General features: G+C 36.3%; 9 protein-coding genes across 9 annotated transcripts; 5 read left to right on the top strand and 4 right to left on the bottom strand.

The window, feature by feature from the left end:
* Positions 1 to 8164: 8164 nt before the first annotated feature.
* LOC141391055 (uncharacterized) lies at positions 8165 to 28089 on the top strand. Its single transcript, XM_073963976.1, has 7 exons — positions 8165 to 8386; positions 9161 to 9372; positions 23298 to 23466; positions 26645 to 26872; positions 27294 to 27505; positions 27718 to 27828; positions 27894 to 28089. Exons 1-7 carry the CDS (start codon positions 8165 to 8167, stop codon positions 28087 to 28089), a joined length of 1350 nt encoding a protein of 449 aa, XP_073820077.1.
* Positions 28090 to 34729: 6640 nt separating this feature from the next.
* On the bottom strand, positions 34730 to 39587 carry LOC141391053 (uncharacterized). Its single transcript, XM_073963974.1, has 8 exons — positions 39243 to 39587; positions 39030 to 39187; positions 36412 to 36525; positions 35855 to 35883; positions 35465 to 35754; positions 35220 to 35371; positions 35010 to 35123; positions 34730 to 34904 (listed from the first exon to the last, which is right to left on the bottom strand). The coding sequence occupies exons 1-8, from the start codon at positions 39387 to 39389 to the stop codon at positions 34784 to 34786; spliced, it is 1125 nt and encodes a 374-aa protein (XP_073820075.1). The 5' UTR covers positions 39390 to 39587; the 3' UTR covers positions 34730 to 34783.
* Positions 39588 to 63008: 23421 nt separating this feature from the next.
* Positions 63009 to 66900, top strand: LOC141390300 (uncharacterized). The gene is made up of 4 exons (XM_073963214.1): positions 63009 to 63378; positions 63449 to 63941; positions 64022 to 64327; positions 66597 to 66900. Exons 1-4 carry the CDS (start codon positions 63165 to 63167, stop codon positions 66844 to 66846), a joined length of 1263 nt encoding a protein of 420 aa, XP_073819315.1. The 5' UTR covers positions 63009 to 63164; the 3' UTR covers positions 66847 to 66900.
* Positions 66901 to 66917: 17 nt separating this feature from the next.
* On the bottom strand, positions 66918 to 68019 carry LOC141391046 (uncharacterized). Its single transcript, XM_073963965.1, has 3 exons — positions 67285 to 68019; positions 67124 to 67234; positions 66918 to 67056 (listed from the first exon to the last, which is right to left on the bottom strand). The coding sequence occupies exons 1-3, from the start codon at positions 67875 to 67877 to the stop codon at positions 66918 to 66920; spliced, it is 843 nt and encodes a 280-aa protein (XP_073820066.1). The 5' UTR covers positions 67878 to 68019.
* Positions 68020 to 68302: 283 nt separating this feature from the next.
* LOC141391040 (uncharacterized) lies at positions 68303 to 70425 on the top strand. Its single transcript, XM_073963957.1, has 4 exons — positions 68303 to 68399; positions 68454 to 68767; positions 68835 to 68951; positions 70269 to 70425. The coding sequence occupies exons 1-4, from the start codon at positions 68316 to 68318 to the stop codon at positions 70423 to 70425; spliced, it is 672 nt and encodes a 223-aa protein (XP_073820058.1). The 5' UTR covers positions 68303 to 68315.
* Positions 70426 to 74295: 3870 nt separating this feature from the next.
* On the bottom strand, positions 74296 to 75681 carry LOC141391029 (uncharacterized). The gene is made up of 4 exons (XM_073963945.1): positions 75561 to 75681; positions 75265 to 75488; positions 74943 to 75053; positions 74296 to 74452 (listed from the first exon to the last, which is right to left on the bottom strand). The coding sequence occupies exons 1-4, from the start codon at positions 75663 to 75665 to the stop codon at positions 74296 to 74298; spliced, it is 597 nt and encodes a 198-aa protein (XP_073820046.1). The 5' UTR covers positions 75666 to 75681.
* Positions 75682 to 75714: 33 nt separating this feature from the next.
* On the bottom strand, positions 75715 to 78519 carry LOC141390299 (uncharacterized). The gene is made up of 4 exons (XM_073963213.1): positions 76600 to 78519; positions 76173 to 76477; positions 75986 to 76096; positions 75715 to 75917 (listed from the first exon to the last, which is right to left on the bottom strand). The coding sequence occupies exons 1-4, from the start codon at positions 76696 to 76698 to the stop codon at positions 75752 to 75754; spliced, it is 681 nt and encodes a 226-aa protein (XP_073819314.1). The 5' UTR covers positions 76699 to 78519; the 3' UTR covers positions 75715 to 75751.
* A 10820-nt stretch (positions 78520 to 89339) lies between these two features.
* Positions 89340 to 90420, top strand: LOC141391013 (uncharacterized). The gene is made up of 2 exons (XM_073963930.1): positions 89340 to 90206; positions 90279 to 90420. Exons 1-2 carry the CDS (start codon positions 89368 to 89370, stop codon positions 90418 to 90420), a joined length of 981 nt encoding a protein of 326 aa, XP_073820031.1. The 5' UTR covers positions 89340 to 89367.
* A 14517-nt stretch (positions 90421 to 104937) lies between these two features.
* Positions 104938 to 107867, top strand: Exo84 (exocyst complex component Exo84). Its single transcript, XM_073958538.1, has 6 exons — positions 104938 to 105172; positions 105540 to 105695; positions 105771 to 106092; positions 106148 to 106932; positions 106996 to 107525; positions 107592 to 107867. The coding sequence occupies exons 1-6, from the start codon at positions 105121 to 105123 to the stop codon at positions 107772 to 107774; spliced, it is 2028 nt and encodes a 675-aa protein (XP_073814639.1). The 5' UTR covers positions 104938 to 105120; the 3' UTR covers positions 107775 to 107867.
* Positions 107868 to 110544: the final 2677 nt, after the last annotated feature.

The raw sequence follows: 110544 nt of genomic DNA, 5'->3' as shown, positions 1-110544 counted from the left end.
AAAGATTTGTTTTTTTTTTTTATTTGTTGTCTTTGAGTTTTATTATCCCCTTTTGTTTTCTGTTCTGCCATGTTGTGATTTTTAATTACACTGTGGGACAACAAAAAAAATGAGAAGGAAAATCGAGTAGATTATGGAAGTAGAGCTAAAAATATGAGACACGTGTATCGGCGTTTTTAAAGTTTACGTCGGAAAGTAACCAAAATAGGCGGGGCAAGTTCCGCCCATTTTTAATTTTTTCGAAATATTCGAGTTAAGACATCTTTGAATCCTTGCATTTCAGGTATATAGTGTCTTTGGCAACTTTACAGAAGAGTATGTGGGCAATATTTTTGTTAATCAAAGGGGTCTTTTTTGTCCTTTTTTCGAAAATCTTTCAAAAATTCATTAAAAATGTGATCGTATCAAATCCGAATATTCTACAAAATTGTTTGCCATAAAATTTTACTATAGGTCTAAGAATACACCAAATCTGTAACTCTTGTCTAATCGCCAGGAATCTCTAAAAATCAAAAACACGTTTTAGGGTTAAAGTCGGACTTCATCTGAGTTTATTCAAAATTGTCCCACAAAACATAATTTTAGAGAGATTATGTCAGAGACAAAAATATTCTTCGTCAAATTTCACCATAGATCACCAATGAAATGAAATGTCTATTTACATTATATAGCATTAAAATATCAGTATCAATTTTGCTGAAAAAAACATGAAAATATTTCCCAATTTTTTTGATGAAAATCTGTTCCTTCTTTTTTCTAGTTGATACATGAAAGTAATATAAAACTTGGTGATAGGTGAAAAGTGTCAAAGGATAAAAAATTCGACACAAAATTTCACTATGAGTTTCAAAATAAACCATATATCTATGTATACTATTTCCTTAAAAAAATAGATTACAAATTTATATATATTAGGATGAAATTATATGTTTTAATGTTGGACTGTTAATTTTACATAATTCCATACTGGATCAAAATCTAGCAAAACCCTTTACTTTTTGGGAATATTGTTAAAGAAAAAAATGTTCCAAATGAAATTTTATTATGAGTCTCTGAATAAAAGAAATCTGTAACCATAACATATAACATTCTTAGCAGCACTTGTTTTTGATATATAGGTTTTAGGGCCATATTTTCCAATTTTCATACAGATTGTCGTTGTGATTGAAAAATATAAATATCTTATTGATGATTTTTCGTTACAAATTCATACAGAGGCCCATAATGAAATTTCATTTGGAACATTGCTTTCTTTAACAATATTCCCAAAAATTAAAGGATTTTTCTAGATTTTGATCCAGTATGGAATTATGTAAAATTAACAGTCCAAAATTAAAACATATAATTTCATCCTAATATATATAAATTTGTAATCTATTTTTTTAAGGAAATAGTATACGTAGATATATGGTTTATTTTGGATTTGATACAATCACATTTTTAAGGAGTTTTTGAAAGATTTTTGAAAAAAGGACAAAAAAGACCCCTTTGATGAGCCGCATGAGGGTTAAAAATTTTAAGAAAAATTTTGCCCACATACTCCTCCTTAAAGTTGCCAAAGACACTATATACCTGAAATGCAAGGATTCAAAGATATCTTAACTCGAATATTTCGAAAAAATTAAAAATGGGCGGAATTTGCCCCGCCTATTTTGGTTACTTTCCGACGTAAACTTTTAAAACGCCGATAAACGTGTCTCATATTTTTAGCTCTACTTTCATAATCTATTCGATTTTTCCCATAATTTTGAAAAAAATTGAATTTTGTTGCACAGTGTTATTCCTTATGTTGTTGGCGGTTAGTTATACTGCTTCCTCATTCACTTTGTTGCCTTTCTAGTTAAAGTCGGCAAAAGCTCGGCATGCGTTGTGTTTTTCAATTGTCATAATATTATGCGTGACATTTATATCAAAGTTCTGTCGAAAGTGTATATGAGAATTATATACAACCAAATCAGAAATGTTATTGACAATCATCTGTGGCTCTTCCAGAAGAGTATTCTGTTATTCGCTAGGGCGATGAAAATCTAAGAAAAAAGTGTAAACAATCAAAGTCCAATGACCGCCGCACTGTGGGTGAAATCCAAATCTAGCGGGGAAAAATTAATAACTTTTAAAATAGTTAAGATAGACTCTTGAAATTTTAATCATATGTTTTTTATGACCGTGGGACCCATGTTATGGAATATGGTCTATATTGGCCCACATTTTGGCGTAGATCCCATATAACGGTACCGCCCGATTTTCGGCGTTTTGAATAACTTTGCTAAATTTTCTGGCCGAATCAACTGTATTTTGACATTTCGGATTCCGTGAGGTCAAAAAACTTCTCCACAAAAATTGGGGACATAGATCCACGTTTGGTTTAGCCTCCATATATAGGTATTGTCCGATTTTAGTTATTTTAAAGTTGTTAACAAATTTTTCTGACCGACTTAGCTGTATTTTGGCATTTAGGGTAACCAGTGGCCAAAAAAACTTCTCCCAAAAAAAGTGGAGGCATAGCTTCACGTTTTGGTATAGGTTCCATGTAATGATATCCAAACTAAACGACTTTTTTACTTCAAAATAAAATGGCGATAAAATGAAGAGTTGCAAATAGTAGCAGTCGGAATTTTCGGAGTAATTACCTCGGAGTATGTATTTTAAGAAAAACAATATTCGGAAGTGATCCCCGGTTATCCCCGCTTAGTTGTACTTTATATAAGATACTTAAAGTCGAAAAGTTGTGTCTTAATAATTAAAGATTATTTTTTTGAATATATACAACAGTAAATAATTTTGCAATCACTTTCTTTATAAAGCAGCACATCCAAACTGTTGGAAAAAATTCAATTATGCACTCTTTACTTTAATTTTTCCCACAATTTTTGACGATCAAAACAAATACCAAAAAAGTCGATTTAGCAATCACGAATAAAAACTCCCAATGTATGTACCGCTATAACAGCCAACTACAATAAAATACAAATTTGTTTATTGTTTCGGGTGCCGCAAGATGTTTAGAATAGGACGACATTAATTATTTCCATATAACATAAGGCCAGTTTTCGGACTTTTGCTCCGCTAGATTTGAATTTCGCCCACAGTGCGCCGTTGGGAATCACAGAAGAATAATCTGAGCGAACAATCTTCCACAATTTGGAGAAAAGTTTGCAGGGACACATTTTAAAACAACTCGTGTTTGGTATGGTTTTGTGTTGATGTTGTTTTATTGTCAGTGGCTGCCCTGCAAACCATTTCTATCGCCTAAGAATAATACGCGATTTTCCTGGGCGAATAATTTTTCGCAGGCGATATCGCCTAAAAATCTTCTGCGTAACACCAACCTAAAGTAAGTGTTTATGGAATGCGAATCGCGACCAAGATTAGCTGACGAATCATTTGGAAGATCTTAAGAAGAAGAAAATATAAACAAAAAATTAAAGAAAATTTATTTTTCATTTTTCTTTGTTTTTTGGTTCTTTCATTTTTTGTCTTTGATTTTTATACTTTTTGTTTTATTTTCTGATTTGTTATAATTTTTTATCATTCCTTATAACATAACTGCTTATACTGCTTCTCGGGCCTTTCTTAATTCCACTTGGCAAAACCCAGACATGTACTATGTTCGTCAATACTCATAATATAATACGTGCCATTTATACCAAAGTTATGCAGAATGTGTATATGAGAATTATAAGCAACCAAATCAAAAGTTTTAGTAACAATCGCGTGATTGGGGTTCGGAAGAATAATATATTATTCGCCTGCTCTAACAATAGCGGAACATAACACAATTTCGCGGAAAGATCGCCGAGAAGCATAACAGGTAATTTGTCGTAGCGATTGATTATAAACAATAATTTTTGAGAATCGTCTACGAATAGCAAATTACTCGCATGGGTGAATTTTATATAAAAATTCGCTAAAAGATCGCCGAAAAGAAGCGTTGAAGAAAAATCTGGTCGAAAAATCGTCCAACAATCTTCCAATGGTTTGCAGGGCGAGGGTATGTCTCCGTCAGCACGGCTGACTGATACTTTCTCACTTTTTTATTATTAAACTATGCAAAAATAGCTGTGTCTTTTTACGTGATAATAGTTGTGTTTTTTACGTGATAATTTGTAATAATTATTACTAATGTTGCAGATTTTGACAGTTGTATAAAGCAAAAGTTGCTGAAAAAATGTTTCATCAACATTTAGTAAGTAAAAAGACACAACTAATACAAATTTTTTTTAAATTTTCAAATATTTTATGTAAAATTCAATATTTTCTTTGTCTTAATTTTTTTGCATTAGGCTGGTTTTAACTCAAAGGGAAAAAGTCGATGTCGGATTTTTTTAGACGGCAGGTCCATTCCTTTAGATACCTTCCCCACAAAACTTTTGAGCTTCTGTCCAAATCCATATTTTTGTCGGTTCATACGCTCAACATTTTGAAATCTTCTTAAATATATACGTTTTTTGGAAAAAAAAAGTTTCAATTCACACAGGCTGAGGGTATATCTCTGTCGGCAAGGCTGATCCTTTTTTACTTTTTTGTATTAAATTCAATCTATTCTCTCTATTCCTTTTCAACCTATTGATTATGTTTACCCAATATATCCTAGAACACTTTGAAGATTTTTCCAAATTTAATTGACAATTTTACAACTTTTATGACTGCCAAAATCAGTTTGCATATATTTTGCATAGTTTTTGCAAATCTTTTGCATGTTTTTGATATGACCCCAAATATCGAAAAATTTACTCTTATAACGCCTAGATCCAAAATTTGAGTTCAATCGGATATGAAATAAAAAACATGCAAAAATTAGAGTTGTGTCGTTCATGAACGAACCGGTTCCAAGGAACGATTCCGTAAAAGGAAGAACGGATCCGTATCCAGCACATTCGTTTATGACGTTCATTTAGATCCCTGATGGCCAAGACATTGCTGCTTACAAAATTAGCAGCAGAACCACCAAAATTAGTTTTGCACACAAAATCTACTTACACAAGCTGCGTTAGCGCAAACATCACATATTATCACACACAACACAATCAATAATTCAGTTAGCTGATATCGTTCAATAGGTCATATCATTCAGTAGCTCATGTCGTTCATTAGATCATCTCGTTATTTTACCTTCTCTGGTTCTTTTTGCTTCTTTCGTTCATATTCAAAATCACCACCACCACGTTCAGAAAACAACCACCATTTTTTGCACACAAAAAACTCACACAAGCTGCGTTAACGCAAGCATCACAAACTGACACCCACAAAATGTCAAATTTTGATACAACATCTGGCAACTCTGACCGCTATAATATACACCAACAACCACATTTTTGTCCGATCATTTTTCACAACTTTCGACGTGGATAATGACGAAAAGAATGCATCGATCAAATTAAATCATCATATATTAACTGGTTAAATGAAGTCATTCAATCGTGGCCGACACTCGCCAAAAAATAAGATCGTGAGGGTCGTCCAAAAACGGCCGTTGTGCCAGAAAAATATTAAGCCGCACGGATAACGCACAATCGCCTTGTTATATACCGTGGGATAGGGGCATCCTTGGACATTTCTTTCACAAATTAATATTTGATATTGCCTGAATACCTGTAGTGCGATTCTCTAACTCATTTTTTGAGTTACCGACAATTGTCGGTAAAATTGCTTGTAAATTCGGTAATTAACGAAGTATTCGGTAAGTAAGTGACCAATAAAAAGTAGTCGTAAAATTCTACCGAAAAGTTGACAACACTGTTGCTTTGTTAACTTTAATTTGAACTTTTCATTCATAATTTTGCGTTTTAATGTTACCGAATTTTGTCGGTAACTCAAAAAATGAGTAAGAGCATCGCACTACTGACTGCAAAAATAGGGTTTTCTCGCAATCGACCGTGTTGGTATTCGAAGGCGAGCCAAATCCAACGAAAGTTGTTCATGGATTGGGCAATTTGTTTGTCTGAAGTCTCCTGAAAAATTCCAAAAATAAACAAGAGAAGACGAATCATTGTGCACCATGACAATGTAAGCTCTCAGACAACGATTCAAACCATCGCCTTTTTAACAGGACAAAATGTGGAATTGATGGGTAATCCGCCGTATAGGCCTGACTTGGAACTCAATGACTTCATTTGATTCCCGCACATTTAAAAAAAGGAGTGGTCAACGATTTTCATCGCTAAAATATGCTGTTGAAGCGTCCATAAACCATGTTTTGCAGGTGTCTCAATCGGAGTGGAAAAAGTGCTTCAACAATTAGTTTTAGCGCATGAAAAAGTGTATAAATCATGCTAAAGAATACTTTGAAAAACCATAAAACCATTTTTGATAATAAATATTCGTATTTTCATTATTAGGCCAAAAACGTTTCTAGTTATTCTCGAGAACCCAAAATCCTTTTGGGGTTTTGATCTACTAATAATCTACAATCACCCTCAAACAAAAATGTTGTAGAGATTGCAAGAAATAAAAACTAAAAATGCCACGACTATTCGAAAGCAGAACTTCGACATCACTAAGACCAACAATGCTTTTACATTTGAAATTATATCTAATTTTAGGAGGACTAATGAGATGTTTAGGATGTTATTGAAATGTAAACTAAATATTCTCTTTAACGATACGACTGAGGATTTCAAAATAATGAACAATAGCTCATAATCCCAATTAATAGTTAAGAATAGATTTTCCTGAAAGCGCAATATGACAATATGTGATATTAAAAATTGTTATTAAATATACCATTCAAGGTAAATGTCTCATTCTTCAACTGGTGAGGAACTTTTTAACAATTCGACAGAAATTGAATCAATACTATAAATATATGTTAGGTGTACCGCTGATATCGGTAGGCCTCTTGTTTCATGTTGGTCGCTAACTTATCGAACATATTCGGAAATAAAAAAAGTTATGAACACTTAGAAATTCCCACTTGCCGGCAATTCTGTTGTTCATTAGTTACAGACTCAGATATAACACAAATTGTTAGAATTTATGTGGCTTTTCTTCGCGGAAACTTAGATCGGCAGATTTTACATAGGACGTACAAATTTCACTATTTGTTGTGTGGCTTTCCACACATTGCTCATTATTTCTTACTAAAATTTCTCAATTACACTAAGATTTCGTTTTACTAAGACACGCTTGTAAAAGTAATAAATAAAAATTTAAGTGGAATATATCCGGAGTCGGAATCAGTAGTATATTTAATACTGCAGCTTTTACATTAAATCGACCCTTTTTCCTTTCATCTTCCTGCCAACGGCAGCCCAATGATTCGATTGAGGTTGTAAGAATATCGGACTTAAAGTTATCAGCTATGAAAAAGTTTTCTTTTTTTTCCAAAAATATACGAAATAAGAGAAATGAAATGTTCAGCAATTAGTACTTGGTTTGACCTACTTCGCCGACTACCATCACAAAGTTAAAAACAAATAAAACCATCAGCAACCAACCGGCCGGCCAATCAAATCAACCAGCCAACAACTCTAGCAAAGACTTTTTTGAATGAAAAGTGTGAAAAGAATAAATGTGATTTTCGGAAGGGAAGGGGCAAAAGTGTTTAACACACTCTCTCGGCTATCGTCACGCACACTGCGAACACATGGCAAGAATTGATGGATGCGATGATGAGAATTTGAAACAAAACCACTTCAAGATGATATTGTTTTCCCTCGCGGCTTTTGCTGGCAAGTAGAGGAAGAAGAAGAAAGTTAACACAAATTAAATTAACAACTGGAAATAACTTGTCCTCAATTACGCACTAGCCACTACGCTTACGACCTGCCACCAATCAAAGCAGTAAAATACACCCCCTTTCCTGTTCTTTCTTTCGGAGCTATGTCATTTCTTCTTTAAGCACGGCATGAGACACACTTTAAAGTGCGTTCCCGCCTGTTCCACCAAACAAGAACCATCCGCATCATAGCATTTTCCAATTGTTTTGTGTGCCTAACTATTGTTGAATGTGTGTTTGAGTCAGTCAGTGAATGTGTTGTTGAAACGTATAATTCCATTTGAATTTGGGCAGGAGGTACATTAAATCCACTGTTCTGAACTTCTAGAGAAGGAAATCAAACAAACGTGGACCACCATGAAATTGTGCAAAGCAATGGAATTGAGTGGACTTTTCGGACTTTTGTTGCTATGGCCAGTAAAAGAGGTTTACACTTCTTCGAATGAGATGAATGTGGATGCGGAACCGAAGGATACCATGAGGGCAAACAATGTGAATGACATTGATTTTCGCAATGTTAGCAACAACAACAACAACAACAACAGCATCAACTGTAATAAAGGAAACAGTAAAATAGCCAGCAGTGGTCAAACTGATGTTGCCGATTCGAACATTATTCACTCGAGAGCTAAACGTTTTCTTTCCTTTCCTGTGGGTTCTTCCTTTTCGGTAAGTTTTCTCTAAACACACATGAATTGAAACATGTATACAGTTTGTCAAGTAAATCGTTTCAAAGGGAATAAAATTAAAAAAAGTTATGCAGAAAAAATATGCCGCGTCGAAGTTCGATTTGTTTCAGGCCATATAGCGTTTATACATGCAATATAAATATGTAAAATAAAAAACGTACATTTATTATAAATATTTTGAAATGTGAGAGTTCTATCATTAACATTTATATATCAAGAAAGAAGAGAAGTCTCCCTTGTCGCGTATGGGATGTCTATATATATATTATTATAGATCAAGAAAGGGGTTGACATTAGAGCTAAAGCCAAAAAATTGCATGTCAGAACCATGTGGTGAATATTGTCCTAATAATGATCGATTTGGTGATCATTTATAAAAAATTTGATTTTAATGCTTTGTAGAAGTTAAAATAAACGCTAAAAATATAGCGATTTAGCAAAAGATATATATATGTATGTTTGTCATGGCTTTATACCTTTATCAGCACCTAAGGGAGGTCAACGAGTAACACTTTGAAATTAAATAAAAAAAAAAAATAAATAAATTATATAAAGTAGTCAGATATTAAAAAAGTAAAATACTATAGTCCCAGCAAACTAAGCCCTGTTGATAAGTTTGCAATATGTCGTGGATAAAACTTTTCTTTGAATCAATTTATTTAGTAAACTGTATATACATATATATGTATGTACCCAATGAAAATTGATTATAACTGGAACACACATCGACTGGTCTCTTTTATTTCCATAACAGACGGCTGTTTGTTTGACTACTGGTGTAATTGGTAATCCCAATTACCAGTATCTAAGTATGGGTTTAAATTGGGGCATTGCCTATGATCTGCCAAATACAACGTGGGTTTTGGAACATGCTAAAGGATTCGGACTCAAAGATGATAATGGTGTCCAAATAAAGCGACGTCATCGACGTGACCTCTATGGAAAACTGGAAACTTTAATAAATGGGTAAGTTAATCAATTATGCACACGCATAGTAAAAGATATGTTGATTCAAAAATATTAGGAGAACAAAATGTGTATTGAAAATATACTGTCAGATTCGGTATGTAATATTGTCCGAACAACAATAGTTTCTATCATAGTTGACAGTATTATTGTCCCAACAACAATAGTTCCTATTATAGTTGACAGTATTATGTGTCCTACATATGAATATCGATTGTCACTTTGACTATTTAAAGCTTAGCTGCATGGTAGAACAAACCAGGTAAAGTAAATACTACAACAAATACAACTTAACAACAACCACATAGAAATTTGTTTTTGTTTGTAAACGTTAGTGTCAACGTACATGTAAACAATGGGGGTGTCTTTTTACTTACTAAATGTTGCTGAAACAATTTTTTCAGCAACTTTTCCTTTATACAACTGTCAAAATCTGCAACATTAGTAATAATTATTACAAATTATCACGTAAAAAGACACACCTAATATAAGGAAATGTCTATAAATTATTGGAATTTAAAAAACTAATAATTTTTCACATTTGATTGAATATTTTGAAAAAAAAAAAAACATGAATGAAAACTCGTTAGATTTTAAATTTGAATGTTTCCATATCATTCCACTAAATGCATAATTTCTCGCAGAAAGTATAATTCTTGGAAAAATGTTTGGGGTCGCTGGTAATTCATTGAAAAAAGAGAAGTTGTTTCAATCGTTTGCTTTTGAAAACAAAAAAGCACATGTTTATTAGGGCTTTATTCTTTTCAAGTTTAACAAAATACCACATATATTAACAAATATAGTACCGCCTCTATAAGCGGTGTTTAGTGTGTGGCATTTCGTTCGGACCTGGAGGAGGTTACATGTCAATGACATAAAGGAGTCTTTATGGGAAATATGCTCTGTTCCAGAACCTCCATTATGTTATCGAAAAAAATATGTTATCGAACGGATCTGCCGATTCGGCCCAAAGTTTGGCCTTCGTAATATTTTGTCCAAACTTGGTTTTACTTCGTAGGTGAGCCATATCGGTAAACCACTTCGGGTACTTCCCTCACAAAAGTTTAAAAAAATGTTACGCACTATATCTCTTAAACGGACATGCCGATATGGTCCAAGGGGATCCAAAGGCTATATTCGGGACGGGGCCGACTATGTGATACCCTACACCACTACCCCTGTGCATAAGCTTACATCTGACTACTGTCGACAATATACTTGGTACTGATTCAAAGCTGGTCAGAAGACAAAAATAGGAAGAGTAGTGCATTTTTCAATAACTCTGATATTTTACCATCAATGCCATTGGAAATAAAATTCCACAAATTATAAATATGGATATCTGAGCGTCTTTGGCTATATCTCAAGTATTTCACCACTTTGGTAACACAATTGGAATCAATAAAGTCCTTAGAACGTCATGATTGTTCGATTGTTGAAGCTGGAAGATTCGTCATTACAATTCAAGTAAAAAATGTTACGCCAATCTACATTGCATCTCTTTAAAGGTAAACTTTTCTTCTTCCATTGACAGGCTTTGCTTTTGGAATACCCCTACTAGAAGCGGAGATGTTTGCATATAACTAACCTTGAAGTAGTGGTTCAGGGTATAAAAATGAAAAAGTGGGATGTACTCCAACCTATCTTTCATTATTTTAAAGGTGATATTTTCTTCTTCCATTGACAGGCTTTCCATTTGGAATACCCCTACTGGCAGCGGAGATATTCGCATACGAATAAACTGTTGATATTAGCTCCACATTAGTTTTTTTGCCCATTACGACCAATGAATATTATGCAACCATCACCAAACTCAATAGCCTTCTTCCTCTCTGGGACCCCCAGTAACGCCCAAAATTTCGGACGATCCGACCAAAATTCCGACCTGTAGCGTCATTAAAAACAAATATCTCCGTTATTTGGTCCGTATTTCGGACGATCCGATCAAAATTGCGACCTGGAAAAATGGGATGCATTATCGAATTTTGGGATATACCCGTTGTTTGACAACCTACGCACAACTTACTTTGCAACAATGTATAGGAAAGCTTATATTTTTCCATGTATGGGTTTTGCCCATTCCGAACCCTGAATATTATCCGACCATCACCAAAATCAATAGGTTTCTTCCTCTATGGGAACCCCAAAACCACCAAAATTTCTACCTGTAGCGTGATTAAAAAAATGGAAAAATGGGATGTATTGCCCACTATTGCGATATCTCCGTTATTTGTCCACCTACGCCAATCAACTAGAAATGTCTCCAACCATAGCTGCGATATCGTCATTATAATTAAAATCTCAAAATGAAAAGATGGGTTTTATTTGGAACTATTGTGATATCGTTGTTGTTTGACCACCTACATACAACAACCTACTTTACATCGTTAGAAAGGTGATATTTTCTACTTTTATTGTTTTGTTTTTGGTACATCCCTAATAGAAACTGAGATATTCGCTTTGGAAAATAACCCTGACTTTCTCTCCAAATAAGTTTTTTGCCCATTACGACCCCTGAATATTATCCGCCCATTACAAAAATCAGTAGTGTGCTTTCCCTCCGGAACCCCCATTAACCACCAAAATTTCGTGACGATCCGATGAAAATTGCGACGTGTAGCCTGATTTTCACAAATGAAATGGAAAAATGGGACTGGTACCGTAACATAACTCCCAAATTCTTTGGGAGCTATATCCGACCCCCCTAGAGGACATATGTCCCAATGGGAGTTATGTCCGTTTTTATAATTTAAATGATTTTTATTTTTTTATATAAATACAAGTTTTATTTCATATACATTTTTCGTTTCATAAAATAATTTATAATTGATTTAAATTTTTTAGGAAAACTAAGTACAAAATAAGTAGTAGCCAATACCTATTTTAAACGAAAAATTCTGCCTACAGGAAAATAAAAAGTAAGAAAATAAAAAGTTTTTGTTAAAATTCGCAAATACTTTCTGAAAAACGAAAAGCGCAACTGGCGAAAATATCTTTCAAAAAAAAAAATCTCGCGATTTTTTACAGAAACATTTTCACAATTTAAGAAGATAAAAAACTTTTATAAAAAATATTCAAATACTTTCTGAAAAACGAAATGCGCCGCAGTCGAAAATATTTTTGAAAAAATATTTTGCCAAATTAAAAAGATAAAAAGTTTTTGTCAAACGAAAGTTTTTGAAAAACGAAAAGCGCTGCAGTCGAAAATATTTTTGAAAAAAAATCGAGCGATTTTTACAAAAATATTTTTTTTGAAAAAAAATCGAGCGATTTTTACAAAAATATTTTCACAATTTAAAAAGATAAAAAGTTTTTAAAAAAATATTCAAATACATTCTGAAAAACTAAAAGCGCTACAGTCGAAAATATTTTTGAAAAAATCGCGTGGTATTCAAATACTACAACAAATTGTGCGATTTTCTTAACAAATATTTTCAAAACCTTCTCCGAACTGCTACTTACATAATTTCGGGCATAATTTCCTTCTTAAAGAATTTTATGAAATCAGGAGAATTTTGTGGATACTTCGGCATTGGTTGGCACTTAGGCCTTCTCAAATGTATAAGTCCGCTTACAATCTAACTTCTACTCTAAAATTAAAAAAATCTAATATATAAAAGGCAATGTGTGTATGTTTGTATGTTTGTATGTTCCGAATAGACTCAAAAACGGCTGAATAGATTTTATTGAACATTTCAGATAATGTACTGGGTACACCGGTGGTGAAAATAGGCTATATATTTTTTTTTTTTGAATGGTCGTCGCGGAAGTGAAATATCGCGGTCATCCCAAATTATTCAAAAATGTATTATTTCAGATAATATTCCTAATTTTAGTAAGCGTGACTACAAAACTGCTAAAACACTGGCTCAATATGTGGGATAACGCGGTCAACGCCATATTTTGGAATACAGTAAAATCGCGATGACTTGAGATGTCACTATATAGAAATTCCGAAAAATCGATTGGGAAATCTTATGGAATTTTGTATGTGGAGTTTTTAGGCCTGAGAATAGGTCGTAATCTATTTTTTTATCCCGCTAAGTGTAGTGACCGGTGGTCCTCCCCACAATTTTTTTAAAAAAACCGCGAAATTCAAGATACGTTTTAATATATTGTTTACAAATTGTTTGCAATGCTATGGTAATTACAGTCTTGACCCTGAATGGTCGTCGCGGAAGTGAAAATCGCGGTCATCCCAAAATTTTTAAAAATGTATTATTTCAATTAATTAGAACTGTCGTAAGCTGTTTTTATACGGCTAGGAGTAGTGACCGGTGGTCTTCCCCCACAATGTTTTTAAGAAAATCTGAAATCTTTGATATTTTTGAACGTATTGTTTACAGATTGTTTTCCCTGAATGATCGCGGTCATCACAAAGTTTTCAAAAATGTATTATTTCAATTAATATAAATAATTTTAGTAAGCGTGACACAAAAATGATATAAACACTTACTTGAACAAGTGGGATAGCGCGGTCGTGAGCTATTTTAATACGGCTAAGTGTAGTGACCGGAGGTTCTCCTTCAAAAATTTTTTTTTTTTAAATCTGAACACTAAACAATAAGTGGGACAGCGCGATCAACTCCACATTTTGGAATACAGTAAAATCCGGATAACTTGAGATGTCACAAGATCGAAATTCCAGAAAGATCCATTGGAAATCAGACAAAGTTATTGATATACACTACAATATCATCATTGGAATCAGAATACCGCGATCGTGTTCGATTTTTGAAAATATTATAATTACGGATAAAATCTCAAAATGTGGGAAGTGAAACTTCATGAGCATTGATTTCAGTCCTTGGAATAGCTAGGTAAAGATACATTTTTTAAATACAGCAAAATCTCGATAATAACAACTACAATTTATAGAAGTAATTTTTTTATGAATTATATAAATGTTGCCATACCTATCCCGAAGGAACATACATTTCGCTGAGGGGTATTTTACCACTATTGCATATAGAGCGCGAAGAAAAAAGCGTTACGTTCGATCGGCCTGAATGAGGTTAAATCCACCAAAAATAGCGAAAATCAGGCGCCACCGTTCTATGTGAGCTATATCAAAACGAGGACGTATACTGAACAGTGGCTATATCTCTGAACTATCGAAAATCGGGAGGTACTGTTTTATGGGAGCTATATCAAAACGTGAACCTATTACTGTTACATACCGAGCGCAAATAAAAAGGCGTGTCTTTCGGTCGATACGAATATTTATGCTCTCCTCTTTAAAATATATTAAAACAAGATTTCAGCCATTTCTATGTGATAATGATGTTAAATCCTCAAAAATAGCGAAAATCAGCCGGTACCGTTCTATGGCAGCTATATTAAAACGTGGACCTATACCAACAATTCTTTGCAGTAATAATTACGACCCCAACCGAGACCAACAATTCAATATATAGCAATGTTAATTGACGTGCACCGACCATTATATGTGGGTCACAAAGTGCTTTAAACTGTCGATTTATGGTGAAGGGTATAATAAAAGAGATTTTATATCTTAAATTTGGGGGATGCCATTATATGGAATTTAAGTCAAAACATTGATTTATATTATGAAGTTTCTAGAGGGATGCCTAATTATGGGTGTATCAATACTGGATAGTTAACTAAAGTTTACACGGAGAACCCAAACAACGGGCCAGCAACGCGGACCGGGTCAGCTAGTATAACTATAAATTTCAAAAGTAAGCAAAGAAATAATTTATAAATTAAGAAAAAAGTCGTTGGGAGTTATGTCCGCGATTTTTTAGGTGTTATGTCCGCTTTACTTAACGGACATAACTCCCAACGAATTTTGGGACATAACGCCAAAATCATTTTGGGAGTTATGTCCGTGGGAGTTATGTCCGGGCACCGTTTTCTACTTTCATTAGCAGGTTTTGCTTTTGATATACTCCTTAGAGAAGCGCAGATATTCGATTTGAAATAAAAGGTTGATTTTATCTCCAAATAAGTTTTTGGCCCATTCCGACCACTGAATATTATCCGACCATCACCAAAATCAATAGGCTTCTTCCCCTCCGGGACCCTCATCAACACCCAAAATTTGGTGACGATCCGTTCAAAATTGCGACCTATAGCGTGATAACAAGGTTTAGATGGACAGACGGACGGACACACATAACCAGATCGACTCAGCTCGTCGAGGCATTCATTTTGGTATATATAAGTATGGGTGGGTCTACGGCCATTATTTCCATGCGTTACACCCACATAGCGGTGAAGGGTATAAAAATTACAAATTACCTGAAGACAACTTTTATTGTAAGCGACTTTAAATGGTAGTTGTATTTATTTTCATAATTTGTTAGCCAAAGATCGAAAGCGTTGCTCTAACAAAAGGGACAAATATTTTGTGTCTGCGTGCATTTTTTAAGATTTAACTCGATATAAACTGAATTAGGGATTTCTATCGGATTTAATTTCAACATTGGCAGTATTCAAATTTGAAACCCAAAATTTCTTCTAAAAATAGTCTTATAATCTTTTTGCAGAGATAAAACGCGGTGGATATTTATTTTTTATAAAATTTATTAATGAGAGAACAAATTCAACAAAAATGTATATACACGAAGGAGAAAACAATTTGAAGTGAAGAAAAAATATGGTTACAGAAAATATGTATTAAACAGAAAATTCAAACGTATGTGATTGAAAAAATATTTAAAAAATTACAAAGTTATTTAACAATGGAGTTCAGACTGTCTCAACACCCCCACTCAATCACTGCGTTTTAATTGTAGTTCATCTCGAAACTTTACGAACTTGCTAGTATCCAGCGCTTTTGTAAACATATCAGCAACTTGAGATTCTGTTGATATATGTTGAATTTTTATAATCTCTTTAGAAATGTAATCTCGGATGAAGTGATACTTCACGTCAATATGATTTGATCTTTTACTGCCGGAATTTTGCGCTATACCAATACATCCTTTATTGTCTTCATATAGTTTAATAGGCGTATTTTCATTTAGAACTTTTAAATCTAAAAGGATACCCCTTATCCAAACTGCTTCTGAAACTGCATTACTAAGAGCGATGTATTCCGCTTCGCTGGAAGACGTTGCAACTATTGTCTGTTTCTTACTGCTCCATGATACGGTACAACCAAAAACTTTGAAAATAAATCCGCTTACAGATCTACGGTCTGTACTATCTGATGCCCAATCGGCATCTACGTATCCAACAAGTTCTTCAGCACTTAAATTATCTTGATAAACCAAATGGAAGTCTTTAGTTCCTTTAATGTAGCGAACAATTCTTTTTAACGCCGACCAATGTATATCACCAGGACTGTTTTGAAATCTACCCATATATGATATTTGATAACATATGTCTGGTCGAACACTTAGCATTAAATACATTAAACTTCCCAGCATTTCACGATATGGTTTATCAGTTAAATCTTGGGTTTCTTTTGGTAGAATCAAAGCTTTCTCCATTGGAGTTTTTGTAGGATTGCACTCTGTCATTGAAAATTTTTCAAGGATCTTTTCGATGTGATTTCTCTGGTTCAGCTTCATTACGCCCCCAGTGCTGTCATATTCAATCTTCGTTCCCAAGTAATATTGTAAGGGTCCACAATCAGACATTTTGAATGATGCACGCAGATCAGATTTTACCTTTTCTATTGCTTGCAACTCATCTCCTGCAATCAACACATCGTCCACATATAGTAGCAAATACAGAACAGAATTACCTTGGAACATTGTGTAAAGGCACGAATCATGCAAAGATTTCTTGAAACCAAGTTGGAGCAAGAAGTTGTTAATTTTTTTCGTTCCAGCATCTTGGGCTCTGTTTAAGTCCATAAAGCGATTTTCGTAATTTACATACTTGATTTTTAGGAGCATTTAATACGTCAGGAACTTCCATGAAAATGTCTTCTTTTAAATCTCCGTAAAGAAATGCAGCTTTTACGTCCAGCTGGTGAATATGCAAATGTCTCTTAACGCTTACCGCTAATATTATTCGAATTGTACTAAGTTTCGCTACCGGTGAATACGTTTCTTCATAGTCAATCCCAGCTCTCTGAAGGAAGCCTTCCGCTACAAGCCTAGCTTTATAGCGAACAGGATTACCATTTGCGTCCTCTTTGATACGAAATACCCATTTAGACTTTAATATTTTCTGGTTGTTTGGTCGTGGGACCAAATCCCAAACCCGATTATCTTCAATAGAATCAAGCTCATCCTTCACAGCCCTCATCCAATTTTCTTTATTGGAATCATTCATGATTTCTCCATAAGTTTTAGGTTCCAACATACATTGAGAAATTGCAGAGTTTGCATTACCTGTTATGTACCCCATCAATTTTGCTTTTAACCTTTGACTTCTCCTCGGTTCAGGTTGGGTAGATTTGCCTTCATTTTCGTTGATAGTATTATCTTCGTCATTGGTAGTATTATCTTCATCGATATCGCTATCATTTTCAGCAGAAACCAATTCATCATCGGAACTACCTTCATAATTATTGACATTTTCACCAGGAACGACATTTTCCACACATTCCCCCTCTTGCTCGTTACTGTGGGATCTTATAAGAAATTGAGGATTTTCTTCTTCCTTTGTCTGTTGCAAATAAGGAAAACAACTTTCATCAAAACGAACATCTCTTGCAAAAATTATATTTCTTTTCTTAGGATTCCACAATCGGTATCCGTTGCATGTATAACCCATCATAACCATTTCCTCCGACTTTGAATCCAATTTCTTTCTTTTCTGCTTAGGAACCCACACAAATGCTTTACATCCAAAAACACGTAATTTTGAAACATTAGGCTTATGCTTGTACAAAATTTCTGCAGGTGTTTTCTTATCCGAAAGAGATTTGCATGCGCTTCTGTTTATTAGATATGTTGCCGTTAATGCAGCTTCACCCCATAATTCTTTCGGAGTACCAGATTCAATTAACATACTTCTTACTTTTTCAACCAAGGTACGGTTAAATCTTTCAGCAACTCCGTTTTGCTGGGGAGTATAGGAAATTGTATTTTGAATCTGAATTCCTTTTCTCTTAAAATATTCCTTTGCTTTGGTTGAAAGATATTCTGTGCCCTGGTCGGCAGTTATTGCAGATATTGAGACACCATGCATTGCTGTAACCATTGATTCAAATTCGACAAATTTGTCGAATACATCGGATTTTCTTTTCAGTAGGTATATGAATGCGAAATGGCTATAATCATCTATGAAGCTTACAAAGTATCTGTGACCATCCCATGTTTGGGGATCAATTGGTCCACAAATATCAGTGTGAATTCTTTCAAGAATGCGACTGGACTTTGGACGACTTCCTTTAAAAGGCTGCCGACTCTGCTTACCTTGCATGCATACATTACAAATGCCAACAGGCGCCACAGCTTCCACACCATCGACCATTTTATGTCGGACCAGTTCTTCAAGATTACTATCACTAGGGTGACCCATTCTTGAGTGCCACAATTTCCCAATATCTGTTGTACTTAAACTTGCATTTGCCTCATGTGTTATTCTTATTTGCATCTCGTACAAACTTCCTTTCTTAGGTGCTTTCATAATCACCTTACCATCTTTCTTCAATAGAGCAACATTTTTGGAAAATTCAACGCTTATTCCATATTCAGTTAGCTTTGGTACAGATAACAAGTTATCCCGAAGTCCTTTAACATAGAGAACATCCGTCATGGTGATTGCCAAATCTCTCCAATATCCTCTGATTGTACCTTTCTTGTAAGCCAAAAGCTTTTCCGTATCTTTAGCAACACATATGGTAATGGGTTCGTTCATATTATAAAGATCATTGAAACTGCATTCCGCTTTACACATGTGATCCGTGGCTCCAGAATCTATTTTGAATGTTAAAATTTCAGACTTATCCTTAATTTTCTTACCATCAGAAACGCTTGACATAAAACATATTGACTTTGATGTCGACGCTGAATTGGCTTTTCCGTTTTCCAAACGAACGCGGCAATTCTTCTGTTTATGTCCCTTTTTCTTACATCGGAAGCACACACCAAGGAACTTCTTCGATTTATTCTCACCACTAAATGCAGACGACTTTGAAGTATCCACGTCACAACGATCTTGCCTTTTTGATTCATCTGCCAATAGCCTCTGCTTAACTATTTCAATTGACAGGTCTTCTTCCTTCATATTTTCCAACGCGGCCACTACCGGGTCAAAGGCTTCTGGTAGTGTGACAAAAAGTTGAGCAACGGCATCTCTTTCATCCACTTTTGCTCCAGATGTCTTCAATTTCCGTATAAGTTCATCAAAAGCCAGTAAATGTTTCTGCAAGTCATCACCAGGCTTCATTCTTAAAAGCGCTAACTGCTTCCTTACCAATGTCTGACTCGTAACCGACTTCTTAGCAAATGTATTTTGCAGAGCAGACCACATCTCCTTCGCTGTTTTCTTATCGCGAACACATTCCAAATAATCATCTGCTATTAGGCTGATAATAGTTGTCTTAGCCTTTTTATCCTTTTTAGAAAATGATGCAGCTAAATTTGGTTCGGCGGGCGGAGTATTCTCTATGGCATCCAGCAAATTCAACGAATCCAGATACATCCATACTCGATAACTCCAGTTCTCAAAATTAGTACCACGGAATTGTAAGATTCCGTGGGTAGACTCTTGCTTGGTATCGCCCATAACCTCTTATAATCTTTTTGCAGAGATAAAACGCGGTGGATATTTATTTTTTATAAAATTTATTAATGAGAGAACAAATTCAACAAAAATGTATATACACGAAGGAGAAAACAATTTGAAGTGAAGAAAAAATATGGTTACAGAAAATATGTATTAAACAGAAAATTCAAACGTATGTGATTGAAAAAATATTTAAAAAAATTACAAAGTTATTTAACAATGGAGTTCAGACTGTCTCAACAAATAGTGTCAATAAAAAAGTTCCTAAAATCCATAGTTTCTTGAGGGAAAGTTAGACAAGGACAAAGAAAGTAATAGGTTCGAAACTCCGTCAAGACACCAGTTTTTATACACACTCTGATTTGTTGCCAAATTATAAAAAAGGCAAAGCCCAATTTTTGTCAACTAGAAGTGCATTTTTCTATAGAGCGAGACACAAGGAAAATGTCTTCACATAATCCTCCTCCTCAACTAAATATTGTATTTATGCAAAACCAAGTATAAAATCTATATTTCATTATCATACAAAATATATGTAGTTGGTTACAATAACATGGTCCACTCCGGACCAACGATTCATCTCCATCCAACAACAAATAGTATTTGTCAGGTTTACTACCACATTCAATATGTATGCGGTGGATACGCAATAATATACATATGTATTTGTGTGTATATTGACCAAAACCAACGAGAGGAGTGAACAACAAAAACAAAAAGTTGGCCTTTGTCGGCCGTTTGCTTTGAAGTGGTTTATCCACTTCATGTTGCCATATTGATGCATAAATAACTTTCATTGGCATTCTAATTAAATGGAAGCCACATTAGAAATAGCGCGGTTTCACAAACACACACACACGTACATATCAGTTATGTTTTATCATAATTATTGTTGTTTTTCATTGGTGATTTGTAATTATTTGTTCGGTCCGCTCGGTAGTTGTATAGGCAATATGGCAACCCCAGACTGATAGTTGTGGCTTGTTATGCTTGATTTTATTAGAAAAATACAACATCGATATCCATACCGACATCCGATATTTGAGCAGAGAAGGTTCCACTTTCCACACGAGTCTATCAATGTGGTTTTTCAATTAAATTTGATGGTAAAACAGCTAATCGCCAAAACAAGTGCGGCTAACAGTGTGCGGTTGCATGATTGTGCGTAACATTAAAAATCCTGGTATTTTTTGGGGGAGGAGAAGAGAAAAAAAATTAGTAGCATAAAATAATTAAAATTTTCTCTTAAAAGTGTCCCTGTTCTTTTGTTTGATTCCCTGTTTTCTGCTAAAATTATCGCTTTCAGTACGTGCTGTCATTTATAAATTGGAGTCATAAGGAAATTATTTATTGCTAATTACTGGAGTTTCTTCCAGGAGGAAAAAATCTTAGCTTTCGATTGATTCCTAAATATGCAGTTTCTATTTCAATTTGCATGTCTTATAGTTCGGTCACACAACAGGATATCACCTCGCCAACTGGGATGGTATACCGCGTTGGTTACCATTAGCTTGCCCTGTTAATGGACACTCAATTTATTTACAAATTATTGTAAATTGAATGGCATAAATGTTTGTTTTGGTTTTTATTAAATTTTCTCTCCCACCTCTCCCATGTTGTGGAAGTTATGTTTGGCGATGCTTCTGCTTCTATTTTATTTCCATTTTAATTTTATATTCTAGATGTGACGTTGTTTTCATTTCCATTTTTGTGGTGCATGACCGCCTTGGGTTGTTTGTGTTTTTAGGCCAGAAATGAATTTAGTTTTCATCTTCATTTTTCTTCCTCAGTCTTTTTGAATACTAAACAATTGGAAAGTGGAAAAAACGAGCCGGACCATCCTCTATTTCACGAGAGAACAACACAGATAGTGGAAAGAATGAAGAGCCTGAGGTTAATAGGACATAAAACATTGCCAGTATTGTTTTGTGCTTCTACGAATGTCACAATTTATCTTAACTATACTTGGTTCTGTTCAGCAAACACACCAGCCACACACACACACTCGCATACCGAGCCTAACATCCAACCCACCTAATACGTGTCCATCTATGTATGGATGTGTGTATATGTGTTTACATGGATATGAACATAAATGACCACAAAAGCAACAGAATCGCCTATTAATAAGATTGTTATTGACTTTTGAACTCAATCAGAGCATCTTCATTTCATTTCTCTTCTCGCATTGTTCTGCTTCCATTTGGCATTTTCATTTTTTATCCAATACAACAATGTAGCCGTCATCGGCAGCGACCAATTGAAATGTCTTCGGGGCAGGTTGGGGTAAATTACCTACCATTCGTTTCGTAACATTTTGATTAAATCGTAAATTTTTGAATAATGTCCCATGAAAACCATGAAATTATTGTTTAGACAATGATGAGGTCTTTGTTTGATCGAAGCAAAGAATGCGAACAGAATATTAATAAACTACTTGACAGAGAAACCAGTCATAGAGATGGGTAGTTGAATATGATGTAAATATTGAAGGAATTATACTATGGAATTAGCAAGCGCAGCTTATACAACATAAATTACTAAATAGAGTACTTTGTGATGGCCATCAGTACTTACACGACACACAAAATAAGTAGTTACGAGTACAACACGATAACCAACAGTCAATAAATAAATTCCAAAAATACTTGTGTCTTTAGTTTAAGAATTTTGAGGTAAACTTATGTTCAATTTCACCACATTCCACATCCTTATTTTGGTCATTATTTGTAATATGGAAATTAGGGTTATGACCTTTTTATACCCTCAGCCTTTAGGCTAGAAAGAAATGTGTTTCAGACAATTTGGAGTCGATTTAGCAATGTCCGTCCCACACAAAATTTCGGAAAAGTTCAGTTTAGGACCTGCTCTCGAATCGCTTTAATTTTTGTTTAAGCAACTTGTATTCACCGCCCCCTATACGACGGTGCAAGTTTCATTTGGAGGAAGTCCATACTTCCTGAGAAAATAGCCTGAAACCCCGCGAAAAACCCCTATGACACCGTGTGTAGTGGTTGGAGCGTAAGATAACACTCAAATTCTTTTGCCTTGCAAATTATTTTTCAAAGACTGATAAAGTAAAAATTAGTTTAGGCTCATATATTTTTTACCTGCATAACAAAGGCTCCCATTATTCCTCTAAAAGAGTTTCAAATTGTGGTCACGTTTCTTTCAAAGAAATCAGTTTTTCGACAAAGATCTTTGATACAAAATGTCTTGTAATATTACTTAATTTCTTAAAAGCCCTCCTTGTTCTGATAACATTTCAGAACAAAACACCCACAAAATCCATACTTGGAGATCTCCACCAAGGAACAGAATGGGGAAAAAGAGGGAGAGAAGAAGGATTTGAAAAATAATCTAGATGTACTGGAGTCAGAAAGAAGTCCGAAATTTCTACCGACAGCGTCGCAGCTTTATAATGAAGTCGACATAGGAGTAAATTCCTGTGGGTTCCTTCAGTGAAGTACCTTTTGTCTTGAATGAGGATATAATATCTACTCTACCAATTGATCATATCAGTTGTAGGCGTTTCTTGTATGTTTCTGTGTTATACCGTCAGCCTTTATTAGGCTAACGATGCTATATACACTTTGATACGATAAAAATGTGCCTCATCGAAATAATGATTAAGACCTCAAGTAAAGGGTAAATCCATTTAAAGGTTCCCAAATTTTTAAATAAAAAACACAGAAAATTCAAATTGAAGGGATACTTTGGCATTTATTTTTTATGTTTATTTCTTTCAAATGTTGACCGCGTCTACGTCTTAGACGATATGTCCATAGAGTCCAAATTTCGATAAATCGTTCGAACATTTCGACTGGTATTTGACTCTAATGACACGTGTGATGTTTTGCCCTAAGGCATGAATCGAAGCGGGGTTGTCCACATGCACATTAAACTTTACATATTCCCACGGAAAAAGTTTAACGGTGTGATATCACACGATATTGATGGCCAATCGACCGTCCCAAAACGTAAAATTGTCTACTCATCGAAGTGTTCTCTTAATAAGTCCAATGATTGATGCCATGTGGGGAAAGCGGGTCATCTTTTTGTAACCAAAATGTCGTGAGATCATAAGCTTCATTTTCAGGCATTGGATAGTTGGCTATCATGACACGATAATGGTCGCCAATGAGGGGTACATTCTTACCGACATAATTTTTGAAGAAATATGGATCGATAATTCCACCAACGGATGAAGTGACACCTCTTGAACCTCGTTAGATTTCTCTTAACCCAAATGCGGCTACATTCCTTGTTGACATTCCCATTAAGCCAGAAATTGGTATGATCGCTAAACAAGAATTGGCTTAAACCACATTCCTCAATGAACCTGAAGTTTCGTAATAAAGTTGAAATATTTGTAAACGTTGTCCAAGCGTAAGTCTTTCCATGATGCCAAACAATACTAAACAAAAAACAAGTCAATAATCGTTAAGTTCGGCCGGGCCGAACTTTTTATACACTCCACCATAAAATATTCTTTACTAAAATGGAATAATTTGCTTCTTTCCCTGTCCACAGTTTAGGGCGCAAAAGTTTAAGACCATTTTTGGGTTGGTAGTTCCGTTAAAAAATGTTGTCAAAACGCTGAAAACACAAAAACTCGGGACCTATATTGACAAATTTTGTTGGAGAAGTGTTGTGCACAATATATGCTTAAAATGTCAAATTAAAGCAAGTTCGGTGAAGAAATCAAGCTAAAATTCACAAAATACAGCAAATCGGGAGATATGCTTAAATTGGGCCTGTACTAAAAAGTGAAAAGTTGTATTGAGAACGTTTTGTGACTATGGTGAATGTCAAATTACGGGTAGTTCCATCAAACAATGTAGCTAACACCCTCAAAATATCGAAAATCGGGAGGTACAGTTATATGGGGGCTACACCTATACATGGACCTATGTTGACAGTTTTTAGCGGAGTAGTGTTGTGACCCCTAAGAACTATGGTGGAGGGTATAATAACATGACAGCATGCCAAGACTCACACGTGATCTGTCAAAAAAGGCTATTGAAAAAAGTACCTCTAGTTGGACGAAATCTGTTGCGGGAAATTAGAAGTCAATTTAGCCAAGTGCGACCGTCTGGCTGCCTGGGCCGCACGATAACTCTCGAACGGATCAACTGATTGAGTCAAAAATTTGGGCCTCGTAAAATTTTATTCAAACTTAGTTTAAGTTCGAAGATGGGACATATTGGTCCACTCCTTCAGGCACCACCACTACAAAAGTTAACAAATTTTCCCAAAAATGATGATACGATAACCGGTTTATTCCATACTTTGCATATCGTAATATTTCTTTCAGACTAAAGTTTTTAAAGCAATTTTGTGCAATCTTTCAAATTCGATAACTATATCAGTTCACTTCTTCCGCTATCTCATTACAACAGCACTGTTTTGGAAAAACAACCTATACTGTGCTTGCTTCTTTTCATTATGTCACAGGCTGATTGTATACCTCTACCAGCAAATCCGACTGATACTTTTTTACTTGTTCCTAATACAATTGTTAGATTTTATGCAATGGCAAATTTGTTATTGATGAGAGTTTTTCAAAATTGCAAACATTTTAATAAAATGTTTCGTGATAATTTTGAATCTAGAACATGATTTGATATGCAACCTGAGTACATGATTTGTTAGACGTCAGCTAACAAGACTTGTGGCTGGAATGCAATTCTGACAAAACAGCAATAATGTTGAGACAAATGACATTCGACAGGTAATATAGATTGGTTTTTTTCACCTGACCAGGCATTAGGGAACATACAGACATATGCAATAATGTTTACAAATATTTCATTCAATGTTCTTGCCACCAATATACTTTCTGCAACTTTACCATCTCCATGCGTTTTCTCTTCCTTATTTTTTTGGACCATCAGAAAACATGTTTCCAATATACATACAAACCACACGGCTACAGACATAAAAAGCTGCACAAATATGTAGAAACTAATGTACAGCATCAATCCATTGATTTGTTTTTGACTCCTCCCAGCTATTCCACAACTTTAGTAAGATTGAATATTTGTTAAGCTATCGGAACTTGTTATAATGTAACAGCTAGAACAATTTACGATGTATTAAAGAAATTCTTTCACTCGAATTCTCTTTGAAATTACTACAAAATTGCAAGCCCTTTTCTGCAGCACAGCTAAAAATGAAAATTGAGCTTATGCGCTCATTGTTGAGTTGGTATTATTCTAGTATTTCAATTTCTCCGAATGTGCAAACCCAGACTTAGTAAATTGGTTTTATGATTCAATGACCTAATGCTGTTTAATTATTTTTCTAACACGTCTTCTTACGTGCATTCTCCTCTGTTAACAGTGGCAGCGACAGTAAGTGTTGCACGATTCTCCGATTAAGTGCTACTACTACGAAACCAAACTGCATTCTTAGTTTGGAGTTGGCAATGACAACGACGATGACTGCGATCAAGGCGAGACACCGAATATTCCACTGGATTAATACATTGGTGGTATTAGCGACCACCTGTAACACCATTTGGTTAAATTTAAATCAAATCACGTGTGAAACATTTCCCAATCATGTTTGGGAGAAAAACAATTTTGGCAACGAATATCGAAATTTGCTTCAGACATTGTTTCAAAAACCAAATGATTTATTATCGACAACAATGTTTGCGTTGAGGGGTCACAATAAAGTCAACGGTACTGCAGTGATGACAACAAATGTTTCATCAGTATTGCCATCATCATCCGCATCATTGTCCGAAGCAGCAGCATCAACAGGAGCATCATTGCAAAAGCGTTTACTCTCCCGTTCAAAACGTTATCTATCATTTCCAGAGGGATCGTCCTTTTCAGTATGTTGGGCTGGTGTTTTGTTTCAGTGTGTGGCGTGTGTGTGTCTGTTCAAGTGTCTCCATTCGATGCGTGCAAGTAATCTGGTATACGTATGAGTGTGTTTGTGGTTGTGGAAAATTGCATGTTACATTCAAGAAACAGACATCGACATGTCTGTGGCACATTTCTGTAAAGTTTTCCCATCCTGTATTATCCACAAATAACATGACCAGTGACATTTTAAGCAAACGCGAAACCTAACTCTTCTTAAAATGTATTGCACAATTTGGTTATTTGGAATGAATGTCACATCAGCATTCATTCATTCAATCAAATTTTTGTGTGAGACTTTTCTCTAACCCCTCCCACCTTATCTTCCTTGTTATGATGCGTTTAATTTTAACTGCGGTAATATGTAGTATTCGTATATTTGTTCTGCAGGTGGCTGTTTGTTTCACAGTTGGGATTATCGGCAATCCAAGATACAATTATATGAGTTTCGGCCTTAATTGGGGTGTGGCCTACGACTTGCCCAACACAACTTGGATTCTTAATAATTTGCATGGTTTTGCCAAACGACCAATACCGGTGGCAATGTGGCATCGTAGATCTCGCAGAGCTTTGTACAGCGAAATTGAAAAATTCGTAGATAAGTGAGAACATTTATCCTCGCTACCTCAAAATGAACCCCTCTAAAGACTTCTTGCTTAAATTATTCCTGGAAAAAGACTAAAAGGCCGAAGGCAACTTCACTCGAATTTGGCTCGGTAGTTCCTTACTTTTTTACCAGAAATGAATAAGCAACTTATGTACCGTGGACTATGCAGCTCTTATCATATCGAACATTTTTATTTTTTTATTACAGCATGGGCTATAATGGTCGCGACTGCATTCTAAGAGCTTTGTGTGAAAGTCGACTGTATTTCGAGAACACGAAAATGGGTATGATTGGGGAAATGCTACGTGCAGTCTTTAGGTAAGTCCACACTTTGTAATACACAGCCTGAGCAATGATACAAATAAAACTGAATTTCATTATAGCCTGCCACGACAACGTGTCTATAAACGAGAAACTGCTGAGCATCCTGATATTACCGTTTACGATAAGGCGTATCGCCGCCCTCGTTCTACGGATTCCGATGATTGTTCAACACAATATGACTGTCGTTTCTCTCTGCTAGAGTTGGCATTTGGGAAATATTCTAAACCACCACCAGGATATTATGGACAACACTGAAAAATGTCTCTGCACATCGAGTTATGACTTATTAAATAAAAAATAAATAATTGTTTAAATGTTGTTTTTTGTATGGTTATTACATAAAAATAATATTAAGACTGCCAGAAAACACTCCGAATTATATAATCGTACTGGAGACGGCATACTAACCGGGATTTATATATACGTATTCGCTTCACTTGGGGGAGACAAGGGAGACTTCTCTCATATCAATGAGTGCACCCCGATTCATATTAGCTCAATGATAGAAGAAGAGAGAAGTCTCCCTTGTCCCGTATGGGATGTTTGTGGAACAATTATTATAAATTATATTCGCTTCACTTCAATTATCTAGCTAAAGTTTTACTTGATCTTGAAGGTCAATGACTGCCACACATACATACTCTACAATTACGTAACAAAAACATTTCTTTGTACAAATATTACATTCTAAGATTAGACGAGCATAATGTATGCAACAGAAATGTCAACACAAGTAAAAAATATTCGACAGATGCAAGCAAAAAAACTGCTCAAGGAAATGAAGAACAGGACTTACAACTTATATATTCAAAAAGCTAGTCAGAGTGAATATAGATTATTCAAGTTCCTTGATTTTAGCAACGGGTCCATCTATTGCAGCAAGAATTACAGTGAAGAATATATCACTCTCATAATGAAGCCTAGGGATGACCTGTTTTGGCTAAATCACAATAGGTACTGGACTGCGAATGAGCAGAGGTGCTCCATGTGTAACATGGGAGAAGCGGAAACATTTGTGCATTTTCTAGGGCGCTGCTCCATATTAAGAAATATACGATCAAGACGGTTTAACAAAACTGAAATGTTATTTGATGAAATTATTTCAATCCTAAACGGTGGTGAAGATTTTTGTTGGATTAGTTTATGCAGATTCTTGAAATAAGTTCTTAAATACCGAAATATTCTAATTTAATAATTAACTAATCAAAAAATATAAATAAATTACATGCTGAATAATTTCCTTATCTATATATATAAAATTGAAATTTGTTTGTTTGTTTGTTTGTGCCTTATAGACTCCAAAACCGCTGAACAGATCTTACTGAAATGTTTAGGGTACATTGCTAAATGGCCTGGAATGAAAATAGGCTATATCATTTTTTGAAATTTCGCGTTGATCTGGAGATATAGCATCAAAACCGGAGGTACCTCCAAAAAATTTAGATTTTATATGCAAATATCGTTAGAACTGTTACAGATACAATCTCCAAATTTTGTATGCGTGACTGAATTTGATGTAGACATAAATTTACCAAATTATATTCAAATCGGTTCAGATTTGAATATAGCTCCCACATACATATATTTTCGGCCGATTTCCTTATTTTATGTACCAAACATGCTATTTATTTCCAATTTCGATGAAATTTTGAAATTCTTAAGGAATTTGTTCTAGAAATAAATGTGCCAGATTATATTGAGATTGGTTCAGATTTGGATATAGCTCCCATACACATATATTTTCGGCCGATTTCCTTATTTTATGCACCAAACACGCTATATATGTCCAATTTCGCTTAAATTTGGAGGGTCTGACGGAATTTTTTCTAGAAATAAACGTGCTAAATTATATAGAGATCGGTTCAGATTTGAATATAGGTCCCATATATATTTTCGGCCGATTTTCCGCATTTGATGCAGAAAACACGCTATATACGTCCAATTTCGCTGAAATTTGGAATGTGTAACGGAATTTGGTCTAGGCATAAATGTGCCGAATTATATCGAAAACGGTTCAGAATTGGATATAGCTCCAATATATATTTTCGGCCGATTTTCCACATTTTATGCACCAAACACCCTGTGTATGTTCAATTTCGCTGAAATTTGGAGGGTCTGACGGAATTTTTTCTAGAAATAAACGTGCTAAATTATATAGAGATCGGTTCAGATTTGAATATAGCTCCCATATATATTTCCGGCCGATTTTCTGTAGTTTATGCACCAAGCACGCAATATATGTCCAATTTCGCTGAAATTTGGAATGTGTTACAGAACTTGTTCTAGAAATAAATGTGCCAAATTATATCGAAATCGGTTCAGATTTGGATATAGCTCCTGTATATATTTTCGGCCGATTTCCTGTATTTTATGAACCAAACTCGCTATTTATGTCTAATTTATGTGAAATTTGGAATGCGTAACGGGATTTGGTCTAGACATAAATGTGCCAAATCATATCGAAATCGGTTCAGATTTGGATATTGCTCCTATCTATATTTTAGGCCGATTTTCTGTATTTGATGCTCTAAACACGCTATATGTATATGTCCAATGTCGCTGAAATTTGGGATGTCTGACGGAATTTGTTCTAAATATAAATGTGCCAAATTCTATCGAGACCGGTTCAGATTTGGACACACTACATATGTCCAATTTCACTGAAATTTGGAAAGCGTGACGCAATTCGTTCTAGAAATAAATGGGACAAATTATACCGAAATCGGTTCAGATTAGAATATAGCTCCCATATATATTTTCGGCTGATTTTCCGTATTTTATCCACAAAATGTGAATGGAAGACAAATTATGACAAATTATATCGAGAGCGGTTCATATAGGAATATAGCTACCCATATATATTTTCGGTCTATTTAATGTTTTTGTTACGTATGTTCAATTTCAATGAAATTTTGAAGACTTAGCAGCCAGTAAAAGTCATCATTATTTACAGAAGTACTTATAGTTGGATTTAACCACAGCCTTGGTATCATATCTTTGAAAGACTTCTTAAGATTTATGTTTTATTATGATATATCTAAATCATTAGGAATACTTATAGGCGGAAAGGCTTTCGAAGGCGTGTTACCTCCTGAAACTTAAAAAAAAACTTAAATAAAACAAGTAAAAAAGTATCAGTCGGCTTGGCCGACAGAGATATACCCTCAGCCTGTGTATATTGAATTTTTTCCCAAAAAAACGCATGTATTTAGGGAATTTTGGGCGTTTGAACTGACAAAAATGTTGATTAGGATTAGAGATCAAAAGTTTTGCGGAGGAGATACTAAAAAGAATGGATCTCCAGCCACTACATATGGTACCATAGGGGTTTTTTACAACTTCAGGGATGTTTGCTCAAGAAGTATGGACTTGCCCCTGAAACAACTTTTACCATCGCAATTGAGGCAGCGAATGCAAGTTGCTTCAACAAAAATCAAAGTGATTCGAAAGCAGGTCTTAAAGTGAACATGTATCCGAAATTTTGTGTGGTAGATACCGGATGGAGTAAACAAATATAGTCCATATTTGAACCTGATCTATATCTGGTAGATATATTAAGATGTGTAAAGTATGGTCCAATTCGGCCACTCTCTTCAAGAGTTATCGTACGCACAATTTTACCGAACATTTTTGAACTTTTGTGGGGGAGGTACCTGAAGGAGTGGACCGATATGGCTTATCTTCGAACTTAAACTATGTTTGGACAAAATATTACTAAGACCAAACTTTGGACCGAATCGGCAGACCTGTTCGAGAGTTATTTTGCCCTCCAACCTCCTCACACGGTGTCATAGGGGTTTTTTGCAACTTTCAGGCTATTTTCTCAGGAAGTATGGACTTGCCCCTGATGAAACTTATACCGTCGTATGGAGGGCAGTGAATACAAGTTGCTAAAGCAAAAATCAAAGCGATTCGAGAGATGGTCCTAAACTGAACTTTTCCAGATTTTTGTGTGGGAGGTACCCGACGGAGTGGACCAATTGAGTCCATATTAAAACCTGATCTAAGTCTGGTACACGCTCCACGATGGGCAAAGTATGGACCATATCGGTTACTCCCTTCAAGAGTTATCGTGCGCACAAATTTTCCGAACATTTTCGAACTTTTGTGGGGGAGGTACCGGAAGGAGTGGACCGATATAGCTCATCTTCGAACTTAAACTAAGTTTGGGCAAAATATTACGAAAGCCAAAATTTGAACCGAATCGGTTCATCCGTTCGAGAGTTATCGTGCGCTCCAGCCAGCCAGACAGACAGACAGACGGACGGACACTGCTCAATCGACTCCAAATTGTCTGAAACACATTTCGTCCAAACATACTTGGGGTCTAAAACCATTATTTCGATGAGGCACATTTTGCCCGTATGAAAGTGTATATACCCTTCATAGCCTAAAGGCTGAGGGTATAAATATAGTAGCTCCATAACAACCCTGAATAGGCATATATTCATATCTCCTATATTTATTCGTTAAAATATTAAAAACGTTAATATAATTATGGCATTCCATTATATTTTATCGTAGTCGGGGCAGCAAAGCGCGCCGGGTTCAGCTAGTTTAATTTAATTTCTATTTATAACGATTTTAGGAAAATAAATAAAAGAAATAATAATAAAACAAGTGAGAAAAGGCTATAGTCGGTACGGGGCCGACTATGTGATACCCTACACCACTATCTCTGTGCATAATCTTTTCACGGACGTATCTTTCAGGGAGATAGGAAAGTTTTCACCTATCTGGCCTTTATACCAAATGACTTAAGGCGAACTGAACCAAAATAATTAATATTTAATTTTATATTTAACCACTATCGACATCACCAACATCAATATGATTCCATCTCTGTAAGAAAATTTCGTGATGATCCAAACAAAATTCCGACCTGTAGTGTGATTGCAGAAAAAGTGGAAAAAAGGGATGTATTACCGACTATTGCGATATCTCTATTATTTGACCACCTACGCCAACCTAGTTTGCATAATTTTAAAGAAAGTATTTTCTACTTTCTTAGTCAGGCTTTGCAAAGGGGTGATATTCGTCATTATTATTAAAATCGCAAAAATTAAATGTTGGGTTCTTTGGCGACTATATCGATATCTTCGTTGTTTGACCACCTACGACAACCTACGTTACATCGTTGTAAAGGTGATATTTTCTACTTTCCTTCCAGGTCTTGCTTTTTATATACCAATTATAGACGCTGATATATTTGCTTTGGAATAAAATGTTGACTTTTTCTCCAAATAATTTTTTTGCTCATTCCGACCATCACCAAAATCAATAGGCTTCTTCCTCTGTGAGACCTCCATTAACCCTCGAAATTTCGTGACGATCCGATCAAAATTGCGACCTGTAGCGTGTTTTCCCAAAAATGTATAGATGGGATGTATTACCGACTATTGCGATATCTCCGTTAGTTGGTCACCTACGCCGACCTAGTTTGCATCATTGTAAAGAGGAAATCTTCTACTTTCATAGTCAGGCTTTGCTTTTGGAAAGTCCCCAACCAAAGCTGTGATATTCGTCGTTATTATTAAAATCGCAAAAAAAATGAAAATTTGGGTTTTATTTGCGATTATTGTGATATCTTCGTTGTTTAATCACCTACGAGAACCTACTTTACTTCATTAGAAAGGTGATATTTTCTACTTTCATTGCTTGCTTTTGGTATACCCCATACATAAGCTGAGATATTCGCTTTGGAAAAACGTTGTCTTTTTATCCACATAAGTTTTTTGCCCATTCCGACCCCTAAATATTATCCGACCACCACCAAAATTTCGTGACGATCCGATCAAAATTGCGACCTGTAGCGTGATTACAAAGTTTTTATGGACAGACGGACGGACACACATAGCCAGATCGACTCAGCTCGTCGATACATTCATTTTGGTATATATACCCTACATCACACTGTGGTAAATTATATTATGTATTTGTGCATTTGTATGTAACACATATAAGGAAACGAGACAGGCCCATAGTTTCTTTTATGGTTATACATAGGATCACACGGTGCTCTTGAAGCAACTTTAAATGGAAGGTGGAAACTACAATGTTCATAGATGGGAAAAAAATCTCGGGAGCGCTTTTTAAATAAATCACGATTCAAATTGACATTTTTAGGGATTTTTTAGGTTTTTATGATTTTGTTTGGAAACCACAAGTCCATTGTAGTTTCAGAATCCGCAAAAACTTCCCAGGTGGAAGCACCTTCCATTGAAAGTAACTTCAAGAGCACTGTGATCACTTTCTGAATCGATTTATGCAAGGCCGTCCGTATGTCCACGCTATGTGTGCTAAATTTCAATGAAATTTGGTATGTATGACGTAATTTGGTTTAGTAATACATTTTCCAAATTATTTTGAAAACAGTTAAGATTCGGATATCTCACATACAAATATTTTCGTCCGATTTCAGGCATTTGATGCACCAAGCCCACTTGACGAAATTTAAATAATTTGACATAATTGGGACGGTTCGAATTTGGATATGGTTCCTATATAAATTTTTGCCCGATTACCTGTACTTGAAGCATACAAAATCGGACAGGTATTTTGATGAAATTAGGAAAATGTGACGCAATTTGGTCTAGAAAACAAAATCGCCAAATACTAAATCGTGTTGGTCATATATAGGGCCCTGCCTAATTTTGATACCTTTCTTAATTGGTTTGTTGTGCCCTACATGGGTTCAAAATATTAAAACTTCACTCCAAATAACAATAAATATATTTTCCATACCTCTCCACCAAAATTTTAATATTTTTTAAATGCTATGACATACTTCCTTTGGTGGTCGCCACAACAACCAGTGGTTTAATATAGGCCACTTTAGAAGGTTATTTTTTTTTAAGAGAATTAATAGGTTCAACATTTGTAAGAAGTGCTTAAATTTATTTTGTACTAAAATAATAAAAATTACAATACTTTCCAAAATCAAACGATATCAAACATCATCGGTGTAGGGCGAAATGCTATTGAAACTCAGCGGACAGTGGCTATGTAAAATCTGTTTGCAGTTATCATGATTCAGGTGGGGGAAATGTCGCCTATCCTCATCGGTCAATCTGAAAAGATAATGAAATTAGAAGTTCGGATTAGAGAGATGACAATAAACGAAAATCGGAATACATGAAATACACCACAATAACAATGTAAATAATGGATCTTACGTAAAAATGTATTTCATTAGTTTGAACAGCATGCCATTATTCCACTTTGTTCCATCATCAATATGGGCAGCACAGTATGCTTTCAACATACAAGCTTGACCATCAAAGCCACTTCTAAAAAAAATTGTTTTCAAATGACAACTTGATTCTACATTTGGGACATGGACTTAGGGAAAAGTATTCTATCTAGTCCACGTTCGGAAAACATACCTATCCATTAATTCGCCCAAAAGGTCATAGGTATCACGTCTAAATGGGCGCGTTACCTCATTATTTTCTATGGGATAATTGCAACGAAAACCCCAACCATTGGCCCATATAGTTGAACCGGGTATAACATTGTTCTTAACATTGAACCGAAACTGTGGAATAAACCAGAAATACACAACCGATTAACATCCTCAACCTCTCAACGTGTGACACTTATAAGGACACAAATGCATTGCAATACCCACAGCCATACGACTGCCTTTGATGAAATCTAAATATCTCTTTTTTCGTTTCAGTGGACGTTGTTCGTCTGCTGTCCTGTTGTTGACTGTCAATCCCCCGTCAGCGGCGGCAATGCTCAATGTTGTTTTGCTGACATCTAGATGACTTCCGTTAACGGAAATAAATGCAATTTCCTTATCCGTATCACTTGAACTTGATGCCTGCTCCGTAACCAACAAGGAAGCGCTGGCTAAATTCGTGGTTGAATGCGTAAAAAACAGGACGATAGCAACGGCAACACACCCCCGCAACACTTCGTTGCAGAACATTTTTTAAGTTACTTTGTGTTTGACTCGAGGGAAGTAATCGTTTCTTTTGTTGTGCTCGCACTGGTTCGAAAGACAATTTCTTACGTGAATGCGTCTCAAGTATTTGCCACCGACTGTAAATCGGATAAATTGAGTTCCAGATTACACCCAATTTTACTGCATCAGCCTGATACGTTTTTATGTTGTCTAGCAGATTGTAGTTGTGAAACAATCAATTTAGCGTTCTCGTTTGTTTTTATTTTCGAATCTAGTCCGTGCCTAAATGTGTTAATTGCATTTATTGTTGAACCGTGTCAGGTCAGGCTAAACACGATTAATTCACTAAACTGTTTCTAAATATTCTACTGCCCTAATTAGCAGTTGTAAAAATAAAAAATGCGTGAAAAATAGAACCAAAAAAAACTTGAAATGGTTTGTGAAAATGTATCTCGGTATTGGGACACTGTTCAAAAGCTGATAGGGCATAAAGGGAAAAAGTTTTGGAAATCCGCTATGAGTATTTTATGGTTTAAAACGACGTAAGCTGATTTTAAACTCCAAAAATTCATCAGTTTGTGAATCCATCCATTATCTGTTCGTTATGTGGAACTCATCTTCATAAATATGTATGTATGTATATATGTATGCATTTATGTACTTACGTAAATAATAACTTTAGAAGTTTGAACAGCATGCCTTTGCCTAGATTCGATTCATCACTCATACGGGCCGTACAAAAGGACTTTAAAAGGCAAGCTTGACCATCAAAACCATGTCTGAAAATTAAAAAAAAAACCGTTAATACTGTCTTTATTTAAGTTGTTATTATTGAGCACGAAAAATTTATTTTTTATGAATTTTTTACAAGAAATATTTATTAGAAGATTGTGTTTTCATCTGATAGATCACACCTTGAGCTACTTTCGGATTTTTTTTTTTTTTTGAAAACATTGCACAGTGTTCAGACGAATGGCCGCCTACGAAACACTGTTGTTATTAAAGCAGTTTGTGGTTCCCTGATTATGATTAGATGGCTTTTATATTAAAGAGAACGTCTTGTTCATAAGCCGAACTAAGAATAGATTTCCAAACGCACCGATCTTTTGCTTTACTTCTCCAATTTTGGATGTCATGTTTTGTGATATCTTCTTCTACTTGGTCTTTCCATCGGAGTTTTGGCCTTCCCTTGGGGCGTATATCGTCGAGTGGCTCAAATGCCTTTTTGGCGGGGGCATCTTTATCCATCCTGCTGAAAAGGTCAAGCCAACGCAATCGTTGTAGTTCGATACGTTTTACTATATCGATGTCGGTCGGCTGGTATAACATGTGGTTCATACGACGTCGGTATTCACCAAGTTCTGCCTCATCTGCTTTCGCAAGTACCCATGCTTCAGACCCACACATAAGTACGGGTAGTATCAGTGTCTGGTAGAGTGTAAGTTTTGTTTGACGAGAGGTGGTTTTACTTTTAAACTGTTTACTTAGACCAAAGAAGCATCTTTTGGCCAATATTATTCTTCTTTCGATTTCAAAATTGATGTTGTTCGTTTTATTTATGGCGGTGCCGAGGTAAATAAAGTCATTTACTACCTGAAAATTGTAGTTCTGAACATCAACAGTTGGTCCGAGTCTACTGGACGTCTTGCGTGTTGATACCATAAACTTTGTCTTATCGCCGTTGACTGCCAGACCCACTTTGGCAGACTCTTTTTCAATTTTCGCAATATCGTCTGCGTAGGCCAGTAACATTATATCCTTATTGAATATAGTGCTATTTTTATCTCTATCGGTATATACATTCGCTTCTCGTATTACCTTTTCCAATAGAATGTTAAATAGGTCACACGATAGGCTGTCACCTTGCCTGAAACCTCGTTTTGTTTCAAAAGGTTCCGAGAGGTTCTTTCCTACTTAAACAGCTGATAATCTTATAAGTTTTGCAGAGATACCAAACTCAGACATGGCTTGGAACACCTTTGATCGAATTGGGCTGTCGAAGGCGGCCTTATAGTCGACGAACAGGTGGTGTGTGTCGATCTGTCTTTCGTGGGTCTTCCCCAGTATTTGGCGCAGTGTGAAGATTTGGTCAATTATCGATTTACCAGGTCTAAAACAGCATTGGTATGACCCGATTATGTTATTGGCCATGGCTTTTAAACGTTCACACAGTACACTCGACAGCACTTTGTATGCGATTGGGAGCAGACTTATGCATCTGTAATTTGTACACACCGTCTTGTCTCCTTTTTTGTGTACGGGACATAGGAGGCTGAGGTTCCAATCGTTGGGTATGCTCTCTTCCTGCCAAATTTCGGTAATTAACTGATGCATACTCCTTATCAGCATTTCGCCACCGGTCTTAAACTTTTTGGCGGGCAGCCCATCAACTCCTGCTGCTTTATTGTTTTTCAGCCGATTAATTGCTGTCATGACTTAGCTTTGGCTATGTGGAATACATTCAACGTCGTCGTTTGCAATTGGTTCTGGTGTATCTTTATCGCCGCCCATATTCGATACTAAGAGCTTCATGAAATGCTCCTTCCAGATCCTCAGTACGCTATCTGTACCAGCTACCAGATTCCCTTCATGATCTTTGCAGGAGAATGTGCCTGAACCATACCCTTCAGTCTGGTGTTTTACACTCTGGTAAAATGTGCGGACTTCATTCTGACTCCTGAACATCTCAAGTTTCTCCGCTCACGTTTTTTTTTGCTCTTTCTTTTTTCTCCCGAAAATACGCTTCTCCTCTCTTCTCTTCTTCCGATATTTCTCTTTCGCGGTTTGTGGTTCCCACTGTAGCTCCAAAACGTATAATTCGTTCTGCATATGTTTTTTTTTTTTCTTTTGGGATCATTAAGAACCTAATAATGTTGCACTTAAGTGAAACGGAATTAAAACCTATCAATTTAAAAAAATGTGAACTGTCAAAATTAAAATTTCGATTTTAACTAAAAAATTATAGTTTTTTCGCCATAAAGCCGTCAAAAAAATTTTAAAAGTCTCTCGCTTAAGTGCAAGCTTTTTATATGTATAATTATCCCACAAAAACATATGAAGATCGGATCATCCGTTTTTGAGCTACAGTGGGCTACAGAGCATTTATCGAAATGCCATTTCGAGAAAATCGCGTTTAAAACTTCGAAGTAACATACAAATCACAATAACTCGACTCGACGTTTTTTTCAATACATTCTATTCTACCTGTACTTTAAAATGGGCCAATAAAATTTTGTAAGTGGCCATAAGCTCTTAACCTAAACTGAGATAAGTTCAGCCTTACCCTTCCAACACATCAGATAAGCCTTGAAAAACGTCCCTCTTGAAGAAGGGTCGACGTCTTTCCGATTTATCGGGAAAGGGGAAATTTGCCCGAAAACCGTAGCCATAGGCCCATAGAGTATTCTCCTTCAGAATGTTATTCTTCACATTACAACGCCACTGAAAGTGAGGGCATTATTTCAAATTTGAGTTCCATTTAATACACTCTACTTACCGACATACGAGCTCCCTTAGTAAAGTCCAAATAACGTCGACTCCTTTTCAGTATGGTCGAATTTCCACTATTCGTCACATGCCCTTGAATGGGTGGCAAGCAAGACGTTGCCACAACCATCGTTGTAATCAAACAATAAAGTTGCATATCTTTCTTTTTTTGTAAGTCTCGAACCTCCTTCGTCTGCTTGCTTTCAAATAATCAGTGGGTGGGTGTGAGCGGATTTAATTAGATACAATTAATAATTGTAATATTTAATCAAAATCTACTCCAGTGCATACGAAAGTGAACGCCGGTCGGCGAGACAATGGTCATCTAATCAGCAATGATTCTTCCTGCCCTGCCCCGGGGAGGATATCGAATGGCTGTGTACAAATAATAATTGTTGAATTATTTCTTGTTTCTTCGCTTGTCTTGTTTCGAAAAACGAAATGAAAAGTCTGACCACTGTTGTAATTGTTGTTGTTATGCTCCTGTTGTTGCTATTGCTTTACTTTCTAGTTTCGTCCTTTTCGTGCGCTGTCGCTACAACGCAGTGAATGCTACAGTTAATCTGCAATGTAAAGTAATTAATTATGCAGTTTTAATAAGGTCCTTGCATTTCCTCTGCCAGAGTCGTGCGATTGTGGTGTTGGCCACTTTTAATCCTCTTTGTCGCACAATGTTAAGGTTTCAGTGACGACTTACGAACTGAGGTATTACGGTTCAGCTCAGAACGACACGGAATCGAGTGTTCGTTAAACCGAATGCGGTACATCATATACCAGCATTAAGAGTGATGCGAAATGGTAATGTTTTTCGAGATGGATACAATTTTTCTTGATTTTGTTTATTTTTCTTCATTTGTAGTCGTTGGTTCGTTCTCTGCTTACACTGACCAAGTCAGACCAAGTGTGCAAACATGTCATCGTGATTGTCACATCGGTTAATTCTTGTTAAAGCAGCAACAAATCCCATTAACCACCGTCAAAGGAGTAAGAGAGAGAGAGAGAGAGCGCGCGCGAAATAAAGGAGGGGAAAGAAAGCATAGCGAAGGAGAAACTGTGGTCCGTCCGTTCATCTATCAAAAGTATATCTATTTTCTAGAACTTAATATGTAGACGTTCAATTCGTTTTTATGTTGACACTTGACAATACTTTGACAATTACTAAGACAAATAACAAAAGTGTCGCATGAAAATACGTCACTTCTTAAGGGGTACTTTATCCATCTAAATTGCTTTGGAAACCCGATGAGTTTTTGAACGGAAAATATGCATGCATTTCAGTCATAACAAGTCTTTTATTATATTGACATGTACATAGATACATCTTCATTTAGAACTACATACATAAATGACATAATAGAAGTAATTCGAATAAAAAAATAGTATTCATTATATAGACAATTTCAATTGCCAGTTGGATAAAATAATAAATGCGCCCTGTACATTGATTACAAAAAAATACATGGACAGACGGACGGACATGAATAAATCGATTCAGAATGTGATTTCATGTATATCCTTAAAGTGAACTGTCGGTCTATCTCGTGGGTTGGCGTATGAGGATGAAAGATACCAAGCAACGGTCCTGACCTGCTTTGACATGGCAAAGTCCATGATTTATCTTGGTCCCTCTTTCATCTCAAGCGGACACTAACCTCCCCGTGGTATCACCTGGGAAGCTGAATTTAACAAAAACAAACAAAACCCTCTAAAGTTGCATTGGCACTTGTACTCTTGAAAAGTATAAGGCCGACTTTACAGCCATACAGGAAATTCGATGGAATGGTAAATCCATCACAACAACATCTAAACGTAATACATTGTATTATTGCTGCCATGACAGAAACACGAATTTGGTTGCGGATTTATAGTTAGTTTAAGGTTAAAACATCTGGTCTTCAGACTTGCCGCAATTCACATAAATGTAAAATTTTCAGCAAAAAACAGCACCAGATTTAAGCATCTTAATATTCATAAGGGCCCATGGCTGTCACCAGATCAAAAAACCGAAACCAAATTCATCACGTTGAGATTGATAAAAGACATTCATCGAGCATCCAACACGCTCGTTTCAAGGAGCAAACATCGACTCGGATCACTGCGTCTAAACGTAGCAAATAAAGTACGAACAGACACAACACGGAAGTTGGACATCGGTAAGCTGCAAACACAACAGATAGACACAACATATTCCACTCAACTAGCCCATTTACTTAATGAAAACACCCTTTGTCCCGATAACATACCAGCACAGTGGCAAAGTTTTGCACACTCCATGCAAACAGCCACAAAATCCATTCTCGGACACTACAGGGCTCCACCAAGGAATACATGGTATGACCAGGAGTGCCGTGCTGCTACAGAAGAGAAGAATGCGGCATATATGGCTACTCTACAATCAGTAGCTACTCATAGCGCACGAGAAAGGTTTTGGGAGAAAAGGAGAGAAGAAAAATATCTTTCCCGCAAGAAAAAGAGGGATGAAATCGAGATGTACAGAAGCCATAATGAAGTCCGAAAATTATACCAAAGAGTAAAACACCAAACTGATGGATTTGGTACAGGCACATCCTCCTGTAGATACGAGCAGGGGAATCCGGTAACATATACAGATGGTGTGTTCCGGTTATCTTCTTTTTCTTTTTCGCTTAACTTCTTGAGGAGCACAGGACCTAAAGGGGTTTCTGAAACACTGTCTGAACATGAAGTGCTCCCCTCCAGACATGTGGAGCATTTGCGATAAGATTTGGCATATGCCTGTGACCTCCTGGGCGATTAAAATTTCTTTCGGTTCTTTCATGTGTTATGGTTACAAAATTCGTCAGGATTTCTTCTTTGCTTATGAGCACTAGGAGAAGTTTGGAGAGCCTGGCACTCAACAACGTCTAAGGGTGAGCGTACACTTCTTCGAAACCTGTGGTCGCCACCGTTGACTTATATGGGCTCATCCGCTGCCATCCCTACTGCCTTGTCCGCCATAACAACGCAGATATCTGGAGACCCTATTCCCCAAGTACTTCCAGTTGGCTCTTACAGATAATTTGGTAGTGCTGCAGGTATTTCTTCCATGCAGTGAGTTAAGGTTATACCGCCCAAGATCGGTCGCCAGAACCTCGTTTGCGTGAACAGAGGACACCAAGTCACAAGTAGACAGTGGGTGAGGTTGACATTTGAAGAGGATTGGCTATGTGAACAAATATATTATTCGTATTCGCGTCACTCTTCCGATTGTTCCGATTGTGCTCCGGTTATGGAAAGGCCATTTTTCCAAACTGTTGGTATGCAATACTAACGGAGGCGACGAAGATACCACGGATCCAATCCCAGAAGATGGTATCGAGTGTATACCGCCTAGCCAAGATGAGGTACAGACAGCTATAACCCAGATATTTATCTTGAGACAAACCCTGAAAAAGACCTACCAAAAGAGTTTCAGACAAAGAAACGGCCTACGTGTGATCTCTTCTTCTTATACGTGATGCGAAAACCAAAAGAAGTGGGATAATATACACAAACAGCCACGTATAACTTGCTTATGCCGACGACATTGACCTCTGAAAAAGTCAAAAGAGAATCTGTTAAAGCCGGTCTGACGGTAAACGCCGATAAAATAAAGTTGATGGTATCGACGCGTAATACGTCCACAGATCTTGCACCAACTGTGAATGTTGGTACCTACAATTTTGAGGTAGTAAAAGGCTTTCTCTACCACGGTACCATCATAAGCACAACAAACAACATCAGTTATGAAATAAGAAGAAGAATGGCGTTGGCCAACAAATGCTACTTTGGGTTAAGTAGGCAGTTTAAGAATAGAGCCACATCTCGTCAAACAAAACTAAAGCTCTACAAAACACCGATACTACCCGTGCTAATGTATGGTTCCGAAGCATGGGTACTTGCGTAAGCAGATAAGGCATTGTTTGGTGTCTTCGAGAGGAAATTTCTTCGAAAAATCTATGGCCCAATCCGCATTGACGGTGAATATGGACGTCTTATGAACCACGAACTGTAGACCATACCTTGAGAATATGCGCTGATAACCCCACTAAAAATGCGTATACATATGACCCCATGGCGGTACATGCAGAACTGGAAGTCCAAGTCTTAGATGGAGTCAATAAGTGGAAGACGAAATAGGAAAACACGATATTCCGAATTGGCAGAAAATAAAATAGAGAGGAATGGAGATCTTTTCTTAGTTCGGCTTATTGAACACATGTTCTGTAGGTGGCCAGCTTTCTCGTACACACATACAAATGCACAAAGACATAATATCCTTTAACACAGGGTGATGTAGGGTATAAAAACCGTAATATTTTTATAAAGAAATGTATGTACATATGTCAAAATAATATTCATAATAGGTTTGTTTTTAACTTCTGTTGTATAAGTTTTACAAATAATCCCCTTTGTTTGGAATAATTATAATATTAGTTGGCTGTCTCGGTAAGTTTTACAATACAGTTTACGTCAAAAAAGGTTCCATCTTCCCCTCGCTTGCCACCCTATGAAGTGGCTTAAAAGCGGCAAATAAATCGTGGACCTGATTGCTATGTTGATCATTTTTTGCGAGGAGTCTGTTTATTATTTTTTTAACTCGGTTAAAAGTCGTGCGGTACCTTTAATGAAAACAATGTTTTTGTTTTTGTTGGGCCCGCCCGTACAAATTGGACCACTGTGTGTGTGGTTTTAACGTATTGCCTATTTCTGTCAAGAGTTGTTTTCCAATTGTTTACACAAATGATTCGAGTTTAAACTTTTTTGGCCCCAATAGAAAGGTGATAATTGAAAAGTCTAAGGTTTCCTGTTTCCAGAGAACGTGCTTAAACATTACTCATTATTAGGCATGGTTATGATGTACAAGTACATATTGTTGTTGTTAATCTTATTATTTGTAAACTGGAGCAATGTCGTGACTTCTTCTTTAACATACCTAGAACATCTCCCATCCAGCAATATTTCTTACTAATTGTTGTGAAGAAAAAAAGAATGAAAAATTGTGAAATCAGAAGTGGAATGTATTATGGAACAGTAGATGAATGAATGGACATAGCAGTTTATATTTTTTTTACCTTCACCAGAGTGTGATAATTGGTATGTACTACTACAATGTGTGTGCATAACACGCTGAAGGAAAGAAGATAGAAACGTAGCCGCCTTAGTTACCGACATATCCTCACCTTCTGGTTCTATTTATGTATATTCGTCCGTGTGCCCAAGTACTTTTAAAAGAAAAGTTCATGTCGCATTTGTTGTTCAATTGGGATGCAATTTGGAGATGCTAATTGTTTGACACAGTCTATTGATTTTACTGGAAATCTGTTCAAATTTCGATATTGCTCCAATATATATTCGATTTATTTGATGTGTATAGTGCCCCAATTACACTATGTCTGCCCACATTAGATGAAATTCGGAGTTTAGTCTGAAAAAAACTGGTCGAATACAGTTAAACTCGACACAGATTTAAAACAAATATGTACTTTTCATAAAAACAACATAGATTTATATACATACATATAGGATACGATAGTTTTCTGCACCAAAGTCGAAATATGACTTTCATACCTATTATATTTGGTTTGAGTTGGAATTCATTATGTCCAAACTTCTCATTTTCATATTGAGAGAACGTATATTTCTCCTTTGAATAATAATGAAGTATTTTGTATTTTGAAAACAAATCCCGAAAAAATTAGATTTTTTTGTAAACTTTGACTTATTGGAAGCACAATGTTCAAAAATTATATAAACAAATTTTATTTGAGGGGCCACCTTGAAAACAATCTTTATACCTCCCGTATCCTGTCCAAAATTAGGTACTGCTGTCATATCCGCTCAATCTAAAATTAATACACTGTAGCTACGTTCCAGTACCATCTTAACAAAAAAGAAGAACTTGTCAAAAAATGCTTTCCTTTACCAATTTGTTTAAAAAGTGCGAGAACAGCAAACATTGCAAAAAATCTAGCAGACGACAGTTATATGTTGCCACTCCCCATAATAACTCTTGGGGGAGGACTTTGCTCGAGTTCCCATATTTTCATACACCAGTCGACAGTTTACATAGTCTAGTTCACAAGCATTGTTCTGTAGGTCTGTGCAACAAAATCCAATTTTTTTAAATGATGGGAAAAACCTAGTGCTAAAAATATGAGACACGTGTATCGTCGTTTTTAAAGTTTACATCGGAAAGTAACCAAAGTAGGCGGGGCAGGTTACGCCCATTTCTAGTTTTTTCGAAATATTCGAGATAAGATTGGAATCCTTGTATTTTAGGTATATAGTGTCTTTAGCAACTTTACAACTAAAATTTCACTATGAGTCTCTGAATAAAAGAAATCAGTAACCATAACATATAACATTGTTATCCGCCCTTGTTATGCCTTCCACCATAATATGGAGGGTATAATTACATTTGTCATTCCGTTTGTAACACATCGAAATATTCATCGGAGACCCTATAAAGTATATACATATATTCTTGATCAGGGTAAAATTCTAAGTCGATATAACAATGTCCGTCCGTCTGTTGAAATCAGGATACAGCTCGCAATTTTTATATTAGAGCTTTGTAGTTTGGCATGGTATATAGTGTTTGGTATTGCAAATGGGCTATATCGGTCCACGGTTTGATATAGTCCTCATAGAACGGTACCAACCGAGTTTCGGTATTTTTAAGGTTATGGCCACAATAATTTATCGATACGGCTGAAATTTGGTATTTAGTCTTCGTTGGGTGTATTGAACTTCCCCCTCTAAATATGTCGGTATACGTCCACACCTTCATATAGCCCCCATAGAACGGTACCTCCCGATTTTCGGTATTTTGAAGGTTGTGTATCCCTCCGAAATGGCTGAAACGTTTTATTTAGTCTTTGTTGGTGGTATAAAACTTTCCCCCAGAAATTTGTCGGAACAGGCCCACGCCTTAATATGGTCCCCAAAGAACGGTACATCACGATTTTCGGTATTTTCAAGGTTATGGCCATAATAATCAATTGAAATGTCTGTAATTTGGTATTTAATCTTCATTAGGGGTCCACGCCTTCATATAGCGCCTCCCGATTTTCGGTATTTTGAAAGTTTGCCATGATATAGGGTTTAGCGCCATATTTTACAATTTTTATCCAGATTGTAGTTGTTATTGGATACTACAAATATCTTATTGATGGTTTTTCGTTATGAATTCATACAGAAGATTTTGAGCGCTCCATTTAAAATAATTTGTTGAATATACATTTGGGTTCTTTCCCCTCAGAAGTATTATAACGTCGTCTGCATAACAGACTGGTTCAAATCCCTCTTTGGTTAAAGTCCCCAGTAGGCTATTTTTGTTAGTAACCGACAGGAGAGGTGACAAAATCCCCCCTGTGGCGTTCCCTGACCAACTTTATCCCGTTTCGTTACGTCGTGTAGCCCGCAACTTATCCACCTATTCCTTAGCATATTGCTTACACAGTTCCTTAGGGCCCGGTCCACATAAAAATTATCTAAGGATTGGATAAGGGTTTCAGTGCTGACGTTATTGAAAGCACCCTCGATGTCAATGCATACTGCCAGTATATGTGGTGTACTACCTCATGTTAAGCGGTTTCCACTGATCTGCCTTTAACGTATGCATGTTGTTTGTATTTAAGCATATTGTTTGGGACCTTTCTCTTAATCATGGTATCGACTATACTTTCCATGTTTTTGAGTAAGAAAGAAGTTAGACTTATCGGGCGATAAGACTTAGGAATTGCGTAGCTAGCCTTTCCATGTTTGGGGATAACCACTACCCTCGCCTCCTGCCAGGCTTTAGGAGTATACGCAAATTTTAAGCATGCGTTGAAGATACCAGCTAATTTGGACGAAATATAGTCCACCTCCTTTTGGAATAAGGCCGGAAAGACCTGCTCTGGTCCCGCTGCTATAAAAGGTTTGAAACTGTTGATGGCATCTTTAACCATTGTTTCATCAATGTTTGGTGCTTCTTCCGTAGCATTTTCCCCATCTGCCAATATCCCTACATTTGTTTGTAACGCATCGAAATAATGGTCGTAGACCCACACTAATATATATCAAAATGATTGTCTCGACGAGCTGAGTCGATCGGGCTATGTGTGTCCTTCCGTCCGTCTGTCCATCTAAACCTTGTAATCACGCTACAGGTCACACTTTTGATCGGATATTCACCAAACTTTGGCTGTTGATGGGGGTCCGGGAGGGGAAGAAGACAATTGATTTTGGTGATAGTCGGATAATATTTAGCGGTCGGAATAGGTCAAAAACGTATTTATAGATAAAGTCATCGTTTTTCCAACAATCAAAGTAAAAAATATTACCTTTCTAACGATGACGAGTAGGTTGTCGCAAGTGGTCAAACAACGAATATATCGCAATAGTCGCTAATGAAACCCAACTTTTCATTGTTGCGATTTTAATTATAATGACGAATATCACAGCTTTGCTTGGGGACCTTCCAAAGCAAAAGTAGAAAATCCCATCTTTACAATGATGCAAAGTAGGATGGCGTAAGTGGCCAAACAACGGAATAACAACGGAAATTCGGTAATGCATTCCATTTTTCAATTTTTTTTTTTTTTTTTGTATACACGCTACAGTCGGAATTTTGATCGGATTTTTGGACATTGTTGGAAGTCCCACAGAGGAAGACGCCTATTGATTTTGATGATGCTCAGGTATTTTTTAGGGGTCGGAATGGGTAAACAACTTATCTGGAAAATATTCAAAGTTTTATGCGAATATCTCCGCTTCTAGTTGGGTATTCCAAAAGGAAAGATCGTCAATGGAAGAAGAAAGATTCTCCTTTACATTGATGCAAACTAGGTTGGTGTAGGTGGTTAAAAGATGGAGTCATGAAATTTTGGGAGTTGATGCGAGTGCCACAGAGGAAGAAGCCCTTTTGGTGATAGTCGGACAATATTCGGGTTCAAAGTTTTATTCTTTTGCGAATATCTCGACTTCTAGTACGGTATTCCAACGGCAAAGCCTATCAATGTACGAAGAAAATATCGCCTTTACATTGATGCAAAGTAAGTTGGCGAAAGTGGTCAAAGAAGGAAGATATCACAATTTTTTTTGCAATTACTTTACATTTCGCAATTTTTATCGCAGAGAGGAAGAAGCATATTGAATTAGGGTAATAATCCCTAAAATAAATGTTTAACAGTATAAAGCTTATGCACAGGGGTAGAGGTGTAGGGTAGCACATAATCAGCTCCGACCCGACTATAGCCTTTGCTCACTTGTTTTAACAATATCTCCAAAAAGTGAAGGATTTTGTTAGATTTTGATCCATTATGGAATTATATAAAATTAACAGTCCAAAATTAAAACAAATAATTTCATCCTAAAATGTTTAAATTTGTATCCTAATTTTCTTAGAAAACTAGCATACCGAGATACATGGTTTATTCTGAAACTCGTAATGAAATTTTGACAATTTTCACCTAGAAACAAGTTTCATATTACTTTCATGTATCAACTCGAAAAAAGAAGGAACAAATTTCATAAAAAAAATGGGAAATATTTTTTTCAGCAAAATTGGTAGTAATATTTTCATGATATACATATAATGTAAAAAAGACATTTCATTTCTTTGGTGACCCATAGTGAAATATTACGAAGAATATTTTTGTCATTGACGTCATCTCTCTAAAATTATGTTTTGTGGGAAATTTTTAATAAACTCAGATGAAGTCCGACTTTAAACCTAAAACGTGTTTTTCATTTTTAGAGATACCTGGCGATTAGATAAGATTTAGAGATTTGGTGTATTCTGAGACTTATAGTAAAATTTTGATATGGGTTTGATATGATCACATTTTAAAGGAGTTTTCGAAAGATTTGCGAAAAAAGGACTAAAAAGACACATTTGATGATGATGAGGGTTAAAGTGCTTAACAAGAACATTCCCCACATCCTCTCAGTAAAGTTGCCAAAGACACTATATACCTAAAATGCAAGGATTCCAAGATATGTTATCTCGTATATTTCGAAAAAAAAACTAGAAATGGGCGGAACTTGCCCCGCCTTCATTGGTTAATCTCCGATGTAAACTTTAAAATACACGTGTCTCATATTTTTAGCTCTACTATAATAGTCTACTCAGTTTTCCTTGTCTTTTTTTGTCACACAGTGTTATCGATCAGAGCTATTGTTGCCATCTAACTTCGGCTAAGTGACACCAAGAGCATTCAATACATAGAATGAAATGTTCCTAGCTTTTGTCCGACAGACTGGAAAGATTGGCTATAGCGAACACAATGGGAGCACAATCGTGCCGCTCATCTCTACAATGCTTCCCATCTCTTAACTTCCAAAATCTTCCAGCATTATTTCCATCTCAGACTTCCAGTATAATCATTTGAACTACCACTTCTATTTATCTTCTGTGTTTGCTTTTCAACTTTAGTGTATCCCTACGGTCGACTTATTGTCTGAATTGTAATTAAATGGGCGGACAGACGGCATAGATCATAAATCGATGAATGATGGTCATTAAAAGCTAAATGACCTCAGCCGCATTATTAAACGCAATAGTAAAATATTTTATAGGAACTTGGAGCGCTTGTGTGAAATAACGGTGACAATAACGAAAACTTGGTCATTTAGCTATCGAAGTTGCTCTGCAATTCTCTGCCGTGGTTGAGCGAGAATTATAATCATTAATTTTTGCTGCTTTATTTGGAACACCAGAACCACTTTACAACGCAACGCTGGTATTAATTTTACGCTTGATTAGTGTGCCATAATAGATGTAAGATTGCCAAACAAAAGCCAAGAAAATTGCACCAACAAGACCAACAAGAGAGGTGGCTCAAGTTCCTGCCATTGTCAATGCTCGAATGTCTCCATGCATTCCGGTGTTTTTTGATAAATGAGAAATTGTTTGGAACAATTAAAGTATTTTAATTAAAACAAGAGAGGAAACAACAACAACATACAACCGCACACAACAACAATTTGGCAAATGAACGACAAACGAACGAACAAAAATGGAGAAGCACCGACAAAAAACGCTCAACTCCTCAACGATGACAATAATGATAATTGTGGGTACGCAATTTGCCTTCTCAATGGATGCCCCAAATTCCAAACACCCCTTTAATGGCGGCATTCTTGGCATTGACAATAAGAATGTCATCGAAGAGCGTGCACACAGCACACACTTTCCTGGGAACACATTGTGTGGAGATAAAATCACCGCACTTATCGCTTGCCCTTGGGTGCTCCATCACGGACGTCAACATTTGGCTCAAGACATTTGGTTCTGCCAACCACTGAGCAGCAGAGCTATGTTCATCATGAAATTAATAAACGCAATCAACGAAACACTAATTCCAACTGGAGGTCCGTCAACTCAACGCAATTCATGATGCAGGTAAATATGCTGAATCATCACAGTTACCACCACACTCAACCTCCTTGACATATTTTGAAAGCGTTATGTTGCCAAAGGTCCGCGTCGAAGGACACTCTGCATATTACACCGGCATAAACGTTATCTAATATTCCCCGAAGGAAGCTTTCTCTCCAGCTGTGCAAGTGAGGCCATTCCCAATTAAAAAAAAATTATTACCAACAATTCATTTTTTACCGGCCAACAAATTAGCGCGAATTGAATGGCTTTGACGGATGAGCGAGTAATTAGTTTCATGAAAGACACAAATAAATTGACAGAGCTTTAGCAGAATTTTATAAGCTTTCTAACAGTGATAGAGATGGGGGTTGTACCTACGGGTGTTTCGAAACAAATTCAAATAATACCGTCCTTCGAACTGCATATGGGAATTTTGGAGTGAAATCAGACAATTTTTCAACATGAGGTTTTTGATTTCCTTTGGTTTTTTGCTGTAAAAAATCGAATCATTGATAAAAACTGATTTTAAATAGCGAAAATTGCATCCAAGACCACTATGCTATTTTTATTAGATAGCTGATAAAACAACAAAAAATTCCAAAAAATTCTATTTGGACCAATATTAAAGAAGTTATGAGTATTTCTTTGCACATAGTTTTTACAGAATTCGACTTTTTCAAGGCGCGGTATCTGTGAAACCTTTAGTCAAAAACAATCTGAAAATATATTAAATTTTTTGCTGATGAGCATCATCACCACAGCAAAAAATAAAGGAAATCAAAAACCTCATTTTGAAAAAAACAAGGTACTCGAAGGTTCTCTTGAAACACAGAAAGAACATATCTGTAAATTGTGAACTTCCCAGTAAGCCAGCATCCGAAATAATTGAGAATTTCTTTACAATCAAACCGTTGAACTTTCGGCGTATTCAGAATGAACTTGAGTCGTTCCTCACAGAAGACAAGACAAACTACAGGACAATCAACATTTTTAAGACGTTGAAGACTGGGAAAAGTGCAAATATCCATGATAGAGTGTCCACCAAGATCAACAGGATAAATATTCCAATTGCAAGAATAAGGTGGAAACATCACATTCAGCTTAACCTTCTCCCAATTCATATTATCGCTTTTAGGTATACAATGGCAACTAAAGTACTCAAGACAGTCACCATGGCAGGGCAAAGCAGACACTAAATTTCACATTTAAAGAGAGCTGTAGGTAAATTTAAAAAATTGATTGACGGTGAATGTTTTAATTATTTATTTAATGTTTGTATTCTCTCTCTTATTACAATCTAAATTATACCTAGGTATATTCCTGGCGTAAAATATTGCAAAATATTAAAAACTGCCAATGCATCGCATCTACTTTGCTATGGCTACCGCTGGCCAGCGTGGCATGAAATCCACACCAAAAACCATTTGTATGCACGCCACAAACTGTATAGAAAAATTGAAAAAGTTTATAATACGTAAGTCTTCTGAAACCTCTCGAACTGAGCCACCAATCTAACACCATTTGGTTGTTCTTACTTACAGACGTGGTTATAATGGCACCAACTGCATGCTCCGAACCCTCTATTCACAAGGATCACCGACAACACCAACAGCTCTTTGGTCACCCAACACCACGGTCTTTTGTTATGGAACTTCATTTTCACCTTGCCCCAAAAAACAATTGTGGCCACATCCAAGCATATTGGCCAGTACTACATCGACGTTGTCCAGCGTGCGCACTTAGTGCCCTCATGTAGCCACCATTATGAAGACTGTCAACATCCAATTTGGAATGGAATGCAATTTTAGAGAAACGACAGGCATTGCATGCTACTGCCGCATTACATGTTTGACGGAGCAGCAGTTGTGCATTGAAATATTTTAATAAACCCGAAAATTTTACTTCTAAAACATTCTGTTTCAATTATTCGTTTACTCTGCTTCTTCGTGTAGATGAAGGGGTGGTTCTTTGGCCTTTGGGTTTTGGCTTTAGTGTTATGCTAGTAAAACATATTTGTTCCTAAGTTTGTTGTAATTCCCTGCTAAATCTCAAAACATACATATACTTGTACATATGTAAGTACCCAGCAAACCAAATGTCTGATGTCCGACACGTCTGAACAATTTCGGAAGCAAAGTCGTTCAGATTTCGTTCCGATTTCTAAACGATTTTTCGGAGAGGAAATGGTTCAGATTTTGTACCGATTTCGTTCAGATTTCGGAACGAATGTCGGATAGAAATTTCCTTTCCGAATTTCTTAAGGCTTTTCTTCAGATTTCGTTACGAAATCGGACCGAAATCGATCCGATGTCGCTGCGACATTTTGTTCCGAAATTATGTCAACCACTTCATACAACTTTCGTTAAGATATCGTTACGATTTCGGACGATACGTCCGACATTTTGTTCCGATTTCGTTACGAAGTCGGTACGATTGGTTTGCTGGGTATGAACATATATATATGTATGTGGGTTTTGGGCGGGTGCATTACAAACCGCACATTCATACATAAATTTGTCAACAATATTTTCACACACACTTGTAGTTTGAAAATTAAAGTTCACACCATATAATTATGAAGGCTGCATTGGTAAAAAGCCTCCCTCACACCATCTAACTCGGGAGTTTGACAAAAAAATTGAAAATTTCATGAAAAATGTCTGATTTTTTCTTTCACCTCCTCTCTCCCTTAGCTCCTAAATACGTCGTCAGATATTTGTGTTTTTAAGATGGAAGTATGTACATTAGGGATATAACTTTTTGCACTTTTTTGCAAATATCAAAAATACCACCACATAGCCGTGTAGAGCATGAAAAACTATTATGAAAAAAGGTGTAATTTTTCCTCTATCGCGAAAAAAGTTTCCGCACCAAATGCATTGAAGTTCAGTAATGCATTTTTTAATTTTAGCTGTTATGACAACATATTTACTTTTAATTATTTTTTTTATTTATTTGTAATCTATTTTAAAATCATTATCAAAGCGTTCTGGACCAATTTGTTCTCAATTCGCGCCATTTCGGAGCATTTTAGGAATTTTTGACACTATTGCAATTTTTGTTTTTTCTTTATAAACTCGTGAATTTTATGTTTATATTTATTGTACCTATCGGACAAGAGAATATGGTGTCATTTGCAACAAATTCGCGAAAGTTACAGACAGTTTTTATGACTTTGCCTGTGAAAATTGTATTTTTTTCTATGAATATTTATTCAAACAAAGCAAATTTAAAATTATAATTAGAAAAAATATGAAAAGGGTTTTAGTATTTACAGTCGGCGCGGAAACTTTTTTCACCGAATCGATCATAGAAACGCGTTTTCATTATTAGGACAAAATTCCCCAAGTGGTACTGGTGTTGTATTTTTGTAAAAAACATATCCGATTCTCACAGGCAAAGTCAACAAAAACAGCCTGTAACTTTCGCGACTTCGTTGCAAATGACCCCATATTCTTTTGTCCGGTAGGTACAAAAAATATAAACATAAAATTCACGAGTTTATAAAGAAAAAGCAAAAATTGCAATAGTGTCAAAAATTCCTAAAATGCTCTGAAATGGCGCGAATTGAGAACAAATTGGTCCAGAACGCTTTGATAATGATTTTAAAATAGATTACAAAAAAATAAAAAATTTAATTAAAAGCAAATATGTTGTCATAACAGCTAAAATTAAAAAATGCATTACTGAACTTCAATGCATTTGGTGCGGAAACTTTTTTCGCGATAGAGAAAAATTGACGCCGTATTTCATAATAGTGTTCCATGCTCTACACGGCTATGTGGTGGTATTTTTTTGGTTATAGCCCTAATGTACATATGTATGTTAAAAGTAGTATTTATAACCTTCAAGAATAAGTTTATGCAGGGGCTAGGTTCTTGTTCTATGACAATTTGAAATGTAAAATATTTTTCCATTTGCTATTTGATTTCCTACCCTGCAGTTGTAGAGTACATACATGTATTATGCGTGTATCTTAATGCAGAAATGTATGAGTCAGTATTTCAGCCAGTATGGAAATAAAAATAATTTTGATTTTAAAAATGAAAACCTATAAATCCGATGAATTTTTGTTTATTTTTCAAGTAATCACGAAACAAATTTTGAAAATAACAAATCTTGATTCTGATGAAATTAAACGATTTTGAAAACACAAACTCAAAAAAAATTTGTGATCGCTAAAAATGTATTGTAAAACAAGTAAAAAAGCGTTAAGTTCGGCCGGCCGAAATTTTCATACCCCCCACCATAAAATATTATTAACTAAAATGGAATAATTAGCTTTCATCCCTGCCCCAACTTTAAATGGGTACGTTAAAATGTCAGATAATGTACATACGAGGTCAGTTCGGAAACAGAAAAAAGTTAATTGTTTTGGAAACTTACATCTCTGTTATGAACACATGTTAAATTTTGTTTCGATGTGGCAACTCCTTCATATAGAAACAAGTGTTCAAAAAAGACGCATCCGCAATTTTTTTACAATGGAAAAAATAGAAATGCGTGCTGTCATTAAATATTTACATAAAAAAGGTTTATCGGGACAAGAAATTCATAATCATATGGTGAATGTGTTAGGTGAAAGTGCTCCTTCATATGCAACAGTAAAAAATTGGGTTGCTGAATTTAAACGTGGTCGTACAAGCATTGAAGATGAACCACGTAGTGGACGTCCAAAAACAGCAACAACAACAGAAATTGTAGCCAAAGTGCATGATATGGTATTAAATGATCGACGAATAAAAGTGCGTGAAATTGCTAATATCATGGGCATCACAAATGATCGAGTCCATTTAATTTTGCATGAAGAACTACAGATGAAAAAGCTTTCTGCAAGATGGGTGCCGCATTTGTTAACAGTCGATCAAAAACGCATAAGAATGAACATTTCTCAAGCTTGTTTGGATCGTTTTAAGCGAAATAAAATGGATTTTAAGCGTCGTTTCATAACTGTTGATGAGACATGGATCCACCACTATACTCCAGAGACAAAAGAACAATCCAAACAATGGACTGAAGCTGGAGAAAGTGCCCCAAAGAAGGCAAAAACAATTCAATCGGCGGGTAAGGTTATGGCAACGGTTTTTTGGGACTTCAAAGGTATTTTATTGATTGACTATCTGCAAAAGGGTAAAACAATAAATTCAGAGTACTATTGCCACCTTTTGGATCAATTAAATGTACAAATTCGAGAAAAACGTCCTGGCTTACAACACAAAAAAATAATTTTTCATCAAGACAACGCACCAGCGCACAAGAGTGTTTCAACAATGGCTAAAATCAACGAATTAAAGTACGAGTTGCTTGACCACCCACCTTATTCTCCTGATTTAGCTCCCAGTGACTTTTACTTGTTTCCAAATCTAAAAAAAATCCTTGCTGGCAAGCGTTTTACCTCAAATGAAGATGCAATTACAGTTGTAAACCACTATTTTGAAGACCTTGAGGAAAAATATTTTAATCAAGGGATAGAATTGCTAGAAAAGCGTTGGACTAAGTGTATTGAAGTTTCAGAAGATTATATTGAAAAATAAAAATATTTTTGAAAAACTAACTATTCTCCTTCATTGATAGGCTAAGAATTTTCCGAACCGCCCTCGTATATGGTGTCTATATCTAACTATGTATGTGGGCAAATTTTGGTGGGCTATAAAACATGGAAGTATGTTGATGGAGCCTCTAATGTCAAATAACTCCTAATTCGGTTAAAAATTATAGCTAAAATCCTCAAAATACCGAATATCGGTACATAACGTTATATGGAGGCTATACCAAAACATAGACCTATGTTGAATATTTCTAGTGGATTATGATCAGTGGGAACTTCAAATGTCATTAACAGCTAGGTCGGAGGTACCGCTATATGTGGGCTTTACGAAAATATGAACTTAAATAATCAATTTTTGTTGGCTCTTAACCCTTCGTTGGACACCAATATTGTTTGTCATATTCGTAACACATGAGTCTGGCCAGACCCATACAATTATTTATATATTTTTAGTAAACTTAATTAACATTTTCATATTAAAAGTTGTAAAATATGTTTAAAGGACCCTAATCTTTAATGAGTAATCCTTATTTGTCAAAAAACATGCCGAAAAACTATAAATTTAAATGATATTATCAAGTTGGTAAAACAGGACGTATGCCTACGAAGTAACAAATTCGTAGTTTTCTTGTCTCTATGCTCGAAAATCCTATGTATATTTCATTTTGAAGCACTTTATTTTAGTTTTGGCCTATTATTCAGAATGAAGAGTGTCTATTTTATAACTTTACAGCTTATTGCAGTGAAATAACGATGATATCAAGAGGTAAATAAAGGCATATATCCTACGGATTTTCTTATAATTCATGTGGAGAATCCTATATTTGGACCAATCCACCCTACAAAAAGAGCGGACAAGCTAAGTAATGAGTTTTATTAGTCCAGTTATGTGTTTAATTGTCTAGAATACAAGTGTAACCCTATTTGCCAGAGATTTTTTTAAGTTGTGGTACATTCACAGATTTCAAACCCATATCTTGCCTTTGGGACCTTTTTATACCCTCAGCCTTTAGGCTAAAGAGGGTATTTACACTTTGATACGACCAAAAATGTGCCTCATCGAAATAATGGTTTTAGACCCCAAGTATGTTTGTACGATATCCGTTTCAGACAATTTTGAGTAGATCTAGCAATGTCCGTCCGTCTGTCTGTCTGTCTGTCGGTCTGTCTGTCTGGCTGGCTGGTGCGCACGATAACTCTCGAACGGATCAATCGATTCGGTTCAAATTTTGGGTATCGAAATATTTTGTCCAGATTTGATTTAAGTTCGAAGATGGACCATATAGGTCCACTCCTTCAGGTACCTCCCCCACAAAAGTTCCAAAATGTTCGGAAAATTTGTGGGCACGATAACTCTTGTAGGAAGTAACCGATTTGGTCCATACGTTGCACATCGTAAAATTTCTACCAGACTTAGATCGGGTTCCAATATGGACTTAATCGGCCCACTGCTTCGGGTACCTCCCACACAAAATTTCGGATAAGTTCAGTTTAGGACTTGCTCTCGGATCGCTTTGATTTTTGTTGCAACAACTTGTATTCACTTCCCCCCATACGAGGGTACAAGTTTCATTAGGTGCAAGTCCATACTTCCTGAGAAAATGACCGGAAAGGTGCAAAAAGCCCCTATGACACCTTGTGTAGTGGTTGGAGCGCAAGATAACCCTCCAACGGATCTGTCGATTCGGTCCAAAATTTGGCCTTCGTAATATTTTATCAAAACATAGTTAAAATTCGAAGATGGGTCATATCGGTCCACTCATTCTGGTACCTCTCCCACAAAACTTCAAAAATTTTTGCGCACGATAATTCTTGAAGGGAGTGACCGATGAAATCCATACTTTGCACATCCTAATATATCTACCAGATATAGATCAGGTTCGAATATTGACTATATTTGTCTACTCCTTCTGGTACCTCTCACTCAAAATTTCTTATAAGTTCACTTTAAGACCTGCTGTCGAATCACTTTGATTTTTGTTAAAGCGATTTGCATTCGCTACATCCATTACGACGGTAAAGGTTTTTTCAGGGGCAAGTCCATATTTCTTGGGAAAACAGCCCGAAAGGTGTAAAAAACCCTTATGTCACCATATGTGGCGATAACTTTCGAACTGTTCAACCGATTTGGTCTTACATTTGGTCTTCGTCATATTATATCCAAACTTTCATGGGCCATACCGGTCCACAACTTTCGGTACTTCTCCCCAATATTAAAAAAATGTCACTAAAATGCTAGGACGATATCACTTGAATGGGGCAACCAATTTGGTCCAAACTTTGGATCTCCTAATATTTTAGTTTAACTTCTAAAATGGTCCATATCGGTCCTCCCTAAGGGTATCTGCCCTACAAAAGTTCAACATTTGTGTCTTAAGCTGAGTACACATTGCCAGTTTTGAATGACAGCTTTGTTGGTGCTTGCTAGTGTGGCCGTTCATTTTTGTCATTCATCATGCAACCACAAAATGTTTCGTGGTTGCTGGACGGTTGGACAGTTATCGATAACTGCGAAATATCGACATTCAAAACTGACAATGTGTACTGCTCTTTAGTGCAGTTAATTCCTAATCCACATTTTTGTCGGCAAGTTCAAATGTCCAAAAAGGGCCACAAAATTCTAAAGAGACTTTAAAAACATTCGATCTGTCCGGAAGTGAAAGTTTCGCTTCACATTGGCTGAGGGTATCTATCTGTCGGCAAAGCCGACTGACACTTTTTTACTTGTTATGTGCAATTTTGAAGACATGGTAGGGTGAAATGTGACAAGTTTCATAAAATGGCATTCATTTTGTCAAGTAATGTAGGAAAGATCAAATTTTAAGAAAAATTTCGGAAAATTTTCAATAAAAAATGGTTAGGGTCTGGCCAGACTCATGTGTTACGAATGTGATATGTATGTCAAAAAATCCTTGTAGCTCCTTTTCTGGTGATCCTTTTGACTTCACGTTTCCTTCATTTGAAAGGTAAGAAAATTTCATGAAGCTACCTGGAATCTCAGGTTCATAGCTTTATCGTAACCCAGTTTAAAATGCAAAATAAAATGAAAAAGGCCTGGCCAGACTCTGGTGTCCAACGGAGGGTTAAATTTCAAATTACAGAATGTTCGGCCAACAAATAAAGCTAAGGTACGGAAAATCGGGAGGTTTGTTTTGGGGCTATACCAAAACATGCACCTACGCTCGGTTAAGCATTTTAAATAAAATCCTCAAAGTACCGAAAATCGGGAGGTACCGTTATATAGGTGACCATGTAACGTGACGTTATCACGTACATATACAACACAATAACACAATACTGGCTACCACTAAATTCTCTGCATATAGCACAACAACACGATACCAGCCACCAGCCAGTACGCTGCAGACATACTGAACAGCCATTCAATAGGCAGCAGTCACTACATTTCATCCGTTCACATGTTGTGTTTTAAGATGTAACCCAAAGGAGAATTCAATTCCAGTGTAGTTTCGCAGCTACAATTTTGACGCGCACTGTGAATAATTCTCATTTAGTCTGTACTCCAGGCCACTTAAGTATTTCAGGTTTACTTGAGAATGGCGAGCTTACTACTGCAGGGAGTTTGCTACACGGGCTGGAACAAAAGGTTGCTCTAAGTCCGCCAACTTACGCCTCGGTGCCTAGTGTTGGAAATACTTTTTGAGAGCTACCCATTAAGTTGTGGTGGCTGATACATTCCACAGGGCCTTCGGGTCAGCTGTTCCACTGGGCCTTCGGGTCAGCAGTTCCACAGGGCCTTCGGGTCAGCTGTTCCACTGGGCCTTCGGGTCAGCAGTTCCACAGGGCCTTCGGGTCAGCTGTTCCACTGGGCCTTCGGGTCAGCAGTTCCACAGGGCCTTCGGGTCAGCTGTTCCACTGGGCCTTCGGGTCAGCAGTTCCACAGGGCCTTCGGGTCAGCTGTTCCACTGGGCCTTCGGGTCAGCAGTTCCACAGGGCCTTCGGGTCAGCTGTTCCACTGGGCCTTCGGGTCAGCAGTTCCACAGGGCCTTCGGGTCAGCTGTTCCACAGGGCATTCGTGCCAGCTGTTCCACTGGGCCTTCGGGTCAGCAGTTCCACAGGGCCTTCGGGTCAGCTGTTCCACAGGGCATTCGTGCCAGCTGTTCCACAGGGCATTCGTGCCAGCTGTTCCACAGGGCCTTCGGGTCAGCTGTTCCGTATCAGTAGCGCATGGTAGATATTAGATCGTAGCCTAGACTAACTCCCGAACATCAACAGCCGAAGCCGATATTCATCGAACTCCCGAACATCAACAGCCGAAGCCGATATTCATCGTACTCCCGAACATCAACATCCGAGCGCCGAAGCCGACATTCATCGTACTCCCGAACATCAACATCCGAGCGCCGAAGCCGACACTCATCGTACTCCCGAACATCAACATCCGAGCGCCGAAGCCGACATTCATCGTACTCCCGAACATCAACATCCGAGCGCCGAAGCCGACACTCATCGTACTCCCGAACATCACCATCCGATTGCCGAGCCCATCGTATCCCCGGAAAACACCGACCGAACCCCGAACCCGTTGAATCCCCGAACACCAACGACCGACTGCCGAACACACCGCTATCCCGAACGTCAACATACGACTGCCGAACTCATCGTGCGCCCGAACATTAGCAGCCGATCGTTGCACCCATCGTGCCTCCTGCCGAACTCAACAACCGGCTGCCGCACGCATCTTATACCCGATCATACATCACCTATCACCGAGTACACCGATTGCATCGAACATTGATCCCATGAACGTCCATTGACCGCCCTCCTGATTAGATACAGAACCCGTCTCGATTATCCACGAACCGTTATCCTGATTACCGTCACACCAGGTTCCCGACTATCTATGAACTACAGACTTCGGCAGCCTACAAGCCAATCAACAACCGCCGATTCCGACGAGTCCCCAGAGTAAGGATAGCCACTGTACTGATACGTCCACTCATCACGAAGCCCAGTTCTCGAATCCCAGCCCTCCTGGTCACCTTCACGCCAACGATTGTTTCATAACCATTCAACATATTCTTATCGTATTCATTCCCGAGTAATTGTAAATTAGTGCTTTGATCAATAAACTCTGAATTAAACCCCCAGGAAAGGGAGAATACAAGTCTTATAATTTCACAAGGTTTAGTGGGTCCTTATGGAGACCCTGGACGCGACTGGCCCTACCCCAGCCAACGACAAAACCACGTTACAACCACTACAACCTTCAAATGTCAAATTACAGCTAGTTCAGTTAAAAATTGAAACTAAAATTGCCAAATTACTGAAAATCGGGATCATGAGAAAGAATATATTTATTGAGGCTGAGCGACGAATTATTTTTTAGTTTTAAGTGCATTTCTAAATAAAACACTGAAACTTAATTTTTTTAAATTATTTTTTATTTTTGAAATAAATATACATTTGTATGTTTTTTATTATTGGGAATATTGGCAGAGAGAAGGATATAATAACGGTTAGCTTTTATAGGCCCGGTAGCTTAAATACATCAACAAATTGCCAGCTACATTTTATGAAAAACCTCCGTATCTGTGCGGTGTATCGTTCGAATCGATAACTTTTTAGAATGGTATTTTGTCCTAAAAAATACATATATTTATGTATATATACATACTTTTAGTCCAAAATACCATTCCTAATGTAGTATTGAATTTTACACTAATATTACAGCATAGTTCATTCAGCTGAGTATTCCTGTTACCTTGCATTGCACAGTTATACCATGCATTCGGATATATAAAAAATCCGGAGTTGAAGTCTGTTCAAAAATTACCCTTAACATTTTGGAACGATTTTTGAACTTAAAAAGCAACATAAAAATCTCATCCAAATATCCAATTGTAAGGTTTAACAATAACACACTCACACATAATGCCACTGAAGAAGACAAGGGTGAAACAGAATTACAGATAATTGATACTAATCAAAAACTAACACAGAGGTGAAAGTTATTTAGCATTTGCTCTTAGACTGACTTACAGTTATTCTTAGTTATTCTTGAATTTTGTTACAATTCGAACATGACCAACTTTGTGTTGAGGACAGTGTCGTGAAATCGATAAACTAAATATATATTTTCCTTAATTGAATTAATCGAGCTAACATGACCAAAGAATTTTTGTATTGAAAAAGTGAATTCTAGCGAAGTCCCACACACCCAACCAATAGGCTACGATCGTTTCGCTGGTGGTTTAATTCAACTCATCAGGCATATCGAACGTTTTTTTTTTTCATTTTCCAAAATTACTCTTGTATTCGAAATTGAAATACAATTAGGAATAAGTCACATGCAATTAGCTCCATTGCGAGATGAAGTTATATGAATGTAAGCAAATTCAATGGTAAATATCATCCAAGCGTACATACGCAGCAAAAAACTCATTACTAATCTCCTTACTAACTCATTACTTTAACAAGGGCATGTTGCAATAAACAAGTTATTCTTTGGCCGCTAAAAGTCGACGAATAAATAGTTACGACCTTCAGTAGCCAAAGATTAACTACTTAATTTAATGACCTATAAAACACTACACTCGCATTTCTCACGACATGCCTTTCTTAAAATATTTGTTTAGTAAAGAGATTTGTAATGAGTTTTTTTGCTGTGATACTTTAAATTGAACACGCTATGTCTGTTCCAGAACTTACAAGAATCTATTAATTTTTACTACAATAACATTTTTTCCTGGAACAGACTAACTTTTTATTTGACTCAAAATACTGTGCTTTACATTTCCTCTGAACGATTCTGTTCAAACCGGTTACTTATTGTGGAAATTGCTTCGAGTTCTACGTCTGGCTACGGACGAAAAGAATGATGATCTGACGTTGTTGTTCGCCCCACATTCAATACAGTGACTCCATAGCGGATGCCATAGCCAAGTGAGATTTCCCAATGTTATGATCGAGAATTACAACTGTTTAAAAGCGGACCACAAAGTGTTGACTCATTAATTGAAAATTAAAAACAATTTTCCATAACCAAAAGAAAAATGCATCTCCACAAAATGTTGAATATTTTTTCATTAGTAGCAGTTGTGCTGCTCATACAAAGTTCCATTACGAGTACTGAAGAAAATTCAAGCGTCAAACCACTGGAACAAGAAATAGAAGAAAAGTTAGCAGCAGAACATAACTATGAAAGTGTCCAGTTGAAAAGAAAACGCAGATATCTGGAATTTCCAGAAGGATCTTCATTTCAGTTGGGTAAGTAATGTTCAAATACCCTTCGATGCAGATCAATTGGCCATATTTTGATTCATTGTCTCTTTCAAAGTATATGATTTAATTGTGGGTATGGTGGATTATACCAACTATCTGATTCTTGGTGTTACGGTGGCATTGGCCTGGGAATTACCCAGCAAACCACCCAGTGAAATTCTGAATGACTTATCAGAACGGCTTAAGGACGGCACACTTGGTACTACTCGAAACGATACCATTTCCCAAATAAAATACGTAGACACGAAATCAAGCAGCGCCCCGCCCACATCAACAAACTATAAAAATAATTTGTTGCCAGCTTTTAGGCCCCCCATGCATTCACAGTATTATATTAACCGTGCTCCCGACAGTTATTACAAAACCAGAGACTACTCCAAATGGGAAAATGTGTATAACGGCAAGCAATCGTGGGATAGAAAGGAAAACAGGTACTATTACAGTCCTAAACCTGTACATCCCTTCATAAAGTGGTCTACAAATCCGCCGACATTCAGAAATGTGTCACCAGTTCCAACAAAATATCCATGGTGGGCCTTACCAACAAGGTATCACGACGGTTCATGCACAAAGCAACACACATAACTTTTTACCTTTCTCTCTCTCTCTATACCCTCCCTACTTGCAGATTAAGCCAATATACAACGACCCGACCAATTGTCCAGGGATCAAGGCGTTTTGACCAAACTATAAGAAACCATAGAAACCAAGAATATACAATTGGTACTGGACGCTCGGAACATCGTATTTATCCTATCTTTGGTAAACGCAGCGTACCTGAGAACACCACCAATGAGGGCATTGTTACACACCGCCATCATAGCCGGGGTATAAGGAGTAGTGATCAATTCTCCAAAATCGACCAAATTCACATACGACATCATCGCAACACCCGTCATGACCTTTATGAAAGGATCGAAACCTATTTGAATGGGTAAGACAAACAGTATTAAAATAAATTCACTTGGCTGTCCTTGGGCTAACAAACATAAGCCTTGAGTGCGGTGGGTGTAGGGGTCCACACCCACCGCCCTTTACAATTGTATGGGGTAAAATGTCCTGCTTTGTTTATGACACAAGTGTTGATGGTACTTGAGAGAAACTAATTGAAGTGCTCCACATGCAACAAACACTGTGGCGCAAAAATGCTTTCACATACACACAACGAACACACACAAAGGCGTCATTCAATGTAACAATTGAAACTCTCACAAATCCATTCAATCGTCCTTTCTCGAATGGAGATAAGTACATTCGACAGAATTACACAGTCACACAAATTTACATTACAGACAACGGCACGAAGTAGAAACGAATAGGATGCTTCCCATTAAATACATCTAAACACAGTGGGGGATTATAAAGGTCCGAAAACTTAAGACAATCGAGCACTTCAAGATACTAAGATGATGGAGACATTTACAAAAAATATTTTCGGAATCTCTAAAGAACTAACACTGAAATATCCTAGAATGCTATTGTGTGGAAGTCTAGGATAACACTGTGCAACAAACGAAAATGCAAACAACTTCTAATATGCATTTTTTGAAAGTACATATTGAGACCACAAAAACTCCAGTTGGGGTTTGTCTTGTCAGATCCAGTTAGGATTTTATGGTCCCATCCAAACCAGGCTAAAACTACTTTTTTCATTTATCCGGCCTTGTCTCAAAAACGAATAGGAATTTCGCCTTGCAGTCTTTAGGAATATTGTAGACCTAAAGCTGTAGAACTTTAGTGTTGAACAGACCACTTAGGAAAAATTCCATTTATCGCATTAAAATCTATAACATATAGAAAATTTTACATAATTTCTGGATTTTTGCTTTGTATTTGCTAAACTATTGGGAGTTGAACCAAATAAGCTGTTACCCAAAATGTTCCAAAATGTGTGCTCAGCAATTCTTCAGAACATTCTGAAACTCTTAAATGCTTATTTCATGTTGTTTCGGTAGTGTTTTATAACATACCTTTTACAGCACGTACATATTTCAAACAACCTGAGCAACCTGATAGAGGCATTTTACAACAAAGTCATGTTCTACAGATTTGTTTACAACATTCCAGCGAATATTTTGCCAAAAGATGGCATTTAGAAAAATTTAATAGTTTTGCGAAATGTATAAAAATTATGGATATTACATCTTTGTGTTTATTTCAGCTTTAGTCCATATTTTGTTGTATTCAAGTATTTGAACAAACAAATAACAACACTGTAAAACATTTTGTTGTTATTCAAATACTTGAATACAACAAAATATGGACTAAAGCTGAAATAAACACAAAGATGTAAAATTCTGCAGTCCAACAATAAAAAACGCCAACAACAATTATGGATATTTTTGATATATTTCGCAGCATATTTCAGGAAATAAGTGCAGTTTTTGTAGTTCATTATTTTTGCAAAAGATTGCTTCAGAAGGTAGAAGAAGATTCGCATTGATTTCAGAGATATATTCCCGAATTGCTTTAAAATGGCAATATTTAACGATGTTTACACGGGGCCATAAAATCGAAGCTGGATCTGCCGCAACAAAACCCAACTAGAACATCTCGCTGACTTCCGAAACGTCAGTTGCTTTGCAAATTTCATAACGTCGTGAAATATTTTGATGAAATCTAAAACTTGCAATATGTTGATACTTTTCAGATGTCAATCTACCATTCCATTTTGGTATGCAGTCCGAAAATACAACACATGGACAACTTTTACAAAATTGTTTCGAAACTTCACGTGTATTGTAATTCTCTGGAATCCTACTGAGTGGGAGTCTAATATCTTATGTTAGACTGTCAGCCGTCATCCATTTCAACTTTTGGTCTCTTGGGTTTATTTCTCGGTAATTTAAAAACGATTCCCCCACTATGCCTGATGCACAAAGAATCCCCCTTCTTTTTAGATGACTGTATCATTGCTGTGCTGTTTGTCCATCCATTTCAAAGCAAGTGGCCAATAATAGGGAGGGAAATCCTTCAATTACTTTAAACAATTATTCTTAACGGGGATTTAAGTGATAAAATATTAACTTTAAACGACAATAAAATTCGAAAGACCCATCCAACTGGAACAACATCATCAGCACGACCCACATTCCATTGTATTGATTAGATGCTGCTAAAATTCATTGATTTTGTTATAAATAAATACACGCCACATGTTTGATTGATAATAAAATTGGATGTATTTTTCTCTTTTTCCACAGACGCGGTTCGAACGGTCACCATTGTGTACTGCGAGCTCTATGTGAAACCGGTCAAAAATCCCACGAACAACAACCGGGATCTTTTGTTGGCGAATTGATGAGGGCCATTTTTACACTGCCTGAGGCATTTGACGCAGATCTTAGCTATAAGGAACAGCGATATGACGCAGCCCATTCCCATCCGGGAGATTGTGCTTCACGTTATGAACTCTGCAAGGATTCCATGTGGTCATCTCACTTTGTAATGTAACACAAAAATTATAGCAATAACAACCGTGAATAAATAAAACAAAAAACACTTCCCATTCATTTCACTTTTATTTAAACTGATTTTTTGGAATTTACAAACAAGTCAAGTAAACTAATGGGACATCTGTGGTGCAGATATGTATCACAGGTCTCGTAATCAGTCTCCATCATTCGCATATAGTCGTCCTTAACGCCATTTATTGTGGGAAACCTGAAAAAAAGTTTTGGAAGTTGGAGTTAAAATTGGTGTAGGGCCACCATTTTTTTGTGATTCTTACGTCAAAAGCACTCTCACAATGTCATGTATTAATGAATATCCTGGCGGTAGAAGAAAACGTTTGGCGTCACACATGGCTCTCAGAATGCACGTCTTAATATCGATACCCAACCTTAAAGAAAAATAATAACTAACCGCTCAATGTCATTAGAAACAACTTACAATTTTGTCAGTCCTTCAAAATGTTCAAAGAGATCTCTTCGTCCGCGGTAAACATGGTAATGGGGAGAATCGCCAACGTTGGCCATTTCAAACGCTCCTTCATGACCATCATAGTTATTTACATCCCTACCATAACGGTTCCATTGGTTCGAGTAATTGTTATTAGCTTTCCATGAGTTCCACTTGCCATTGATATTCTCTGTATACTTGCCCACATATTTCACTTGTTTCTCTGGTGTCCATTGGTACTTATTCAAGTACTCTGGTGAACTGTATTTGGTCCATTTTGGAGGCTTATTCATTGTTACTCCACTAGCAGGTAACCACTGCAACTGTGTGGCGTTATAGTCAACACGTTGCACTAAAGGAAATTTTGTGGCTGGTTTTGCGCGAAATTTTATTAATGAACCCGGTACACCGATTAGAGTTAGAGGAGGTGTTCCCGCCGGTTTTGGAGCCTTTGTAGTTGGCTTTCTAAAACGCCTTGGTATTAGATCAATGCGTGCTACAGGCATTGGATAATAAACTGCAGCCTCCATATTGAAATTCAAGCCCTTGGGATAAACCGCCAACAATCGTTTGCTTATCGACATCGTAAACTTCAAAGCAGAACCCTTGGGAAATAATAACCATCTTTTACGCCTAGAAAAAACTCGCTCTACGGGATCCTTCAAAGTTGTGGTATTACTTTGTGCCCTGGTCTCGTATGCGGCAAGCGAAGCCAAGCAACACCAAAACATCCACAAATTAAATAATTTCATATTTTAACCTCGTACTTATCTCGTCGCCTATTTAAAGATCACTACAACGACGGTTGAAATTTAAATTTTCCAGCCCTAAATAAGTTATCATATTTTGGTAATGATGTTTGTCTTTGTCATTAGCATTGACATTTGGTGTGACAGACGCCTTCTTTTATAACAATGGGACACCACAATCGACTTTAAATAAACACCGGCCCAATTATCTACTTCGATAAAGCATTGCAGCCTAATTCAGTCTGGAAATTGTACTTGAATGAATCGGTCAAAATGTGGACAATTCAACTGAGTATTTTAACGCTAGTCATTCGGGGCAGTCATTCACTACTCTATCCTCAATCAACATCACTAGGTGTAAGTGTGCGAACAGTACAAAAAGTTTGATTTATTAATTTCAAAATCCCACAGCTTGTTGCTTCTGTGTCCGTGCCGGTTACTGAATATTTACCTGAACGGAGGATACTTATCGATTGGTGCTTTCAAATGTCCTATGATTTACCCTACCAGTTATCGTCATTCTATAACATTCCCATATGGCCTGGCAAGCATAGTCCCATCAAAAGTCGTAAACGCTCGATCGGCACCAATATTTCATGGCCAATTGAGAATCATTGGAAGGCCATTGAAAAGCTGCACAACACAACATCAATTGATTATAGTAGGCACCCAAGTGATTTCACTGCTGGTGAGCTATACCAGAGCATTGAAGAATTGTTAATCAGGTAAGTCTTTGGAACAATTCTTGAGCGCGTGAGAGGAGATGGTACAATTTTCTGTTTTTATTATTAGTTACGGATATGATGAAAGCTGCCTCTTGCGTAGTGTGTGTGAACTGGCTAAGCATCCATTCGATGATGGCGACAAACAGGGAAATATTCTTACAGATATAATTACCTTTATTCTAACGTAAGTTGAAATAGTTTTAAGGAACAAATTATGAATACGTCGAAACCAAGTTCATAAATATTTCTCTAAAACTGCAATGAAAAACTTCTCGACAAGTGATATTTTAAGGAACGCTGTTTGGACTCGGCTATATAAAGTATGTTTCATATGATTGAGCTAATGTGTTCTTGAATCGGGGTACACTCATTGATGTGAGACTGAGAAGAACATACAGTCGGACCTCGATTATCCGTGATGGTCGGGACCGGATGCATTACGGATAATCGATTTTCCCGGATAATGGAGGCAATGCTTTTACGCAGTTTTTGAACATAGTTTTAAACTAAAAATAACATAATATTGTACAATAATGTGAAAATCTGCAATTTTTTAAATTCGTTACGGTAATCCACCAAATTTTAGAAGGAAACATAATATCATGATCATCAGATTCATCTGAATGGACTTCGTCCCATAGTTTTTGTGATACATTAATTACACAAATTGTGTAATACGGGAGAATTTCCAGTTTTCGTTTGTTTACCTTCTGTTTGCTTAATCAGATTAATTGGAAAGTGTGTTTTTACTCCCGGACAATGAAGTTTATAATGAAAAATAGAAGAAATGGAAAAAAGTCCAACATTTTTTTCCATCACGGATAATGGAGGTTCCCGGATAATCGATTCACGGATAATCGAGGTTCAACCGTAATTAAATTTTAATTATTCATTATGTTGTATACTGGATCTTCATTCACTTTCTTCATTTCACTTGGCAAAATATGTTTGTGTTGTGTTCGGAAGAATATTATACTCGTATTATTCGCCTGTACCAACAATAGCAAAACATAATACGAATTCGCAGAAAGATTGCCGAACATTATTTTTTGAGAATCGTCTGCAAATGCCAAATTACTCGCATGGGTGATAATTATATAAAAAAATCACTAAAAGATCGCCGGAAAAAATCACAGTAGAATAATCTGATCAAAAAATCTTCTAGCGAACTTCCAAATGTTTGCAGGGTATATATAAATCAGGGTCGACTAAAACATGTGTGTATGGCTATGGCATATATTTCGCATAACTTAAATACATATGTGAAGATGATCCCGAAAATATCTGGTAGAATGTCTGTTCCAGAACCTGCAAGAAGCTACTATTTTTACTACGATAACAATCGTTCCTTTATGATATCGAAAAAAAATATTACTTTCTTGGATCAGACCAGGAGTGAGATATTCTAGTCAAAAAGTTATACCTATATTTCAGCATCTGTTGGCTTTACAAGTATGGTAATATTTAATTAATAACGATTCTCCCCATCTTCTCTTTGCAGACCGTCACAGCACGAAGGTTTTGATAAATCGGAAATACTTTATCGCCAAGCGTATGAAGACGCTGAGAGAAGTGGCTTTTTAGGAGAAAATTGTGCACACCTATACCCGAAATGTGAAACCGATTTACTGACCTTATTTAGCAATAAATATTTATAAATAAAATAAGCATGTCGATCCTTTGGTTAAAAATGTAAAGGTTTCTCTTAACAGAAGCAAGAATGAGCTGCCATTGAAAGATTCTTAAAAAGTTGCCTTTAATAAATAATTAACACGTAATATTTGGCCAATGAAAAATGAGGGGCATGTACTGCAGCCAACGATTATTGTTCATTCCACATTTCCGGCTAAGCGAAATACTTGACCGTTTTTGCTCAACACAAATTAACTTGAAAAAATAAATTTAAAACTATATTTGAGAGTATTAAATATTTAGCGGAACGTCGTACTGGAAATGTCTGTGACAGGCAATTTTTTTAAATATACTTCGGGAATTTGTATTATTGATAGAAATTAAATATTTGTTATTTACTTTTGACTAGCAAAGTGCCCGCTACTTCGTATGCGGAAAGAATATACAAAACAAATATAAAATATTTGTTTTTTTAGAATAGTCTGGCTTAATCCCATTGTTGTTGTTCTAATATTTTAAAACAACTATTTTATTAGTGGAAAAGATTTGGCATTGTTCGCCAAGGGGTAAGGCATGGAATACTATAGTTTCGATCCACGCCACTGGATCTCATCAGTTCCCTTGTTTCTTGTTTGTGGATATTCTCCACCGAAGTTATTTTTCAATAACTTCTTCAACAAGAAACTTTTTATACCCAAACATCAATCGTCAGCTCGAAGTATAAAGGTACGCAAAGAAAAAAGTTCAATGAGAAGTTTTTCCTTGGCAACCTCACACAACTCCGACGAAAGTGTCTGCGAAAACAATTCAAACCTCTTCCACTAGTATGTGTCGTCGAATTTCGACAAATGCACACACCAAAATTTGGTTGGTCTGCTTTACAGCAAAAACAACACAGGTCGTGCCAGTGTCTTCAATTAGAAGCATTGTGGCGTTTTTTTATTGGGATAGCGTTTGCAATTTTGTTTTTTTAAAATAGTCTGGCTTAATCCCATTGTTGTTGTTCTAATATTTTAAATATAAAATATATAATATGGAAATGGTGAACACTAAAAATTTTGTTATACTAATACCCATTTTAATTAGTATTTATTTTTATTTAAGTACAGTTCGCACCACTTTAGTTCGATTTTCAAAAAAAATCAGCAAAAATCATATCAACAGCGAGTCACATTTTTGAGGCATTTTAATTAGAGGCTCTCTGTCCTGAGAAGGATAAACATTGTTATAAAAAAATTTCGAACCCTCCTAATATTTCTAATATGAATAGGGGTGCACTCATTTATATGAGAGAAGTCTCCCTTGTCCCTTATGGGATGTTTGTGGAACAATTATTATTATTATTATTCCATTGTACACCACGGTGCTCTTGAAACAATTTTAAATGGAAGGTGCTTACACCTCGGAAGTTTTTGCGTATTCTGAAACTACAATGTTTATAGATGAGAACAATCAAAAAACAAAAAAAATCGTCGGAGCGCTTTTTAAATAAATCGCGATTTAAGTTGAAATTTTTAGGTTAGTTTCAGAATCCGCAAAAACTTCCGAGGTGTAAGCACCTTCCATTTAAAATTGTTTCAAGAGCACCGTGACACTCCAACAGTAATCTTAATTCAAAATTTCAGGATTCTAGCTCTGTCCGTACGCCCAAATCGTAGTTGTAGCAAATTTAGTACCATTTGGTACTTTTCGTCCACATTTGTATATCTTTCCAAAACCACCTCCTTATGTCAAGTGTACTTTTAAACCTTAATTCTAACTCCAAATTTTAACCTATAAGCTTTATCCATTCACATAATATGAAGTGGTACCAAATTTAGTATATTTTAGAACTGTTGGTACAGTTATAGTTCGAATTTCTAAAAATCCTTTGGTACACCTATCCTACATCAGTGACCTTCACTCCAAAATTTCAGGATTCTAGCCCTACCGTTTCGCCAAATACGAATGGCAACATATTTATAACCGTTTAGTACTTTTCGTACCGTTCTAGTTCGAATTTTCAAAAAGCAAACCTTATCTGACACCTTCGGACCAAGAGTGACCCTCACCCAAAATTTCAATATTAGCCTGGGCGTTGATTATCAGTCAGTCACTCATCATTACTGAACACTTTTATAAGTATAGATTAAAAAATATGTTATGAAGGTCTGAATTCGCCTTTTGTATCGTGTAAATGTGAGAAGAGAAAAACAACCTTTCGGTTTGGTTGAGGATTCAATTCCAATTTTATTAAAATAAAATGAAACTTAAGAGCTACTTAAACTAATCTATCTTAGCCTACACGCAGACATACAATCTTTTTGATCTATTTAGCCAGCACACAAGGAGGGTTGTTTTGTCCCTACATTGTGTGCCTTCTACTACTGAGCGTATCGTTATCTTCGTGTGTGGACTTTATGACATTCTTTCTTATCAGTGCTCACACACATAGGTTTACGATGGCTCGGAATTGATCACACATATTTAAAATAGATTAATAATTGCCGTCTGCGCCAGCGCATAAGAGCACTGCTTTGAAAACATATTGTACTTTATGGCACTGGGAAATTGCTAATATGCAATATTTATTTTTAATGGCTTGATTTTCCGAATGCCCTAACCTCACCCAAAGATATGTACAAAGTTATTTGTACATATCGTATTAGTAAATTCGCCTTGATATGCACAAATATGGTCTGTTCCTTTACTTTTAAAAATGGTAAAACCGGCAAAAGTAGTAAAAGTTGTAAATTGCTCCATATGAATTGTGAAATGTATGTATCACACTACGAGTATAGTTGTGTTCCAGTACCTGCACAGATGCTTGTAAAAGTATTCAAATTTATAATGCGGCCCAATGTGTATCCTGTGTATGCATGGTACAAGGAAGAAGGTGATACCGTAATACCAACTGATGTCTTAATTTGCGGTCAAAACTTATTTGTTATCAAAAATAAATAATAACTATTTCAATCCTATAAAGAATATCTGTGTACAACATATTGATTTAAGCTTCGCGAAGAATATTTTACAGTTTTCTTCTACCTTTCGTGGATATTTCGCGCAAACAATTTTTACAGCAAATGAAGAATAAGGCCTGAATTCGCCTTTTGTTTCACCATCTTAAATTCGCCTTGAGTATTAGTAAATGTTGAAGTGTTTGTCAATGTATGTATGTGTGAGTATGCCTGTCTGCGTACTCGATAATTTCATGGCCCAATAATAGGTCCCCCAGCAAAATCAGATGATTTCGATTTGAGCTGTCAAAATTCATATTTGTCATTTGAATTCGCTGTGAGGTATAGAAATGTCAAACTGTACAGAAACAGGTAGATGTATCTCGAAAAAAGAAAATAAATAAACTTAATGTGTAAATGTACACGTAATATGTCAACATTTGTTGTGTTTTGTATGAGAATTTAATTTACAATAACTAATTTTAGCAGTTCAAGTTCGATCAGCTGGAATTTTCTGTTTCGTCAAACAAAAATAACTCTTTTTCAACTTTTTCTATGAAAATGTTGTGTATGTATCTACCTGAATTGACAGAAAAGAAATTCGCCTCAAACTATTTTTCGCTCCTGTTTATGAATTTTGACATTTAAAATCTTTGTTTTTCTTTGAATTCGCTTGGTGGAGGACCTGTAATTGGGCCATGGATAATTTGTAATAATAGGTGTGTCTTTTTACGTGATAATTAGTAATAATTATTACAAATGTTTCGAGTTTTGACATTTGGATAAAAAAAGTTAGTGTACGGGACGCATAAAGGAAAAAGTCATTAAATTTAAAAAAATAGTTGTATATAAAGTCGTATATAAAAACTGCGAAGCTCCTGATCAGATTGATGTTTATTAAATTGATTTATTTATTAATTTCATATGTACAAGAAGTTCTCTGTGATTCCTAGACATTCAGTATAGGCTGCTTAGAATTTTCAAAAAATCGTCTTTACATTCAGAATACAGTTGGTGGCACACGTAACCAGCATGACCTTGTCTCTCAGCTAAATGGTATTGATAGAAAAAACCGTCAAATTCAGGGTACGATGCCATTGGATGGAGTGATGGACTGCTCGAAAAGAAAGTTAATGATTTTAAAGTACTACAATACTGCGATATTTTATTTATTTACTACATTAATTAGTAGTTAATACAAAATTAATATAAAGGTACCTTTGGCTACAAAAGCCATCACCTAAGCAGGGATATAACTTTTTGGCATTTTCGCAAACGTCAAAATATATTTTTTAGCATTTTCATGAACTGAATTTTCTGGAATAATGGTTAACAATATATGTATATATAATCTGCCTTTGCTAAAAAATTCATAAATCTTATAAGTATGTCATCATATCAACCACTGTATTAAATATTCAAATTAAAATTTGCGTTCGAAGCTGAGAAAACAATTCAAATGGAGTATCCCATAAAAAATACAACTAGCACTGATATTTGTTGTACCGAATCATCTCATAGCTGGAACCGTTTTTTGATAACAATACAATTGTTGCATTTGGCACGCCAAAAAGTTACATCCCTAATGTACATCTACAACTTACCTCATGACGAACGTTATAATTTCGGTTAACCAATTGCTGTTGTTCTTGTCGAAAGGATAATGAGCCAATTCACAAATGGAACGTTTCCAGCAAGTTTTGTCATAACCGTGTCTGTAAAAATACAATCATGTCTGAAACCACGTCCATGTTTCTACATATGTTTTTATCTACACATTTGTTTTCATTTCCGACTCGTATGGTAACCCTCTGCATGAAAGCAAAGCTGATTATCTCGATCAAAATGATCTCATATTATTAAAAAAATTTGTTCATATAGGCCACTCCCCAACAAATATGTACATACAATACCGATCATATCTACCTTTCCAAAATATTCTCCAAGCTGCTGTAAACCTGTGCCGGAGTTAAGTCTACATTATATAGTTCCCTTTTCGATATTTCATTATCTTTGGATGGCCAAATTGGTGTCATATAAAATGATGACAAATTGAATGGCATGTTGTAGTTCATTTGGAAACCCCAATCAAAAAACGCCTTTCGAGTAGGAGGAAGATCCACTATCGGCAATGATATTGAGCTTGTTATCTTCAAAAAAAGATTACAAAAACAAATTTTTATTTGATCACAATGGTTTCTAGGGGATAAAACTAGGCTTACTTGGAAAACGGTTGAAGCTGGATAAAGTAATGTTCCCAACACTAATCTGTGTAGCGATAGGATTACCCAAAAAATAACGCAAGCAACAAGTGACTCTTTAACCATGACTTGGTTAGGACAACTAAACTCTCAGAAAATCAAAAACAACTTTATAACCGTTTCAAGTGTATTTATTATTCGTGTAAACTGTTTCACATGTTTATCTCAATGACGTTTGTTAAGGTAGTTAGCAAGTCTTCTTGACACTCACTATACAATTCGGCACAGTCATATTGCAAAAATCCATTACGTTCTGCTGCCTCATACACATCCCGATACAAGGTTTCGGTGTCGGAGAAAGCTTCATGCAACGATGGCCTAAAAATTACAAACATACATGTCAATTTGATTGTCTCAAGAGCGTCTAATTACTAGTTTCAACTCACGACAAAATGAATTTCAAAATTTCAGTTAGAAGATTTGTATGGGCATCATCGAATGGATGTCGAGCCAATTCACAAACACTTCGCAATAAACAGGTCTCATGGAATCCATAGCTGTAAAATATGATGTTACATATATATAAAACGGCATTCAGACAATGACATATGTATTTGTTGTTGTTTTTATTACCTTGTCAAAAGATTTTCCAGTGAATAATATAATTCTCCAGCAGTAAAATCACTTGGATGTTTTTCCATATCGTTCCCGCCATATCGCTCTGCAATTTTCCCCCAGGTCTGATTGCCTTGAAAGTCGTGGTCACTCAGCAACTCCCTTCGTTTTCGTCTGTCATCTACTTCCCATTTGTTCGGCCATAGCGGCACGTTTATAAAATTTTGTGGACTGAAGGGTAAATCGTAATTGGACTGTATTCCCCAATTCCAAAATATTTTTCTAATTGGATTTTCGACTGGGGCCGAAACTAAAATCGTAACCTATGATACAAGAGATAAGATAGATATTGGTTATGTATAACGAAGGAAACACTACTACAAATGTGAATGATCGAAGATATCGGCGAAGACAAAAGATTAACAAATAAAAAAGAAACATTTACCTGAAAAGCTGAAGAGGCCGGAAAAACTAATCCAGTCACAGGCAAACGCGTTACATGCCAGCATAATATCAAATACAAAGAGAGCAAAGACTTTTTCATTTTAAATGTTTCCTTCCCGGACTTTGTCTATGAACTGATTATTGATTTCAGACAAACAATTAAAACAATGCCCCAAAATGGAAAATCAATCGTTTTCTTATAGCGTTGTGTTAATTGGAAGTTTCTTTTGCAGTAATTCTTTCTCTTCGTTTTATATGATTTCATTAGCACTTTACATTCCAAAACTACATACACACATACATATGTATAACGGAAACAAAACATTGACATTCTATTTTGGTATGAAGCTGCTTTGAAGATTTAATATTTTCTCGTGGTAGAGTGTATTGAAAATTCGTCCAGTTTCTATGGCAACCAACTAGAGATAATGGCGCGCAACGAGTCCCTTAAAAGTATTTTACAGATTTTGGCCACATTTACGCACCGAATTGGTTCCAATTTAGGATTTTGAGTGTCCAGTAGTGCGATTCTCTAACGCATTTTTTGAGTAACCGACAAAAATCGGTAACATTAAAACGCAAATTTATGAATGAAAAGTTCAAATACAAGTTGACAACACTGTTGCTATCGGTAGAACTTTACGACTACTTTTTATTAGTCGCTAAACTTACCGAATAATATCGTTAATTACCGAAAATATAATTATTTTAATTTTACCGATTTTTGTCGGTAACTCAAAAAATGAATTAGAGAATCGGAGTACAGAAGTTAGGAAACATTAAAAACCCTATAGAACAACGCGTCGAAAAGTATTTTACAGATTTTGGCCACATTTGCGCACAGAATTGGTTGCAATATAGGATTCTGGGTGTCTAGAAGTTAGAAAACATGTTTATAAAAAAAAAAAACAAAACCTATAAAACACCAACATATTAAAACAAATCGCACTTGTTTTAATATGTTTGAAAACAGGCTGTAGTTGAATAGGACCAAAATTTCTGATACGTCAATACCCCTGGCAAGAGTTGATTCGATTACTTTTAAAACTATTTCTTGTGCCAGACACTAAAAATAACACATGAAAATTGTTTAGCTTTTAGGAGAGAGCGGATGTGAAAGAGCACCCTTTCTCCCTTCTTACCGATAAGCTCAAAAAATTTTCATGAACATGTTCATAGTCTGGCACAAGATTTTGGCCCATTATTTTTGTGTTATTTCTAAAGCTTTCTTTACTATAAAGTACTACAATAACAATTTTTCCTTCGTGATATCGAAAGAAATAGTAAACATTAGTTGATTCTTGCAGTACTAAACAGACCAAACAATCTGTAAAAGTTTGTATAAATTGTTAAAATTTTTGTGTAACCAGTAGGCCTGTTCTGAAACTTTTATCGATTCAAAAGTTGTTAAAATGTATTTTGTTTTTGTAGCAACTACAAAGCAAGCAAATTAAATTGTTGTAAATTAAACAATGTTAAAAAGTTACTGAATAGGGGGGACAGACATACCTATTTTATCTTACATTTACGAGCAATTAGGTAGTGCCAAAGAAATTCTCAATCAGAGTGTTTTTATTTTTTTTTTTTTTTTGACACGTATCTGTTTGAGCGAACAAATCACACTTGCGAATAAAAAGTTTCTTGTTAAAAAAACATGAAACAGTGGAACTCATGAGGATCTGTGGCGAGATCCGAAACTATAGTCTTCCCTGCCTTACACCTTGGTAAACATCGCCAATTTTTCCCAAAAATAAATTCAAGTTGAAGCGACCCATTATGTATATATTTCTAATTCTTTTCTTTTATCACTATTCCATTTGAATTTCACGTTAGTTATAAGTTTCCATACAACATTGAGTTACCTTTGATTTGAATTTAACGCCTGAATGCCTTGTAAATATTTATATGCAACCCTGTACATACCTAATTATTACAACTAAGCATTCAATACTTTCTATATGCAACTGTAAACAACTATTAATTTACATTACGCCCTACTATTTCTTCTCACGAGGAGTACTTAAACAGAACAAAATTCAATAAAATCACTTTGCAATCGACTTTTGAGCCACCAACAAGTAGTATCGTCCATTTATGTAAAATACATCCTTGGCAGCTACATTGGTTTCCATTTGATCGAACAAGCAAAGTCAAAGTTAATAAAGTTCACTAAAAAACGCAAGTCTTCGGTGTTTTATTGGTAAAGGTATCCACCTTCCACGAAGGCCTGCTACAAAGTTGTTTTAATGAAATATTAAAACAACGGCTATGGGATTAAGCCTGACTATTTTGAAAAGCAAAATTGATATTTAGGGTTTTTTTCCGGTTTGCGTCAAGAGTCCTCGGCTCTTCTGTCTAGCAAATTTGGATTCTTACCCCTCACAAGTATTGTAACGTCGTCGTTTATGGTGGTATCCCATTGGGGCGGTGATAAATAAGATCCCCCAGCGGCGTTGCCTGACCACCTTTATATTGTATTATTGCTTAGTATAGTCCTCAGCTTATGCACCTACCTATTCCTGAGCATTTGGCTTATCTAGTCCCTAAGGGCCCAGTCCACCTGAAATTTATTTAAGGATTGGATAAGGGTTTGAAGCTAGTTTGGACATCTCCTTCTGGAGTAAAGCCAGAAATATCCTATCTGGTCCCGCTGCTTTAAAAGGTTTGAAACTCTTGATGACATCTTCTACCCTTATCAATTTTTTGGTGTTTCGTAAGCTCAGATTGTGTCAGCAGATCAGCAGTAATCAAACGTGGTAGCAATGTAAAAGTAAATAGAATTTTTATCAGCAAAGTAAGGGAAGTATCGTTATCACTAATTCTCTCCCATGCCACAAAGTTTTGTAAATTGCAAGCAATAGACATGTAAATAGAAAGTGTCATTTTATGGAAACAAATATGTCAACAGCACCGCAAAGAAACTTGTTATTAGATGCAATAAAAGCTAGTCGTCACGCACAAAGAACTGATTGCAAAATATAAATAGGACAGATTCGTCGCTTGAAGTCCATTCCAAAGCTATCATGGGTAAATGTCAAATCAAAGACAGCGGCGTTATAAAGCCTATTTTACTGGGCAAGATAACCATAAGTATTATCCTTGTCCTGTTAGTGTGCGAATATAAGTTTGCAAAATCATCCCTGACTTCTGTGGAGATTGTGAGTCAAACACCGATTAGAAATACGATCCAGACAAGACCAAGTCGATCCAAACGTTTCATTATTTACAATGGTGGTGGCATTGTCAAAGTAAGCTCCGAACATAATTAAATGAAGGTAATTTGCTTAGAACGTTCGTTATTCATTCACAGTTGGTTCTTGGTACATCATTCCCAATTATTTTGCCGGACAAGAAACGCTCTCTGAATGTATTTTACAATTTCCAAATGCAATACACACCTCCGCCTATTCCATTGTACTGGTGGAGTCTTTACAACACCTCAACATTTGCCGCACGCAAACAACGTTCGATTGAAATGCTGAGACAGAGAGATAACAGTCGTTCTCGATTTTATGAATTCATAGAAGCAGTGTTCCGCAGGTAAGTCATTATGCAACGGTCTGCTCAATACAGTCCCAGCAAAATGTTTGTAGCCAAAGAAGTAGTTGAATCATGAGTGCAAGTGATTTCGGACTACATCTTTTTACGTGAAAGAAGTCATGATTTTTACAAGGGCATGGTGCAGTGAGGATACTGTCTAATTTGCTTCTTAAGCACACTTTTTGCATTAGTTCTTTGTAGTGAATAAATATACATTCCATGGAAAGTATTTTGAATTGATTTTTCGATTTATTTAAAAATTGATTCGCAAGCATGCAATTTGAGGATATGGGAGAAGTTAACATCTATTAAGCGAGGATTTTCACTGATTTGAGACCTCAGGGCCATTTGGAAAAGGTATTTAAAAGAGTTGTGGTAACTTCTAATTAATATTTATGGCCTCTTTTTCTAGTTTCGTTCAAATTACTACCAAACTCATGTTTTTGTAGAACATTTTTGTTTGAAACAGTAGTTTGATAATAGTTCGATAGTATTAATGAAATTGAAAAATATTGAATATAAAACAATGGAATATCTCAAATAAATCATTTTAAAAAGCGACTGAGTGCAAATAAAAATCAAATACTTTTATTCTAGAAAGTTAGCTTTTATTACTCAAAAATACGTAAAAACATATTAAAACGCTTCTTGCATAGAGTCATGCCAATATGTGATAAATATCTAAAATTGATTGGTGACTTCTTTAACGTAAAAAAGACGTAGGGGGTTATCATGAATTAAATTTCCCCGTGAGTTTCGTCCTTCCGCCGTTGCAACTTAAGGGAGAAATTGAAAAAATTCACGGGGAATTGCCGTTCATGATAACTCCAATAGTCACTTGCAACCATGATTCAACTACTTTTTTGGCTACAAACAAAAATGCAGTCTGACATTTCTAGCACCTATGACTATCTTTTTGGATACAAACATTTTGCTGAGTAATTAAAATACCATAAAATTGTTTCTTGTGTTCTTAAGCATTTTATTTGCAAAAAGTTATTATAAATGTAAACATTGCTAAAATGTGAAAATTTTGTGAAATGGATTCAAATCGGACATTGTCAAAATGTGAAGAACGGAATGCATTTTTCATGACTCTGCGCTGACTGCTTCCAAAAAAGCTATTCAATCACTACTTCGCATAGAACAACTTCAAATAAATTTTGCTGGGGTGTTGTGTGGACAAAAACAACAATAAAAACTTGAATTTTCTTCAATTTTCCATATCATTTATTCACAAATTTAAAAAATTCTTGTCGTCTTCGTCGAACAATGCCTCTCTGCTTATTTTGTTTGCTGATGCTAACACGACGCCTGCAGCTTAGGCAACTCCAACAACGATTGCTTATTAAAGGTCATTTGTGAAGTGACACGTGCTCCACTATTCGAAGCTGGTAGCCAGAGGCAACAAGATGACTACAATACAGAGCCCAAGCGTAGAATTGGCGATGCTGTTGATTACGGTCGAAATATTTACCATCGGCTAATAAATGCGATTTTCACGTGAGTCTAGCACAAAGTGGACCAAAAATCACTTTTCCATATAACATTTATAATTTTTCTCGTCGTCATCACCATCCATCAGACCGTATGTACCCAACGTGGATGAACGTTATGTGAAAGCGGCTGGCGTCGGTACTATGGGAGCTAATTGTACTGAAGTTTATGCCGAATGCGCCATTATTGATGAATGGCTTAAACGTTTCACGATACTAATTTAAATAAATCTCAGGAATACCCTACATACATACATATGTACATTGTTTTATTTCAATTAAATTAAAATCAGCCAAGGGCCGAAAGAAAACTCAGTTATAAGGAGGCACGAAGACATACCACGAAAAATTTCTTAAACTGTCTTTTCCATTTCAAAAAAATTGTTAATGCTACATCAATGCTAATGCTAGCTAAGAAAAAAGTGATAGATAAGATATGGACTCACCTCTCGAATTGGTGTCACTGCTTCTCTAGTGGAAGTGGTGAGCATTCGCATCGCATCGCACCCCATCACTAATCTGCAATTGCCCGTCGTCTCCTCCACTAGTTTGGGCACCAATCCGTTTGGTGGGTCAGGTGCTCATGCGGCATGTAGACCGAGGCTAGTACCAAAGCCCTATCGGTATCTTCGTCCAGCCTCATTACAGTCGTATCACCATCACTTTAATTGTTGAGTTGAATAAGATTAAGACTTTTCTTTGCTACAATACAGATTCTTACCTTCTCACCATTATTCGCGAAGAATTGTGAGAAGCTCTTATCGTTTAGTCCAGAAACCCTATTTTTATATAAATAGGGTTCCTGGACCAAAGCGATGTCTATCTCAGAGTCTGTGAGGGAGAGGAGGAGTTCGGCAGACGCAGCCTCGCAATGATGCAGATTAATTTGCACGACTCGCAGACCATGCTGCCGAACAACCTTACTGCGACTTCGGGATCCGGGACCGAAGTCCACCAGAACCGAAGTACAGCACTCACCCACAGTCTCTAATATAGTTAGCGCTCTAGCAATCTATGGTGAATCTCATCACCATACCTTCTCCTTCCCTAAAGAAGTTTAGCAACCTCCAGCCGTCGATGAAGAGACCTATATTTTGTTTCCTGATCATCTTCATCACCTCCTCTACGTCGGATTCTGGAGGAGGCGCCCATGTTGTGGCTACGATCCTTCGAGGTATCTCTTCCACAGGAACCGGGGCCAGCCTGCAGCCTTCCCAGAGTTCACCAGCGCCCTCAATCGTTCGATTCCTCATCCTGACAATAGATGACTTTGATGCCCCTGTGGACGACTGCTCTGCCAAAGCCGGTCTTCCTGGCGTCTACCTCGTCAGAAGTGATGGTCTTCCTAAGAAGGCGTTCCACTGTGAGCCAGTGTGTATCGATGATCCTCCCATCCAGATCAGCACTGTCGATGATCGCCACTCGGAGATCATCCGGAGCGATCGCCTCAACGGAACCCGCTGACACCGGTGTCCGTTCAACAGAAGATTGAGGGGGTTTCAACCCTTGGTCGGCCTTCCCCGGTTGAGCTTTCTCTACCTTCTTTTGAACGGCAACCTTTCCGAAAGACTCCATACGGTTGTTCGACCGATATTTCACCACCCTCTTAGCAACAGGATGCGCATCTTCAGAGGACCTAACCCTCTTAACGCATTCCTCCATCCTTCTTGCCTCCAGACGGTTTTGCAATGGTCCGTTGACCAGTCCTTTGCACAATCGTCGTCCCTGATCGCTCTCCACCCTTCTTTTCCCCTACAGGTCCGGCAACAGCCACCGACAAAGCAGTCGAGATAGGCGGTACCTTTAGCGGCTGCTTAGTTTGCGGCTGCGTCCTTCCCTGTGTCAGCTTCAAAACGGCAGGATTCACACCAGTGATTCCCGAACGTTTCGACGTTCATCGGTTTTGTTGGTTTCCCTGTAGAGGATGCTTTTGTCACAGTCGCTGAGCTGGAAACGGCATCCTTTACATGGGTCGGAATCCGGTCAATTGGAAGGAAGAGCTTCTCAATGTGAGGATATTTCCGTTCGAAACGCCTCACAAATTGAATCCAATTTCCTGAACTCCGCATGAGTTACCTCAGTTGGGTTTCTGCCAATAAATTTTGTGTAGTAAAACACGGTTCTACGGTAGTTATACCTATCCTTCCTTAGCCTGGCCCTTTTTGTCTTGGCTGAAGGGGACATGGGGGAGATCGTCGTCGTTTCCTCCTCCACGGCACAAGGAAGGCTTGTCGGATCCGACCGACGCTTCAGCCCCTGAGGGAGCAGGATCCTCGACCGCAAGGTTGGATCTCTCCACGGCACATGAGAGAACTTCTTTGGACGATTAAGATGGGATAATTGTAATATCCATCTCATCGTCCTCCCAGCTCTCCCAGTCCCATGGAGGGGCGCTCTCCTGACTGAGTCGGAGGGTCTCACCATCCCTCGGGCAACTCCCTCCTCTGCTTGTTTATGGCGTCACTATCTTCGTCCAGTGTCGTCTTACTGTCGTCCCCGCCCAAGGATTGGGTCGTACTAGCACAAGGTGCATCATTGTCCATTTTCATTGCAGTGGTCGTTAACAATGCCATAAGAAAAAGAGTTTATGGGGGAGCTGAGGACAATCATGGCATAGCCATCCACTACCATGACTAGGGCTGAACTACTCGCTGAGGCGCCCAGGTATCAAGCGAGGCTCCGTTTTAATACATTTGGTACCCTAACTGCAAACCTTGGAACACCGATGGCCACGAGGTCGCTTAACACCCCGGTGTTAGGGGATCCTCCTTTAGATCAGTGACCTGGAATAACCTTTGGTCGTACACAGCTTCCTATAAGTCAGGACAATGTACTTGGAAGCAGAATATGCGTTGCCTAGACAAAAAGAGAAAATGCGCACTTACGCCCGCACATCACTTCCTGTAACAATTCGTACAAATTTTGTGTAAACGAACACATATAATATTCGAGGTCTCCTAGGAAAATAAATGTTGTCAGCGTTTGCAGATGCAACGATACGTAAGGCTAAGGTAATGTAAACACATTTTTGTTTTGTATATGGTAAAAATCGCAAGTTTCATTTTATATTTGAGTAAAAAGGTATTGAAATTTTAAAAAATAATTTTATGTTGAAAACTGTATGAAATTATGAGAAAGAACTAACTATACAAGTGTTTATACGGTCTGCGTACGACTGAAATTTTACGCTTACTATAACGAGGGTTATGATTGATAAAATTGCAAAAATAATGATTTTTATTTCTAGAAAATTATATTTCTTTACCAACGGTCCAAAATGAATACGTAAATGTCAAAGGAATTATTGAACTGTTTCTCTAAGACGATTCGAATTCAATTTCGATCGGGTGGTGCTATTATATGGGGCTACACCAAAACATGCACCTATGTTGACAGTTGTAGGGCTGTGACCTTTAAGAACCTTAAATATGAAATTACAGCTAGTTCGGTTAATAATTGTAGTTAAAACCCTCAAAATATGAAAAATCGGGGGATACCGTTCTATGGGGGCAATACCCAAACATGGAGCTATGTTGACAGTTTTTGGTGAAGTAATGTTGTGACACCTAAGAACCTTAAATGTCAAATTACGGCTAGTTCGGCTACGAATTGTAGCTAAAACCAACAAAATACCGAAAATCGGGAGGTACCGTTATATGGGGGCTACACCTAAACATGAACCTATGTTGACAGTTTTTAGTGGAGTAGTGTTGTGACCCCGAAGAACCTTGACTGTCAATGAACAGCTAGTTCGGTTAAAAATTGTAGCTAAAACCCTCAAAATACCGAAAATCGGGAGGTTCCGTTATATTGGGGCTACACCTTAACATGGACTTATGTTGACAGTTTTCGGTGGAGTAGTGTTGTGACCACTAAAACTTTAAATGTCAAATTACAACTTGTTCGATTTAAAACTGTAGCTAAAACCCTCAAAATACTGAAAATCGGGAGATAAAGTTACATGGGGGCTATACCTAAACCTGGCCCTATGTTGACAGTTTTTGGTAGTGTAGCGTTGTGACACCTAAGAACCTTAAATGTCAAATTACAGCTCGTTCGGTTAAGCCGGTATAGCCCATCTTCGAACTTGACCTGCCTATGGGTGCAAAAATCCAGCTCACTAACTAAATTTTTACGGACGCTAGAGTGATTATAACAGACGGATCAAGAATGTACACATAGCCCAGTAAGTCTGCGTTCACCTTATTACTTTTCAAAGATGATACTAAAACTTTACATAAATGGGGTATATGAGTTTTTCTTCCATAAATATTTAATATTACCGTAAGTTTTTTTAATCAATATTGTCACAACATATTGTTCCGTGAGCTCATTTGCACTTTTAACTTAAACGTGTGAATAATTTCAAGAATGGAAAACAAGGGCAAAGTTATTAGCATTGATGAAAGGAAATTTATAGGTAAATTATGGAAAAAGCTATCGAAATATTGGTGAAACTACAGGTAGGACATAAGAGAAGCTATTAGTGTTCCACAATAATTCCCTATAACGGAACATTGATCTCAGCATTATGCCTTGAAACGTTATCTTGTTGGTACCAAAATATCGTAGATAAGCCAAGTTTTTCTGCACTTTGATTCAAATTGTGTTTTAAGCTGTTTAGGTAACCATATTTGCCCATTGTCTATTCAATAAATATAAGCTGGCCCACACCATAACACCACCCCACCATGTTTTACCATGCCAAACAAGATTTTCTTTTTCAAGCGCAATTCCAGCTTTTCTCCAAACTATTTGATGTCCATTTATTGCAAACATACAGAACATGCGTTCGTCCGAAAATACAATTTTTTTCCAGAATTCTGGAGGCTTGTTTTTGTATTCTTTAGCAAATTCAATACGCTTCTGCCTGTTCACTAGTGATATGCATGGCTTTTGCCGTGCGACTCTACTGTGATATTCAGCTTCTCTGGAAGAAAATTGTTTCATTGTTTTTGAACCAACGCACAGTGGTCGAAACCACTGATCTAGCGACGCGAAATTAATAACTTGGAAACGAATGAAGATATCTTTCTGAAATTTTGCACAAACTCAATCTGTGTCTGTGGGTAATTATGGACTAAATATGAACAACATAGGCAAATATTTTGGTATAGCCCCCATATAACTGTACCTCCTGATATTCGATATTTTGAGGATTTAAGCCACCTTTTCCTTCCAAACTAGTTGTAATTTGGTACTTAGGGTTCCTAGTGATCACTAAACCTTTCCACCAAAAATTGTGGACATAGGTCCACGTTTGGGCATAGGCCCCTTTTAAGGTACCTCCCGACTTTCAGTAGTTTGGGGATTAAAAGCTACATTTTCCGACCAAATTAGGTGTAATTTGGTATTTGGGGTTCCCAGTGGACACAAAAATTCTCCACCAAAAATTGGGAACATAGGTCTACATTTTGATATAGCCCCCATATAACCGTACCGACAGATTTTGGGTATTTTGAGGATTTAAGCTATTTTTCAAGACCATTTATCAGCAAGATTTGCAGCTAAATTTTGGTTATTCAGAATCTAGGGAGTCCAATTTATTAAAAAAATAACTGGACCGAACCTCGGTGGACCTTTGTAGTTACGCTCCATCCAACAAAAGTATATTGCACTAAAAACATACAAAACAAAATAATTTTTGAAAATTTATTGCTTTATAACTATGAAACTTCAGGCCCCAACCATTTTATTTTAATTTAACTTAAACCCTCCACTATCAATAAAAAATAAACTTTGTTTAGTTTTATTACGAATTTATTTAACAATTAAACAAATATGAGATCAGGTTTTTAGCAACAATTTTATTAAAATCTGATCCATCAAAAGTTCTTGCAATTGACACTGAATAACTGAGTGAATATTTACAACAACAAAAAAGTAAAAACAAAATCTTAGTCAGCAGAGTGTCTGTAATCGATATAATGGAAAACATTTCGCAATTTTATACTTTGATTTTTTGACTTTCGCGCCGCTAGATCAATGATTTCGTCCTCTGTGCAACGTAGAGTCTCATTGAATAAATGAAAACGTTCATTAAATAACAATAATGAGTTTCGTCATTATTCCAATGAAATTTCCTCAATTATGCAATGATACTTCTTTATTATATTCAATAAAGTAGTTAGAAGTCACAATTCTATTATTGCTATGCAATTTTCACATTAATACTATGCAACAATAATGAAAGTTATTTTATGAAACTCAATGAACTTCTTCATTAATACAAAGAATGTCTTAAGTTGGTTCAAAATCAATGACAAATTTCATTGATACAACGTAATTTTCTTTCAGTGTTTATGCAGTAATTTTCTAGCGGTTTCTGCACAAATACTTTTTTGAATACCACTTTCATATTTTCAACAATTTTCAAAGTAGTTATCGGCCCATAATTATGTTAATTATGTTACGCTTCTCCCGTTCTGATATTTTCGGACGTCCAGATATGGGCTTCGACGAAAAAATTCCGGCTTCTTTAAAGTTTTTTATCACTCTCTGTATGGACGAATATGTTCTACCAACATTTACCAATATTTCGATAGCTTTTTCCATAATTTACCTATAATTTTCCTTTCATCAATGCTACTTTCTTTGGCCTTGTTTTCAATTCCTGAAATTATTCACTCATTTAAGTTATATGTGCAAAAGAGCTCACAGAACGATAAGTTATTACAATATTGATTAAAAAATGGGAAAAAAAACTGCAAAAACAATATCGACACCTCCAAATAGTATGCTATGTCTAAAAAGTGAGTTTTGCAGGAGAAGCTCTCAAAGTGTGGAAATTTTTTTGAACTTCAGTGCTATGCTAAGTCAATATTTGTTTATAACTTCTATTCGGATTGACCGATCATTACCAAAATTTGACAGAATTTAAGTTAAAGGACGTTCGACACCTCCAAATAATAGTTTGCAAATTCTGAACAGTGAGTTTTGCAGGACAAGCTCTAAAAGTTTGGAAATTTCTTTGACCTTCAATACTATGCTAAGTAAATATTTGTTTATAACTTCTGTTCGGATTGTCCGATTATTACCAAAATTTGACAGAATTTAAGTTAAAGGACGTTAAATATAAAAATGTAAAGAACTTGAAAACATGCTAAGTCGACTTAGCATACTATTGTTTGGAGGCGTCGATATATAAAGTGAACGCAGTCTTTTTTGGTTCTCTAATTTAGCAGTTGTAACACTATTATACCGTTATCTTCGTAATAGTAATGGATTTTCTGGAGTTTTTCATTTTATTCTTGTTCTAAAGAATGCAAATAAAATATTTATGAAAGAAAAATTGTTCTCATTTACCGATTTATGTAATGTTTTTGTATCATTTTTGAAAAGTAATAAGGTGAACGCAGACTTTGTGGGCTATACTTTATAGGGTCGCATATGATTATTTCAATGCGTTACAAACAGAAAAGCAAACTTAATATAACCTCCATGCTATGTTGGAGGGTACAAAAAGTTCATTTTCTCAAAAGAAGAATCATACCGCAAGAATATATGAAAAAAGCTTAATATTTATTGACAGACTTTCTTTCAGGAAAGGGCTACAAAAATGAACGTTTTCAATGAAAAACGTGAATACAATCTGTTCGACCTAATTTGATCTTTTGCTGTTTTGATGTTTCAATTAGCAGGTGAATAGAAACATATTAGGCAGTTTATCGATAAACACGCACAGTTTAATTTCGAATCTCAGACCAGAAAGAACCTGTTGCATTGTCGTGAACATGAGCCTCACTCGCTCGATCATTTCTTCACTACTCTGTATATGTGTATTCGTAGCAGTTATAAATTACGTGAAATGTAGTTCAACCAGCGCACCAACTGTACTCGATCAATTCCAAGATAAAATTTTGAAAAGACGTACAAGAGCTTTAATATTTCCACCAAAGGCATCATTCGGTGTTACCCCCGCCTTGGGCACAAGAGTCATTGGCGGTATACGGGGTTTACTCTTCTCGTTCGAATTTGATATGTACCATGCATTACCGGACTCTGTTGAAGGTTGGAAACCGACAATACTTTTGAAAAAAATTGAGCAGGAGACAGAACCAGAGCGCAGGACTATAGAAGTGCCTTCAAATAAAAGCGTTGCCATAGACTCAGCTCACAGAAGGCATAGCAATTATAGTACTGGAGGAATTTATCAATTCCCCAATTATAAGGCAGAATATCCTACTAATCACCGAGTTTATTATAACAAAAAAATAGATACAGATCCGGTCCATTGGTCTCCGCCCAAAGAAAATGGTCACATCGACAGATCCTCTTATGCACAATCCCATAAACAACAGTTAGATAAGAAACCTGTTCACAAATACATAGATTTTCAATATGACAAGGCCAACAACGTATATCCCCAGTTTAGAGGAGGTAGGGAGATATTTTGGCATCCGGATCAAAACTATCGAGAAAGAAGACATATCTATGACCAGCTCGAGAATCTTGGAAGACTTTTCCAGATCAATATGAAGTCCTGCATTCAGAGAGCCATGTGTGAAATAACAACCCAAATGCCTCCATTCGGCGAATCGCTTATGCACGATATAATGAGAATAGTATTAACGTGAGTACAAAATCAATTAATCGGAAAGAACTTCATACATATTAATGTGTTTATCTTCACTTCTTCTTGCAGTATTCCGCAAACAGTAAACGACGAAGATGCCGGAGAGTATGGCGGCCGCCAGTATCGGAATGTTAATTGTGCGCATCGCTTCTCAGCGTCTTGTCCTTACCCAGTTCTTCCTTTACTGATAAATGGATTCAATAAATTTTAGACAAAGTTGATTTATGGCCAACTAACTACTAACATGTACATATGTAATTCACATGTACATACATATGTAAGTTAGATACACGAATAAAATAAAAAATGTAAACGATTTAACTAATACGTGAACTTGTACTCTATAATTTGTAATAGTTATTACAAAATATTACAGATTGTCGTTCTTTTTCTCAAGTTTTGACAAATGTTTAATTAAAAAAGTTGCTAAACATTACTGAGGAAAATTGTTCAGTAACATTTAGTAATATATCGTCACCATAAATGCCCGAAGACGTAACCCACAAAACCAAATCTTTACAGGAGAATCAAAAAACGTTATAAAATTAAAAACTGTTTTACGGAATATTAATCTTATCGATCATATACGAAGGGCAATAAGTAGTGAAACCAAAACCGCTGAAATGCTTAGTTTTGAGATCCTCCATTAAAACAAAATCTGCAATATTATCCCATTTTCCGAAATGCCATTTCTTGAATAGGATCGTTGTTTTTGAACGTAGAAGCTTGAAAAATTAGCTTTATGTATCTTTTGTTTTTGTACCAACTACAAAGCAAACAAATGAAATTGTTGTAAAATAAACAATGAGTTTAGTTGTTAAAAAGTTACGGAATAGGGGACTTTACAATAAAGGTAGTTTCATGCTAACATCTGTTCACATTTTTTTGAATTTGAAGTACATTCATTGTCAATGTGAATTTGACAAAAATGCTAATGTATGTATATGTATACATGTACAAGCATGGTAGAATAAAGAAGGTAAAGTAAATACTACAACAAATACAACTCAACGACAACCACATTTGTTTTTGTTTGTAATGTTAGTGTCATCGATATATGTATGTAAACAAAACAAGGAAATGTCTATAAATTACACTGTGAACCCCCCCGAATAGATTTTCGATCCCATAGGATATTAACTTATGCTACACATTTTTTTAAATTTTTGAATACAATTTTAAAATGTTTGAAATTTTTCAAGAAATATGCAAAGTATTTTGAGGAAGTATTACAGAGAATTATTTAGCTACATTGGTATACTTATTGTCCAACATATTTGAAAGTATAAAGACTAATGAACACGTTAGGCTTTTCGAGCAATTGTCCGCATAGTTGTTGTTAAGTTTAAGGTGTTGTTTAAGCGTTTATTCGTAATTTTAGGCTGACTGCAAGTGTTACTTAGTTCAGAACAAGAGGTTTATTTGTATTTACTGAACGTTTGTTACATATTGCGCCCAATACTTTGGCTTATAAACAACGTCTAGAAAAAACATTCTTGCTATCTTTTGTTTTTGAAATTTTTGATAAGAGCAATTCAACAATAAAAATTAAAAATTAATGTTTGTGGTTTTAAATTTCAAACACGTTTTTGTAATGAACTATTTTGAACATCATAACAATTACAAATTCTTTATTATGTTTGAAATTTGCAAACCAAAAAAAAACAATATCAACCATTTTTTTATGATATAATTCTGTTCCACTGCAGTGTCGCCCGTTGAGATTATTTGAAACTGGTCTCTTGCTACAAATTAGTAAATGACTATTGTACAAAAAAAAAAAAGGATTTTTCTGTCGTATTTTTATGCTGTGTTCGACCATTCGAATGATAGTAAAATCAATATTATTGAGGTTAAAGTTTATATTTTATTTATTGCATATTATTTCCAATATTTCGAAATTACATTGAATTTTATCTTCAGGGATTTTTCTGTCGATTACACATTGAATTGTATTTTGGGAAGTACTTTCAATGGATACACTTTTCTAGAAATGTTCCTTTTTCCTTCTTCGACAAAGGACTTTGTGACGACAATCGAAATTAAAAAAAAAAACAAAAACTGGTTGGAAATAGATTCTTCTTCGTCAAAATCTCAACAAGTATCAGCCGGCTTTGCGGACAGGTATATAACCTGAGCCTGTGTGAACTGAAACTTTTATTTATGGACAGCCCGAACAACGGCTACACAACCAAAATCCCTTAACCCAAAGCTATGTATTAGGAGATTTTCAGAATTGTGTAGCCATTTGCGGACGTATGAACTTGCCAACAAAATATGGATTTTATCATTGATCACAAGTGTTGCGGAGAAGGTACCTGAAGAAATGGACCTGACCAACATAGTTTATTTTGGAAGTAGATATTATTTTGGGGGTCATTTCTTTTAAAAGATATTGCGCCCACCAGTCATTTCAGTTCTTTACCAATGTGGTTCATTTTCGAGTTTAAACTATGTGTGGACAAAATATTACTAAATCCAAAATTTGGTCCAAATCTGTTGCTCCATTAAAAAAACCGCACTTACCGCTTTAGCTTGAAATTGAAATTCTTGACATTTGAGGGAAAATACCAGAAGGAGTAGACTGAAAATCACCATCTTCGAATTTTATATAAGGCTCGCAGTAAAATCGCGATAAACAAAGTTTGGGTTTGCGCAGTGTCCGGTTCGAAAGTTGTCGTGCGCACCAACCACTACGCATGATTGCCGTAGGTGTTCTTTACAGCTTTCGGGCCATTTTCTCTGGAAGTTTGGACTTGCCCTTTAAAAAACTTGTACTGTAATAATAGGGGACCCGAGAACGCTTGTTGCAAAAAAGCAAAGCGTTTCCCGAGAGGTATTTTTGTATATTAATTTATTAATTTCATATTTTTACTTATAACTAAATCATTAGCATAAAGGAAGAAATACTCTGTGGAAGGATATCGAAAGAGTGGATCGATATTGTCCATATTCGAAGTTGATCAAAATTTGGACAAAATATCACGAAGGCCAACTTTTGGACCGAATCGGTTGATCTGTTCGAGAATTATCGTGTAGATTTGGAAAAATTGTGTTTATGGATTATTGCTGAAAGAATGTATACATGTATAGACCTTGGATTGGCGGTAGAATTTCATTTTGAAAGAATTCAAGACTGGTTGCCAGAGTTTTCCTGATCAACTTATAAGAAGATCCAAGATATGAAACCAGAATTTCTATAAGAGAAGTCCGACGATTGTTCCGCGATTGGGTGCTAGAATTTCATTATTGATAGACTCACTATTGCTCAGCATTAGTTCTCTATCAAGAAAACCACTATCAGCCTTCAGAAATTCTTTGCGATAAGATCTACGATTGGACATCAAAATATACTTAGGGAAATAACTACAATCGGTTTTTTTATGACAATAACAACGGTTGGATTTCCGAAATTGACCATATTCTGACAAGGCAGCGTGATAAAAGACAAAAAAGAAGACACGTGTCTCAGCGTTTTTTTTTTTCCTTTATTTATATAACTCCCAAATATACCAGTAAATATAAAAAATACCACTGGATAACGCCATGATATCCGAACGTTCCCTCTGCATAGATCAATTCTCCACTAATCCCATTTTTCTTCCATAAATTGCTCAATATAATTGAAGTGGAAAATTGAAGCCGTGATTTTGAACTTTTGTGAAGTAGCAAACAAAGGAAAGGTCCTCAACATTCCAGGTAAACAACAAAATTAAATGTTAAGATATTCCTAAGGTTTTCCGATTATATACTCTTTCTTTTGGTCTTACCGAAGTGATATAACTGAATTACATAACATTCACTGTAGTTGTGAGTTATTTGATAAATGATACACCCTAAAATATATGCGATTATTAATATAACCATTGTTTTTAACATACATCAACTCTGATATATTGTCAAAAAAAAAAAAAAAAACAAGGGACATTGGCCTAGAAGTCTTAAGTCATTTTAATTAAAATATAGAAATGAACATTATTTCATCAGTAATATAAGTCTAAAATAAGGTTTACCATGGTATAAGTAAAGAGGTAGATTTAAATGAAAAAATCTATAGAACCCTTGTTTTTCTTGAATTCCTAAAACTTCAAAGTAAAAGCAACAAGTGGGTTTGTTTACAATGCATTTTTGAGCATTTTATAAAAAACGCGAAAAATGAATGAAGAGTTAAGTTTTCTCCACATAATCGAATTGTGAATATGATAAACTGATTGTTTCAATGCAAATCTCACCAATTCCTTCCATACAAATGGTTTAAAAGCAATTTTAAAAATTATTGAATTCGATTGTTTTTAAAATTGTTTGGCATATTATTCAAACACCACACACACATACACAGTTTGCTTATATTGTTTTGAAGTTTTAGGCATACTCGAATGAAAAAATTTAAATTGACATAAAGCTTTGGCTAACCTTTCTTATTAAACCATGAGGTTTACGTCTTTGCTAAATGAGAAATGTTCGCTAATACCCTAGACAGACGGCAGAGTTAATTTGCATTAAAAATGTCCTAATTTGAATTAATTTTTCACCCTGAGAGACGATAGTATCTGCATTTATGAAACAGCTGTTTGTGTTGTTTGTTTGTACCCAGCAGACCATTTCATAAAGCTTTACAAACGTTCGCCAAAATATGCGAAACAAATACACTTTCTACCTTTGATCTTTTCACCACGATGAAGCAAAAATAAATTTAATTTATTCGCGATATTTTTGAGTCTTTTTAATATTATAAAAATATTGCAAAACTTTAAAAAACATTTGAGGAATATATAATTTTCTATAGAATTGGTATGGTGGGTAATGAAATTTTTTGTGAAAATAAAAATTTGAAAAAGAGATTTGTTAGAAGGCGTGTAAAACGATTAACTGCTATTCTACTCGCGAAAGACCAATACTTATTTTGAAGAAACGCGAAAATTGATGATTTGCTTTCCCTTTTTATTTTCTTAAACATGGAAATTTGACAAAAGACAATTGATTTTCAACAGCATTGCCATATTGAAATTGCTAAATTCAGTTTAATTTTCCTTGGATTTTATGCATTAAGAATGTGGATAACCCAACCTTTACACATGCCAGTGACAGTTCGAAAAAACCAATACATACACAATATTTTACTACAACAATTACATTTTTTGAATTGTCGACTCCACTGGCACTAGATTTTTCATGCCAGCAAAATTTTGAGCTGGCTGCCAATGATATGTCGAAAATGAAAAAAGAGTTGCCGAGATTATTTTTTAATTCATGTACATTTTTGTTTCTTTTAAGAATGCAAAGATTTAATGCACATTTTCAAAAAGGTTATGAAACACAAATAATACATCTCGGTAGCTGCAATATATTGGTGGTAAATAAAATCATAATTTTGATGTTTTTCAAGAAAATATAGGTTGATAAATAATTTCCCCTCTGGGATTATACAATATTGAAAAGGCGGCAATACCAGATTCATTATGTTTATGACTGAAAACAATCTTTTTAAAACGAAATAAAATAAAAATAGTAAAATATGTTGTGAATTGTGTTTTAAATCTGAAATATAATGCAATTTTGTGTGTTATATGCGGCTTAAAATAATTTTGGAATTGAACTTGCGCTGGCATGTGTAAACACACCAGAAAACTGCATGCCAGTCGAACACTTTTTCGGCATTTTCGAGTATAATACATGTACTCAATTGGCACCAATTTACTGGCATGTGTAACGGAAGTGTAATGCACGAATAAATTTGAATTAAGGCAGTTAATGCAAATTAACGCTGCCGTCTGTCTAGGGTATAACATGAACTTTCAAAATCTTGGTCATTTGATTTGACTGAAGACATGTCGTCTCATAAATAAGCTAAAACCAGAGTTAACAAAGATACCTATAACGCTAATGTCAGATTCCTTACAGGGTCTTCAGCAGAAACTTCATCACGCCATAATTCGTAAGTTCGACTCACGGCGGATCTGTCATTTGGGATTCTTTATATACTCACCAAGGGCTTTCATCCCCAAAAGAAATTATCTCTTCCCCCGATTTTCACCTCCATTTTGTGCCACAGTGTTATTTGAATTTAAAAAAAAACTAATATTTTTCACATTTGATTGAATATTTTGGAAAATATGAATAAAAACTCGTTCGATTTTCAGTTTAAATGTTTCCATATCATTCCACTAAATGCATAATTTCTCGCAAAAAGTAGAATTCTTGCAAATAGGTTTGGGGTCGCTAAAAATTCATTGAATAAGGAGAAGCTGTTTCAAACTTTTGTTTTTGAAATCAAAAAGCACACGTTTTTAGGGCTTTATTTTTTTTTAAATTTATCAAAATACCGCGCACATTAACAAATGCTGTACCGCCGCTATAAGCGGTGTTATAGTAGCTGTGTCTTTTTACTTTTTCAGTAATAATTATTCAGTAACTTCTTTTCAGAGAGTAAGAGAGATTTTACTCTTTGATACGAAAATAGAGAAAAAAGTAAAAAGACAGCATCTAGTAAACTTTAGCAAGATAACAGTTGATAACCAAAACAAAAACATTGGCGCCAATGCATGAGAGAAAAACTAACTCCAAAGGAATGAAAAAGTTCTTAAATTTTAAGCAAAATAAATACAAAAATAATGAATATATTAATAATAAAACAATCAATAAATATAGCTGAATCGTAATAATTATAGTATTTTTCCACAAAAATATAATAAACATTGAGCAGCTGACCATTAGCAGATGATTAAAAAACAGCTGATTGAACTTACTAAATGTTGCGGGGAAAAATTCTTTCAGCAACTTTTAGCAATTTCTCAGCACTCAACTATCAAACTTGTTCTCTCACTTCGCTCTCTTTTACTGAACTTTTATGTAAAAAGACAGCATTTAGAAACATTTAGTAATAATTATTACAAATTATCACGTAAAAAAACACACCTAGTGTGCGGCACGTCGTTCGGACATGGAAGAGGTTACATATCATTGATATGAAGAAGTCTTTATGGAAAATAGTTTTTTTCTGAATGATATATTTTTTTCCTCAGAAAATATATGTCCCTAATATATCTAATATATATCCAAAATATAAAATGTCGTATGAAATTTGAAACTAACATTGCAGCCCATTTCAATAAGCTGGATATTGCTGTTACCTTATTTTGTTCTACCATATCCCTTTGTAGGCAATTTGGCTAGAAATTTCTACTTTTTGAAGTTATTACTATGAAAAACATTAACGGTTATGTCCAGATTACGTACAAACAATTTAACGATATATGGAAAGTCCTGTATCAGTCAGGCTTGCCCATATTAAACTAGTCTTTAATGACACTGCCCTGATAGAGGGAAGAAATTGGGCAATTCACTCCAATCCTTTTTTTGGTGCGGGTTTTTTCAAGTATTGTCGTATTTTTGCGGGCATTATGCGGTGTAACATTCTTAAGCTGAAAACACATCCAACGTTTGAGTAAAGTTTTGTGCCGTTTCTGGTAGAAGAATAAAAGACAGAGTGCTCCCATGTTTCAATTTTCCTTTTTTTGGGCATCAAAGACAAATGTTTGAATTTGACGTTTTGATGCCGGCGTTTTTGACATTTCTTTGTTTACATGTCAAACAAACACATTAGTTGTGTCCATGGTACAAATACACAGGTAGCCGCATCGGCAATTGTTGGTAACATAAGGTGTCAAAATTTGACATCAATTCAATGCAGTTGACACATTATGTTACCATCAGCTGGCATGATAATGCTACCTGTATTATTGTACCATGGTTGTGTCTTTTTACTTTTTCAGTAATAATTATTCAGTAACTTGTTTTCAGAGAGTAAGAGAGATTTTACTCTTTGATACGAAAGTTGAGAAAAAAGTAAAAAGACAGCATTTAGTAAACTTTAGCAAGGTAACAGTTGATTACCAAAACAAGAACATTGGCGCCAATGTATAAAAGCAATGAAAAAGTTCTTCAATTTTAAGCAAAATAAATAAAAAATAATTAATATATTAATCAAATAACCAATAATAGTAGTAAAATAATAGTAATAGTAATATTTATAGTATTTTTCCAAAAAAACCAGATAAACATTGAACAGCTGACCATTAGCAGATGATTAAAAAACAGCTGATCGAACTTGCTAAATGTTGCTGGGAAAAATTCTTTTAGCAACTTTTAGCAAACAACTCTCAAAATTGTTCCCTCACTTCGCTCTCTTTTACTGAACTTTTGTGTAAAAAGACATCATTTAGTAACATTTCGTAATAATTATTACAAATTATCACTTAAAAAGACACACCTATTGACACTGTTTGGGCGCTATTTTATGTTATTCTTTTTTATTTGCTTTTCATTTCATATAAAAAATTATAAAATAAAAATGTTTGAGGAGGAATTAATTAACAGCATTCAACTCCATGAATGCATCTACAATAAAGGCAGTCATTTTTACCGAAACAAAATTGGAAAAGAAAAAGCATGGAGTGCTGTGGCTACTGAAGTGGGTAAGCCGGGTAAGTTAATAAAATTCCCTGTAGTGCGATTCTGTAACTTTTTTTAACGAACCGACATCGGTAGTTAACGAAAATGTTCGGTTGAGTTAACGAATGTGCTATTCTGTAACTTTATGTTAAAGATTGTAGAAATCGTTAACTCATACCGACGAAAATCGATAGGAAGGAAATGTCAAATATTATATTTTAATATTAATTAAAATATATTTTGAAGCTGAAAACATTATTTCGTCGCGAGTACAAAACATAAAGGGTTTAAGAATGAAACAATTCATATTTTTGAAGGAAATTGGCTCAAATGTGTGTCTTTTGGATGAATACGGATGCCAGTAAAGAAGGATTTCTTAAGATGTTTTTATTGTGTGTGTGATTTAAAAGTAATAAAAGTGATAAAACCATCATTAATCTTTTTTAAAAGCGCAGTTGTATTTTTTTAATTAAAAGTTGGGATCATATTTTGGGTTGTGGCGCACTGTATGGAAATTCAGCGTTGATATTTGACATGACTTAACCCCCTTCAGTGATCGTGGATCCACGTTACCGTCATTTGAGTTTATATATTCACATATTCAATTCATGCCCACATTAAATGAAATTTCTCATAGCGGAGAGTATGAAAAGTTCGAAAATCCATGCTTATACGCCATTTTTAGCATTCTGATTGTTAGTGATGCTGAGTTAAAATCTATAAGATTATCACAGAACAAAGTAGGTTATAGTAATACTATTCACGTGTTGGCCTCAATGCTAAATTAAAGCCAACGAAAGCCTCCTTGAAAGATAGTGTTACGGACATTGGTATTGGTCTTACATAGCAGTACCACACTTGAGTTCCTTTGAAGCATTAGCTAACGTTTTTCCTCTTTAGTAAGTAAAACAAAGGTTAGCGTAGTCTTCATATGTAGGATAGCATGGGGCAGCTTCGCCACTGTTGCGCCTTCGCCAGCGCCGATTTAATAGATGCTACATGAAGAATCGAAGATCAAAGAGAACTTTTATGATCTTTATGCAGTTTCAATAAAATCGGCACTGGTGAAAGCACAACAGTGGCGAAGCTGACCCATGTTATCATACATAGTTAACCCTTATGTAAACGCTTTAAGAAGATTTTTCTCAATAAGGCAGAATTTACCTTGTGTACACTCCTCAATAACATAACATATGCTCATATAAAAACGCCGTTTTTTAAAGAAATCAACAAAATATTGCAATAATGTACTGTCGTTAAGACTTAACAACAACTTTTTTTTGGTTGTTAACTTAACAATAATTTTCGGTAATTAACGACAAAATTTACCGACAAAAATTGTTAAAATTGGTATACAGAATAGCACTTACCGAAAATTATCGTTAACTACCGACATTCATCGTTAATTCTGTCGTTAAGGAGTTACGGAATCGCACTACTGATTTTCACTTTCAAACTATTAATTACATACAATCTAACTATTTAGTAAAACAGTGTCAAACTCGCTGGAACAGATACACTAAGGACGAACGACACAAAACTTTACTCAAACATTGGATGTGTTTTCAGCTTTAGTTCATATGAAAATCAGTATATCTGGCGTAAAATCGATTTATTATTGTGGAAGAAGCCAGCACACATTTGCGTTTAAATAAATGAATTGTCGCTATCAAAACCCTCCGTATGGAGTATAATTGTTTGGACTTGAATGACAACAAAGGGTGTTGAAATTTTTGTTTTTATAAAAACAAACATGGTCCTGTTTGTTTTTCGCTTGACTTTTTGGAATACCGTGCCTTTTCATTTCTTCATCCACTTGTATGCTCCATCGAAGCTTAGGCCTGCCGATTCTGCGTGCACCGCCATGTGGCATGTATTCATACGCCTTTTTAGCGGGTTCATCATCGCTCATTCTCATAATATGGCCTAGCCAACGCAATCGTTGCATCTCGATACGTTTAACTATATTCATGTCTTTGTATAGCTTATATAGCTCGTGGTTCATACGACGTCGATATTCACCGTCAACGCAAATCGGCCCGTAGATCTTTCGACGAATTTTACTCTCAAACACCCCAAGCACTGCCTTATCTGCTTGCGCAAGTACCCATGCTTCGGAGCCATACATTAGCACGGGTAGTATCAGCGTTTTCTATAGTGTTATTTTTGTTTGACGAGATGTGGCTTTGTTTTTAAATTGCTTACTTAGACCATAGTAACATCTGTTGGCCAATACAATTCTTCTTATTTCACAACTGATGTTGTTTGTTGTGTTTATGGCAGTGCCGAGGTAGACGAAGTCTTTAACTACCTCAAAATTGTAGGTACCAACTTCCACAGTTGGTCCGAGCTCTATGGAGGCTTTGCGCGTCGACACCATCAATTTGGTCTTTTTGCCGTTTACCGCCAGACCCACTTTCGCAGATTCTGCTTCGACCTTCCTAAAGGTATCAGTTACTTCCTTTACTGATCGTCCCATGATGTCTATGTCATCAGCATAAGCAAGTAACATGTGGCTATTGGTGTAAATTGTGCAATTTCTTTTGACATTTGCATCTCGTATTACCTTTTCCAGCAAAATTTTGAAAAGATCACACGAAAGGCTGTCTCCTTGTCTGAAACCTCTTTTGGTACAAAATTCTTCGGAAAGGTTCTTTCCAATTTTAACTGAGGACCTAGTATCAGTTAAAGTCATCTTACAAAGCCGGATGAGCTTTGCGGGGATACCAAATTCAGACATTGCGTGGAATACCTTTGATCAGAGGGGACTGTCGAATGCTGCTTTATAATCGACAAAAAGGTGAAATGTGTCGATCTGCATCTCTTGGGTCTCCTCTAGGATTTGCCGCAGGGTAAATATCTGGTATGGTCCAATTATTTCGTTGACCATTGGCTTTAGTCGTTCGCACAATATCCTTGACACTATCTTATAGGCAATAGGGAGAAGACTTATGCCCCTATAGTTTGAGCATACAGTCTTATCTCCTTTCTTGTGGACGGGACATAGGATGCTCAGGTTCCAATCGTCGGGTACGCGTTCTTCCTTTCAGATGGTGCTAACTAGCTGATGCATACACCTTGTCAGCGCGTCGCCTCCGGTTTTAAACAGCTCGGCTGGTAAGCCATCGGCTCCTGCTGCTTTATTATTCTTCAGCCGGCTGATTGCTGTTTTTACCTCATCTTGGCCGGGCGGTATACATTCTATACCATCTTCTGGGATTGGATCTGTGGTATCATCGTCTTCGCTACTATTGGATACCAGCAGATTGGAGAAATGTTCCTTCCATATCCTGAGCACGCTATCTGTATCTGTTACCAGATTACATTGCTGGTCTCTACAGGAGGATGTGCCTGTACCAAAGCCATCTGTTTGATGTTTCACTCTTTGGTAGAATTTTCGGACTTCATTCTGGCTCCTGTACATCTCGATTTTTTCACACTCCCGCTTTTCCATTTCTCTCTTTTTCTTGCGGAAAAGACGTTTCTCTTCTCTTCTTTTCTCCCGATATCTCTCTCGTGCGCTACGCGTTGCTACTGATTGTAAAGTAGCTCTATATGCCGCATTTTTCTCTTCGGTAGCAGCACGACACTCCTGGTCATACCATGAATTCCTTTGTGGAGGTCGGTCTCTGGAATCCAAGTATGGATTTTGCGGCTGTTTGCATGGAGTAGCAATATGTTGCCATTGTGTTGTTATGTTATCGGGACAAGGAGTGCTCGCGTTAAGCAATTGGGCTAGTTGAGTGGAATATGCTGTGGCTATCTGTTGTGTTTGCAGCCTATAGATGTCCAACTTCCGCGTTGTGTCTGTTCGTGCTTTATTTGCAACGTTTAGACGGGTACGTACCTTTGCTGCAACAAGGTAGTGGTCCGAATCAATGTTTGCGCCTCGGAACGATCGTACATCCAACACGCTGGATGAATGTCTTCCATCTATTACAACATGATCAATTTGATTACTTGTTCTTTGATCTGGAGACAGCCAGGTGCCCTTATGAATATCGAGATGACTAAATCTGGTACTGCTAACTACCATGTTTTTTGCAGCTGCAAAGTCTATCAGCCTCATACCATTGTCAGATGTTTCACTGTGGAGACTGAATTTCCCGACTGTTGGGCCAAAGATATTCTCCTTTCCAATTTTGGCATTAAAATCGCCTAGAATGATTTTAATGTCATGGGCAGGGCATTTACATTTACGAAATCCACTCGATTTGAACTGTCAACTCCTTTGCGTATACGTCAAATGAAAACTCATCTGAAATCGAGTGGATTTCATTTGACTTTTGAGCAATGCATGATGAAATAATAAGGTGGCGTAAAACGACGAGCTGATTGGTTTCAATCTGTCATTTTTTTTTTGTTATTGTGAATAAATTGTATGAAAATGTAAACAAACATTTTGACACATTGAAGAATTTTTGGCTAAAACAGAGTTGTATTTGTGCTACTTACGTGACCTGTTATGGGTACTTTACACGATATGTTTTTTTACATATGATTTGTCACTTTGCATATACATTTTGTATGGGAGAAGTGACAACTCATATGTAAAAAACATACCGTGTAAAGTACCCATTAAATAGATCTTGGAGCAATGGAATTGACAGTTGAAATCGAGTGGATTTCGTAAATGTAAACATATGCTTGGTTTACATTTACGAAATCCACTCGATTTCAACTGTCAAATCCATAGGTTAAACGCATTAGTGTTATTACGCTTGGCGTAGTCGTAGACGTTCAAGTGACGTAGACGTTGTCGTAGGCGTAGTCGTAAGTTATATTTTTTATGTGATGGAAAATGATATACAACGACAATTTTTTACTTTTATAGCATGTTGTATCTTTAAAAAATCGAAAGAAATAATCCCAGAACGGATTTCTCGTTTTAAATATAATATTTATTTCTTTTTGAAATACCAGGAAAGAGTCGTGACCGATTTTGTAAACGACAGCATATAAAAATAGAAACAAATCAATTTCAAAAGATTTTTGGCAATGATTATTAAAATATACCGGAAAATAACTATAATAAATACAAACTTTACTACTTTTATTCATTTGCATAAAATAAATTTCGTGTTTTTATCAGATGACAAACTTTCTACTGAAAATCTGTTAGAGTCCTCATATAACGATTCATGCAATGCAAATTTCTTAGTTTTTGTTCAAGAGATGATTTCAAACAATTGTTTTACAATTAAAAAAATATACATACATATGTATGTATATTTTTCAATTTTGTATGAGAAAAAAAAATGTCGTTGTCGTAAATGTTACGTGGTACCAAAAAATATCCCAACGACTACGCCAACGACCACAAAAACGTCTACGCCAAACACTTATTTTGATTGTAAAAACTGTAGGGTTAGTTTTTCCTCTGAATTAATAGTTTAAAAATGATCTACTAATAATTCTATTAATTTTTGTTACCAAAAGAATTCTTCAAAAGTTTAAATTTTTGCTTTTTTGTACAAATACATACATAATACGACACGTCAGTTTGCAATTTTGGATACGACAACGCCAACCGTAATAAGGGTGATTATTCCATCCACCATGGACAAAACTATTGAAAACGATAGGGAACAAATTGCTCCACCATTCTGATTCCTAAAATGGCCTAAAAACGAAAAGTTTGGAAATTAATAATCGATTATTGTGGTGCATCATTTTCAATGCTCAATTTTAAAATGATTACTTTTTGTTAAAAAATCTCAACCTGTTTCCAAGTTATCAACGTTTACATTTTTTATTTCAGGTTGCATCATTTTCACAAAGACATAAATACAACAAGATAAGACTTTTTTTGCTATCATTTTTCAGTGAATGTCTTTTGAATTTAACATAATGTTATATCACGATATGGTGATATAACATTTTTTTCTTTTATACATTTTTACGTATTTAACCGAATTTACCGATCCAATTCACATAGAATTATTCTTGAATAGATCCTTGAATTCATAAATTTCGTTTCTGATACCATTACATGAAATGTTCCTCCTTGGTTGCGATTTTGAATTAACTGCAACCTGTTAAGGGTAATGTTTCTATACAAAGTTTCGTAAACATTTTTTTGTTGCATGCATTTTGTCATGTCTTAGTTGTATTCATGGTACAATAATACAGGTAGCATTATCAAGCCAGCTGATGGTAACATAATGTGTCAATTGCATTGAATTGATGTCAAATTTTGACATCTTATGTTACCAACAATTGCCGATGCGGCTACCTGTGTATTTGTACCATGGTTGTATTTATGTCTTTGATTTTCAGTGACAGTCACTGTATATTGAGAGTCATTTGTTCAATGGTCATAGTTCAGTATAGTTCAGTGAACTAGAATGAAGTACAATATGGACTGACATAGTTCATGGGTTCTTTTCAATGAATCGAACAAAACAATTTTACGGGACAACAACTCAAGGAATCATAGGAATCATCATCATCGGAGAAAATGAGTGACCTAATAAAAGAGTTTGATAATCCAAATTTTAGCGTTGAGCGCTGTAAGTACGACAATATTACAATATTAGGCATAAGATGAGTTTACGCACTAAGCTCGGATCGGGATGATGATATTTTTCACAGGTAGATCATCAGATCCTGATCACATTTGTCGGAAGCCCACTTCCAGAGTTATGGGTTTCTGAAATTATTCCCTTGTTTAAAGGCCGGCTACTTAGTGAAAATTTGCAATTAAAAAATATTTTGATCCCCTGGCCGAAATTAGCTCCTGTCCATAGGAGAAAGTCTTAAATCCCCGACCGAAGGCCGGTTATTTAAGAAAAATTTACATTTTTAAAGAAACCTTTGTTCGCGTAGTGCGTAAGCTTTATGTAACTACAATGTTATTTCCACTTTTTTTGCCATTAGATACCAAGCAGTTGGTCAAGGAATGTGTGGGAGGACCCGATCTACAGAAAAAGAAGAAGGAAATACAGGCTTACAGTGACAAAACATCCGCTACACTTAAGAAGTCGGTGTATGCCAATTACATGCAATTTATTGAGACTGCCAAGGAAATATCTAGTAAGTGTGACGCATATCGATGGGTGATTAACAATGGGCGTATATGAAGGTTTCTTCATTTTTTATTTAACGCAGACCTCGAATCGGAAATGACGCAATTATCTCTCCTACTAAATGAGCAGCACAATATATTGGCTTCATTGACTGATGGAGCTGTTACAAAGTCTGGAGAGGAAGAGGATAAAGATGCCCAAACGCAAGAAATGGCAGGCAATATGCACGCAACCAGAGCAGTAAAAGAAGTGGTTCAGGGTTTTAATGGTAATTTAGAAGGGAAAACATTTCTATGTGAAGGTGCTCTAACTGAACTAGACAGCAATGACTATCGTCCAATCCAGATAGTATTTTTCTTTCTATTCAACGATGTCCTGATCGTTTGCAAAGTGAAACATGATAAGTAGGTTCTTTTGTTCCAAATTAGTAGTGCCCTTGTGTCATTGTTATATTTCTAGACGCTTGGAGTTCATTGCCGAATACGATCCCAAAAAAATAGCCGTAATAAACATAAAGGACCTTAATGGTGTCAAAAACGCAATAAATATAATAACTCCAGATGGCTCTAAGATATATCAAAGCGTAACACCTGCAGGAAAAATCGAATGGATTGAACAGTTTGAAGTGGCATTTAGGTGGGACCAACAACAAAAGAAATCTAAAAAAGGTCCGGCTCCACATCCGCCAAAGGCGAAAGGCTCAACTACTCCAACTACGAACAGCGAACGATCTGCGGATTTAAGTCCAACAGAATCGGAATCGGTAGTTGTGCGAAAAGAGGAGGAAAATGTAGGACCTGAATGGATACAATCCGCCACCGACGAAATACAGACCTTTATAGCTCAGCGCCATTTCGAAGAGGCCGAATCTTTGATTAAACGATGCCAAGATTTCCTTGAAAAAAATAAAAACTTTGTTGGAGCTGTTGAAATTGAAGAAAAGGTCAAACATCTGGAGAGACAGTTGACGGATGTACTGCTTCAAGAGCTATCAAAGTGTCATGCGCGCAATTTAGAAGTCGCCTTAAGGTCATCTCGACGATGTCTACAAATTCTTGTTAACATGGGAAAAGCTCGGCAAGCATGCGGTACCCTATTAAGGGTTTGTTCCTCAGCTTTGCGAACAGCACAAAGGGAAGCTCGCAAAAACAACGCCGAAATATCAGAGCTATTCTTTTGTGATTTGGCACAAGTAGCCTGCGCTTTTTTGATGTCATTTGAATCTCAGCCGGCATGCGTAAGTGGTAAGTTATAATTTCCTTTATGTCCACGTTACACATACATTTATACTTCGTTGAACATTTTAGCTTTGGTGGTATGGTGTAATGCAGAACTGCAATATTTCGCCAGCCAGCTAAAGAAACACTATTTGACTAAAGGAAGTCCTTTAGAGTCCATAGCCAAATGTGTTGAAGGTGTTCGCAAGCCGTGTGCGAAACTTACAGAAATTGGCTTAGACTTGTCATATCACCTTGAAGGACTTCTACGAGCAGATCTCGAAGATTTAATCAACGATTCAAGATTACGTCTTCTGGAGACTGTCAGACGAACAGATGATCCGTGGCAGCCATTCAACTTACAAACAAAGTCGAACCTGAAACGTTTGTTAACAGAACTTGAAACACTTGGCATTGATATGCAGTCACATGCAACTGGTGATACATGGATCAACTTAACTCAGTCCACTTTGAATTTTACACGTCACTATTTGCAATTGACAAGCCACTGTGCATATTTGTCTAAAAGTGAAGCGCTCTCAAAGTCGTGTCAGATGCTATTGAAAGAGTTGATAGTCGCACAACATTCCCTGAAACCTGATCCCAATCTAAGTGTTGATGTAAGTCTCTATCTGTCTCATGTATAATTATGCTTGGAAATTTATTTAACACTTCATTTTTTACAGCCAAATTTCGTTGCAAAGAATAAACAATTTTTATGTGACGAACTTCTTCCGATTGCAATTTCAATTTTTCGACGAATTAGTGGTAGTAATCCTGAACTACTTAGAAATATTAACATAATGCGAAATCAGCAGTCGGCCCCAATTCCAAAAAAACGAAGTGTATATCAAACAGATGTATTTTAAATAAATGTATTGTTTTTTATTGTTTATGCCTAAAATTTATTTGTATGTGTATTGAAGATGATGACTAAATAAAATATCCACATTAACCACAAACTCTTGTAATTTGATTTTATTTTGCATAAATTGTTAAGATGAATAATTCCGCCTTTTAAAGAAATGTAATAGGGTAGGTTAGGTTAGGTTAGGTTTAGGATGCGCAGCTGCCGTGTCGGCAGCCACTCCACTCGGAGACCTTAAGGTCCATTGTGATCATCCTGACTATTGTGTTGTAAATGGTGATGATTTGAAGGGGTTGTAAGTCGTCTATGAATGAAATAATTGCGGATCCGGCTATATGGTGATGTGTGCAAGTAAATGGTGATGATGTGGAGTAGAAGTGTGATGTTTGTTATGGGTGATGCTGTATGATGTTAGGTGACTATAGATGATGATGTACGGTGATGGATATATGGTGATTTGTGCATACGGTGATTGTGGTGTACAAAAGACATGAGCTGTGATGTATATTCTGGGTATATGGTGATTTGTGCATACAGTGGTGATGGCATGCTAAAGACATGACTGTGATGTATATGACATGGATGTGATGTATATTTTGGTTATATGGTGATTTGTGCATACGGTGATGATGGTGTGCAAGAGAGATGGCTGTGATGTGTGTTCTGAGTGGTGCTTTTTTTTTTTTTGCCTGCAGATGGTGATACATGATGATGATGAAGTGTGCTGTATGGGAGAAGATGGTGTATTATGTTGGAAAAACGGGAAAGGAGGGAGGTGGAGAGTGATGAGACGAGAGAAAGAGAAATAAAAAGAAAAAGAAGAAGAATGAGTGATTGTAGAGGGGAATAAAAAGAATGAGTGATTGTAGAGGAAATTACCAGATTTAGAAGAGGATTGATTTTAAAAGGAGTATATATAAGACTACTCGGAGCCTATGTTGATCTGCCCCAGAGCCAATTTAAGCTCTTGCAGTAAACTAACAGGACTGTAGGGTCAATGGTGGAGAAGAAAGAGAGAGATTCAATCACATGCGCACCAAAAAGTTTATGTCTTTTGACCATTAGTCTAGGACACCTACACAGAAGGTGCTCGATTGTCTCAGTCTCCTCCTCATCCTCGCATAACCTACAATACTCAATGTTGTTGTCATCCCACTTACAAGTCATAGATCTTATTCGGCAATGGCCAGTTATGACCCCTGTAACGATTCTGATTTCTGACTTGCAAAGTGAAAGAAGGGACGCAGTTCTACGCCCTGAGATTGCCGGCCAGATTGACTTAGATACCCTGCATCTAGGTGTGTCTTGCCAAATTCTTACGGTTTTCTCTGCGTAGAGCTGCCTGAGTTTGCCGAGGAAGTAGCAGAGCGGTGGCTTTACACAGTCCTCTACCCGTAGGTCCGAGGATTGGGAGCCACGCCTCGCCAATTCATCAGCTATCTCATTACCCTCAACATCACAATGCCCTGGTACCCAACAAAAATTGACGTTCAAATTGCTTGTTTTAAGAAGAGACCTGCAGTTTTGAACAATCCTAGATTTGATGGTGCAAGATCCAAGCGCCTTCAAGGCAGCTTGGCTGTCCACGTAAATGGTTGCTGTTATATCTGCATTGTGTGTCATTTCTGCTAGTAGCTCTAAAGCTTTTAAAACAGCAAAAACCTCGGCCTGAAAGACACTGCAGTCGTCGCTAAGTTTATATGAGCGGCTAATATTCAACTCTTCACAGTACACACCAGCTCCCGTACCATCTTCCATTTTTGAACCATCGGTAAAAATGGGTAGACGCTCGGGCAGTGGTCTGTCCTGTTCCCAAGCACTTCTGTCAGGGATAAACACGTTCACTTTGTGAAAGTCCAGGAATGGTGAAATATAGTCAGTATCACCCCCTCTGTCACATAGTCCAATCTGGCTGTTTATCCGTTTCAGAATACTAGCATGTCCAAGCTCTGACCAACGCCACTGATTTATCTCCTTAAGCCTCAAGGCACTCCTGGATGCTTGGTACTGTGTCAGAATGTCCAGTGTTTGGAAATTCAGAACAGCATTCAGGGCTGCCTGAGGGGTGCTTTTTGCTGCCCCAGTTATGAGAACTGATGCAGCCCGTTGCACTGAAGATATCCTAGACAGGTTGGCGTTAATGTTCAGGGCTTGCCACCAGACAAGACATCCATAGGTCAGAATGGGGCAGACCACTGCCCTGTACAGCCAATGTATTACATGTGGCCTTAAGCCCCAGCTCTTACCTATGGAGTTCTTGCAAGAATAAAGTGCAATTAGACCCCTCTTAGTACGCTCCTCCGTGTTCCTTTTCCATTTTAACCGATGGTCAAGGATCACTCCCAGGTATTTCGCCTCAGTAGAGAGGGTCAATCGCACCCCATCTAGCGTAGGTGGTGTGAATTCATTTATTTTCCTCTTCTTGGTGAATAGTACCAACTCTGTCTTTGCTGGGTTCACACCAAGACCATTGTTGCATGCCCAGCGTGAGAGTTTGACCAGAGCACCTTGCATAAGCTCAGACAGTGTAGATAAATATTTCCCACTTATTAGGATTACTACATCATCTGCATATGCAACTACCCGAGTTCCTAGTCTTTCAAATTCCTTAAGTATCCCGTTAACCACCAGAAGCCAAAGTAGGGGAGATAGAACTCCCCCCTGTGGAGTGCCTCTGGTGACCGACTTCCTAACGGAACTCTTCCCAATACTTGAATTTATAAGCCTACTTTCCAGCATGCTATCAATCCAATTAGTAAGGATAGAGGGGA

The sequence above is a fragment of the Musca autumnalis genome, unplaced genomic scaffold (assembly GCF_047663935.1).
Source record: "Musca autumnalis isolate F117 unplaced genomic scaffold, ASM4766393v1 scaffold_1, whole genome shotgun sequence".
In the NCBI taxonomy this organism is placed as follows: Eukaryota; Metazoa; Arthropoda; class Insecta; order Diptera; family Muscidae; genus Musca; species Musca autumnalis.
The sequence above is the reverse complement of the archived record's forward strand: the minus strand, read 5'-3'. Positions and strand labels throughout refer to the sequence as shown.

Excerpts from the sequence above, each read along its gene's own strand:
- LOC141391055 (XM_073963976.1), top strand. The coding sequence starts at position 8,165 with ATGAATGTGGATGCGGAACCGAAGGATACCATGAGGGCAAACAATGTG. Across the intron at positions 9,373-23,297 it reads CTGGAAACTTTAATAAATGG|AACAAAACACCCACAAAATC; the intron begins GTAAGTTAATCA and ends ATAACATTTCAG. Across the intron at positions 27,829-27,893 it reads ATGCTACGTGCAGTCTTTAG|CCTGCCACGACAACGTGTCT; the intron begins GTAAGTCCACAC and ends ATTTCATTATAG.
- LOC141391053 (XM_073963974.1), bottom strand. The coding sequence starts at position 39,389 with ATGCAACTTTATTGTTTGATTACAACGATGGTTGTGGCAACGTCTTGC. Across the intron at positions 39,188-39,242 it reads CTAAGGGAGCTCGTATGTCG|TGGCGTTGTAATGTGAAGAA; the intron begins GTAAGTAGAGTG and ends CCTCACTTTCAG. Across the intron at positions 35,124-35,219 it reads TTGGGCGAATTAATGGATAG|AAGTGGCTTTGATGGTCAAG; the intron begins GTATGTTTTCCG and ends AATTTTTTTTAG.
- LOC141390300 (XM_073963214.1), top strand. The coding sequence starts at position 63,165 with ATGCATCTCCACAAAATGTTGAATATTTTTTCATTAGTAGCAGTTGTG. Across the intron at positions 63,379-63,448 it reads AGGATCTTCATTTCAGTTGG|TATATGATTTAATTGTGGGT; the intron begins GTAAGTAATGTT and ends TCTCTTTCAAAG. Across the intron at positions 64,328-66,596 it reads ATCGAAACCTATTTGAATGG|ACGCGGTTCGAACGGTCACC; the intron begins GTAAGACAAACA and ends CTTTTTCCACAG.
- LOC141391046 (XM_073963965.1), bottom strand. The coding sequence starts at position 67,877 with ATGTCGATAAGCAAACGATTGTTGGCGGTTTATCCCAAGGGCTTGAAT. Across the intron at positions 67,235-67,284 it reads TTTGAAGGACTGACAAAATT|GTTGGGTATCGATATTAAGA; the intron begins GTAAGTTGTTTC and ends TTTTTCTTTAAG. Across the intron at positions 67,057-67,123 it reads ATTGTGAGAGTGCTTTTGAC|GTTTCCCACAATAAATGGCG; the intron begins GTAAGAATCACA and ends ACTTTTTTTCAG.
- LOC141391040 (XM_073963957.1), top strand. The coding sequence starts at position 68,316 with ATGTGGACAATTCAACTGAGTATTTTAACGCTAGTCATTCGGGGCAGT. Across the intron at positions 68,400-68,453 it reads CTCAATCAACATCACTAGGT|CTTGTTGCTTCTGTGTCCGT; the intron begins GTAAGTGTGCGA and ends AAAATCCCACAG. Across the intron at positions 68,952-70,268 it reads ATAATTACCTTTATTCTAAC|ACCGTCACAGCACGAAGGTT; the intron begins GTAAGTTGAAAT and ends TTCTCTTTGCAG.
- LOC141391029 (XM_073963945.1), bottom strand. The coding sequence starts at position 75,665 with ATGGTTAAAGAGTCACTTGTTGCTTGCGTTATTTTTTGGGTAATCCTA. Across the intron at positions 75,489-75,560 it reads CAGCTTCAACCGTTTTCCAA|ATAACAAGCTCAATATCATT; the intron begins GTAAGCCTAGTT and ends CTTTTTTTGAAG. Across the intron at positions 74,453-74,942 it reads ATTATAACGTTCGTCATGAG|TCCATCACTCCATCCAATGG; the intron begins GTAAGTTGTAGA and ends CTTTTCGAGCAG.
- LOC141390299 (XM_073963213.1), bottom strand. The coding sequence starts at position 76,698 with ATGAAAAAGTCTTTGCTCTCTTTGTATTTGATATTATGCTGGCATGTA. Across the intron at positions 76,478-76,599 it reads CGGCCTCTTCAGCTTTTCAG|GTTACGATTTTAGTTTCGGC; the intron begins GTAAATGTTTCT and ends CTTGTATCATAG. Across the intron at positions 76,097-76,172 it reads CTGGAAAATCTTTTGACAAG|CTATGGATTCCATGAGACCT; the intron begins GTAATAAAAACA and ends CATATTTTACAG.
- LOC141391013 (XM_073963930.1), top strand. The coding sequence starts at position 89,368 with ATGAGCCTCACTCGCTCGATCATTTCTTCACTACTCTGTATATGTGTA. Across the intron at positions 90,207-90,278 it reads ATAATGAGAATAGTATTAAC|TATTCCGCAAACAGTAAACG; the intron begins GTGAGTACAAAA and ends TTCTTCTTGCAG.
- Exo84 (XM_073958538.1), top strand. The coding sequence starts at position 105,121 with ATGAGTGACCTAATAAAAGAGTTTGATAATCCAAATTTTAGCGTTGAG. Across the intron at positions 106,093-106,147 it reads TGCAAAGTGAAACATGATAA|ACGCTTGGAGTTCATTGCCG; the intron begins GTAGGTTCTTTT and ends TTATATTTCTAG. Across the intron at positions 107,526-107,591 it reads ATCCCAATCTAAGTGTTGAT|CCAAATTTCGTTGCAAAGAA; the intron begins GTAAGTCTCTAT and ends CATTTTTTACAG.